This window comes from Vulpes lagopus, chromosome 16, assembly GCF_018345385.1.
Source record: "Vulpes lagopus strain Blue_001 chromosome 16, ASM1834538v1, whole genome shotgun sequence".
NCBI lineage: Eukaryota > Metazoa > Chordata > Mammalia > Carnivora > Canidae > Vulpes > Vulpes lagopus.
The window spans coordinates 542,765-685,797 of NC_054839.1; the positions used below are offsets into that span (position 1 = coordinate 542,765).

At 49.8% G+C, this 143,033-nt stretch overlaps 5 protein-coding genes across 9 annotated transcripts in view; 2 read left to right on the forward strand and 3 right to left on the reverse strand.

The window, feature by feature from the left end:
* Window positions 1–3,113: 3,113 nt before the first annotated feature.
* Window positions 3,114–18,840, reverse strand: GRK1 (G protein-coupled receptor kinase 1). The gene is made up of 7 exons (XM_041731214.1): window positions 18,142–18,840; window positions 16,245–16,372; window positions 12,944–13,101; window positions 12,381–12,464; window positions 9,323–9,447; window positions 7,180–7,381; window positions 3,114–6,231 (listed from the first exon to the last, which is right to left on the reverse strand). Exons 1-7 carry the CDS (start codon window positions 18,838–18,840, stop codon window positions 5,933–5,935), a joined length of 1,695 nt encoding a protein of 564 aa, XP_041587148.1. The 3' UTR covers window positions 3,114–5,932.
* A 7,830-nt stretch (window positions 18,841–26,670) lies between these two features.
* Window positions 26,671–31,988, forward strand: ATP4B (ATPase H+/K+ transporting subunit beta). The gene is made up of 7 exons (XM_041731363.1): window positions 26,671–26,782; window positions 27,146–27,274; window positions 28,982–29,095; window positions 29,243–29,442; window positions 30,279–30,335; window positions 31,215–31,313; window positions 31,827–31,988. Exons 1-7 carry the CDS (start codon window positions 26,671–26,673, stop codon window positions 31,986–31,988), a joined length of 873 nt encoding a protein of 290 aa, XP_041587297.1.
* A 1,338-nt stretch (window positions 31,989–33,326) lies between these two features.
* Window positions 33,327–76,338, reverse strand: TFDP1 (transcription factor Dp-1). Of its 2 annotated transcripts, none has more exons than XM_041731309.1 (12): window positions 76,301–76,338; window positions 75,524–75,598; window positions 56,110–56,176; window positions 47,652–47,758; window positions 44,064–44,185; window positions 42,827–42,992; window positions 42,307–42,450; window positions 41,708–41,776; window positions 39,779–39,930; window positions 38,908–39,074; window positions 38,055–38,133; window positions 33,327–34,637 (listed from the first exon to the last, which is right to left on the reverse strand). In XM_041731309.1, the coding sequence occupies exons 2-12, from the start codon at window positions 75,533–75,535 to the stop codon at window positions 34,490–34,492; spliced, it is 1,233 nt and encodes a 410-aa protein (XP_041587243.1). In that variant the 5' UTR covers window positions 75,536–75,598; window positions 76,301–76,338; the 3' UTR covers window positions 33,327–34,489. The 2 variants fall into 2 exon arrangements, with proteins under 2 accessions (XP_041587243.1, XP_041587242.1); XM_041731308.1 differs by having other exon boundaries at window positions 76,206–76,327.
* Window positions 76,339–98,858: 22,520 nt separating this feature from the next.
* The window catches only part of TMCO3 (transmembrane and coiled-coil domains 3), a 49,704-nt gene continuing 5,529 nt past the window's right edge, over window positions 98,859–143,033 (reverse strand). For 2 of the 4 annotated variants that reach the window (XM_041730880.1, XM_041730878.1), the window contains exons 3-14: window positions 139,417–139,941; window positions 136,707–136,886; window positions 135,016–135,207; window positions 133,851–133,979; window positions 130,948–131,040; window positions 129,573–129,759; window positions 121,602–121,722; window positions 110,833–111,028; window positions 106,992–107,142; window positions 103,015–103,094; window positions 101,669–101,818; window positions 98,859–99,529 (exon numbers count right to left, since the gene is read on the reverse strand). In XM_041730880.1, coding sequence (XP_041586814.1) covers window positions 99,416–99,529; window positions 101,669–101,818; window positions 103,015–103,094; window positions 106,992–107,142; window positions 110,833–111,028; window positions 121,602–121,722; window positions 129,573–129,759; window positions 130,948–131,040; window positions 133,851–133,979; window positions 135,016–135,207; window positions 136,707–136,886; window positions 139,417–139,860 — 2,037 coding nt within the window. In that variant the 5' untranslated portion in view covers window positions 139,861–139,941 and the 3' untranslated portion in view covers window positions 98,859–99,415. Of the gene's footprint in view, window positions 99,530–101,668; window positions 101,819–103,014; window positions 103,095–106,991; window positions 107,143–110,832; window positions 111,029–121,601; window positions 121,723–129,572; window positions 129,760–130,947; window positions 131,041–133,850; window positions 133,980–135,015; window positions 135,208–136,706; window positions 136,887–139,416; window positions 139,942–140,869; window positions 140,977–143,033 lie in introns of all 4 variants that reach the window. The other 2 variants (XM_041730879.1, XM_041730881.1) reach the window with 2 other exon arrangements.
* On the forward strand, window positions 121,730–124,223 carry LOC121476799 (small ubiquitin-related modifier 2-like). Its single transcript, XM_041730882.1, is given in 2 exon segments — window positions 121,730–123,031; window positions 123,033–124,223. Coding segments are annotated over 2 exon segments (282 nt in total). The 5' UTR covers window positions 121,730–122,918; the 3' UTR covers window positions 123,202–124,223.

Genomic DNA, 143,033 nt, shown 5'->3' on the forward strand with positions numbered 1-143,033 from the left:
GTCCTCACGAGTGAAGTGGAACAGGACAGGAGATATGCTCAGAGACATGAATTTTTTAAATTAAAAACACCATCTGGGCTTTGCCAGGAGGGCTGGTAACCATGATCTCTCTAAGGAGCCCAAGCAGGGGGAATCCCGGGGTGGCTCAGTGGTTTGGCATCTGTCTTCGGCCCAGGGTGTAATCCTGGAGTCCTGGGATCGAGTTCTACGTCGGGCTCCCTGCATGGAGCCTGCTTCTCCCTCTGCCTGTATCTCTGCGCCTCTTTCTCTCTCTCTCTATTTCTGTGTGTGTCTTTCATGAATAAATAAATAAATAAAATCTTAAAAAAAAAAAAAAAAGGAGCCCAAGCAGGACACTCTGCTACATCCCAGATGTGCCCTGTTTCAAGGTCTCAGGCTCATGTGCCTCCAGCACCCAGGAGCATGAAGCCCATCCATGGTTCCGGGAGTGAGAGCACCTTCCGGGCCTTGGATTCGGCCCCACAGATTGTCCAAGGTCTCCTGTTTCAGCCACATGATGTGCGCAGTGCGTGTCTCCACAGCCTGGATGCCAGCCTGCTGACCACACAGACTCAGTAGCAAGTGGTGGCAGGCAAGGGAAGGACAGTTGCCCTCAGGCTTCCTGACTCAAGGGACGGGCACAGGGAATAGCAGGCCAGGCCTGGCAGGGGTGGGGGGGCATAGGCTGCAGTGCCTGACGTCCGCTCTCATTTCCCTGTATCACGCCCTGGCCCCCAATACCGTTTAGGCTCTCATCCATTGATCCTGGAGCAAGAAGCCTGACTTTGGAAACACTTTTTTCCCATCGCTAGGGGACTGAGGGTTGGTTTCCACCTACTCAAAGCAAGCTGTTGTCTTTGTTTCATGTGATCTGCAAGGGCCTGCAAACCCACTCCTGTTTGTGTTTGACTTCATGTTTTCACACTGGGATCTGCCTTTCAAACCATGTGCTGCCCATGGACCTGGGCCATGTGCTGTCCATGTCCTGCTGGTCAGGCGGCCACCCTGGAGCCGAGGACAGAGCACCCACTCAGGAAGCAGACATGTCGTCGAGGAAGCTCATCTAGGAAGACCACAGATGAGAGCACACCCGGTGGCTGTGAAGGGAGCAGAGGAAGGCCGGCCCCCAGCTGTCCCAGGCTCCCAGGGGCCCAGCAAGAAGACGTGTCCCGCGCGTCCTGCCTGCCGTGTCGGTAGGGTGCCCATGTGCACCATCCTTTCGGCTGCTGAGAATTCTCGCCGTATTTGCCGTACATGTTTTGCAAATACTTGCTACAGCACTCTGGCCATGGCTTCAAGCCCTGTGGGGTCGTCCCAGCCTCCGAGCCACGTGGCACCAGCTCTGGCCATCCCATGTGGGGCTTCCTGCCTCTAGGCATACAAGTGCCTCTCCATTCTGCCCTGGGCCTCCAGGAGGCATAGGAGGACCCTGGGCCCCATGGGGAGTGGCACCACCCCACTACTGCCAGGTGGGGTGGGGTCCAGGTCCCCTCACCTCTGTCCATACCAGGGGGAAGCTGGGGGCTGGGGGGGGGAGACGCAGCACTTCCTCACAGCGAGGCTACGGGTGTGCATTGTCGATGGGGGCCCTGCCTCGCAGGGCTGGCTCCTTCGTGCCTGTGGCTGGAGGGCCACTCCTCCTGGGGCTGCTTTCCCTGGGCCTGGTGGAGGCCTGTCTAGAGCCTAGCCTAGGTCACAGGAGGCAGAAGGCATCCCCTTGGTCCAGGGCCAGCCTACTGCTTCCTCCTCCCCAGCCTCAGTCTGCCAGGGGCTGTCCCATGTACTGCAAGGGGCTGGTCCTCACAGGTTGGGGGAGGGGGGGACGAGAGTCCACCATGCCCAGAACCGAAGTCAGCTTCGTGCTGTCCTGAAATGGGAAGGTGGCTTATGCTCCCAGCCCTCTGGGCTGGCCTGCAAGGGCCTGGGGACACTGAGTGAGCCGCCAACAACACCACTGCCATTGGAACCTGCAAGAGTGAGGACCAGCCGGACCTGCTGCCAGGAGCCCACACAACCCCACCAACACCCACGTCTGAGGCCTTGTTCATCCAGGGGCTCCCAAGGGCCTCACACAGGGATAAGCAGAGAAAGGGTTTAATCTAACTCCTAGGTCACCCGTGGCCATGGAGGAACCATTTGCTTGCCCAGGTGGACAGGCATCTCTGAGCACCTGGCATAGGTGTGGGAACAGTGAGGCATAAGGGGGCCTGCAGCAGGTGGAGAGAGGAGCACAAACAGGAATGAGACACAGCACCCATGTTTCTCTGCAGTGTCTATACAGCACTCGGCACCTGCATTTCCCTGACATGCAACCCTTACTGCCCTGGTCTCTGGCAGCTCACTCCGCATGACCTCCTGTCCACCTAGTTAAACCCCAGGGCCTGCCTGGGGGCCTCTGTGCAAGGCAGCCACAGTGCCACTCACCTCTGCACATCTCTATTGTGTGCAATAGAAGGGAATGAACGATGCCTATCAACACCTCTAGCTCCTGTGAGCAGCCGAGTAAAGCCACACAACGCACCAGACAGGGTCAGGTGGAGGTGTGCAAATGCAGGTGCTTGGAATTCAAAGTCTGGCAAAGACGGGCGTGGCAAGCAATTATTATAATCTGATAGTTGTACAGAAATGAGAACAGAGGCAAATCGTGTGTGTGCATGTGTCTGCAGAGGGCTGTGTCAGCACACATATGCATGTGCATAGACGTGTGTGTGTGTGTGTGACTTCGAAAGAAAAAATATAACTAGCATTCATAGCATAATCTAGAATCCGTCCTCTGTTTTGCCTTTTATTTTTGCCTTTTTCTGCTTGAATAGAAAGAATTGAAACTGCATTTTTTGTTTTTCACAAACAAGAAGTCCCACTGAGTTGTTTAGATCCCAGCATCTCCGGGGCCCTGCGCTGCCCGGCCTCCTCCTGAGGAGAAATACCCTGGGGGCCGCCCCAGCGTGATCACCCCGTCCACGCAGGTGATCCTTGCTCTGATTCCAGGCCATAGATGCCCGAGTGCCTGAGGCCAGCCCTCGTGGGGTGTGGAGGCCAGTTTCTGAAGACCCCTAGGCAGCTGCAGCACGCAGAACAGTAGGGGTAGTGACAAAAGCTCCTGTGCAGGGGCTTCCCACTTAGGCCTGGTGTGGGCAGTCCCCCAGCCAGAAACAAGCCAGCAGACTGACCAAAGCCCTGAAGCCCTGATGGCCACCTGAGCCTGAGTGAGGAGTCTGTGTCAGGGGCAGCCCTGCAGTCCAGGACGGGCAGCGTGTCCCCTAGACTTCAGCCACAGCGGAGGGGAGGACCATCATACGTGTGGGACAGCCAGACCCCTGGACTGTGCCAGGTTAGGGAGCTGTGCCTGGAAGACCACCCACAGCAGAGACCCCCTGAGACCAGGAAGGAACCTGCAAGCACTGACCTGCCCCTCCTCAGACCCCCAGGAGCTCAGGGGGAGGGTGGGGGTGTCTTGCAAGAGCTGCAATTTCCACATGCTGGGCATCTTACCACAAGCCCCTTGAGACTACCATTTAAGTGTGTGCAGGGTTACCTGTAGATAGGGAGTGGGGGTAGGCCTGGGGCAGCCTGAGCTCCACAGGCCAGGGAAAGGCCCCTCCTGAACAGGCCAAGAGACACGCCCAACAGACCTGCTGGTTCAGCACAGTAACCACTTCCTTACACATGATGAGGATGATCGGCACCAGGCAGGCCAGACCTGGCCCATGACACCTTAACATTAGTGTAGGGTCAGGCTGTGCAACATTCGGGACACCCTCTAAGAACAATATCTACTGCTCATCTGAAATTCAGAGCAACCCATGCCCTGTGTTTTATCTGACCCTCCAAGCAGATGGGTCCCCACTGGTGGCTTTCACTGCCACAAGAGGGGTCTCCAGTAATAGGCCTACTGGGCAGCAGCCAGGCTTCCACCCACATGGTTGCTGGAATCACTCCCAGTCCTGGGCCATGGGAACCTAGAACACATTAAATGGTTTAGAAAAGCCAGAAATGGGTCTTTCTTGCACCAAAATGTAGTGATGGGACACATGTGGCCGTCACCTACTTAATGATGCACCATCCTAGAAGTCACACCCAGGTTTAAGGGTGGGCATAGTGGTTGGCCCTGGCCCTGGCCCTGGCCTGCCTGCAGAGACCTACCAGGTGGCAGCTCTGGACTGCACACCAGAAAGCACTGGACACCTCACCAGGCCCCGCTCTTTGCCGGTGGCAGGCTACATGCTTGGCCAGGAGAGAAGGATCTTTCTGGTCCAGGGGCACTTCCAAGGTAGAGGCTTCAGATGTAGGTCTTCCAAAGAACACATCTGATTCTCTCCACCACCTGGCTGATGTCTACACCCCGGACAACTGTGTGTGCCACACACAACTCCCTGCATGGCCCAGCACCTGAGCAGTGACTCTCCCATGGGCTGCAGGACCCACTGTTCCCTGAGGGTGGAGGGACCTGGACTGCACACGGACTTCTGCTGGCAATGGCCCCCCAACACTCAGGGTCGATGGCCTAAGGGTGGGGGCGCCCCAACACTCGGGGTTGAAAGTCTGAGGGCGGGGGCACCCCAACACTGAATGCTGCAATCTGAGGGTGGAGACCCCCCATACACTCGGGGTTGATGGCCTGAGGGTGGGGACAACCTGGGACTTGGGGTTGGCTCTCCAAGGCAGCTGGGACAGGAGGGGGTAACCCCAGTGCACGTGCTGAAACCAGGTAGGAGGACCCTGCACTCACTCCCTCGCAGGTCCCAACATCCCCTCCTTGACACTGTGGCATCTTCCTGGGGGCACTCTTCCCAAACGGTCCCCACACACAGTCTTCCGTCTCACAGCCACATCACGTGGCTCTCTGCCTGTCCAGTGTGTGACACGGCATGCAGGTTGTAGAGACTCAGAAATTCTTCCCTAGTCGAGGCAGAGACCCTTCTGAAAGTACTCCACAGGCTTCGGACCACTGTTCCACCCCACCCGAGCCCTGTGTGCAGTATGGGATTCCCAGGTTGACGCCACCACATCTCAGTTCAGGAGGCCGCTACCACAGGAACCATGTTCTCCCCATCAGGACACATACAGCACACAGGGACCGTGGGGTTAAAGGTGAAGCTGGAAACACAGGGGCCAGTGCCGATGATGCCCTGTGGCCAGAGGCCAAGGGAGGGCACCCCATAGGTGCTGCTGCCTCTGGGGACACAGAGAGGCTGCCCCCAGCCCACCGTAGCTGGACAAAGGGCTGTGCCAGGAGGCAGAGTGGGGTGGTGAGCAAGTGTTGGGTTGGAAAGAGAAGATTCCTGCACACCTGTCTGCCCAGGGGGTGGGCAGCTTTGGGCCCGGGTGCCACCAGCTGGAGATGTTCTCGGGACAGAGAGAAGCCACCCTCAGCCCCTCCTCTGGGACACCTGGGCCCAGCCTGGTCAGGGCAAGCCAGGAGCCCGCACCACTCAGCACCCAACAGGTGCCAGCACCACCAGTGGGCAGTGGGTGACCAGTGCAGGCCCTGGCAGCAGCCAGCCAGCACGGGAGGTGGGGGCAGAAGCCAGGCACAGCCCAGGCCCCTCTGCTAGTGCGCAGGAGCCACCAGCTGTGGTCTGCCAACCCCTGAGCCAAGTGGGAGAAGGCATCCCCCAGACGGCAGGGCTCTGGGACATCACAGTGACGGTGCCGGAAAACAAACGGAGCATCCACCGATGTGAACAGCCCTCCGCCCCAGCAGCCCAACATGAGAGCCCGAGTCGTGCATTCTGGCATATTCCACGTGGGAACCACCATGGCATCTTTCTGAGTGAAATGGGGGAAAGGAAGTGGACTATTTATGGGCTGGGCTCCTCAGCGGCAGGACTCTGTGCACTTTGGCCTCTCCCCTGATAGCTCTGCAGGCGCCCAGCGGCTCACAGAGGCATCCTCGCCCCTGTGGGCTGCAGAGCAACCTCTTTCTGCACGTTTAGGAAACCAGACACATCCCTGACTTGGACGCTGGGGCTGCCTCCTCCACGGCGATCCCCTTCATGTCATCAGGCATCTGCCCATCAGCGCGCCACACATTCAGCTCTGCGAACACGCCTGTCTCGATCATCTCCTCCTGCCAGGGGATGGAGCAGTTGCCCGTCGCGAACTCCTGGAAGAACTCTGTGTCGGCTTTGTCAAAGATGACACCCTTGACCGTGGAGAAGGCGCCCACGTCCTGGATGTTCTTGGCATAGACGGTCCGTGAGTCTGGTACAAAGGGGGGCGTCAGCATCCCTGTGAAGAGAGAGAAAGCACAGGATGCGGGACACCACGAAAGAAAAGAGACACCCGCATGCTCAGTGAGCAGGGCCACTCTTCCCAAGGTGACCCGGTGGCTCCAGACAGGCTTCCCAGTGCCCAGCGGCATGAGTAGGACACAAGGGCCTTAGTGTCAGGCTGGACGCACTTCCCCGGGTGCCCACCACGCTCTGGCCGGCATTCTCATACCAGCCTCCCCGAGGCGTCATCAGCGGCATGTGGGACACCTTGAACCCAGCTCAGGACTTAGCTCCTCGTCTTCTTTCCAAAGCTGCTTCTCTTCCAACCTGCTCAAGATCCCCGGCGCCCTAGTCTCCAGATACAGAATGCCAGACACACCCTGGCCCCAGCCTCTCCCGGCCGCCATCCTCCCCACACCAGCTCCCCCAGCAGAGCCCCTTCCCTGCAGAAGTATCTTCCGTCCTGGGGTATCTGATGCTCAGGGCTCCCGCGTGGAGTCCAGTATTCACACGCCTCCTACAGAGCCTGTGGTAAGGCTGCGTCCACACATGTGCACCTGACACCTGACACCTGACACCTGACAACACATACTGTTGAATGAATCAGTTTGTACTAAGCAGACAGCTTGAGGAATCCCGCACTATCCCGGGTACAGCTCCTCAAAAGTGCAGGGTGTAGGAATTGACACAGAGGCCTGGGCCTTTGGTTCCCAGAGCAGCATGTCCCCCACGCATCCCATCCAACTTCTACCAGCCGGAGAAACCTGTGCGTTAACCCCCAGGTCTGGGTTGTAGAGTGACAGGGCTGGGGGGCGGATGGTCATCGGGGCAGGAGGGTGGCTGGGCGAGGCTCTTCTGGCATCGCCACTAATCTCAGGACCTGCCAACAGCAGGCCAGGCAAGCACGGACCACCCCCAACAGCCCACCCTCGACCCCACAGATCCAAAGACGAGGAGACAGTACCAGCCTCAAGCTGCCTCCAGTTGATGTCCTTGAAGAGGGGGCTGGCGCGGAGCCCATCACATGTCCCATCTCTGAACCCCAGGCGCTTCTCAGGGTCCTTCTCCAGCAGTGCCTCACAGAAGTCCTTGCTGACCTGGCTGAACTTGTCTGGGTACTTGATGGCCTCCGAGAGGACCCGCTGCTTCAGCTCCTTGTTCTCTACCTGCACGGCAGGACACACCGCATCACACGGAGCCCGCAGAGTCCATGGAGTCCGTGTACGGCTGGGCCAGTGTGCCTCCCAGGAAGACACATGCGCACATGACCACGCAAAGGGCTCAGGACCTCCAACCAGAGGACAGGCCCCCGCAGTGCTGGTCGAGGCAGCTGTGGTGCCCAGGGAGCTACGGGCACACTTACTTAACTGTCCCTCACCCCCTGGAGGGAACAGGAAACAGAAGACTGGGTGGAAGTAGGGCCAGCCAGTGCTGCCTGGTTCTGGGTCTGCTTTGCCACAGACCCCCATTCCCAGCAACCAGGGAAAGGGCCTGCACAGCCAGTAGGAGGCCCCACTACGACCCCAGATCGCCCTGTGCCTCGGCGGCCTGTCTCCACCCAGCTCGGGCAAACACAGGCCATCTGCTTTTGCCATGGATTAGATCCGTGTCTCCAAAAACGTCACAGACCCAGGCTCGCCCACAGCTACCCTTCTGGGATGTTTCTTTCCTTCGCCACGCAAGTCTGACACTTGAGACAAGGAGCTGTGTGGGCCTACCATGCTTGTTCTGTCCGAGCCCATCGGGAAACCGGGGTTCTGCTCGGGGCTGTGGGGTCTCCCCCACCAGAGGCCAGGCTCCCATGCACAGACCACACATGGCTTTGCCTTGCCTTGGTCTTCCAAGTGGATGTCAGGAGAGCAAACGGGTTAGTCAAGTTCAGGCTTATGTGCAGAGACCCCAAGCAGCCCCGTGAGTGAGCGGCAGAGACACCACTCTCAGGAGACTGCACATGGCTTATTTCCACACGTGTCTCAGGGCCAGAGTGGGCCTGGGGATGGACACGCTAGGAGAGGACCCCACACAGTGAAGTGAGAGGGACATGACCTCCAGGCATGCCTAAACACTGCTGTTTGCCACAGCTGCCCCTGAGGTGTCCCTCACCCTGGTTCCTGTCCACCTGGCTGACCACAGCCACCAAGCCTCAAGCCCACCCACACCTGACCCATGAGAAGAGGCTGGCTTTGCTCCCTCAGTTTTGAGCAGGTGGTGAGGTCCCCAGATATCATCTATGGGCACCCCTCTTCTCACTGTGCTTGAGAAATCTGTTTTTTACAAATGGCAGGTTTGTGGCAACATGGCAGCACATGAGTCTGTTGGCACCATTTTTCCAACAGCACATGCTCACTTTATGTTTCTGTTATGTGGTGTTCCTCACAAGATCTCAAATGTGTTCATTATCATTATATCTGTTATGGTGGTCTATGATCAGTGATCACAGCTCACTGAGAACCCTGAGGACGGTCAGCTCTAAAGAATTTGCTAATTAAGGTACATGGACTGTTTCTTAGACATAAAGCCACTGCTCGCTATGCAGACTACAGCACGCTGTAAACACAACTTTTACATCGACCAGGAAACCGAGAAGTTCATCTCACTCACTTTACCATGGCATCGCTTCATTATGGTGGTCTGAGCTGGACCCAAGTGGTCTCTGAGGTGAGCCCGACTCTGGGCACATGGTGCAGGAGATGGGCATGGTGGGGGTCAGGGGTTAAGCATAGCAAGCCCATGCCTGCTGCCCCCTATTCAGAAAGGCTGCCATCCGTGTCAGAGCAGGTTCTCAACACGCGGGTGACGGGGAACTTGCTGTCTGCAGCAGAAGCACGAAGGGGGCAAGCCTGCACCTCTTTCCTCCCAGGACCGGCTTGGCCTGGGGGTGCCAAGCGCTGCTCTCAGGGGAGGTTTGGGGAGGCCCAGGCATGGCTGGTCCTGAAACACATCTTAGCATGGGGCGCTCCCTGATATGAATAGATGAGGCCACCATGTCTCCTCTCCTGCCCAGAAAGGACTTGCCACAAGAAGCCTAGCACTCAGGAAGGGCCAGCTGCCCCCTAAGGATGGTGGTCATGGGGTGGCTATAGGACACATCCCGAGAGACCTCCTACCTTCTCTCCTCGGGCACGGAAGGGTCCTCTGGCTGCGATCATCTCATACAGTGTGACCCCCAGAGCAAAGTAATCCACGGAAAAGTCATACTCCTCACCACGCAAGAGCTCAGGGGCCATGAAGCCTGCCGGGCAAGACACAGCGCATGGTGGTGAGCACTCCCTGCCCTGGCAGGTGCACAACTGACACTGCCCTGCACACGACTATGGACTTCCCGTCCTACCCCTTCTGTGCTGGGGCTGCCCATATACTGTGAGGTAGTGAGCAGCACCCCTGGCCACACCGAGAGTTAGAACCCCCAGCTGTCATGCCCAAAACTATCTCCAGACACTGCTGAGCATCTCCTCTGGCAGAGCTGCCCCTGGTTGAGAACCACTGCTCGCCACATAAGCAGTGAAGCCCCATCTCCCCCATGGCACCCTGGGCACACAACCAGACAGACAGTCCTTGCTCACCACACAGAGCAACTGTGACCTGTGGTGCCATGTAGCACATGTCAGAGACAGGTGCTAGGGGGGTATGGTCAGAGACAGGTGCTGGGGGATATGGTCAGAGACAGGTGCTACCAGCTCCTTTCCAAAAGGGCTCAGCGGACAAATTTAAGCAAAACAGTCCAAAAAGCAATGCAGATGCCCATCACTGCCCCATAGGCACTCATGCCAGGTCTGTGCCACATCAGGGGAGCTGGGGCCATGTGGGGAGCCCTGCATCTTGGAAGGTTCACACCCCTGAAAGCAAGCCCTAGACCTCCCTAAACTGCCACTGTACGGAAGCCAGCCAGCACATAGGAGGGGCGGGCAGTCCATTCCCTGGGGACCAGGGGCAGGTGCTATGGGTTAGGATGGGGCTTCTGTGCCCAACGGCTTCAGACATTCCAAGGTAAGCAATGCTAATGTGTCTGTTGATTTCTGGTACTGCCTGGCCCTCAATATACCAAGTTCAGAGCCAGTCTCTAAGAAGGGATGTGCTTGGCAACAGCAGCCAAGCTGAGGTGACCACAGACTCACTTCTTCCCAAAGAGGCTACAGGAGTCAAACTCCATAGACCCTTCTGGCCCTGACAGCCTATCTCCCCTTTGTGGGTCCGCTTCTCAGGAATTATCCAGATGGCTCAGATGCTGTGAGAAAGACATGTTTAACAGACCACCACTTTCAGATTAAAACAGGGCCTGGGAGAAAGCCTCACCAGGCTAAAGGGAGGGGATCAATTTCTGTAGCAAATATCCCAGGGGTGGGTGGCCTCTAGTCTGCTTCCCAGCTCAGTCCAGGTTGACACATCATTTTCTCTCTCCAGGACCTACATGGCTTCTGGGACAAAGTAACAGAAAACATCTGTCACCTGAAGGAGCAGATGGGTGAGTAAGTGAGTGAGTGGGTAAGTGAGCAAGCAGGTGAGTGAGCAGGTGGGTGAGTAAGTGAGAAGGTAAGTGAGTGAGTGAACAGGTGGGTGAGTGAGTGAGTGAGCAGGTGAGTGAGCAGGTAAGCAAGCGAGTAAGTTAAGTGAGTGAACACTACTCAGTCTAGTTATTAATTCCTCCTCACATTGACTCAGCCCTGTGTCTGGGCTGGAAACCCTGTGGGTTCGGAGGGCACGCCCACATGTCCTCTGTGCCTGGGTCACAGCTCGATGACTGCGTGCAGAGGCTTGGCTCCAGGGCCTCCAGCAGGCAGGGCACAGAGAGGCCAGGGAGAAGCACACAGTAGGCTGCAGCCCAACCTACGCCTGCCTCCCCATCTGCTGCACCTCTTTGGAGGTCACACCCTGAACCTGACCCCAAATGCTCAAAAGATGCATCCTCAACTCAGAGAAAGGCAGCAGCCATGGCAAAGCCAGGGGGCCCTCTGGTGGCCGGCAGAACCCTCGCATTCTGTGCCACCGGGGGCGGGTGTTGCTCAAATCAGACTACTTGGAATCCAGCTTGTGGTGCCTTATTCTCTGGGGCTTTCTCCTAATGATTGGAATCACCCTAAAATATGTGGAGAGTGTTTCTGCTCACATGATCGCACACAGGGCTGGAAGGTCATAGACTAAGGCCAAAGATCTGGAAAACTCAAGATAGGACCTTCCCTAAATGAAGCCTCAGATGAGGACAGACCCTCCATGACATCAGGGACAACCCCAAAGGGGCCCAGAGCACAGGACAGGAGGATTCAGGGACACAGACAGTCCAAGTGGCCCCAATCTCAGTGGCAGCATTTCCCCCAAAGTCACATTAAACCAGGAAAGGATTTTCTGGGCATCCCTGGACCTTCTGGAACATGGAAGGGCAGGGCATTGACCCCACGTGCGGCGGGCACAGGTGTAGGGGCCGCATCATGGCACTGAGTCCCCCTGCTCCTGGGCTGCCTGCTGCACCCACCCCAACTTGAAGGCCCTGCTTCCCCCACCTGAGGGGAGTAGAGGTGTGGGGGAGCAGCAGGATGTGTTGTGTGTGCACACACACATAGACATGGACACGTGTGCACATGCATGCGGACATGTGTGTGCATGTTGACACACGTGCACATACACATATGGACATGCATGTGCACATATGGACACGCCTGCATGCGGCCACAGATGCATGTGTGCATACGTACATACACACAGACACGTGTGCACACACAGGCACACATTCTGGACAAGAGAAGCCCCCTCCAAGCCTCACACTCTACCCTGGATTCCCTTGGACTGCAAAGACCCTGGCCACATGGAGGGGGGCTACCCCAGGTGGCTCTCCCAGTCTGCCCACCTCAGTGGGGGTCTTATTCTCTTGAAGGCAGGCTGGTGACCAATGTAGTGCAGACCCTTAGGTCTCTGACCAACAGGGCTGAGCACTCAAGACAAATGCACTCTGCTAATGTCCAGGAAGCCACTGATGCAGAAGCTGCATCACAGAGGCTGTGGCCAGAATTGCCGCCCCTCCAGCAGCTACAACCTGCCGGGCATATGCCCTGGCCAGAGCCAGTGGTTTCACTATTTGCTATGAGGGGTGGGGATACCCAAAGGTCCCCAGGGCCTCACGCCCACCCCACCCCCAGAAAAGAGGTGGCCCCATGCTTGACCTCGGGCACTAACCTGGGGTCCCTGCATAGCCCTTGGTCTTGGTCTGCCCGTCCTTCAGCTCCACAGCCAGACCAAGGTCAGAAATTCGGATATTGCCTGAAAGCAAACATAGGCTGAGGTCACACACGGCTCCACAGAACTAGGGCACTTTGATTCCCAGCACCTGCAGGAGCCAAGTGCAGCCTCTGCACACATGCACACACTTGCACACAAGGGCACGCCTGTGCCCACGGGCAGGCACTCACAGCACATGCCCACCCAAGGGCCCCGAGGCCTCTGCACCCCCCCACCCTGTCCCCAGCAGAGAACAGCACCTGTCACTGTGATTGGGGGCACAATCCACCCAAATCCCATTTCAAGAATGCCCCACATTTGTGTGACTTAAAGACACAAAGGGAGGGTATCTAAAAGGACATAAAGCAAACCGAGATCTCTATTTACCATCTAATGAGAATCCCATAAAAGGCACAAAGAGTGACCAGTCTATCCTCTTATGGATGATCTGTTGGGCCACGGAGGAGAGCCTGGTGAGGGGAGGCTGGGCAGGAAAATGCCAGGAGGGGAGGCTGCCTCACCATCATCATCCAGAAGTACGTTCTCAGGCTTGAGGTCTCGGTAGACAATGCCCCTCTGATGCAGGTGCTCCAGGCCACTGATGATCTGGGCTGTGTAGAAGATAGCACGTGGCTCCTGGAAGCCAGGGCTCTCCTCATTCACATTGTAGATGTGGTACCTGGGTCAGACCACACAGAGGCCCATGACTCTCTGGGACAACAAGTGGGATGCCCACCCTGTACAGGGATGCCCATCCCTATAGTACAGGATGGCATTGTGTAGGATAGTATAGAATAGCACAGTGTAATATTGTGTAGTATGATGTAGCGTGGTAGAGTTTCTAAGGAAGTAAAATCTCCCAAAACAGTGAGAGCCTCAGAATCCCATGCTGTCAGCGAAGTGTCTGGTCACTGTGGGGCCCCAGCATCAGCCAGAAGAGCCTGCAGCAGTGCCAAGAGGCCCTGGCAGCTGGTGTTTGTGTCCTCACAAACCTGTCACCACAACCATTGCAAGAAGAGCAAGGCATAAGAGCTCACTGCTCTCCCCACCTCACCCACACTGGTCTGCACAGGCTAGAAAATGTACCCCAGAGCCATTTCACCATTGCCAGCCAAATGAGGAAGGGCAGAGGATGGTGAAGGGCCCGGGGCAGGGAGCCTGAGTCCCCTCAAACGTAAGCAGTCAATCCAGTGTCCATGGAAGCACGTTGGCCATTTCACCGAGCCCAAGCACAGACTCCTGGGTGGGCCTAATGTAGGTAGGGTTTCCTTCCTGCTTCTCTCCTCCTATGACTGTGCTGCTCATCTTTTCCACTATTACTTTCTACAGAGAAGCAAGATCTAACAAATAAAAGGAAACAAATTATTTATGTCAGGTAGCAATCAGTGAGAGGCAGGCCAAGAAAACAGGAGAGAAAGCCTCAAATCAGCCATGATGACAAGATAAATGGCTTTTATGTTACATTTATATTATAGTATAGTGCAGTATATTTAGTACAGTGTAGATAAGGTATGTAACATTGTGTAGGATAGTATAGAATAGCACAGTGTAATATTGTGTAGTATGATGTAGCGTGGTAGAGTTAAGCACAGCATATCACAGGGCAAAAGTGTATAATGTAGTACAGCATGACACGGCATCACATAATACAGTGTGATGGAGTATAGTGTAGTACAGTATAGTGTGGTATATAGTACAGTGTAGTACATGTAGCATAGTATAGTGTGATAGTGTAGTACGGTGTAGCATAAAGTAACATAGAGTAGTAAGGCATAATACAGCATAGTATAGTAGAGAGCAGCATAGTGCAGTATGGTGTAATACAATACAGTGTAATGTAGAATGGCATAATGCAGTGTAATATACAGTAGTGTAGTAAAACACGGTATAGCATAGTATAGTATGGGACGGCACAGTGTAGCATAGTAGGGTGTAGAAGTACATAGCAATGTAGTGTAGTATGATTTAATGTAGTATATAGCATGATGTATTATGGTGCAGCATAGTGTGGCATAGTATAATATCGGTAGTTTAATACGGTATAACGTAGCATAGTGTGGCATGGTTTAGTAGAGTGGAGTGGAGTGTCATATGGTGTAATATCATGTCGTGCAGTATGGTGTAGCATAATCTAGTATAGAGAAGTATAGTGTAGTATAGTGTAGCATAGGGTAGTAGCATAGTATGGTGTAGTGTAGTGTAATACAGAATAGCATAGTACATCATAGTATGGATGGTATGGTATGGAATGGTGTGATGGGGTACAGTGCAGCACATGTAGGATAGTAGACAATGGTGTAGTATAATACAGAGCAGTACTATAGTATGATATAGTACTGTATAATGTGGTATAGTGTACTATGATCTGGTATAATGTATTAGTGTAGTATGGTACAGTGTAGTATGGTGTATAATATTGTGTAGTGTGGTATGCTGTAGTATAATGTACTATAGAGTAGTATGGTGTAGTGCGGTATAGTATAGTACTATGTAGCAATATATAGTATAATATACTGTAGTATACTGTAATATGGTGTGGCATAGTACAGTTTAGTATAGTATAATACAGTGTAGGACAGGGTGGTATAGTACAGTACAGTGTGCTGTAGCGTGGTGTAGTATAGTACAGTGTAGTGTAGTATGGTATAGTAGAGGACAGTGGGGTGTAGTACAGGATGGTGGGGTGTAGTACAAGACAGTGGGGTATATAGTACAGGACAGTGGGGTGTAGTACAGGACAACAGGGTGTAGTAGAGGACAGTGTAATATAGTACAGGATGGCAGGGAGTAGTACAGGACAGTGGGGTGTAGTACAAGACGGCAGGGTATAGTACAGGACAGTGGGGTGTAGTACAAAATGGCAGGGTGTAGTACAGGACGGCAGGGTGTAGTATAGGACAGCGGGGTGTAGTATAGGATGGCAGGGTGTAGTACAGGATGGCAAGGTATAGTACAGGATGGTGGGGTGTAGTATGGTGTATATGATGCCCTGTAGTAGGATGCAGTACAGTACAGTGTCATGATAGTCTCTGTTCTCTAGGTCATGTTGCATGAACCTCCTAGTCTCTTCTCTCCTCTCCATGTGGTTTCACAAGCGTTCCTTAGTCAAGGCCTCAGAATTCCCGCCTGGAAAACATGGCCAACATACACATGACATATCTTCAATGAAGCTGAATCCACAAGGGAGAATGGAGGCAGGGGCTTGCACAGAACACCAACAGCAATGGCCCCATCTGTGACATGTGACACCCTTTCAGGTGTCTTACACATATTAACAGACTCTCCATAATGCCCCGAGAACACTAGTTTTACAGACCAGTGCATGGAGGCAAGAGCAGTCAGACTGCCTGGGCTGCACCTGGGTCTTTCCCTACTGAAAGCCAGTGGCCTGACATCCTCCAGAGTCCAGGGCTGGGTCCTCAGACACCCGGCAAATCCAGACACTGTATCCACTGGCAGCAAAGCGCCGGTCCCAGAACTTGGCCACGTCATGTTTCCAGCTCTGCCATCATCCCCAAGAGCAGGTCACAATGCAGTGTCCTCAACCCCTGCCCTCCACCCAAGCCTTCTTTCATCTGTCTGCCCAGTTAGCACTTGCTCTGTGGCACCCTGTGCTCCTGCTGCCTCCACCCCTATGTGGCCACATGAACCTCAGGTCCACCAGGAGCTAGAGAGCCACGGGCCATCTGCCCGTGGTCCCACATTCACATAGGACTGCAGAGTATCAGCCACTGGGGGACAGGAGGAGCATGTTGATGGGGGCCCAGGGCTTTACCTCAGGTCACCATATTCTCTACACGTGTGGGCAGCGCCCCCACTTACCTTATGTCGCCTCCATTCATGATGGTCATCACCAGACAGAGGTCAGTCTTGGTTTCAAATGCATAGGCCAGAGAGACTATAAACCTGCTGTGTACCTTTGCTAGAATCTTCTTCTCCACCATAGCACCCTGAAAAGCAAGATGTCGAAATATTATCAGGTTTAACCAGGATGTCACCAAAAAGACCAAGTCCCACATGCCAGAAAATAGATGCAAACACACTTGAAGGAGCTTGCACCACACAATTGCAAACAACCTACAGACATCTCACTCATCCCCCAACCAGCCGTGCAAATGTGTGGGTGTACAGAGGACTCGCCAGCAAGGGGCAGGAGTCAGACCACCAGCCTTAAAAACACCGGAGGACCCAGCACAGGCAATGTGTGGTGCTGACCTTCCTTCTGGGCCTTCGGTACACCCGGCCAGCTTGCCCACCACAACCCCAGGCCCCAACCTCCTCTCCAGGCCCTGGGCAGCGGCCAGCCAGGGACCCAGCAGCATCTCTTCATCTTCCAACTGTATTTTAAAACCTCACGATGTCCATTTAACATGTTTTTTAAAATTATGTTTGGGTAAGGAGGGTAGAATTCCTTTTGTTTGTTTTTTTTTTTTTTTTTTTTTTTTTTTTTTTTAATTTATTTATGATAGTCACAGAGAGAGAGAGAGAGAGGCAGAGACACAGGCGGAGGGAGAAGCAGGCTCCATGCACCGGGAGCCTGATGTGGGATTCGATCCTGGGTCTCCAGGATCGCGCCCTGGGCCAAAGGCAGGCGCCAAACCGCTGCGCCACCCAGGGATCCCTAGAATTCCTTTTGGAAGGAGGGATCCTAGTGTTCTGGGAGCCCTCTGCATCCACACTACGGAGCAGATGTCAGGTTGCTCTTGCTGAGTATTAGGCTCAATGAGGACCCCGACCTTGGACAGAAGATGCTGGGTTCAGACCACACGTGGACAGTTGGAAGGGATGCCTGCTTGTCCCGTAGCCCCAAAGGGACAGCACTACTGAGAAGCCCTGGGGTGGGCACCCTGGGTGGCTGCTGTTAACCCCAAAAGTTGCATTTGTGCTCCATTGGCAGGAAAGACAAGGAACCATATGGGATGAGACAAGCTCCTACAACACAGCAGCTTCCACTGTCCTGCCTCAACGGAGCCTGACCCCCATGCAGAGCAGACCCCATGCAGCAACCCCATGTGCTTGGTTCACTCCGGCCCGGAGAAAGCATGGCGGATGCTACCAGGCTTGGCTGGACTCCCAGCGGCTGGACTCCCAGCGTGCTCTCCATCACAGACAAGACAGGGCCAAGAGAGCTCCAGGAAGCCAACAGCCTCCCCCAACACTTGTTCCCATATTTCATGATGGTGGTAAAAACACAAGACGGCTGGCAGGAGGGGCACCTAGGATGGTGCAGTCAGTTGGGTGTCCAACTCTTGGTTTCAGTTCAGGTCATGATCTCAGGGTCAGGGTCATGGGACTGAGTCCTGCGTTGGGCTCTGCACTCAGCTCAGAGTCTGCTTAAGACTCTCTTTCCCTCTGCCTTTATCCCACCTTCCCCACTCGTGCACACGTGTTCTCTAAAATAAATCTTAAAAAAAAAAAAAAAAAGATGACAGCTGGCAGGATATGCAATACCGCCCACACTAACAAACACCTCTAAGGCCGCCTCTGATGAGGGGTCAGGGCAAACCCTGTGGTGTGCAGAGTGCTGGGCCAGGGTGGCAGAGCTGAGGACAGCCCCCTCTATGCCCCGGGGGCCAGGCCCTTGGCTCAGGATCAGGAGGCTGCCCAATAGGAGGGGCCCAGTGTCCCAAGGTCAGAGGAGCCAGCCCACAAAGGGCCCCGCGCAAGACTGGACACGGCCCGATGGCCCTCCCACCACCGTGAACAGTCAGCTGCCCACCTGGTACCCCTTCCTTTTCTTGAGTCTTTTCTTGTTGAGCTTCTTACACGCATACAACTTGCCAGTCGCCTTCATCTGGCAGGCAGACACCTCCCCGAAACCACCTTTCCCCAGGACCCTGAAGTCCAGGAACCAGTCCTCCCCCGTAGGCTGGGCCTCCAGCCACTTCCACTGCAGGAACCTCTGGAAGTACAGGCTGCCCAGGTACTCCTGGAAGGGCGCCTGGCTCAGGTGCTCCAGGGTAGCCTGCAGCAGGGGCTGGAACAGCCCATCCTCACTTGCCGTGGGCCCTTCCCGGAACTTGGCCACTACCCCCTCATCCAGGAAGCTACAGAAGAGCTTGGCCTGGGGGTCCAGGTACTCAGCCAGGATGGCCCGGGCCTTCTGTGGCCGGAGGTCGTCATCTGCAGTGTCATAGTCCTCGATGTCCTTCCAGAGCTCCAGAGCTGGCACATGCCTCTCATCAGCCCCCAGGAACTGCTGGAAGAGCCGCTTGCCGATGGGCTGCTCTGAGCACACACTTTGGAATGCCAGGTCCAGGCTCTCCCGGAGGCCCTCACACTTGGACAGTGGAGGCAACTTGAGCTTAGCCAGGTACTTCCTGTCTCGAGAAGATGGGCCACTGCTCCCATCGAAGCTGCCCCGGGCGGCAATGAAGGCGGAGTTGGCCACCACCGTCTCCAGGGAACCGAAATCCATCCTGGTGCTGGCCTCCTGCCGAGATAGGCACGAGAGGCCTGACCCACTGTCCGGGGCCTGTGCCCCCTGCCCTCCCCAGACTGCAGGCGTCCCAATGGGTGAAGAGTGACTGGGGGCCTCGCCGGGAGCCCAGGGAACCCAGCTGACACAGCTCCAGCCAAATCCCAGCCCGGGGTCACAGAGCAGGTGCCAGAAAAAGACAATCCTCTAAGCTGCTTCCAGGCGGATTAGATGCCCATCCTCCCCATTGCTTCCTCTGAGGACAAAGTGCAGACCCCGATGCACCTCCCTGAAACTGCCCTGTTGGGTCCTCAGCCCTAGCAGGTGGCGCACCTGCTTGTTCCCCTGCATGAGCCAGAGGCCAAACAGAAAGCAGAGGGGCCCGGGAGAAACCCCAACTTAATATAAGATGGCTGTGGCTTTCCTACTGTATTTCATTTTTGTCTTAAGAAAATAGAAAGCAGGAGGAAAAACAGCTGATAGCAGGAATTCAGAGAGAAAAAACCCCACAGTGAACAGCTCACTGGGTATTCGAGAGTGAAACCACTGGGAGGGGGACTGGTTAGTATGTGGGGACCTGGCCTGACACTGACAGGAGCCTGCCCTCAGGTCACCTGCCAGCTCTGAGGACCTAAGGTAACCTCAGCACCTGCCGGGGGATCAGCTCCGCATCAGCTCCCTCCCCTCTCCTGAGCTGTGCCAGCAAAACATAAACACCCAAGAGAAGCTTCAGGTGAAGTTAGAAGCAGGAGACCCCCAGCCACATCCAGGGCTGAGGCCTCAAACAGAGAAACAGGAATGAGAGGGCAATGATGAGCCCAGGGATACACCTGGAGGCATATCTGGGGGACACACCTGGGGCACATCCCTGAGGGACATACCTGGGGGTACACACCTAAGGGCACACATCTGGGGGCACACTCCTAGAGGGACACACCTGGGGCACACACCTGGGGGACACAACTGGGCACACCTCTGAGGGACACAACTGGGGCACACAGCTGGGGGACACAACTGGGGCACATCCCTGAGGGACATTCCTGGGGGCACATACCTAGGGGGACACGCCTGGGGGTACATACCTAGGGGGACACGCCTGGGGGTACATCCCTGAGGGACATACCTGGGGGCATACCCCTGGGGGACACCCCTGGGAATGCCAGGACCAACAGAAATGTCAGACTCATATAGGCAAGGTGTTGTCCGTCTAGTATGCAGCAGGTACTCTGTAAATGTGTAGGGGAGGAAGTGATGGGGGTTGGTTAGAGTTTGAAGAGGGGAGGAAGTGAGGTTATAGAAACAAGAATGTAGGAGCCAGAGGAGACCAGCAGGACCAGCCCACCCCGTGTCCCTCCTCTGGGAGGCATGGAGGTCCCATGAGTGGGTGTGTGTGGGCAGAAGGCAGAGGAGGCCAAGGAACAACTTGCCATCTGCGCAACCACAGTCCCCTCCTTAACCCCTCCCCAGCTACCGGTGAACACTGGCTGGGGTTGGTCGCAGCACAACCTCTACCAACGCTTCTGACAGTGTGCGCGCTTCCCAGTGGTGCCAGGCACACTCATCGGCCAAGGATCTTACCGAAATAAAGATTCTGCTTCAGCAGCCCAGGCTGGGCGGTGCATCTCTCCTGAGCTGCCTGGGGACGCAGCAGGCACCCTGGGGTAGTCTGCAGCCCACCGGCTCAGTCCCTGGTCCCTCTACCACCATCACCTCATCCCCATCACTGTACACAATACATATAACAGATAACAAGCCTAAGTTAGTAAACACAGTTGTCAACTTTACAGTTCCTTTTCAAAAATATTTTTCAAAACCCATTTTTTAAAAACTATTCAAAATACAGAAGAAAATATTCCACTTTCTATATAAATTTTACAAAAGTCTGTATCTACACAGAAACATCTTGCTGGATCTTGACAGGAGTTATCCCTGTCTATCAATCCGGGGAGAACTGGCATCTTTGGTATGCTGAGTCTTCCCACCTATGAACATACCTGTCTTCATGTCCTAGATCCTCCACTACCGCCCTCACCAACATGTGGCTTTCAGCACACGAGTCCTAACGTGTTCTGTTGGATTAATACCTAAACATTCTTTTTGTTTTGAGCAACTAGCAATGGTATATTTTTAATTTTGTTATCCATGTGTTCGTTGCTAGTAAATGCAATCGTTGACTTGGGGGCATCATTTTGTATCCTCTGCCTTGCTGAACTCACTTATTCTAGATTTTTTTGCAGTCTTTGGCATGGTCTACATGTACAATCCTGTCAACCAAAAATAGGGAGTTTTGTTTCTTCCTTTCTAGTCTGTGTGCCTTTTCTTTTCTTGCTTATTCCACCAGCTGGCAAGTGCAGCACAAGGGTCATCTGTGGCGAGGGCAGAAGTCCATGTATCGCGTCTTCGGGTAGACACATCCAGTCCTTCACCACTGGATAGGATGCTGGCTGGCAGTAGAGATCCTGTCAACACTTTTAATCAGGCTAAGTTTCTGTCTATTCCTAGCCTGCTGAGAACTTTTATCATAAATGAATCTTGAATTTTGTCAAGTGCTTTTTATGTATCAGCTGATATGACTGCATGGTTTTTCTTCTTCAGCTTGTTAGAGCATTACACTGATTTTTAAATATCGAACCAGCTCTGCATCTCTAGAACACATCCTTCTCAGTCGTCACCAGTTTAATGCTTTAAAAAAAAATTATTCATTTATTTGAGTGAGTGGGCACACAAGGGACAGAAGATGACAGAGATGGAGAGAGGTTCTCAGCAGACTCCCCGATGACTGCAGAGCCCAACACGGGGCTCAATCCCATGACCTGAGCCGAAACCAAGAGTTGGATGCCCAACTGACTGCATCACTCAGGTGCCCTATTTAATACTATTAAACATTAGCATTAACAGCTAATTAATGCTATTGTTGGATTCATTTGCCGATGTGTGGTTAGGGATTTTGTCTGTTTGACAGGGTTTTGGTCTGTAGTGTTTGTTGCCTGTGTTTATGCTCTTTGTCTGGTTCTGGTGAAGGGTGTGCTGGTTTCATAAATCATTTGGGGAAGTTCCCTTCTATTTTCCAAAGGATACACCACACAATCTGTGCTACTTTACTACGTTTGGTATAATTCTCCAGTGAAGCCATTGGGGCCTGGAGAGTTGTTTTATTTTGTGGGAGGAGGGGTGGTGGTGGTGGATTTTAAATTACAAATTCGATTTCCTTAAGTTATAGGGCTATTTAAATGACCTATTTCAAATTAGACAAATTGTTTTTGAGGAAGAGGCCAATATCATCTAAGTTGTTGAGTTTATGTGTATGAAGCTGTGTGTTATTTTTTTTTAATGTCCAAAGGGTCTGTAGTGATCTTCCATTTTTGATTTGCTATGTGTCTTTCTCTTGCTATACGTTTGCCAATTTTATTGACTTTTCAAAGAACCAATTCTTTCACTGATTTTCCCTTTTGCTTTTCTGTTGTTAATTTCATGATTTCTGTTCTCCTATTTCTCCTTTCCACTTGCTCCCCCCGCCTTTTCCTAAGTTTTCCAAGTGGGAATTCAGATTATTGAGACTCTATTTTTGACTGCATGCACTCAGAACTATAAACTCTTTAACAGTTTTAGTGACGTCCCACGAATTTTGATTTCATAGATTTCTCACCAGCCCTACGTATTTTCTAATTTCCCTCAAGACTTCCTTTTGATTCATGAATTACTTTAAGCATATTGCTTCATTTTCATGTTTGGAGATTTTATCTTTCCGGTTTTTTAGTTTCTAGTTTGGTTGTATCATGGCTGGAGAATATACTCTGCATGATCTCATCTCTCTTAAATTTGCTGAGCTTTATTTTATGGCCCAGGATATGGTCCCAGGTTTATGTTCCTAGGTCACTTAAAAAGAAGTTGTATTCTGCTGTGTGTGGATGCGGTGTTCTACAAATGTCAATGGCATCCTGTTGGTTGACAATATTGTTGAGTTCTTCTATATCCATGGCGATTTTCTATTTAGCTGTTCTATCAATTGTTGAGAAAGAAGTGATGAATCCTCTAACTAAAATTGTGGATTTGCCTATTTCTACTTTCAGTTGTATTTGTCTACTTCATATATTTTGAAACTGATGTTTGGTGCACACACATTTAGGATCGCTTTATCTTCTTGGTGGATTGACCCTTTATCATCATGCAATGTCTTTCTCTTGTAACCTTCTCTGCTCTGAAGTCCGTATGATACTAATAATAACCACACACACTTCATTGATTAGTATCTGCATGATGTATCTTTTCCCATTCTTTCCCAGTCAACCTACCTATATCATTCTACTTGAGATGAGTTTCTTGTAGATAGGTTTGGAAACATTAGCCAACTATAGCCTGTCAGTTTTTTTATTGGTGTACTTATAGCACTTACAGTAATTGTTGCTCAAGTCTGCCATTTTTCTATTTTTCATCTGTTTTTTTTTCTATTTTTTCTGTGGGTTACTTGAACTTTTTTAGAATTCAATTTTGATTTATCTATAGTATTTTTAGGTGCATCTCTTTATGCAGATTGTTACTGGTTGTTATTGGTATATATACATAACCTATTACATTCTATTGCTATCATCTTTTTAAAGATTTATTTATTTGCGAGAGAGAAAGCATGTAGAGGGGGAGAGAGGTAAGAGGGACAGACTCATCAGGCAGAGTCCCCATGAGGCACTGAGCTCTACATGGGGTTCATGAGGTCATGACTTCAGGTGAAACCAAGAGTCAGACTCAACCGACTGAGCCACCGCAGCGCCCCTTATTGCTGTCATTTTATCAGTTCAAGTTAAGTGCAGCAATATCACCTCTTTTTATCCTTTCCTGTTTACATATAATTAACATTATTTCATCTACATACGTTTAGCATATTAGGCAATATTATGGTCTTTGTTTCAACCATCAAAAATAATTTAGAAAATTCAAGAGAAGTAAAGCTCAGTATTTACCCATATTTTGCTCACCATATTCCTTCTTTCAACATTCTGTTTTGAGAACTTCCTTCACCATCCTTTTAGGATAAGTCTACTGGTGACAGGTGACAAATTAGCCTCCTTTCCTTTTCCTTCATTTCATAGTGCTGGGACCTCCTTCAGACCAAAAGGATATTTGCACTGGATTCAGGATCTGGGTGACAATTCTCTTCATTCAGCACTTACATATATTCTGTAGCTTCTTTCTGATCTCTGGTTTCTGGTGAGTAATCTGTAAATCAAATGGCTTTTCTCTGGCTGCTTTCTAGATTTAGGTGTGTGTATGCTTTCAGTTTTCAGAAGTTTAATGATGATGCACCTTGGATTTTGGAAGAGTTACCCTGCTTGGGTTTTAATCCATTTCCTGAACTTTCAGGTTAATGTCTTTTGCCAAGTTTGGGGAGTTTCTAGTCCTGCCTTCATTCTTCTTTCCAAAATTCTGACAACAGAGATGTCACACTTCATTACAGTCCTCCAGGCCCCTGAGGCACTGTACATTTTTTTCTGAATCTACTTCCTATTGTTCAGATCAGGTGTCTATTATTTTTTCTTCCATGTCACTGATTCTTTCCTCTGTCCCCCTCTCTTATGCAGTTTAGCCCATTTGCTGAGCTTTTTATTCTCATTATAATTTTTGAATCTAAAATTTCCATTGGTTCGAGGCCTGGGTGCCTCAGTGGTTGAGCATCTGCCTTTGGCCCAAGGCTTGATTCCGGAGTGCCTGGATCGAGTCCCACATTGGGCTCCCTGTACAGACCCTGCTTCTCCCTCTGCCTATGTCTCTGCCTTTCTCTCTGTCTCTCATGAAAAAAATAAAATATTTAAATATTTTATTTAAACCGATGGAAATAATAAAATTTCCATCGGTTCTTGTTCATATCTTCTAATTCTTTCCTTAAACTTTCTTTGTTGAGACTTTTTTCATTTGTTTCAAGCACGTTAATGATTGCTCACTCAAGCATTTTTATCATAACGGCCTAAAAATCTGATTCAAACATCCCTGTCACCTTGATATCAGCATCTATTGATTGTCTTAATTCATTTTGAAATCTTCTTGGTTCTTGGTCTGATGCGTGATTGTCAGCTGAAACCTGGACTTTTACTTATATACTCCTTTGGTTGTTTTAGCTGGCTCTGTTCCAGCAGCAGGAGGAGAGCCCCAGCTCACTGCTGCCAGCTGGAGAAGTCTGGGCTCCCCGCACTGCCTGGAGCCTGCTCTTTATGGGGCATGGGTCCTGCACTCTCAGAGCACCTGTTCAGGAGGCTGCCCTCTCCCTGCCTCTCCTCCCCAAGGCACACGTCCAGAGGTCATTTTGATAACGTGTGCTCAGTTCACCACATGCTTCCACTAAATGTGGAAGATTTCATTCAGTGACTTCTACAATGAATTCACATCTTATTCATTTCAAGAGCATGTCTATAATATACTTTCCAGACGAGTGTGGCATTTACTCTGCAGGTAACATTTGCTGTGCTGCATCTTTAGGCCCCAGGAATTGGGGTCCAAGGCCCACAGACTGTGAGCAATCAGACCGCAGCCTAATGCCACTCTGCATCTTATTGACCTAAAATTACAAAATTGTGCATGAAAACAGTATCATGGAAAACACACAGAACTGGTCCATGAAAAGGTCCAAGCTAAAATGGTGCTATTCCATCTGAATCTTAGGGTGCTCATTTTGCTAACAAACTCTAAATCATCCTGAAGAAAATAAGGCAGAACTAGAAGAGCATTTTTCATTATTCTTCTTTCCCAAGAAACCTTCAGATTTGGCTACATAGGTCCTCCAGAGGGAAAAACTAGATGTGACAAGAAATGAAATTCTAGGTCTTTGTGCATAACACCCACTATTTTAATCAGGCTCTGACTTAGATATCTGTGAAAAGACTTCTGTGGCACATCTAGCTAATTGGGGGACTTGCAGCTGTCTGGGTACTCCAGCCACCTGGCAGGTCAGCTCGCTGAGTAACTTGACGGTGGTGGAATAGCTGTCAGAAGTATCCAGCGCAACCCAGCTGATTCAGATGTGCTGTCAGGCCAAGTGTCCCCTGCCTGGACATTGCTATAGTCCTAAAGCCACCTACACAGCTCACCAGGAGCCCCTGGGTCCAGTGGGTCCCCACTGAGTCAGAAATGCATTTCAACAAGATGCCAAGGACTGGTGTGCATTAAATATTAGAAGGTACCTCTAGATGGTATGGCTGTGACCTCCATTTCCTCCATGGACACAAAATAATCCTAAAGGACCCCAGCACCACCCCAACAACATGAGCCTCATCACCTATACTAAGCAACAGGAGTGACCAGGGAGGTTAAGACGGGAACCTTCTGAACCCTCTCGTCTAGAACAGAGCCTCTGACCCTTTGCACACTAGCCTCATCTTCGCTGTCAGATGTATTCTCCGGCAAGTGATAACCTGCAGGCATGAGTGACAGGAGCCCCCTGGGTCACCGCCCCCATTGACTCAGACCAGGACAATCTCAGGCACCATGCCAGGGTCGGACCCAGACCTGTCCTTGTTCATCCTGCACTCCTCCCATCTCTCCTCTGGAGCTGAAGAACTCCTCCTCCTGCACCAAAGTCGTTCTCCTTGGTCATATCAGAACAGATAAGGACATGGCCAAGGACGTCCTGGGAGGAGGGGCTGGCAAGGAGGGGGGCATCTGATAGCTGTGTTTGGATAGCAAGGTGTGCTCAAAAACGCCCTGGTGCTTTCCCTGGGGCCAGTCTCCACAGTGCCTTTGACCTCCGGAGGAGGAGACAATAAAACCCAGAGGCCACCTTCCTCCTGTCAAGCTAGTGTGGGGAGCACCCGTGATCTGCAGGAGGGGCCTCTAGGGGCTGGGACGATGGCAGCACTACAGGAGAAAAAGTCATGCAGCCAGCGGATGGAGGAGTTCCAGCGCTACTGCTGGAACCCAGACACGGGGCAGATGCTGGGCCGGACACTGTCCCGGTGGGGTATGTGCCCAGGGGTCGGGGGTGGGGGGGAGGCGCGGAGGGGCTGTCCCTCACCAGGTGACCCCAGAAGCCCATTCCAGCTCTGATCCCTGCCGACAGCAGATGCTTACAAAGTGGGAATATCTGAGGGTCAGCCCAAAAGGTTTAGCCCTAGGTTTGAAAAGAACATTTTTAAAGCTATGTACCTAAAACTTACAATTTTTAAAGACTTTTAAGTGAAGGGGTACAAAGCATCTCTTGGGTGGTGAGAACAGTCTGGACCTTGACAGAAGCGATGGCTGCATGTGTGCAAACGCACTATCTACACTGAGTGATGCTGAATCTCACCCTCGCCAGCTGCATCTCACCTGCCTCTCCCCACAGTGTGGATCAGCCTCTACTACGTAGCCTTCTACGTGGTGATGACTGGAATCTTTGCCCTGTGCATTTACACGCTGATGTGCACACTTGACCCATACACGCCTGACTACCAAGACCAGCTAAAATCACCAGGTAATGGGGCTGGTGGCTCAGCATGGACACCAGGATCCCATGCATGGGGGCAATGCTCGGTCCTAGAGCTGCCTGGCCAAGAACAAAGCCCAGAGAGGGAGCCCAAGGATCTGAGGGGCCACTGGAGTGTAGACAGCCCCTCCCCCCTTCTAAGGATGGTGCCCCAGGTTACAGTTATTAAAACAGATCTGGTATAGCTCCTTACATCTCTTACTTCACCTGCTGATAAACACAGCCACACCACACCTGGGGGGACAGACAAGGCAGTTGGCAGGGCCATTAGGGACGAAGGGTCTGTGGGAAGGAAACACCTCTGAGCACCGAGGACTCTCTGAGGGGGGAGCACTTCCAGACACGAGTTCAGTTCACAACATGGTTTTCTCAAAGAGCAGTTTGTCTACTGTCCCGTTTGAGGACAGAGGCTCAGAACAAAGGCTGAGCACAGAACTCTCCTGAGTCGGCACCAAGATGAAGAGGTCACTGGCGTCACATGACTCCAAGGCCTGAAACAGAGAGGCGGCACCTCCCAGGTCCTGCGGAAGGTGGCCGCCCCCAGCTGCCTGCACACACCAACCCGGAAGGGCAGGCAGGGGTAAAGGAGGAAACACACTCGCCAGTATAGCCACTCACTCACATGTCCCTAGTACTTCGGAAGGCAGCCATGAATGGCCACAGCAGCACCAGTACTTCCCAGGGACAGGAGACGGTGGTCTCAGACGCTGGAGCCAAGGCGGGCATGTGTCCTCGGGCAGGCCCACCATTGTGCTGGGGTCTTGGTGAATCTTCTGGTTGGTGACCACAACACCAAAGTGCTTTACTGGGTATCATTTTTGGAGCCAACCAAAGATAAGACATGGGAGATTTCACCATAGCTTCAGAGCAGATACAAACCCAAGGACACGACAGGGGTCACAGGGAGCGGGAGAGAGACACGGTCCTGGATGAACAAGCCATGAGACCCTGGGAAGCAGCTGTGGCATTTGCATGGATTAGACACTCATGAGCGGTACCCCCTTTGTCCCCTTGGTCAGATCCTCTCAAGGCCTTTAATTTAGACCACGTACAGCCGTGACTTCCATGTAGTCCGTGAAACAAGAGGATGCTAGCTTAATTAGTTAAAAAGTAACATCAACGTGGGGGCTGGCTTTGTAAACTGTGGAATGTTCACACAGCAAAGAAATGACAGTATTTGTGGGAAGAAGGCGGGGAGTCAGCTTGTTGATGGCATACTTACACGTGGCACTGGAAAACGGAAGAAGGAAGGTAAAACCTGAGTGGTAGGATCCCATTTCCCTAACTTAAGACACAGGTCTGTGCATCTGTGCTCACAGACACGAGGATGTTTGTGTGGATGTTCCAACTCCTATACACGCATCTTTTCTTTTTATACAACACACATTGTCACATTGCTTTTGTACTTCATTGAAACCAGCGAAGATTGTTCAAATGCGCCTTCAAATACATCCTCACTTAGCAATGCAGTCCAACCAGGCAGCTGGGCAGGCCTGGCGCTGATGGTGCAGCTTCCATGTGGGCAGGGTCCCTGCTGAGCCATGGCTGCAGAGGACACCAGGCCGCAGCCTCCTCGCCCAGGGGCCCTTCTTGGCCACTGGACCAGGCCAGCTCTGCATGGCACTTGCCATCCCCACAGCAAGTGGCTGGGTGTGGATGGATACTTTGGGGGGAACTGAATGTGTCTCTTTCCAGGGGTGACCTTGAGGCCCGATGTCTATGGGGAGAAAGGCCTGGACATTTCCTACAACGTCTCTGACAACAGGACCTGGGTACACCTTGTGAACACCCTCCACAACTTCTTGGCAGGTGACGTTTCACATGCTTCCCATCTCTGTTTCTCCCTCCTCTAAGACAATCTCACTGAGGGGTACGGGCTTCCCACTGTCCAGCCAGCCCCAGGTGGCTGTGGGTGGAGGCAGGCAGCCACAGCTGTGTGTGTGTGTGTTCCAGCAGGCTACTCGCCCACATCCCAGGAGGACAATGTCAACTGTACCTCTGAGAAGTACTTCTTTCAGGATGTTTTTGGGGCCCCAAATCACACCAAGTTCTCCTGCAAGTTCATGGCAGACATGCTGCAAAACTGCTCAGGCCTGACAGACCCCAACTTCGGCTTTGCAGAAGGAAAGCCGTGTTTTATTATTAAAATGAACAGGGTGAGTCCTGAAGGGCTGCAGACCAGGGACCCAGCCTGAGGGCCCCTGTGAAGACAGCTGTGTGTGACCCCAGGCATCCCTGGCTGGGACCTAGGCAGCAGGGTGGGGACATCACTGCGGCCCCATCCCTCCCTGCACTTTCGCTCAGCTCATACCTGCGTCACGCTGGCTCTGGAGTTGACCGTTCCCCAAATACAACCTGAACACATCTCAGACACAGCCCTGACTTCATGCTCCGCAGCATCTGGACACTGAGCAGTAGAGTCCAGGCTGCTTGGGGCAGCCACATGTACATGATAGCTTGACAGCAGCCAGCTGTATACAGGTGCCACAAGGACAGCTGGGAATCTTCCAGGGTAGAGGTTTTCATTTTCATTCTGGGCCAGGGGCTGTGCCGGGCATGAGGGAGGCTGAACAGGCCAGTACAAGCAAACCACAGGAGAGCACAGTCCACCCAGCCTTGGGGTGCGGGGGGGGGGCGGGAGGGCTGGAGGGTCTGTGCTCCATGCTGGCCAGCAGGTGCCACCAGGGGTTCCCAGCTTCTACTCAGCAATACAAACCTTCCGTCCTGAGACCAAAGGAAGCCCCACATTTGTGACCTGCACACTTTCCTGGGTCCCTGCTAGGTCTCGTGGCCACCTGGCAGGGGAAGCTATGCACACAAGGTGTGCAGGGAGGGCAGTATTGCCCTGGGCACTCCACTTCAGGGCACTGCAGAGCACCAGAAAGTGGCAGCTACAGCTCAGGTCCTCCTGTCCAGCTCTGCCACCTGCTGGCAGGAACCACAGCTGGGACAGAAGCCCATGGAGAGCCACAAGGACACCCTTCCCTTCCAGATCGTGAACTTCCTCCCCAGCAACAGCACAGCCCCCAGGGCCGACTGCACCTTCTTGGTGAGTGCGCGGCCGCCCCAGAGCCGCTTCCCCCTCAGTTCCCCTCAGCTGCCTGGCTGTCTCGATCCTTGGTCACACGAACCACCGAACCACCGCTCAGAGCGGCTTTCTCTTAGGGAACAAAAATCTAGTAAGAAGAACAGCGTATCTTTGTTGTTTTGCTACAAGAAGCATACAGTGTATCACTAACACACTTCAAAGACTTTGGTGGCAATTTGGAAAAAACTGAGTTGGTATTAGTTTACTCAAAAACACTTCTTAAGCACAACACAAAAAAACCCCAAACTTCTTGTCATTGAATATTCCCTAATGCTTGTTTTCCCAGTCATGGCCTTGCCCGAAGACTCCTGTGAGCAGCCACAGCTCCCACCCCAGCCTGTCTCTCTGGTTCTGGGTCCTTCTGTAGCCACTCATCCACACATGTGGGCTGACCTGAGCTTCTAACAGATGTCAGAGTGTCTCCCAAGACTGACTGACAAGCTCTGGCTATCCGCCGAGAGATTCACAAGCTCTCATAATGACAAGAAACATACCCCACACGAGCAGAGACCCTTACCTAGAAAGTCTCTCAAACTTGTAGCCAGTTCAGCCTCCACAGCTTTCATTCCCACAGATGGACAAACAGGCACCTTCTTTATCAATCTTGTTATTCTACAAGGACTTGAAATGATAAAAATCCAAGTTTGATAGGCCATGGAAGGTTTTGCGAATGAACAAACAACGTCCCTATGAGATCTCAGCATTCATCATAAAGATTAGATCTAATGCATGCTAACTGCACAATGAAGTGTTTGTATCTGCACGTGTGCATACGTACACATGTGCAGACACAAGCACCCAGATCCTGCCTCTCTCAGGCCATAGCTTCTCTGCCCCCAGGACCAGCACAAGGATGACCGGCCCCTGCAGGTGGAATATTACCCACCCAACGGTACCTTCAGCCTTCACTATTTCCCTTACTACGGGAAAAAGGCGCAGGTAGGTTTGTCCCACTTCTCCCAACAACAGCTGCAGAATCATCTCAAAGTTAGCATGATTGGCAAAAGGAAAGCCATCAATGTTTTACCCATGCAAGTGAAACAAAGGTGTCACTTGGCCCGTTCTGACTGTGTAGCTCTTTGGGTGTTTCCCTACCTGAAAACACACAGCTCTCCTGTGAAACACAAATGTCAAACCTAATTCTTTTCCGAGAGCTTCCCAAATCCTTTTAGAGAACCACATACCCATTTTAAAGCACTTCCTCCAAATCTCGCAATTTTTCCTGTTTTATTTTTATACTAATTTTCATCAAATATAATTTGAAGTTAACTTTGTCACTGGTGTGGTCTCCCTACCCCCAGACCAGCTCTCCTGCATGTGGCAGAGTGCGAGGGCTGCTGAGCAGGTGCTGCAGGCCACATGAGAATAGAGCAGGCAGGGGCTGCCACGACAGGGCACCTGCCGTGCAGTTTCTAACTCTCTCCTCCTCCCGTTTCCACGCTCACGTTCCAGCCCCACTACAGCAACCCTCTGGTCGCCGCGAAGCTTCTCAATGTCCCCAGAAACACGGAAGTCCTCATTGTGTGCAAGATCCTGGCAGATTATGTGACCTTTGACAACCCCCATGACCCCTATGAAGGGAAAGTGGAGTTCAAGCTCACCATTCAGCAGTAGAGAGCAAGGAGGCTGCACCCTGGCTGCCCACCCCCCTGCCATCCCTGTACTCCTCCTAGCTGCCTGTCGCCCCCCACCCCCCAGCTTCCCACTACCCCCTGCCCTCTGCATTCTTCCTAGCTGCCCGCTGCCCCCTGCACCCACCCACCAGGCCTCTAAACGCCCAGGAACTGCAGGCAGCTGTGCACTAGGCACCTAGTGTGACAATCAACAGCCTCTCGCTAAGTCTTTTCTGCTCTTTGACCCAGAATAAGTAGCTACGATAAAAACACTAGGCCAATGTGATGACCCTGAGGCAGCAGCAGACTTCATGTTCCTCACTATTCCCTAGTCTTTTTAACTTCAATGACATCCCAGTCCCCGTGTCTACGTGAAGACTGCTCCCACTCCCATAGAAACACTACTTATCAGGCATTCTGAAGGCTTGCTCTTAAAGAACAGAATTCCCAAAATGTAAAACTAAAACACATTAAAGGTACTATGTTAAACAATCATGTCTCTTCTGATAAAGGAAAAATATAACAAAATCACTTTCTCTTTAAAATCTTCTTCTTAAAGTTTCAATCCCCTGTTGGGGGAAATTCAGACAAGGCTGGAGCAGGATGCCCCTGAGAACCCATGCGGCAGCAGGAGGTAGGCAGGCGAGGCAGGAGGGCAGCACATGTGGGGTGCGGTCTAAGCCACGGACACAAGCCCACCCTCCGACTCCCAGAGATGAGCGGGCATCTCACTGAAGCCCCCTGTGAAAGCCTGGACTGAGAGCCCTGCGCTCCTGGAGCTTCGTCCCCTCCACCCCAGTCATCTCACACAGCCTGGTGCCCTAATCCCCTGTGAGCACCAGGCACAAAGTCACCACCAACAGAGCTACAAGGCCCCACACAGTGGAGGGTGGGAAAGATGTCAGACACCCATGTGCCAGCGGTCTGCGAGCTGCTGCCCCCACGATGCCCAGCACAGGTCACCTCCACGGGTTCCACCTGCATGCAGCAGGCAGGGAGCACCAGAACATGGCGGCTGCACGTTCACCCGCCCCCAGGTCCCACTGCCCTCAGGACACTGGCAGGAAGTCAGACTGGCAAGAAAGGCCACTTCCTCCCATAGCACCACGGACACCCCTCCAAGGCCTGCGGTAAACACTTCACCATCCTTTCTCACCTCACGACCTCACTCCTGAAAGTCAAACCCCCAGAATCTGGGTCAACTCTGAAGGCCTGGGAGGGCAGGTGCACTTGGGCTGTGTCCACCGGGCCCCCGACCCCTTGCTTGGAGACAAGCAATACTGACACAGAAGATAAATTGACTTATGGACCAGAATCCTGAATTAGAGGAACACAGAGCGTGTTTAAAATGCCCATGCGCGTTTTATTAATAAAAACTAACAGTGCCAAGTTAAACAAGTCAAACAATTAAAGTCTCTTTATATTCCATAAAATATTACAGAAAAGTTTATTTGTGTTTCAATAAAAAGACTATTGTTTAGAACAGGCAGCTGACAGCAACTGTGCGGTTAATGGTTCTTTGTGAATAAATTTTAAAAGGGACTATACTGCCTGTCCTGAAATTCCTTTTTCTTTTTATAAAAAAAGAACTATTAAAAATGATTGACAAATTTTGAGTTAAAAAACTGTTAGAACATTCTCTATATTTAATGTCAACTTCATCATAGATTACAGGAAGATGCTCACGAAACAAATAACGTTTGTTTCAGTTCATGTCCTTAGATGACAGACGTGTAGGTATGTAAACGACTACACAGGAGTTTCCACACCCCGCCTGTAAGAAATCAGGCGGACCTCCCACGAGCAAATGTGCTCCGAGCCTTCCACAGTTGTCGCAGCTGCACCAGCACGGCAGTAAACTTTTACCAAACAAAACAAAAACAAAGAAAGAACTTTGCAAATTGTTTGCTGCAACATAGAGGGAAAAAAAAAGGCATAAACTTGATGGAATCACACAGTCAATATAATTTAAGGGTAAATAAAGTCATGATACAGTTTCTGGTGCTGAATGCTGAGGAGCATAGCCCTGCTGCTTGCCGGGCCCCCAGACGCCCCAAGAGGTGGGGGCATCAGGATGGGGCCACATGTCCCCAGCAGCTGTGCCGCTCCCAACACACTGCAGACACATGGTGCCCAGGTGCACCAGCCACGGCCACACTGCATTTTACTGTCGCGACGTGGATGGGGCACACGGCTTCGGCACACTCAGCAAGAATCGGGGGGCAAAGCGAACTCTGAATGAGAAACAGACAATGAAAACGAAATCCTAGACAGTGAAGAAAGGCCCTGTGTCGCCGCTGGCATGGAAGCGCACCACAGCTCCCCCCAGGACCCCGAGGAGCACAGCCCTTGCCTGCTCAGTGGGGCCGCACGGCCGCGCCATCAGCTCACCGCTGGCTCCTTGGGAGGAGGCCAGGAAGAAACACGCGCCCGCGGCAGAAGCAGTCTCTTCCGAAAGCGGTGTTCCCGATGTAGACCGTGAGGGCGGGCCACGGGCGGGCGTCAGTCCTCCTCCTCATTCTCATTGAAGTCATCATCCTCCTCTTCGTCCTCCCCAACGTAGGACACAGGGGTCTCCACCCGGGAGCCGCTGTACTGAGACCCGCTGGAGCTCGTGGCCAGCATGCCGTCTGCACCATTGGTCAGGTCACTGTGAGGATGAGGCGAGACAAGGCAGTCGGTGGGACGCGGGCTGGCTCCTGGGGGGGAAGGGGCTTTCCCTACCATGTGGACAGATCAGGGACCCCCGACATCCACCCCTGTGAGCCCGGCGCTTCTCCTGAGCCGTCCTCTGCGACAGAACAGAAACGAGCAACACTGACAGGACCTCGATGTCAGTGACCAAGTTGCCAACAAAACCCCAACATGCTCCAGCTGGAAACCTACGGCTCCTTCTGGGCCTTGACCTTGTGAACCCCCTCCATCTCCAGGAGGGAGCTGAAAACATGTTAGAAAACAGGGGCCCCCAGGAAAAGACGTGGCTCCCCAGATGGCAGTGCATGGGAGATGCCAAGCAAGTCTGTACATGTGCTGTACGTGTAAGCATATGTTGTGTGTGCATGTGTGGTTGTGCATATACATGTGTTGTGTGCGTGCATGTGTTAAGTCTGTGTGCATGTGTGGGTGTGCATGTGCACATGTATGTGCCTGAGTGATGTTGTGTGAATGCATGTGTCCACAGTCTCCGAGGCCCCACCCTCAGCTCCTCTGGCATCAGTGCAGAGCCTAGGAAGACGAGGTGTGTGACAGATGAGTCTCACTCAGATGCTCTGCAACCTGCACTTCTAGAAACAACTCCAAGGACCCCATAGCCTTCTACCATTTCATGAAACAGCAGCTGCTCAAAGCCATGGCGGTGGCAGGGCAAGGTCCAGGAGCCCAGGGGGCCAGACCTGCAGGGCGGGTACTGTTGGGAAGCAGGGCTGCTCAGCCCTACACTCTGGTCCCTCAGACGGGTGTCTGGAACCTGTCTACGTTGCCCCTGTACCCTTGAGAGTCTCAACAGGGCACATCTAACCTCCTCTGCTATCACAACTGGGGGGCATCTGAGCCCAAGGGTGCCACTAAACACCTCACTAGGCACAGCACAAGGTTCATGACAGACTCCTCTAGCCCCAATATCAACAGTGCCTTGGGCAAGGCGGCCCTGGCCAAAAAGCCGCAATCCTGAGGAAAGACTTCTGGGTTCAGGCACCACCCCTCAGGACCCAGCAGAGCGGGTCAGACACCATCTCGGGGCACCAGCAGGTGACAGCCCATACCCCCTATGAGGTGCACACGTCCCCTGAGAAGTATAATCTATTGTCAAAAATCATTGTGATTTCTTAGTAATTGAGAAGAAAAGGTATTCTAAGAAACACCACATACTAAAAGGATGCCAGTCTAGAATTTAAAGCTCAACAGAGTTCCTCCAGATTCTAGCCAGACACCCCATAACCACACAGGGGTTTGGGGGTCACCCCAGCAGAAACCCCATGCTCAGCATCCTCTCTGCCACTCAACGGGAAGGCCTTCAGTCACCTGCCTCAACAGGACAGGACACAGGAGGGTAGAACCACACAGGAAACATGGCTGTTCTACACTCGAAGAAGAGGGAGTTTGGGGCGTGCGCTGATGAGCGCCACTCTCACCTGGCAATACAGGTGGGAGCCCCAAGGGTATAGCATCCCATACCTACCACAGGCCAGAGCCGTGGCTCCAACAAACGCTTTTCTTTGACATACAACCACACGTATATATTTTAATGCCTTTTACTAGAATTAATGAACACCATATGATTAAAAACTATTAGATGTGACAGTCTTTGACAAAGAAACTCCACATCTATGAAATCCAGCCTAGCAAAAAAGTCAGAAAGGGTAAAAAATTTAGCCAAAAAACTACTTCAAATTGCATCTTTTCTTCTAAGTGGGAACCACCTAACTGTCCAATAAATCACTGTGCCTTGGTAAAGTATCAGTGCCAGTTTCTACACTAGTTTTTCTTCTGAAATGGTAGTGGCCCTCCTTACCTTGCTATAAACCTGCATTAATACCCAAATTCCGCCTCTTGGAATAACCAGTGCTCAGCATCCCACAGACTCACAACCACACATGCACAGCGGGAAGGTTACGATCACCTACTGAGCTGACCTCTGCCTAAATCTGATGGGGGCCGGATACTACACAAAGGACTGCGGTGACAACCCCACAGCCAGCCCATCGCATGGCGCAAGTCAAGAGCTTCACTCGTGTCACAGAACCCAGGAGCCGGTGACGGTCACAAAGCGCCACATCACCCTTGAGCAGATCAATTCCATTCTGTTGAACCTATAGACCGCTAATCTATTTCACGCTTCAAGAAATTAGACATTTATTAGTACTTAAGATTGATATGAGACACTATGTATAATAACGTATACCATAACATGAAAGTTAATAAAACCATTGTTTTGTCAATACTTAATGCAGAAATTATCTTATGTTAATCTTTAGAAAACTAAGATAAATACCCAGCGACAACATAATCCTGCTTTTGCAGGATGGCTAGTTCAAAGGCTACTACATGGTGATTTAAATAATAAAACTTCAGTAACACAAAAAAAACACATACAGTAAATAATAAAGCAAAAAACAGAGGCCCCGGGTGGCTCAGTCAATGAAGCATCTGCCTTAGCCTCAAGTCATGATCCCAGGGTCCTGGGATTGAGCCCCACATCGGGCTCCCTGCTCAGCGAGGGGTCCCCATCTCCCTCTCCCTCTGCCCCTCCCCATGCTCCTGTGCACACACACTCTATCTCTCAAATAAATAAAATCTTTTTTTTTTTAATATTTATTTTATTTTATTTTTTTTTAATTTTATTTATTTATTTATTTTATGATAGTTACAGAGAGAGAGAGAGAGAGACAGAGACACAGGCAGAGGGAGAAGCAGGCTCCATGCACCGGGAGCCTGATGTGGGATTCGATCCAGGGTCTCCCGGATCGCGCCCTGGGCCAAAGGCAGGCGCCAAACCGCTGCGCCACCCAGGGATCCCTCAAATAAATAAAATCTTAAAAAAAAAAAGAAAGAAAAGAAAAAAAAGAAAAGAAAAGAAAAGAAAAGAAAGAAAAGAAAGAAAAGAAAAAAAGAAAAGAAAAGAAAAGAAAAGAAAAGAAAAGAAAAGAAAAGAAGAAAAGAAAAGAAGCGATAAAGTTTTATATACACTGTGATCTCAACTGTGTTAAACAGAAATAGGAAACAGACGGAGAAACACCCCATCCCTCAGGCTGCCAGCAAGAGCTCAGGCAATTCCGGCCCTACCTTCAATGCATCCTACTTTTTAAAAAATAAAAGGCACACATCACTTTGATGTTTTAGGGGGAAGAAACCCTAAGCAAGAGGATCCTGTGTACCCAGGGGATGAGCTACGATGGGCCTTCAGGGGATGCAGCTCAAGAGGAGCTGTGGCCGGGAGCAGCCAAAACTGTGGGCAGTGTGGGGATCCGCCATCCATGCGAGGGAGCCAGTGGGGAGCCCTGAAGGAGGCAGGACGGTCTTCAGGAGAGCCAGAGGCTCCACTCACCAACCCAGCCCAGAGCTGTAGTACCTGGCAGAGAGCCTTGTGCCATTTGAGGTTGAAACTGATGACGTGACGAACACCCCTCCGATTGATCCCTGAGCCATCTCTGAAATGAGAAGAAAACAAAGCAAAGGTCACAGGTACAGGCCAGACAGCTGACCCGCCCTGCAGCTTCTGTGCCAGGACACCAGCCATCCTGCCCAAGAAGGCACCCAGTCCTTGGTTTACGTGATCACTGATGACCATGCAGCTGTCCCATAAATGGACACTGTTTGAAAGTGGGGTTGAGAGCAGGAGGACCAACCCTGACTCCCCATCCCAGGAGATAGCATGCACTGCTGGCAGCTGCTGTGGTGTCTGATCCAGCCCAGTGGCTCTGGGAGGAGATCCACACCCCCAGGTGGTGCAGGGCCAGCAGCCTTCTCACCACAAAGCCCCTCCGTGGCCACGACCCCATGGCTCGGCAAAGGAGTCCCCAGAAAGGCAGCGAAAGCAGAGAACTGCCCCCCAGGCAAACCCATCCTCACCCCCACATCGGGAAGAGGCACAGAGCACAGCACTCCCCAGAGCCTCTTCTGGTTGTGGGACCTTGGAGGTCAACCACCCACCTCGTCCACACCCTCTGACATTCCAGTCCCTGCCTTCTTGAACCCAGAAGGTGAAATCCTAACTTAATACCTCCATCACATAAACCACACAATGCCAATATGGCGTCCAGCCTGCCAGCCCTGTACCCTACCCGCCTCACGGCCCCAGGGCCCCCTTCCTGGCTGAGTCCACTCCTGGGCCCAGTGCTGGATTTGGCCTCTGCAAAGGCGGGCCACACATCCAGAGCTGGGATCTGGCCCCATGGCCACCAAGGGGACCAGACAAGACTGACCTGTCACATAGGGTTCCAGTGCTTTCGGCACCAAACTCCTAGCCATCTTCAGGTCTTCAGCAGAGCAGCTTCCGGACTCCAGGCCACAGGCCATCCCCATGCGCTTCAGCACTTCTATGTCATCGTGGATCTCAAACGTGTTGTCAAAGTTGAACAGATACTCAAACCTGAGAGACAATGTCGCCACCAGAAAATGAACCACATGCCACGTTTCTGAAGATGCAGGCATGTGGGGCACACGGGACACATGGGGCCCCAAGCAGAGTCACTCAGCCCAGCCTCCCAGGACGTTTTCTCATCTGGCATCCCACAAAACCCATCACCGCAAAAGCAGCAGGCATCACAGAGCTGAGCGTGGGGCAGCTGCCCACACCTCAGGCCAATGCTGAAACTGAACACTGGCTACTGCTTGTACAAGGTTTAAACGGATGCACTAATAATAACACTGAGAGATTTTACATTTTAAGAGATAAACACAAAACCGGGGATGTGAAAAAGAAGTCTAACATCTCATTACACTGAAAGACTATATATAATAATCACAAATTAGATACTTCTATAAAGAAGTAAGCGGGGGCAGCCCGGGTGGCTCAGCAGTTTAGCATCCCCTTCGGCCCAGGGCGTGATCCTGGAGACCCGGGATCGAGTCCCATGTCAGGCTCCCTGCATGGAGCCTGCTTCTCCCTCTGCCTGTGTCTCTGCCCCTCTCTCTCTCTCTCTCTCTCTCTCTCTCTTATGAATAAATAAATAAAATCTTTAAAAAAAAAAAAAGTAAGTGAACATGCTACTTCTGAGTGTGACAGTGGCCTTCACGCTGACCTGAGGCTCAGCTGGGACCTCAGGATAGGGGCCCACTCATCAATGGACCTACTTGTCGTTGGAAATGCTGCAGTCGATCACGGTCTTCTTGCTGGTATTGACGATGATGAAGGGCAGGTGGATGACGGAGTTGGGGGGCGGCGGCCGGCTGGCCTGCTGCTCCGCCTGGCGGTTCCTCTGCACCAAATTCTTGAAGGCAATTTGCTAAAAAAGATGAGCCACCAGCACGCTGCTCACACCAGCTGCCACCAATCGAAGGCCTTGTCCATAGGTGTCCCAAAAACTCTGCCCAACCCCACAGGACAGCAACAGGGGTCAGGCCCGTGAGAGGCCAGAGCAAACCAGGGGGAGACGCAGGCCCCGTTGAGGGCTCAGCAGAGGATGCACACCCTGAACACCAAACAGCCCGAGGGGAATGGAGGCAAATGCTCAGGCCACTGAGATAAAAACGTCTCCCAGGAATGGTTAAAAGAAACGCATCAATGCTGGATGTTGCATTCCTCCTGCCCCTCTGGGTCCTGAGAAGGCAGACATGGGGCCATGCCCCCATAGGGACCTGGAGCAGCAAACATCTGCAGACCTGCTGGCACAGGGCTCTCTCTGAGGGTGTGGGCCCTGAGCTCTGCAGTGACGTACACCTTCACCATAACTCGCGTGTGGTCAGGTGAAAGCCAGGAAGCACCCCTCCCTCCTCAGCTAGCCCCAGGCCACAGCGCCTGGGAGGGGACTTGGGGCTCACAGCTAGGCAGGAGAGGCAGTGACTGGATATTTTAAAGTAGCCTCGTGTGCCGTGGATATCACAGGGAACTGAGCCGAAGAGAGGGACCACTGCTGACAGACATGCGCGTGCTGCCCTACTGCCCTCTGCAGCCACATCCTGTCCACCAAAGCACTCCCTGCACCAAAGGCTAGGGTGGAGGAGTGACCGAGGTACCCCGTGCCAAGTGCACCCAGCATGGCTAGACTACACCCTCCGCTGCAGTCTGAAGGCACTGGGCCAGCAGCTATCCCAAGCCTCTCACTGACCCCTCCCCTCTGCTTTCTCCTGTGTTTGAAGATCTCCTGACATCAGCCACCAGGCCTGTCCTCAGACCCCACTGCACTTGCCCCAGGACCCCAGGGTTCCCCATGCTCCCTCCAACCTTACCATGGGGCCTGTGGCTTCACAGCCCTTGGGGTCCATGAGCACCTCAATAAATCACGGCTAAGCCATGTCCCCTTCCTTGGCCAACCACCAGTTCCACAGCAGCTGACTCGCACATCGTAGGCCCCAGCTGGATGGCCCAGTGCCACACAGCTTCAATCCAGGGACCCCCACTCCAGCAAGCTCCTGGTATGTTTGTTATTTCTGCTTCCAACCCTGAATGGGCATCTCCAGGACCCTACAGGGATGGGGATGGCGGCACACGCCCCCCAACCACACATGCTGGCCATCTCACACCCCTGGTCTGGGGTTTGGTACTCAGAACGCACTTCAGACTTGTCCCTGGGAAGCTTCACATGCTACCTTCCACAAGGCATCCCTCCCATCATTTAGACTGTGATAAGCAGCACGTGTGCAGCACATGTGCTCACCCATACATCCATTCTCTCTGGGAAGAAGACCCTCATCTGTAAAAGTTTACATCAAGGACACCTGTGCCCGACTCAGTGGGTGCTTGTGAAATGTGCATTCAGATCTCAAAGTGGAGATTTTCCCCAGGAGGTAGGCACCAAGGCTGCACGGCACTGAGCCCTAGGTATTCTATGTTTCTTCCCAGCCATGCACTCCAGGGCAGGGTTTGCAAGCGAGGTGTGGTTAAGAAATGAACAGTAACACAGGACAGTTAGGATAACACCCTGGTAAAAGCCCTCCATCTGCATGCAAGGCGGCACAGGCACGGGACATGGCAGTGGATCACAGGGCACAGGGGATGCCACAGCAGGAGGGAGCCAGACCAGCAGACACAAAGCAGCTGCCTCCGGAGAGCAGCACCCTTACCTGCAGGATGAGCTCCTGAAGCTGAGACTGTTTCTGCTTAATCCTTTCAAGTCTCCTCTGTCTCTCCACCTTCAAAACAAAGATGGTGGCATCACACTGCATCTAGCAGTGCCCCCTAGGGACATGCTCCCTGGCCTGTTTGCCAAACTAACAGCAAGGAAACAGATGGCCTATAGCACGTGGCACATGTCCTGGGACAAAGGGGGGTTTCTTTAATCTTAAAACCACACCCTCTACTCCATCTTCTCTTATCTTCTGGACACGGCAGTGTCTTCGGACACAGCAGCTATAAAACTCAAACCTCAGCTGTCAGGATTCAGAATTTATCTATGCTGGGGATCACCAACCGCGGCCAGGAAGGCCACCTCCTCGCCAGTGCCCACAGAGCACGGATAGGCTAGACGGATGGCATGCCAACGTCTGGTGAGCAGGCGTGGGGCCTGGGGAAGCAGCCGACCCCCAGTCCAGGCCAGGAACACACAGCTTCAAACCCTGAGTGGGCACCTCCAGCACACACACCAGAAATGCCCACCCCAAACACACTACACAGGGGGCACATCTACAAGGGCACAGCGGGAAACAGGTGGTTAGCCGCATACCTCTAAATTCTGACATTCCTGAGCCGAATTGGTGGGCAGACCAATCCACTTGATCTCCTTCTTCTCCTTAGAGATGATGTTCATGGCCATCAGCACATTTAAGGCATCATAGACTCGCCGTCTTATGTTCTTCTGGTCGTAAGCCTGGGGAGGATAGAGCATAAGTTTTCCAAACCATCCAGAGCAGCTCACAGGTGAACACTTGAACACCACACTCAACCATATGCAGGGAAGCACACCACCAACCCACCTTATGCCCTGTGAACACACCAGCTGTGGCTAGATGGCTCCTAGCGCATCCCCACAGAACTCCAAGGGAGTCTCTACAGGGAGCTGACCCAACAGGAGCCAGAGCCCACACATGACACCATCTGGGGATGATAAAGTGTCATACTGCCGAAAGATCCAGAAAATTCTTTTGTGTTGTTCTCTGAACTTGTGTAACTCAAGTAGTTTCAGAGAAAACAAGAGTGAGCAGTACGACGCCAGGGCGTCTCCCTGCCATGCAGCACATACTCACGGATTCGTTTGGTAGAATATGGTTATCGGCAGCACTGAACTCTGCAACCAGCTCGTCGGCCACCTCGTTGTAGGACGTGGTCCCCTTCCTCTGCACCTTCTCGCACACCTTCATGGAGAAGTGCCTTAGGCCTTTCCCGTTCTTCTCCCCTTTCCTGTGGCGTTTCCTTCAAAAATACAAAGGAACAGTGGTGCCCTTAGCACCAGCCCCAGGGGACACACATGTCCACCCACAGGCTAGCAAGCTGGGCATGGGCCGAGACCCCAGGTGTGGCCCTGGGGACCTGGCTCGTCTGCAGAGTGCACTGGGCACAGCCCTGGGGCCAAGGCTCTCTTGCTTTCTTTAGGGGCCAGAAAACAGACTTTTAGGTGGCCAGGCCTCACATCTCCATCAGCTCCCAGGAAAAACAGGGTAGACACACATCAGATATGCAGGAGCCAGTGCACATCTAATGTGTACTGATACACCAACATTGCTTCTTAAAAAGATGTCCACTGACACAGAATTATGCAAGTTTTACTGCAAATTTAAGAACTTTTAGGGAAAATTTGAGCAGGCCAGGAGCCAAGGCGATGTGGAGACCATGACAGCCATGTGGCAGTGGGCACCCAACACTGAAGACCACAGTGTGCTTCAGATTGGGGGAAAGCCACTGTTTCAACTTTTTAAGTCACCACGTCAAGGGAAGGGTGGCTCTGGACAGACACCTTGCTGGGTGATTCAGGGAATCACGGTTTTTGCTTTGGAACCAATACAGACATAATTCCCAAAAGGTTTTTGTTTTTAAGGAAAGTCACAGAGCTGACCTCCGAGTAAAATTATTTCCTCACTAGGCTGCTTACTGGAAGACAGGGTCAAGGTGACAGTGGGCCGGGACCCTCCTACAGGTGGGTGTCACCCGTGGAACAGCAATTACAGAGCCACAGCGGGTGAGGCTATGTGAGATCCACCACATTTGCACACTCTTCCCTAGATGCTACTTTCCAGTGCAGAAAACGGAAAAAGTGCCAAAGTCACCGAAGTGCTGAGAAGCCAGCTTCCTCATCTTCTTCCGATCGCATGTTGGCCACCCTCCATGGTGCAGACCCCTCCCCCCAAACCGCAGGGAGGCGGCCCCCTGCAGCCAGACTTCTCCTTTACGAGGAAAAGTGTACCCTGACTACATCTTTTCTGGGCATGACGGCCAGCCCTCATGGCCCAGAGAGCTGGAGGTTATAATTCTAGGCAATGTGCTCACCCGGCAGACCAAGGTGAGGGGTCTGAAGGCTGGTTCTGTGAGACAAAGTGAGTGTTAGGGGTGTGTGGGCTTCCTACCACGATAGTGTTGGGCGCTGCAGGTCTCTGAGGCGTACCAATTACCTACAGTCAAAAGAGACAATTCAGAACACAATCAGAAATGTCCCGCATATGACCCTGCCATTTTACATTTCCCATCATCTACAGCCACTGCTGAGCTCCATTAGCTAAGAAATTCAGAGAACACGGTCACGTGAGCCCCTGACAGCTGACCCTGCTGAGTTAGATGCCATCGATCAGCACTTGTGCCCTCACCGACCTCAGGTGTGTCCCCGGGTTCACCAGAAGAGGCAGGAAATGCCCCCACGCCAGCGAGCCCCATGGAACAGCAGGCACCAAGGAGGTGGTGGAGAGCGGGGGCACCTACAGAGTGAGCCTCAGGGTACATCTCCACTGTTCCTCTTGCCCTAGTTCACTTGCCCTTCCCTTCAGGGACGCGGACAAGGATGAAGCCCTCTCTTTCAGGGCTCCCCAAGTGAGACCAAAACACAAAGAGGAAAACTCTCAGAACAAAGGGATCACAGAACAGGCCTTGTGGTGTCCCACCAGCCCTCCCGTGTGTGGGAGCCTCACCCCAACAGCGGCTTCATGGGGGACCTGGCACCCTAAACACTGCAGTGGAAGGAGGCAGTTAGCACCAGCAGCAAAAGACACACTCCAGGCAAGAGCAGCTCTGGGGACAGCAGTGTGACCTGCCCTGCACGTGGTTGAGTCTGAGCACCCCACGCCATCTCTTCACAGAAGAAAGGGAAAGCCTGCTTTGTCTTTGACAAAGACTCAGAATTCGGTCTTGTGAACATGCAAATATTCCCATGGGGGACAGACACACTGCTGTGTATAGTCAAGTAAAAATCCCAGTTTTCTAAGATCTTGTACATGTCTCCACCCACATCACAGAGCTGATGCAGGAAACAGTTCAGAAACCTGACATCCCAATCGGAGAAGGACAAACATTATATGGTCTCATTCATTTGGGGAATATAAAAAATAGTGAAAGGGAATAAAGGGGAAAGGAGAAAAAATGAGTGGGAAATATCAGAAAGGGAGACAGAACACGAGAGACTCCTAACTCTGGGAAACGAACTAGGGGTGGTGGAAGGGGAGGTAGGAAGGGGGTGAGGGTAACTGGGTGACGGGCACTGAGAGGGGCCCTTGACAGGATGAGCACTGGGTGTTATTCTATATGTTGGCAAATTGAACACCAATAAAAAATAAATTTATTAAAAAAAAAAAAAAAAAGAAAGAAAGAAACCTGACATCCCAGTATCTACACAGCTGAGTGCCCCAGCGCCATTATGCCGCTGTCCAACGAGTCACCCTCAGGCACCAGGTGCTAGGGCAGCCCTTCGCAGGGGCAGGGCGCACCCTAGGGTCTCTCTGTGTCCACTGGGCAGCCAGGGGGACATCCCTTGGGCCCCTTCTTAGCAGGATGAGTGTGCTGCCTGCCATGGCTGTGGGATAGCTGACTGGGCACTTTGTCCTAAGTCAGGTCACCTGTCAGTGCTAATGACCCACAAACCACAGAAAGAAAAATGTTCTCAATTTCATTCTTTTAATTCACATTTGATCATTTTCCAATGATCACAGTTTCATCACAGTGTTTTCCAAACTGTGGATCACTCATTCAAAAGCCATGAAATCAACAGCATGCTTTCTGAAAAAAAAAGAGGTCAACAGAGACAAATTCCCAGAGAGGAGGCACACCTCCTGAACCTTCTGATTCTTTTAAATAAACACATGCATTTATTTTTTTTTAATTTTTTAATTTATTTTTTATTTTATGATAGTCACAGAGAGAGAGAGAGAGAGAGAGAGAGGCAGAGACATAGGCAGAGGGAGAAGCAGGCTCCATGCACCAGGAGCCCGATGTGGGATTCGATCCCGGGTCTCCAGGATCGCGCCCTGGGCCAAAGGCAGGCGCCAAACTGCTGCGCCACCCAGGGATCCCAACACATGCATTTAAAGGGCCCTGGGTCACTGTGGAGAACGTGCTTCTGCCGAGGCCCAGGGCCACCAGTTTGGGAAAACACGGAGCCCTGTCACTCGTGGCACTTCCTGGACGTATACTACGCAGACCTGGTTGGCTACATTCTCAGGAGAATGGATTTAGGACACCAACACCCACGCGGACGGGAAGGAGCATCACCAGAGGGCTACCTGACACCTGGTCCAGGCCCCCACAGCCAGCACACTTGCTCTTGTCTTCTCCCTAAGCTGGACCTCCTCACGCATCTGGTCCACAATGAGAACGAAAGTCAGAGGACCAGGCATACAGCAGGTACTCAATAACCATTCACAGTGAACATGGCCTCCCTGGATGACAGAAGGCTGTTCTCTCTCTGGTCCTCTCCTACAAACTGTGCCCGCAGGCACTGACTCTGGCGGGGCTGTAGCCCAAGCTCCTCATGAGCCCAAGCCACGCTCACATCACATGAAGACAAGGCTCTGTAGTCACAACGCGCCCGTCCTTCTGTCCTCAAGTGCCTGGCAGATGGAGTTGAGAGACATTCGGGTATGTACTCGGCTGCTCACCCTGCTGGGCTTCACAAAGGAGTTACCATCTCTAACTCCACCCCGAAACCACCAGGCTCCAACCAGAGATGTAACTTTAGGTCTGATAAAGTTTAAGGCACCAACAGACAAATGTGCATGTTAATTTTCTTCCCTACTATCTACAGCCACAAAAAGAGATGGATTCTCAATTAAGGAGGTATTCCCAAGCTATGTCTGATACACAGTACCTAAAAATAAAATGAGTTACAGAATAAAACAAAACAGAATATTTAACTTATATCAAAAACACATTTATTAAAAGCTATGATGAGCCAAATATCACAGCAACTCTCTAAGAAAAGCAGTCACGCCTACTGACGGGGGTTAAGTGACGGGACGCATCCACAGTTACCCGGGAGCTCAGATCTGAGCAAGCTCAGGTGGGCAGTCAACATCCTCCTCTTGATGCTACACATGGCCCAGGAGTCAGGGAGGCTTCAATCTGACTGAGATCCGTCAAGAAGGGCCCACTGAATCCCACAGGTGATCAATACACAGGGGCGCCCAGCACGGGCTGAGGAGAGCAGACCCACCTCTGCCCCCTTTTATCAGGTGGGGCAGTCAGGGACACACCTGTCCCAGAACCCTGACAGCCTACAGAGCCCTAAGCCCACTGTGTGCTCCACAGGGACCCCATCCCAGGCAAGGAGTGTCCACCCTAAGGAGGGTCAAGGCTGGGTGCTGCCACCCACACACAACTCAACACGGCTTCCCCAGGGCAGACTCGGGACCCATGGGCACACGGCACAGGCCAGGAAGCTGCCGGGCCTGAGCCAGGCCCCACTGTCCAGTCACACCTGCAGGCAGGCCTGGTCCAGGGGAGTGCACACTGGCACCCCGAAATCTGGCACTATCCCAACACAGTGAGCATTCGAGAGGGAACAGCAGAAGGCAAACCTCACACCCCGACCTCCGCACCATAGTCTAAGAGGCCACCATCCAGAATATGCAAGCCCGCCTCCCCAGGGCCCCTTACCACTTGCTGTGCAATGTTGACATTGGACTGTCCGAATGTTTTTGGCAACAGCTGCTTCCCCAGCGTGTTCACTGCAGAGGGGTGGACAGCTACCAAGGACACCACACCTACAATGTAAGGAGGTAACAGGTTAGTTCCGTTCTGGGGATTAAGGCTAAACATGACAGCTTCAGGATGATGAGGCTTCTGATGAGAGGTCCCTACTTTACCCACCTTAGGTCTGTGGGTCAGTTGCAAATCCTTCTAAGTTTAACTCACACCTCACAGCACCTGCATGGACACGACCACCTGCTCTCCCACCCTACCAGCCCCTCCTGGGTGCTTTCATGTCAGGAGGCAGAGCTCAGGGGCCGCAAGCACATCACCAACCTGCCCCAAGTCCCTGTGGAGTTGCCTGCTCACGTATACTGTTCTGCAGGGACCCCCCCAGGGATCTGAGGATACCAGCTCTTGAAAGACTACAATTGTGACAATTAGAGGCAACTTATGTTCTAGCATTTCTCTGTGTGCAAAACTAGTTTAGAAATTGAACAATCGGGGCACCTGGGTAGCTCAGGGCATGATCCCGGAGTCCCAGGATCAAGTCCTGCATTGGGCTCCCCGCAGGGAGCCTTGCTTTCCCCTCTGCATGTGTCTCTGCCCCTTTCTCTCTGTGTCTCTCATAAATGAATAAATAAAATCTTAAAAAAAAAAAAAGAAAAGAAAGAAATGCCTGGTGACGAAGATGCCCCCTCTTTGAACACGCAGATGACCTCATCACAAAGCAAAGGGGAAGGATACACGATGAACAGAAACACTCATTCCAAGCATTAGAGTTCTGTGTGCCTGGCTCTGTCCTTGGTGCTAGGGATACAACAGTGAATAAAAATGATAAAACATGTTATCTTGGGATGCCTGGGTGGCTCAGCGGTTGAGTGTCTGCCTCTGGCTCAGGGCGTGATCTGGGAATCCGGGATCAAGTCCCACATCAGACTTCTTGCAAGGAGCCAGCCTCTCCCTCTGCCTAGGTCTCTGCCTCTCTCTCTGTTTCTCTCATGAATAAATAAAAACTTAAAAAAAAAACATCTTATATATTAAATAATAAAATCAAAAGAAGTAGAAATGATAAAAATTCAAAACATAAAAATGAAGTCCTTGCCCTGACGGCATGAGAAGACAGAGAGGAAATAAATAAAGGGAGTGCGTACAAGAGACAGTGATGCCCGGGAAAATAGGTAGAGGGTGGAGACCCTCAGAGTGTGCTTGGTCCACATCCTATGCAGAAGGGCCAGAGCACCCCCAGGAAGAAGCAGACCAACTCCCCCTCTCCTGGTCACTGGGTCACTGCCCTACAGGGAGAGGAGGAACCCTGCTGGCTCCTGGAGCAGACTGGCCTCCTGTGGCTGCCACCGCAGGGGAGAACAGGATCCTGAGAGGGGGATGGGAAGAAGGGGGGACCGGCTGGGGGATGGGGAAGGGAAGGGGGGATCTGCAGGAGGATGGGGGGACCTGCAGGGGGATGGGGGGTAGGGTGGTGGCTCACGCCAGGCAGCAGCAGATGGCATTTCCTTCACTTCACGAGGCCATCTAGCCCAGCCTGAAGGTTCATTTTTTGTGCCCTTTATAAGTCCATGCATTTTAAAGAACAGACTTCGCTAAACAGTGAATCCTAGAGCCGCACACAAAAACCAAATAATTTCTGAACAGCACAAGTTGACCAAGCCAACTGGCTAAATATTAGTATTTTTACCAACCAACACCAATAGATATTTATTTTCTGTAAATATATGCCTTGTTTTTATTTTCCTTTAAACACAGAGATCTATATCGTAGCAAAAACAAATTTTTTTAATAATTGTTTTAGGTACGCAAAATGTTTTAAAAGACAAAAAGCAAAATTATTCTACTTTGTATAGAGATTTAAAACATACAAACCTATCACTTTTCAGATTCATGTATAGATTAGCTTTAACCTATTATTCCTAGGTTTCTAGGAATACTGGATTGATTCATTAAAAAAGATAAAAATGGGTTTTTTTTAGTCTACAAATGACACACTGCCAACATCAGGTGGTTCTTAGGACACGTCTTAGCACTTACTTTGCGCGTCACGTAAATGAAGACAGAACACAGGACTGCACTGGGCGCAGCCGCTTGTCTCGGGCTAGACCTGCAGGTCCAGATGCAAGTGCTCCCACCCGTAGAAGGCAACACAAACCACCCAGAACCACAGGAAGGTCCTTCTGTAAAATAACATGCTTAGAGCCCCAAGGATCTCAGGGAGCAAGGGGGAGCAGAGAGGCAGATGTGTACCCAGAGCCCTTTCCTGGACAGTGGTAGCAGCTGTCCTTTCCACCAGGGGCTCTTCCTCGTTTTGTTGAGAGAAACTTCAATACAAAGAATTGCTTTGAGGCAGTCCTGCTCCCACAAAACCTAGATTTAACTATGACCATTTTACCCTATTTGCTGAAGAGGCCTGAAAAGCAGAGGTAAGCTTCCCGCCCACAGACCCGCCCTATCCCCAGCTGCAGCCAGAGGGCTTGGAGGACGCACCATCTGTGCCTGTGAATCCAAGAAAATACAAGCATTACTCATGTGGGCCTTTGAAATCTCAAAGAAAGCTGACTTGTATCACATCTTCTTGCATCTGCGCTCACCCCGTTGCTGGGACTATCCTGACAGATCTAGCGGGTTCCTGCAGTGCTGAGCCACTACTCTGTGCTAGCAGGCTGGCTGTGCGGATGCACAGATGCTCCTAAATGCAGTAGTTAACGTTGGGCAGGCCTCCTCCTGCTGAGTCTTCCAAGGGCAGGTGCACCAAAGGGAACGTGTGCTCCAGGTGACCATCTGCATTTCGGGTTTTGGCCCAGCACATCCATGCACACACACTCAAACACCCCCACACACACACGCCCCCCCAGCGACTGTCCATCTCCCAAGTTCCTGTCAACTGCTGACTCAGGAAGACATGTCCCTTTTTGTCAATCTCAAGGATGGAATTTCATTTCTGGTTTAATCTGATCACAGAAATTAGAATTGTTTAACATCCTCTTCTGACAAGGACCACCACACACTCAACCCACTCACATGGGGGACGGGAACCAGTTTAGTCACAACACCGGCCTAGAGATCTACTCACTAGAAGACTGTGAACTGCACTTAAAGACTTTTATTTAGGGAAATATGCACAGTATTTTCAAATATAACATCATGAAATGGAGGATTCCTTTCCTAGCAAGAAAATGCACTAGGAACATACGTGATCTGAACTGCTCTAACTGTAACAGAAAAAGGATCCTAAAAATACTATGTAATCATATTATAATAATCACAATCCATTAATATCTATAGGTTTTAAGATATTTTAAATGATGAAATTATAGGGTTTAATATTTTCTTGGACATAATTTTAACCATTTTTAAGTTCTGAGAACTTCCTATCCTGCCCACCACACCAGACACTCTGTGCACTGATGTGGCTGAAAGGGCCATTAGAACTGGTGCCAGAGAAGCTCTGCCCCAGGCGATGGCAGGTGCTACCCCACACAGTGGGCACTGGATCACCACCAATGGTGTCCTTCTCAGGATGAGCTCACTTGGGGACCATCACAACAGCCACGCCACCCCATACGCTCACTGCTCCCCAGCCGAGCACCCTGAAGGGGGAAACGGGCTCTGCAGGGGCCGCCCCCCACCCTGGTCTGAGGGGCACTGCATCTCAGGACTCTTAGGACACTGGCTCGGACAGTGGCAGATGGACGATGCCCTCACTGCTTATTTGTGCAGCACCTGTCTCTTTTGCACCGTGGCAGTCATAGCAAGCCCGGCAGCAGGGTTCAGAGGTTGGGACGTCATCTAGGCTTTAGGTGTCCCCTGGGTTCACACAGCTGGGAGGAGATAAGCTGGGGCCTCTGTGGCACATGCCCCGGGGGGCCGAGTGAGTTCTGCCATTTCCTCCTGCACAGGGTCCTTTCCCAACCGCCGCACGAATATCAGCCTGGACTGACCCACCATGTGTGCAGGCGCATGAGCCTCTGGGAGGGAACAGTGTCCATGTCTCTAGAATCACACAGCAACACCAGGCTTTCAGCCACACGGCACCACTGAAATCTCACCTCCCCTGCCTTAGAACCCTTCCAAGGGGAGACACAACACTGATGCAGAAGCGGGAGGTGTCTGTCACCAGCCAGACGTGCATCTGTCCCCCGCCCCCCCCCCCCCCCCCCACACGGAGCGCACACAGGCACAGAGCTGTTCGGGGAAAGGATGGGTCTCTGTCAACAATCAACATGTCTTACAACTCTCCACCAAGAAGGCACCAGGCGACAATGGGCAGCACTAGGAACTCCAGGAATGGCCCAGCAACAGACAAGTGTTAAGTCACACAACCACGGGGACAGGACAAGCACACGCCAACAGGACACACCTGTATGCCGCCATCAGAGAGTGTGTACAGAATAGTGAATACACACATACATGTACCTTTACATTTTTAACTGAATTCTTAAGTACTCTTGCAGTTTCTGCAGTGAGCATGTTTGATAAGAACTTTGCCGAAGGGGTGTGAGTAAGGCTGATGGGCGAACAGAGATTGGGTGAGAGGAAGAAGGCTGGCTGTGTGCAGAGGGCAGGCAGGCAGCAGGCGCATCGGGAGCAGAGGTTGCCCGCGTGGCAGGGGACAACGGCCTGAACCCCAAAGCAGCAGCCGGATGGCTGAAGAAGAGAACCAGGCAGGAACACCAGCAAGAAACTGGGCCAGCAAAGCACCTGGACAGACCCAACCAGCACGCAGGCCCGGGAGCAGAGGGGCTCAGACCCACTGGGCCACCAGGACCCAAAACATGGCTGCTGCGGGTATGCGGGGCTGGGCATTCACATGTTTGGTGCAGCCATGCACATGAGCCACGTGGTCCAGTACCCAATCCTGAGCATCTGCTCAGAACACAGGAACAAAAGTGCATGCAAAGGTTCACACGGCATCACCACCACTGGCAAAACACCAGAAGCAACCCAGTGCCGTCACACATAGGATTCACCATCTCCAATGGCATCGGGGGCTCTGGCCCTCAGGGTCAGGGGTACAGAATGTGGTGACTTCAGTACGTTTTTCTGGAGGAAACAGCTTTCTGAATCTTGCAACTGTGACGACTAACAGGATAAGCCCAGTTGCCAAGGTGCCCGTTCTCAGCTGCCCATTCACAGGCCAGCCAGGGCTGCTCTGGAACCAGTAAGCCGACTTCAGGGAACAGAGACCACCCTCCAGAATTACCTGACAAAGGTTTTCAGAGCAGAAACTGGGTTTCCTTAAGGAGGAAGGAGTTCTGCCTTAGGGTTAGAGCCCCGGCCCCTGCCTGTGTCCAGCCTGCAGATTTCAGACCTGCCAACCCCCTCATCAACTGGGACAACTCCATGAAACAAGCCTCTCTCACATGCACAGCATGCCTCCCACAGGCTCTGCCTCTGGAGAAGCCTGTGGACACTGGGATCTGGAAATGGGCCCCACACAGCAGCAAAAAGACACAGGCAGAAGAGAGTCATGGGCAGCACTGGAGGCCAAGATGGTGAGCTGAGTTGCCGTCAGGACCCAACCAACAGGGCAAGAGCTGCAAAGCCCGCATGGGAGCGTGTGGGAACCCAGTGTGAGGGGCATCCTGGCCAGAGCCTGGGCAGGAGCAGGCGGGGGAGGCCTCATCAGTACCAGCTGGGGGCAAAAGGGTCCCCAGGGTGCAGTGCAATTCAGGTACTGGCCTGTTCCCAAATTCTCAGTGGGTAGACTGGAAAGTTGGGGCAAACTGGCCTGGCAGGCACAGCACACAGGGTACAGTGAGACTAGCCCCTGCCCTGCAATGCCCAACCCGCACTGGGCCCGGGCCACAGCCCTCTTTGTGACTACTCCCCACCCCACAGTTGAACCGCTACAGTGAAAGCCAGCTCCTGCCGCTCATAGTCACTCCACAGAGACCCGCTCTCTGGCACACACCACTGGCCATGACGACTCCGGGCTTCTGGAAAGGCTGGTGCACAGGGTCTGGCCTCACTCACCGTGACCCACGCTGAGCTTGTGCCAAATGTCCTCAGGAAGTGCCTGCAGTGACCACTGAACCAGACAACACGGCGCAGGGACACCTGGGTGGCTCAGTGGTTGAGCATCTGCCTTTGGCCTAGGGCGTGATCCCAGAGTCCAGGGATCGAGTCCCACATCGGGCTCCCTACACAGAACCTGCTTCTCCCTCTGCCTGTGTCTCTGCCTCTCTCTCCGTGTCTCTCATGAATACATAAATAAAATCTAAAAAAAAAAAAAAGACAACGCGATGCAACACCCAAGGTCTCCTCAACCAAATGAAACACCAATGAATGACCCAAAGTGAACAGCTCAAGTCAGCAGCTGCTTTAGTCTGTTGTCTAAAATTAACCTCAAAATCTCTGAGCCCAAAGCAAAGGAGGCTGCAGGTAGAAACTGTCTTGACAGGCAGATGATACGGGATAGAGCCTGTGCACCAGAAGGCGGCATTCAGGCACCTGGTCCCACTCCCTCAGGGCCAGACCAGCACCTAGCAGCCTGGACCCACAAACAGCTCTGTATTAAAACAACTTCTGTGGAAGTGCATGAGAAGCCTGCACGGGCAGCAGGTCGCAGAGATGGTGTGGGGCAGGAGCCCCACGAGGAACCCGAGCACCTGTGAGGTGTACTGGTCCTGGAGGGGCACAGACGCAGAGGCAGAAGCCAGGAGAACCTCGAGGGGCAGAACACAGAACCTGCTGCAGGGCGCACAGGGGGCTGCAGGGGGGCCAGATCACACTAAGGAGACACCAAGTACTTTAGCACTTGTCAGTTAGCAGGCAAGTGACACCAGAATGTTGCCTCGTGGACTCAAGGAGCTGTTTTCTGGTGCCTCTCAAGCCTCTGCCTCACCATCAAACTCTGCAGGACACAGCTATTCATAAGCAGGAAAAGGGGACAAGCAGCCTGTGATAACAAGCAGGGCTCTCAGAGTGTCCCAACAGTGAAGAATTCAATGTAAACACCAGAATGAAAGATTTCCATCATTTCCAAAGGAACAAAGTTTGTGGGGTTTTTTTCATGGTTATTTCTGCTTCATCAGTTTGACAAAACATGTCATGCCTACAACTCCTGAAATGCTAAGTGTCCTGGTAATTACACTACAGTGTCTCTCACTCATGCAATCTATGGACAGTGAAAAGCCACACACTGAGCCCCTTGGCGGACTCTCCAACCCTGCGCAGGAAGCTGAAGAGCAAAGGATCCACAAAGAAGCAGGACTCTGCCTATGGCCTTCACAAAAGCAGAGAAACCAGGAGAGCAAGTGGAGGCCCATGGCCCACAGCCTGTCCTGCATGACAGCAGCCAGCAGGATAAGCCAGCCTGGACAGGGCGCAGGCCAAGGGCCCTGAAGGGCAAGAGAGCCTCCATGGGCATCTGAAGGTGACATCCCAAAGCAACAGAGGGGACGGAGCATGAGCCCACCGCCCCAAACCACAATGGCCTGCTGAGCCATACAGGCAAGGGCCCCATGGGGCAGGAGTGGCTGGGCTGCCATCCCACTTGCCACAGCAGACAGACAGGAAGGGGCTAGGACACAACACCCAGCTCAAACTCCCCTGAAGCTACAGCGGGACCCAAGAGGTCACTTGTGCAGGCCTCAGCCTGGCTGGTGTGGACAGAGAAGAGGCAGTGAAGTGACCCAGCCACTGTGAGCTCCATAGTCTCACACATCCACACTGGAAGGAGCATCTCCTCTGATGCAACACTTCTACAGCTAGCCTACCCAAGGAGACAACTAGCACATTCTGACATGGTCACTACGAGGGGAACCATGGGGCCCTCAGGAAAAGTGGCTTTGACCAATCCACCCCCATGCTCACCCCTCAACTCCAATGAGCCACTGAAGAGACACACACGGCTTCCTGACGAGGAAGATGCTCATCCGCACATGAGGTATACACCACAAGCCTTGCATCTGAGTCTGTTCTGGTTGGGGCCCGTGTCCAGAGCAGACACCTGAAGAGCCGTGAGGTGGAGGAAACCATGTGACCTGGGTTCTTGGCACCTCACGTTCCCGAATTTCTGCAAACAGTATGTGGCTTATACACCAAAATGAACTGTACCACAGATGTGTGCCTGCACGTGGTGTCTGGCTGACTTCATTGGGGGGCCCAGGCACCCTCAAAGCAGGACTCTTGCACCAAAGAAACTCACACATACACCCCATGGAACACTCGTACAACAGAATGGCATTGGGGATCCCTGGGTGGCTCAGTGGTTTAGCGCCTGTGCCTTTGGCCCAGGGCACGATCCTGGAGTCCCGGGATCGAGTCCCATGTGAGGCTCCTGGCATAAAGCCTGCTTCTCCCTCTGCCTGTGTCTCTGCCTCTCTTTCTCTCTATCATGAATAAATAAATAAAATCTTTAAAAAAAAAAAAAAAAAACAGAATGGCGTTTCAGAAAGAGGCACCTTACCTTTTCCAGGACTAAGATTCTGGTCTATGAAGACCTTGAGTTCTCCGTTGGCTTCAATTAGACCGGCCTGCAGAAAGCAACAACAACAATAAATAGGACATCTGGGAGGACAAGCCAGCCTGTCTGAGCGGCGCGTAAAATAAAGCATGAAAGACCACATGGCCGTGGTGATGCAAACAAGTGCAGGAAGCTGTGCAGGGAGTGCAGGGCCTCCCCAGTGCTGAGCTCTCTAACTGGACACGCCGCGTGAAAAAAGATCACATGAAGACTTCAGCCTTTGAAAGTAAGCCCCTGACCTGTTAGTCAAACAGCTTTTGTCTGTTAGATCAACGTACATATTACATGGCAAGCCTGAGAGCAGCAGGGGCACACCTTGGGTAAACATGAAAATTCATCTAACCATCTTGAAAGCAGACTAGTGATTGACCTGAGAAGAGGGCCACAGCTCTGGACATAGCAGTTCCTCCTGAAACTGGGCGTAAAGTACTTATATGCACAACAGGGGACACAGCAGGATGGCAGGGGTGCCTGACACCCTGGGCGCCCCATCTCATGAGTGGGGCAACCACGTGCAGATGCCAGGCCACACCCATACAGCGGTGCCTGCTGACAGCACAAGCACACTGGGGGCACCAGGGAAATAAGGTCACAACCCATGGCACACAATGCACAGAGAGAGTCTGCAGGACCACCTAGGACACTACAAGTGGTCATGTCCAGGTCTAGGAATGATTGCTGACGTGCTTTCTGCTTTTGTCTCTTCTAGATTTTCCATTGGAAAAATGGAGACTTGCATAAGTTAGTTGTGGGCACCTGCACTGTTAGTGCCTATTGTGATGCCAGCATCCTTGAGTTCAGAGCCAAGAGCTCCTCCATCCCCACCAGGCATCAACAGAGGGCGTCTGCATGCCTCACTGAATCAACACAGGCAGCTCTGCTGGGGATGGGGGGGTGCCTGGGAAACCAAGCCTCCTAACACCTGCCTTGCCACATGCACTACTTACACCAGCTCATACACGTGTACACATACACAGGTGTACACACACATCCATACAGAGGCATCAACACCCACACATGAACACGCATGTGCCGAAGTACACACATGCACACAAACCACAACACAGGTCAGTTAATCTCAAGAGACAAGTCTCTTCTCCCTCCTGCTCAGGCTCCTGACCACCAGCAGCCAGCGCAGTGGAATTTCTGGCCTGGTGAGAGCACCCCCCCCCCCACCCCAGAATGCCTAGTTGCTCAGGGACTCACACCTATGTCCACCCACAGGAACCATGCATTCACAGCAGCTCACGTCTGTGTGCTGGAGGTTCCTCATGGGATGTGTGAGCACAGGCCAGCCTGTAAGCAGATCTAAGCCCAGCTTCCAGCATCATCTTGCTCCTCCAGGAAGCCAGGGTATCCGAAGCCCCATCACCTTCCCACCCTGAGCAAATGCAGTCCCCAGGGGTCACAGCCTCAGGCTCCAGGGGCCATGGCTTGAGGCCAGAGCCTGTGTCCTGTGAGGAGCCTGAGGTTTGCAGCTTCCAGAAGCACATCTCCCAAGCACACATGTGGCAGTGATGAGCCTGGAGTACACACAAGCACAGCTCACCTGAACCTGGCGTGGGAGAACCCCCACCTCAGGCCCCGTGGCATCCCAAGGGTGGGTTTACGGTCTCTACTGGATGCACAGTGAACAAACTAAATGCATCATCCACACAAGAAACCAAGAGTATATATCCCAACTCACTGACTCTACCTGAGATGGAAGTCAGGCCTACACATGTGAGGGACTACCTGCACAGCCTTGGAGCCCAGCAAAGCTTCCTGGACTCTCCAAAACCCCAACTTCCCACAGAAACCAAGGGACCAAGTGTGTGTGCCCAGGAGGACAATGGCAGATTGAGGCCTGGCTGGGTTAGAAGATCACTGGCCAGGAAGTGGGTGAGGAAGACTTTCCACTTGCCGATGGAGCCCAAAACAGGCTGGTCCCAGCAAACAGGCTCCAAGTGCCCCAGAGCCACAAGACACCAAGTACCTTGAAGCAAGGACCTAGCTATAGCAGGAGAGTGCCTCAGTGCCCCCACAATGACAGCAGCACCTGTCAGACAGCCCCAGACACCCCCCTCCCCGCACATCGCCGGCGCTGCCAGCTCCTCCTTCCCACAGCCCCAAGGGCTCCTCAATCCCATAGATGTGGCCCTGAAGGCCCTGTCCACAATCCTTCACACCAGAGCAGATGCATGAGTGGACGCTGGACAAAGACCCGATGAGAACAGGGCCTGCCACTGCCCTCACAAATCTACCCCGGTAGGACTTGTGGGACCCAGCATCTGCCCTGACCTGGTGCCACTGCACGTGCTGCTCTGGCGCTCACTGGCCGTTCACTGGAATGCCAAGAATGCTGCCACCCCTGTCCCATAGAGATGGCACTCATGGTTGGCACAGCGGTGGCACAACCCTAGCAACCCTCACAACCCAAAGCAGGAACCAAGCTGGGAAGCCCCAAGTCCCCCTGGGGAACACCCAGTCTGACTCGAGCTATAGGTCAGAGCAGCCCATCCTCCCTGGAACAGAAGGGCTTCATCTTCCCCCACCACGGGCTGCCTGCAGTAGCACCCAATGGGCGGCCTGGGCGGGAAGAGACCAGCACAACCTTTTCTGGAAAAGTCTGGGAATGGATGAAGAGGCCAGTCCCTACCAGTCTCAATGTCAGGACCCAGAGCTGAGGAGCCACTGGAGAACCAACGGACAAGACATAAAGGAAGGCAGCTGCAGAGCCACACAAGCACTGGACAAGAGACAGGTCCCCCACAAGTATCAGGTCTGCTCCATGATACCAGGAAAACCCTCACATGAACCCTGAGTGCTCATGCTCGGTCAGATTCCTGTCTCTTGCACTCCCAAAGAGCTCGTGTAAAAAGGGGGCTGGGAATTTTAATATGGGCAGTACACCCACCACCTGTGCAGCAGGCAGGGCCCAGCCTCACTCTGTCCCGTGAGAGCCCAGTGATGGGCAGTGGCCAGGCACAAAACGGCTGCAACATCCAGAGCATACTGTCCCAGCAGCACGAGTCCAGATCTCAGGCTGGGAAGACCCTGTCTGACGCAGTTTGCCCTTCACTGTTAGACCAGCAGCACACAGGCCACCACCACCAGATGCTGGCAGCCCCCCAGGTGCGACAACGCCTGGAGGCTATAGGTGCCATTTCTGGAAATGCACTGCCTCTGATGGGATCATCTGCCCAGAGCTGCCAGGTCAGGAAAGACACACCTGTCTTATTCCCAAGCCTGGTTTTCAATTCGGAGCCTAAGAACCACAGGACAACAAATCTGACCTAGAAAGAAGCTAAGCAGCTGGCAACCAGCTCCTGTGGACGCCTACACTGTCCACACTCAGGACGGTGACCAGTTTACCCCACAGCAAGTCTTCCAGACACAAAAATGATCTGTTTGGAGACAGAACATGTGTCAGAATCACAAGAGGTGCGAGCTTGTTTTTCACTAACAAAATGAGAAAAACAAAAACACTACTTTTAATGCTCTTGTTCACGGGTGATGTGGAGAAGAGCTTGTACTCCAAGCCTGGGGGATGGTGACCAACATATGAGACAGAACTGGGAGCCCATGGGCCCCAGGCACTCTGCTGGGGCTGGGGAGTCAGGCTCCAGGAAGTCGCTACACCATCAGGCAGACCTGTCCTCGCCTGGGGGCGAGGTGGGAAACAGAGATGGCGAGATGGTATGCTGTGTCCCACTGTGGGTCACCAGGAAAGGTGACAAGGCCTGTGGGTACAGCTGCCGTGGAGGCCAGTGCTTTGGGTACACACTTTCTGGGGGCTGCAGAGCCGGGCAGTGTCTCCACTACAACCCAGCCACTCCCACATTCTGACCCACAGAAACCCTGCAGGAGAATAAACATTTACTATTATTTTAACCACTGAGCTTTGGGGTCCTTTGTTTCACAATGACGACAGTGGTCAATCGTTTTGCTACAGAACTTAAGGGAAAAAAAAGGCTTCTTTTCATCAACTGGGAAGTCATTCAATATATTTCTGAAACAAACTTTAACAGTAGCACACAGATTTGGCACAAATTTCCTGGTGTAAGACCACTCATTGCTAATTATCAAAGACAAACAGCCATGACCAAAGTAATGTATCTAGGTTTCCTGACCTCAGACAACAGCACCTGATGAGTGCGTCCACAAGGAGCGTTGGCCTGGGAGTAAGCAAGCCCTGTGGTGCCCGGCTGGCAGGATCACCGCTGACTACTCAGGCAGCAGAGGCCTGGCAGCTGCGATACCAAGCAGGACACTCTTGAGGCCAACTGGCTTCCCTTTATGGATGACCCACACTAGCTCCAGTGCTGGTTCATCCTGCCCAACTGCCCACACTCACAGCACAACACAGTTTCCACATGAAGCCCAGGCCCCACCCAGCTCGCATCCCCCAATTCCGCTCTCGGTGGAGAGACACACTTGAGTGCAGCAGGCTGTGCAGGTCTACTTCATCTGGAGGTGCACAGCCCACGAGGGCTGCACCCCTCCCCTGCAGCAGCAGGTACAGTGGCCCACGACAGCACCGGGTGTCACGCAGCAGCAGAAGCGTCTTTATACTCAAAATGCAAACCTACCCTCCAGTAAGAAAAACACCAAAATGCTAAATTTGTGTTAACACATAAACCAAAAGCAGAAGCACTCGTGTGCCACAACTAACCGTTTTTCTTACAAACATGGCATTCAGCCTTTCATGTTTGTGCTACATGAAAACAAAACCAGCTGCTATGTTCTCATGTGGGCAACGAGGATCCCGCTCCCACAGAAAGTCACCATGCCGCCTGGAGAGCTGAGCCAACTGCAAGGGCAGACAGAAAGGGGATTAAGGCCACTTTAGATGATTCACAGAACAAGCCAGAAGTCACCAGGCTCCAGGCTTCAGAAAGGCCACCCATGTCCCTCCAAGCGCCCTCTACCCCCCACAAGGCGCGAGGGCCACAGCAAGGCCCTGCCTCATCCTGCCGCCCACCCTGGATCTCCTCCCCCTCCACCCACCCCATCATCGCCCCCTACCCCCATCCTCTCCCTGAAACACACCCCATGAGACAGACTCCCTCTGGGCGCCCACATGACAAGCAGGACAGAGCCCCAGAGCTCAGGGCCCGTTGGAGATGACCCCCAGCAGGACAGAGCCCCAGAGCTCAGGACCTGTTGGAGATGAAGCCTGTGACAGGGCAGCAGGGCGCAGCTCCCGGTGGGAGGGGAGGCCAGGGCTGCCTCACTGCCCTCCTCCATGGGCAGGCCCCATGCTTCCCACCGCCTCTGCACACTTTCTACTTCCAAACAGGTTACCTACCACGGAATACAAGTCCCCGCGGGGGAACAGAAGCCCCTTAAGGCCGGACAGAGGCCTGGGCAGACAACCCCCATGGCTAGTCCAGATCGAAGCGGTCCCCCAGCCCGGCAGGGAGGCTGGGAAGGGCTGAGTGGCACCCAAGCAGCCACTGTTAAGTCTCAAACAAATGGCAAGATGCTCCAACAGAACTTCACCTCCTAGAAGAGGCAGTAGGCTAGTCATTCAAAGACAGAAGCATGAAAGCACCCAAACAGGGCCAATGAACGGATGGAGAGTCAATGAAGACATGGAAAAGCCAGCAGAGAAAGAGAAACCTACACACAGATCTCCTCAGGGACAGTCACACAAAACATGGGGCACCTGAAGGAAGCTACAAGGGCCCTGAGAGAGGGACCGCCCTCCTCTACCAACCTTGCCCCCAGCCCCAAGTGATACTCCTTACAGGGGCCCCTTTGCACATGCAGCGGTGGCCGGCACCCAACCACAGTATCAGAAGCACGTCTGGGCCGAGGGGGCATGGAGTGCTGCTGGGAGTGCCGGCAGGAGGCAGACACAGTGCTACCACCAGTGATGGGTGTGGAAGAGGGCAGTGGAGTCCTTCCACAGAGGCCAACAGAGACACCAACTTCCAGGAACGACAGCACCCACGGGGCCACACAGGAGACTCCCTGGCTCCCTGATGGATACACTCCACAGCCACGGAACGGAAACCTCAACACTGTAAATCGTACCACAGAATGCCAAGCGCTGCTCAACACCTCACGTTTCAGGGGGGACCTGCAGTGGGACCTGGCCCTCACTCCACCCCATGGGTCCCATGTAGACCCTCCCTCAAATGCAGAGCCACAGGACCAGGGCCTCCAGCACCAAGGACAGGGAAGTCCAGAGGACACAGCGGACACAGCCTGCGGGCACCCTGCGGGCTCCCAGGGTGGGAGGTAAGGGGGAACCACCTAACCCCCTCCCCATGAGTGAGGCCTGACCTAGTGATGGGATCTGCAAAGGCCAGGTCAGGTTTCAGGAGCTGGGTCTTGCTGGCTCGTCTCTCTCTCCCTGTGTGTCTGTGGATCTCACTCCAACCCTCCCCTCCCTCTCCCCTGCTGCTTCCTTGCTCTGGCAACACAAGCTACCCCGCAGCAGGCCCACAAGGCAGGGAACTCAAGGCAACCCCCCCACCGCAGCCCAGAAGTGCACGAACCCCACCACAGACCAGGTGAGAGAGCTCAGATGCAGTCCTGCCCACAGGGACCTCAAGGTATTGGGACTCTTCCAGGTCCTAGACTGGAAGCCAGCACAGCTGCAGCCAAATTGGACAATAGCAGCACACTTCCAGGTGGCCTGAGTGAGCCGAGTAACACTGACTGAGCAGGGCATGAGGACTTGCCTAAGCCAGAGCCCTCCTCAACTCTGCGCACTTTCCTGCCTTCCCCACCTGCCGCTAGTCCAGTCCTTGCACAGAAAAGGCACCACAGGAATATAAAAATTAGTGAAAGGGAATAAAGGGAAAGGAAAGAGGATGAATGAAAATATCAGTGAGGGTGACAAAACATGAGAGACACCTAACACTGGGAAAGGAACAAGGGGTAGTGGAAGGGGAGGTGGGTGGGGGGTTGGGGTGATTGGGTGATGGGCACTGAGGGGGGCACTTGGTGGGATGAGCTCTGGGTGTTATGCTAAATGTTGGTAAATCAACTCCAATAAAAAAAAATTTTTTTTAAAAGGCACCACAGTAATCTCACAAAGCAACTGGAGGCAGCACACTATGCAAAAAAACTATAAGGTAGAGTCACAGTTTATCACATAAAAAACGGTTCCAAGTGGACAAAAGAATAAAGTAGAAATGATACAAGTAGGAGCACTATATCCAGCACCCCTGCCGTAAACAGCACAGTGAGCTAGCCCTCCTGCCTCCACCCAATCTGCTTGCCCCACAGAGACACCAGCATACTTCCAAGGTTGCCCACAAAGTGCCACTGCAAGAGCCTGCCAATAAGGGTGCTTGTCCCAACTGTGCTTACAGAGGAGGAAGCTCCTGAAGACAAACTAAATGCCCATCAGCAGGACCAAAATACATGAACACATCCAAACAAAATACTAGCTTGACACTGACACGAATCGTTCACATCCCCAGACACTAGCTCTCCAACAATACTAACAAACTATTGTTCATTATTTTGGGTATTTTTAGAGATACACACCAAAATACTTAATGAAGAGGCAACATGTTTGTAACCAGCTTCACAATCACTCAGGCGGAGAAACAGATAAACAGCCACAAGCAAGATTACTCAGGATGGGGATGGGGTGAAGGAGATCACCACCATATTCTCTCTGCACTTGCACATCGCTCTCAAATGTTCCACGAAAGTATTATCTCATTTATATTTATAGTTACCAGTGTAACTAGGAGAAGCTGTGGAGTAAGACAGCAGGGAACAGAATGTGGAAGTTCATTTACATCAAACTGTACAATAGATGTGCAAGTTTAAACACACACCTGGGAGTTACCCCCGCAAATCACCACCAGAGTATTGACAGTAGAGTCACCTGGACTATGATTTTCAGTAACTGCTGGCTTTCTGCTATCCTTTCAGTTCTTACTGAAACACTGTGTTCTGTAATTAGATAAAGCATAAGGCTGGATAAAACAAAGCATGTGGGGTCCCAAGGGTAACAAGATCTAGAGATGATAAGGGACGGGTAAGGATGCAGCCTAGATGGGAGGTCAGGACCCAGAGGGGGAACCACAGAAATGAAACCAAGATAGTAGAAGAGCCAATGGAGCAGAGGCCCATGCCCACAGACCAGACAGAGCAGGATGGAAGGTCACAGAATGCTGGCCCTGAGCCACAGGCAGGACAGTGGTGGCTGGAGAGTAGAAGGGCAAGTCTGGAGAGGAAAAGGAGTGGCTCACACCAGGAGGGCACTCCAGTGAGCTGCCATAAGAAACCCAGACTCTCAAGAGCGAGCCTCAAGTCCCCGGTCAGGGCGACCCGGGAGGGAGGAGTCAAATTTGCCAATCCCAGTAAGTTGAGGGGAAAGGGTGAGGCACAGGTGAGATAGACTGGGGTGGGGGGGGGGGGGGGAGGTTATTGTGACCAAGATTTCTGAAGTTTCGGTGAGCACGTGGGCGCTCTGCCAGGAGCCAAGTAGACTTGAGTCATTCTTGCTGCCCCGGCCCCTAACCAGTCAGTACAGTTGAACTCAGCAGTGGAGGCAAACCTCCCAGCATCCCCCATTACTTGGATTCCACTCCGTGCAGGATCGCCCATACCCCTTGGCTTGAGCACCACCACTTGAGACACAGGATAAACTGTCTCCATCCACCTCTGCCCCACTCCACCCACCAAGCTGGACCCAAATGTCAACCAAATGCAGAATCAATGAACTACCATCCCCACCCCGCTTCAAAGAGCACAGGTAGCCAATTGCCTCCTAGTCACACCAAAACACAAGGTTCTGTGTTTCTCCCTGGATTTGTCTCTCTTATTCCCCAGAGTTACAACCCTTCCTAGACACAAGCAGCCAGAACCACAGCATCTGCTTTTCCTCCTTATCTGACTGCACTCTGCACTTCACCCTTTGCCTTTTTGCCAGAAAAATGTCAAATTTATTCTAGAGCATGCAAAAATACAAAGTCTCGGGAAGATATAACATGGCTGCAAAACAATTTTTAAATATTTGCCTACATCTCACTTTCTGGCGTTCCTGTAGCCAACCTGCTAAGGCAGCTGCACATGTTACATACTGCATTTTCACACCTGCTGAGCAGGGGAGGGAGGCTGCTCACAGGGCCTGACAGGGTCTCCAAATGGCAGGTTTGGGCTGCGATTCATCACTAAGTCAGCCCCAGTACAACAGGAGTCCATCTTCTTTATAATGACAAGGTCTGAACCAACCAGATGGCCATACCGAGTGCTCTCTCCTTAACCAAAGTCCAGGCTATTTAACTGCCCCACACCCACCCTTCTGATGGGCCTGCCCCAGCTTCCACCCCTAAAGGGGGAGCCCCAGAGTCTGAGAGTTCCTGCAGCCCACCTCCCATGCAATTCGTCCAACTAGTCAGGGCAATCTGGAGAATGTGGGGCAGACAGCTGTCTATGGAGAGACTGAGGGTGAGGAGACGCATGGGGCTGGACGGGGCTGGACGGGGCTGGAGACCCTGGGCGCCCAATGGCGAAGCAGCATCCCCCACACCCTGTCTCTGGCAGCCTCTGCCCCCTGCACCCCAACTCGGTTCCCAAGCTCAAGCCCTAGGAAGGAGCTGGTCCCTCAGCCACACCAGGAGGGGGTCCTCCCCCAGAGCTGACTGGACCAACTGCTTGCAGCTGCGGAGAGCGTCTACGAGGACCTTCTATGAGCTCCAAGTTTTTCAACGCCCTCCACCTTACTGTGAGAACCTGTCCAAGTGCTGCCAGACTGGGTGGGACATGTGATATGCCAGCCCTCTAATCTCTGCTGCCCTGAAAAAGGGACAGGACACTTGTCACCCTATTTACCAACGCCGTCACCAAGCCCTGGAGAAGCCATGTGGGTCCGCTCAGAATCATGGCCTCTGTCCTGGTCAGAAATCATTTCCAGGAAATGCCCGCAGTCCCACGGCTCCATGTGGAGGGTGGTGGGATCCAGGCCTGCAGGCCTCTCCTGGGAGTAACAGAGCCCTGTCTGCTCATGGACCATCTTTATTTTACTGGCTAATTTAAAAACACGCTACTCTGACTTCTCTCTTGGAGAAGTTACTGCAGAGCACTTTCTCTCAGAAAGAACCCGACTTCCCTATCAACAAAACCCAAGTGACCAGAGCCAGAAGTTTCAAGAGGACCCTGGTCCTTCAAAGCCTCCAGGGCAGCTCCTTGGGGCCCAGGTGGACCCTCTCCTTTCCCAGGGGAAGGGGTGTTCTGAAGTACAGTTCTGATGTTCTGAGCATAGTTCCTACTGTCCACACGGAGGCACGCGTCACTGAACGACAACCTAGGATGCAAAGATGTCAGGGCCTCAGGCATCAGACACTGACCACCTCCTCAACGCTCCCACCCCCGTGCAGCTCCATGAAGGAGGAAGAGGGGGTATGTCCACAGGAGTATGGTATACTCGGGAGCCTCTACTTCCTGCTGGGAAGTGCTCTAACACCCAGGTACAGGCCAGCATTTCAAAGCTCTCTGCAGTTACAAAACCCCATGAGATTGTTTAATTTTGTGACTTCCCTCCTGCCCAAGCTGGCGCTCATGCTGGGGGAGGGCACATCAGGGCACCCCAAAACCAGGACAAGATACCTCAAGATCCACAGCCATCCTACTGGGAGGTTACTTAGACAATATCAAGGTAAACACTCATCTTTTATGCTGTATATCATTACAAACAAGGTAGCTAAATCCCAAAAAAGAACAGGTTTGAGAAATGCTGATGTACTAACAACATCCAGGAACAAATAGCTTCTGGATGACCTGGGTTAGCAGGTTCACCGCATCAGAGTCGTGCGGGGCTTTTTTTTTTTTTTTCTTTCGTGCAGGGCTTCATACATAGCCCCCACACTCAGCCTCGGGACAAATCTACAGGATGATCTCCCACATAAATACCTCCCTCCCATAAACAAGGACTGAGGGTCTGTCAATACAGGTGCACTCAGATGTTTTCACTCAAATCCTCATTTTTCTGAAAATCAAATAAAACAAAAGAAACAGAAGAGCCCTCCGAGGCAGTCCAGGTCATTAACACTTTTTTTTTTTTTTAATAAATTTATTTTTTATTGGTGTTCAATTTGCCAACATATAGAATAACACCCAGGGGATCCCTGGGTGGCGCAGCGGTTTGGCGCCTGCCTTTGGCCCAGGGCGCGATCCTGGAGACCCGGGATCGAATCCCACATCAGGCTCCCGGTACATGGAGCCTGCTTCTCCCTCCGCCTGTGTCTCTGCCTCTCTCTCTCTCTCTCTGTGACTATCATAAATAAATAAAAATAAAAAAAAAAAATTAAAAAAAAAAAAAAAAGAATAACACCCAGTGCTCATCCCGTCAAATGCCCACCTCAGTGCCCATCACCCAGTCACCCCCACCCCCCGGCCCACCTCCCCTTCCACCACCCCTAGTTCATTTCCTAGAATTAGGAGTCTTTCTTGTTCTGTCTCCCTTTCTGATATTTCCCACTCATTTTTTCTCCTTTCCCCTTTATTCCCTTTCACTATTTTTTATATTCCCCAAACGAATGAGACCATATAATGTTTGTCCTTCTCCAACTGACTTCTTTCACTCAGCATAATACCCTCCAGTTCCATCCAAGTCGAAGCAAATGGTGGGTATTTGTGATTTCTAATGGCTGAGGAATATTCCATTGTATACATAGACCACATCTTCTTTATCCATTCATCTTTCATTAACACTTCCAAACAGAGGAAGGAAGATCTTGCCCAAGGCTGAACAGGCCTGATGGGCTATACTTATGTTGCACTGTCACAGACTCAGGAAGTTACAAAAATACCTGCCACTATCCTGAGCCTGGACCGCAGAGAGTCCTCAGGATCACACTAAATGAAGATGAACAAATACATATTAGCCAATCAAACACAGGACAAACATTTAAACTACCTAAAAACGGGGCACCTGGGTGGCTCGGCGGTTGAGCGTCTGCCTTTGGCTCAGGGCATGATCCTAGAGTCCTGGGATCGAGTCCCACATCGGGCTCCCTGCATGGAGCCTGCTTCTCCCGCTGCCTGTGTGTCTGCCTCTCTCTGTCTCTCGTGAATAAATAAAATCTTTAAAAAAAAAACCAAACAAAAATCTGTTGCTAGAATGACAAAGGCAAACCTAAGCAAACCTAATATTAACATTTTGCTATGGAACAATGAACATAGGTTTAACAACCTTAATCTAAAAAGACTGAATGTACATCAATAGGAAACAGACACTGGACTAGGAAAATGAGCTCAGGACATGCTCATCAATTCACAGAGAAACATGCTTTAAAAGGAAAATATTCAATCTCTATATCAAGAAATGCAAACTAAAACAAAACACAGATCCCCGGGTGGCTCAGCGGTTTAGCGACTGCCTTTGGCCCAGGGCCCGATCCTGGAGTCCCGGGATCGAGTCCCACGTCAGGCTCCTGGCATGGAGCCTGCTTCTCCCTCCTCCTGTGTCTCTGCCTCTCTCTCTCTCTATGTCTATCATAAATAAATAAATAAATCTTTAAAAATAAATAAGTAAAAAATTAAAACAAAACACAATTTAAAATTCTACCTACCAAATGGTACAAGTTTTCTGGGCTTTTAAACTGTGACCACCAAACTGAATGTCATGACAATGAGCTCTCCTTTACCACCTGATGAAACTCAGTACAAACTGGCATAATCAGGGCAGCCCAGGTGGCTCAGCGGTTTAGCGCCGCCTTCAGTCCGGGGCATGATCCCGGAGACCTGGGATCGAGTTCCGCATCGGGCTCCCTGCATGGAGCCTGCTTCTCCTTCTGCCTGTGTCTCTGCCTCTCTCTCTCTCTCTGTCTCTATGAATAAATTAAAAAATTAAAAAAAAAAACTGGCACAATCATTTTGAAAAGTTATAATGTCTCAAAGACAGCACAGGTACGTGCACACATGCCTGCCCGTGGCCACGCACAGTTGCACGTCCAAGAACTTATTACTGAAGTCATCACAGGTTGGCACCAAGCAGAGAGGAGAAAGCACTGGAACCCCACAGCTGGAGGCTGGGGACCTAGGGCGCGCCCACACGGTGGGATGGAGGAGCATCCCACCCTCTCCGAGTGGACATGGACGGCTCAGTAGGTGAGGTGGGACGCTCACGCTTGGTTGTGTGCACTCCTAAACACCTCTTTATTACTAAAACCCGGGAATACTACAAATACTCTAGAAGGCTGATGTGGTATCTGATTGACAGACACCAACACTGGCTATCACGTTCAGCTGAGGGAAGACACTCAAGTGGGCTGAGAAAGCTTTCTCTCCAAAGCAAAGGACTGGGAAGTGAAGAAATACTGGCTTGGATTTAAAATGATGTGTTTAGGTTTGCATCATCCCATTTCCCATTTTACGTCATGTTTTCAATGAAAGCCGACCATCTACAACTCCCCAACATGCCGTATCCACACACACCCACTAAACCCAGCATGGCCCTGAGGACTGCACACACCTCCCCACAAGACAGGCCTGCCACACGACACTGAGTCAGCAGGTGCCCAGGGGGTCCCACCTCTAATTTGGCCAGCACAGACACCCCATAGCTGAAATGATGCCCGCTCGGCAAGCACCTGCTGGGTGGCCCTACACCATCTCAGACCGCACCCCCCCCCACTCTTCCCTGCAAACCCCGTCCCTCCAACAGACAATACGAAGTTGAACGCAGGAGAAGCCAGGTATCAATTCTGAATGAGAATTTCCTTATTGCTCTACATTTAGGTTTCAACCAGTAAAGAGAAGAGGTTTTTAGAAAGGTGGCTCAGGGTGCCTGGGGGGCTCCATCGATTGAGCATCTGCCTTCAGCTAAGGTCATAATCTCAGGGTCCTGGAATCGAGTCCTGCTTCAGGCTCCCTGCTCAGTGGAGCGACTGCTTCTCCCTCTCTCTCTGTCCCTCCCCCTGCTTATACCTGCTCTGTCAAATAAATAAAAATCTTAAGAAGGAAAGGAGAGAAGGGAGGAAGGGAGGGAGGAAGGAAGGAGGCTCTGTGTGGAAAGCATCAAGGAGTCCACCGCCAGCCAGGCCGCACACAAATACCACAGGCCCATTTCCAAACGGCTCTGAGACAAAACAAGAGCACAGAACTGATAATGTGATAAAGACATCCCTTTTATTTTTTTTTAAAGATTTTATTTATTTATGAGAGAGAGAGAGAGAGAGAGAGAGAGAGAGAGGCAGAGACACAAGCAGAGGGAGAAGCAGGCTCCATGCCGGGAGCCCGACGTGGGACTCAATCCCGGGACTCCAGAATCACACCCTGGGCCAAAGGCAGGCGCCAAACCGCTGAGCCACCCAGGGATCCCCCATTTTATCTTTTGAGTTTTGTGCAAGGTATTCATTCATACAACACTTGTTTTACAGCAAGATGCTCCACAGCAAAACTTCTTATGGAGCTGTAGCTTTCTGCTTATAATCCCATCCCAGAGTTTTTCCAATGCCATTCCACACAGAAAGCCATGAATTCTGAAACATGAGAAGCCTATGTAAAAGCAAGCATGCCACCATGGCCCTCCTCGTTTCATAACCTGCATGCACCCCACATACTCCCCTCTCCTGTCCGACATGATGTCACTGCTTCCTGAAGGAGCACCGGACCCCACAACTCACTGCATCCAAACTGAAGGAAACCACGTTATTACTTTACCACGTTTATTTCTCCCACCCTCATTTCACCATGGAGGTCTGGGTCTGAAAACTCATACTCAGTATGTGTATTTTTAGATAAGCTCATTAGTCTCCTAGCAGTATTAAAGCAGGCCTCATTATATCATCCCTCCAAAACTTACATGGAATGCATTATTCCTTGGTCTTCGGCTCTCACATAACACTACTTAAGAGAATTTTCCATAAACTAACAGAACCCCAAGTGAAGTCACAGACCAGCTTTCAAAATGGAGGCCACACACTCTGCAGAGGGACTTACACACCACCTCCTTCACCAGGAGCTGCCACTGCACTGCCCTCAGTGCTCGGGCTCCCACCCCTGCAAGTTGCAGGGGTGGGGCCATGCTGGAAGGGCCACTGCACATACCGGCATCCCTCTCAAAAGCACCTCTGTAAGTTTACAGACCAAGTGGGCACCTCCCTGTTCTTCACAAACCTTCACAGCACTGGAAAAAGACAAGAACACAGTCTCCCCTCTGGTGCTCACGAGGGACTCGGGCTCTGCCTGTGACCTTGAGGAAGGACACAAACCCCTGTGGGACCACAACACACACACACACCACATAGGCACACACAGCTCGCACATGGGCACACACATGTGCACGCACGCTACATGTGCACACACAGCTCACACACAGACGTGCACACCACACGTACACACATAGCAATGCACACAGCTCACACACAGGCACACAATCACATCAGATGTTTTCCCCTTCCTACTGCACACAATGGCAACTTCTCAAATGAGCATGTTTAAACAACAATTTCTCTATCTTCCCTAAAGTTGATATTTACATCTAGAGCCTTTCTCAGGGCTGAAAATGTAACTGTCTTCTCAGGCTGCTGAACCTCCCCAACTGTGATCTATAGCCATGGGAACCTTGGTTGGCACAAAACAAAATTCAGATACCTACCTTCATGAATCAGTACATAATCTACATTTTTCACTTCCCAGGGTGATGAGACCCCAGGACGGAGGGACAGGTCCATGGCTGTGGAAACCAAGACCCACGGTGTCCCAGAGTCGCAAGTGAAATGTCACCATGTACCTTGCCCAGTCAAGACTCTGCATAAAAGCCACATCACTGCCCACAATGACCATCTAAGGAAGACCCCACGCTTCGGGGCTGAGCCCAGAGGGGCAGCCTACGTGCCACCAGGGGGTCCCATGCGGGCCCTGGTGGGAGACCCCAAGGCAGTACTCTGCTGGCTGCACTGACCCCTGGGTGTTGCCCCCAAGGCTGTCCAGGACTGCAGGAGGACCACTCTCACGAGGTGACCAGTCTCTACAGCCAGGGGACTCCTGTCCCAGAGCCCAGTACCTACAATATTCTTAGATTAAATTCTGGAAGTAAACCCCAAAACTATTACTCATGGTCACTTCTGGGAGTGACAGAGTGGAGGATCCTGGTCACTTCCACACTGTGCTTTGTACCATTTGAGCTTTCTCTCCTCCACCCAAGTATGAATACTTAGACTTTGGATTTGTACCATTTGAATTTTTCAACGCCAGCATACAACCAACATAATCCCAGTAAATAAACGTCAAAGACCCACTCAGCCCTTGCCTCCCAGCCAGCTTCCAGGACACAGGCAAGAGTGGGTCTCCATCCTGACACACTGCCTCAGGCCACACAGCCCTTGGTCGGGCCAGAGTCAAGCCAGGGAAGCCGGAGGGCACACAGGGACCTGCCCACCAGTCACGCACACTTCCAGGTCAGGAGACGCACTTGCAAAATGAAATACTAGCGATTCATCACCGAGGAATCGGGCTTATTTTTACATGTTGTTAGAAGATGCAAGGGTTTTTTTAGCCAAAAAATGACAGTGTTTTGTCTAGATACCCTTTTAAAACATACAGAAATATTTATTTGTTCTCTAGAAACAGAAGACACATGGTACAGTCAGTGCCAAAGCAGCTAGGCTCCAGATCCATGCTCTCACCATCACCCATTTCAGTGACAACAGCATTGCTTCCCCAGGGGCCTCCACCCCCAGCCCACCACCCCACCTGCCCTCAGAGTGTACCCATTCCTCCATCCACCCTCTACCCCTCGACCCCTGGCCCTCCCAAGCCCCCAGCCCCCGTCAGCCCCTCTGCCCCTCACTCCCCTCCTGCTCCAGCACTATTGCCCCTTCCTCCTTGTTCCTGGCACCCCCCAACCCCTCACTCTCCCCATGCCCCAGCACCCCAATTCATTTGTCATCACCAGCCACTGCAAGCTTTATGAGAGCACCCGAATGGCACAGCTCACTGTCTGCCAGGCCTGGGCACTTGGCAAATAGCAAAGGATGGACAAGATGGACGTATGAACAAAACAAGGAGGTCAGCTTCGACGCAGGAATTTCCACCTTGTCCAATGTGCTGAGAACTAAGGCAGATGCACCACACACAGAAACCAGCGGGCCTTGCTCATGTCAATTCTGTACTGAGACATGCCTCCAACAGGATGAGCAAAAAGATACAGATCTTCCCAGAAAATGACATCAGGCCCCTCCACCAGACACAGTTCAGGGGATCAGCCTGCAGCAGTGGTCTGCATGCCCAGATGCCTGCCCAGCGCCACAGCGTGGCCCCCCAGCTCACAGGTCAGCATGGCCATTGCCACCCCAGGCCTGCTGCCCTCCCTAGGCCCTCTCTAGCTGGCAGCCCCCTCCCTCAAGGGCCGACTCCTGCCCTTTAAGGCCTGCTCACACCCACTACCCCATCACTCCCAGTCAACACACTCAAGCCATCTAGCGACCCCAGCCTGTGGGTGATGTCCCTGGACCTCCGCTGGAGGTAGGAAGCTACCACACCATTTTCCCCGTATCCTCTTGACCAAAATCTGCCTGGCTGACCCCTTTCTGTCTTCTACATTTGTCTTCCTTCACTGTGACCCCACCCCCCAAAACCTAACTGCAGCCCCCTCCAGCCTTCCAGCCCACCCCCCTCAGCTCACAGGGCTCACCTCCCACCTCTGCTTATGGGCTTTGACCTTCCACTTAGCTCAAACTGCAGAGCCACTGTCTAAATTAACTACTGCTGCTTCCCCTCTGACACTGGCTGCCAATCTTCTTTCCAAACTCAGATATCATACCCCTACTTAAAAAAAACAAGGCAGCCAGAGAGAAGGCCGAATGCCTTCCCGTGGACCACACTCCCCATTCCAACCCAACCCACCAGCCCTGGTGAACCCTGGTTCCAGCCATACCTGCCGTCCACAGCTCTCAGGACAGGGAGGCACTTCACTCTGCTTCTTCTCACACCGTTTCTTGGCCTGAGCTACCCCACCCTCCAGTGTGTCACTTTCCACACTGCAACAAACGCCCCAACCTAGCTGCAGGGACACTGTGCACTTTGCAGAGGTGGCCTCTGTAGAAGTGACCATTGGAGGAGACAGCAGATACCACCACAGGCTCCAAGAGGCCTCCATAGTCCATTAAGGAAGAAAATAAATGGGCCTCCCCGGAGCACACAGCCCAGAGCACCTGGCCAACAGAGGCTCCCGCTGAGACGCCTACTTCATGTTACTGAGCATACACCACCAGTCGGGCATCTTTGGGGAATAAACACCAGAGACCAGGGCACAGTCATCAACAAACATGACCAGAGGTGATAACCTCAACCTCACCTTGTGTACAGATTATGACTTTAAGTCAAACCAGAGCACACAGGGTACATGTACATATTCACATGCTCTCTGCCAATTAAACCCAGAGCTGGAGGGCAGGAGCCTAACAGCAGTGCATGCCCAACAGTGGCTGGGCACGGGGCATGCCTTCAATGAAGCTTTCTGAAAAATGGTAAAATGTTTGAAATGATGGCTTAACACACATTGCTGGGTCCCACAGAGAGGAGACACACTTGTAGCGCATCTTGGGTTTCAGGGAGATACAGGTCCTCTGGGCTCCGTCTCCAACTCTCTGCAACAAATACTGAACAGCCGCTTCCTCAGATAACAGGGCTTTCTGAGAAGCCCTACAGGGCAGGACCACCCTAGGCCAGCCGACATCACAGAGTGCGGCAAAGAACCGCACCACCCCCCAAATAGGCTGTGTGGGACCTAAATGCCTGTTTCTTGGTACAAGCTTAAAAAAAATTATTTGACGTATTCCACAGTTTCATGACAAATATGGAAAAAGCTAAAGTAGAATTTTTCACATTTCAATAGTCACCAAATTTCACTTTTCTGAAGCAAAAGAAACGTGGCCAAACTCCCCATAAACAGGTGCTCAGGGAACATGCGTGCATGACCAGCCGCAGCCCCACACAAATATTCAAAACCAGAGGTTAACACAGCCCAGAGGGCTCCAGGAGCCACTGGTGCCACTGAAGGGCCTCCAGGATGCAGCGGACCCCTGAGGCACCCCCCAGGCACCCAGCCCCTCCGGGCATCCCGAGCCCCCCTGGGCACCGCAGGGCCTCAGGGCACCCCCGGAGCTCCTCAGCCCCTCCCAGCGCACCCCCCCCCCCCCCCCCCGCACCCCAGCCCCTCCAGGTACCCCTTGGGCACCCCGGCCCCTCTGGGCAACCCTGTCACCCCCCAGCACCTCCAGGCACCCCCAGGCCCCTCCGGGAACCCCCAGGCACCCCCAGCACCCCTAGGGCACTCCCAGGCCTCTGCGGGCACCCCCCAGCACCCCCAGACTCCTCCATGCGCTCCAAGGGCCTGCACAGCGAGCAGGCAAGGAAAGCAAAGAACGTGTCCACAGCACGCATCGCACGTACTTACATCTTTTGCCATGTTACCAGATCCGTGAAATCGATGCTATGGATGTTCACCCCCCAGAGAAGAAAACTGATTTTTCTGGTAAGAAAAACGGAAAGACAAGAAATGAGTAAGAACGAAAACCCGGTAAATAAACTATCAGCGCTCCCCAGCGCCGCTAGCCCCGCGGCCCGCCCTGGGGGCAGGGGCCGCCCGCGCCGCCGGCCGCAGGTACAGCCTCCTCCCGGCCCACACAAAGCCCGGCCGCCCCCCGCCCCCGGGCCACCGTGACAGGTGGGCTTCCGGCCCGCGGGCCTGTCACCGGCCTCCGCCGCCGCCGCCGCCGCCGCCGCCGCCGCGCGCGCCTCCCGCGCCGGAACCGGCAGTCGGGTCAGCGCCGCCCCCACCCCGCGCCGCGCCGGGCCCCGCGCCCCGGCCGACCCCGGCCGACCCCGGCCGACCCCGGCCCCCCGCCCCGGCCCCCGCCGGCCCGAGCGCCGCGGCCCCGCGGGACCCCCCGCAGCCGCCCCCGCCGCGCCCCGGCCCCCGACCCGCCCGCGACCCCGCCGGGCCAGGCAGCCGTGAGCCCCCAGGGCCGCGCGGACACGGGGGACCAGGGGCCCGCGGCGCACACGCGGCGGGACGGCGGCGGCACCGGGGCGAGCGCCCGCGCGTCCGCGCCCCCCGGGGCCCCGGCCCGCCGCACCTGGCTGGCTCCGGCGCGCGGGCACGGGCGGGGTCCCGGCGGCGCGCTCGGCCCCGGGGTCCCAGCCCTGCGAGGCGCCGGCGCGCGGGGCTCACCCTGCGAGCGGGCGTCGGGCGGCGTGACGTGCGCGGCGCGGCGACGTGACGTGTGCGGCGGGCCGGCTCCCGCAGCGCGCCTGCGCGCCTTTTCGCGCCTTCGCCGCCCTCCTCCTCCTCCCGCCGGGCAGGCCCGCGCGCTCTGAGGGGGATGGGCTGGGCGCGGGTGCGGTGCGTGCGCGCGTGCGCGCTGGGCGGGGACGGGACGCAAAGCCTGGCGCCGCGAGGCCGTGGTGCGCGCGCGCTTGGAGAGGGGCCGAGGTGGGCGCACACCTGGAGAGGAGCCGCACGTGTGCACGTGCCGCTGCGCGCGCACTCACAGAAGGGCCGGAGGTGTGCAGAGCTGGAGTGCGGGGCCGAGTGTCTGTGCAGCTGTGCGCAAGGGAGAGAGGAGGCCAGGTGTGTGCATGTGCACGAGCGGATTTGTGGGTGTGCACATGCAGGCGTGCACGCCCTAGGAGGAGAGGGGCGGAGGGGTGTGCACGCATGGGTAGAGGCCAGCCGCGTGCATGTGTGGCTGTACGCACACAGAGGAAGAAAGGCAGCTGTGTGCACACGTGGAGAAGTGTACATGCACATGTGTGCAGGTGTCCTTGTGGAACAGAAAGGCAGGCTGGGTCTGTGCAGGGAGAATATTTGCCCATGTGCATGAGTGTGTGCACACAGCATAGCAGGCCCCGACCGCCCAGTGCCCTCCTGTCCCTCCAGGGCCGGTGGTCTTCATGCCTACACCCAGCCTACACCTGATTCCCCACCTCCCGGTGGGGTGCTTAGGACGGAGGTCAGGCAGCCTGTTTGCTCCCCACTGCTGACTGGGCCTGGTGGACCCTGAACCCTGGAGACTGGTCCTCGGGGAGCCCACCTACCACCTGCAGAGCCAGGGCAGCATTGCTTACCTCATACCCCCCCCCCCATCCCCCAGGCTAGGGACGCAGCAGAGGGCGGGCTGGAGTCCAAAGTTCAGGGCTGCTGGGCTGTGTGCAGTAAGGAGCAGAGCAAAGGCCTCTGTCCACCGTGGGGGTGGCTGTGATCCCCTTACACCCCAGGATGGTGGTGTCCACTCCTGCTTCTCTGCCCACGGGCCACTTCTGCTGTGAACACTGGACTCAGCATCGGTTTCATGAAGACAGCAGATTTCTGCACCTTCTTTGTGCAGATTAGCACAGAATGGGCACCAAAGAAACAGGTGATGGGGGTCACAGGGGAGAGGCCAAATCCCTCACAGTCCTGCCTGCAGAATGACCTTACTTCTCTGCAGGTGTGGCTTATACTGCTCTTGGCCCCTTGGTAGGCCCCTGGGGTGACTGAACCGGCACCCCCCATGTTGTCCTAGTGGTCCTGTGTCCCAGCCCATTCTCCTCGCATAGCATCTCTTGATTTTTTACTTTATTCTGAATATTCACCCCCCAGGCAGCAGCTGGAAGCCCCACCCCCAGCCCTTAGATCCAAGTGCACAGGGCAGCAAGCCTGTCTCCTTAAAAGCTGGGGGCTCTGGAAGACACAGGGTTAGAATACAGGACCTTAAACCTCTCCCCACAAGCTCAAGATTCTACTGGTCCAAAAACATTCACACGGGAGAACTACTCTAATATTCTAAGTGATGCCTGCACAAGAATCACTGCAGTGAAATATGCCAAAGTCGCAAGAGTGGCCACAGCAGTGACACAGCTCCAGAGGCTCTAGTTTACTTGGGAAAAGGGGCAAAAAGTTGGTTGGGGCTTTTATTTTTTGCCTCTCTATGGTCAAATATTTCTGTATTAAAAGTTAGCAGAATTTGTAAAAATTTTTGGTTGAAGATCCAAGTATTTTCGGCCACTGCCCTGCCTTGAAGTCTCTAGACTGGAATGCAGAAGATGCATCCTTGTAATGAGTTTGTCAGTGCATGCATCCACCTGACCCGCCAATATCCACTCCGCATCTGTGGCACGGGCTCAGGACCCTGACTCAGCGATGCTTTTGTTTGGTGTTAACCCATCCCCATCTCCATGGCCGGCGTCCAGCCCTGTATCATCGTCCACGGTACTGTTCTGAGTCTATTAGAACAAGGTGATTAGGTCCTTCCTGGGAAAAGTCGGCATCTCCCTAAAGATCCCTCTTCCTCTGTGTGCCTGCCCTGTTGAGTCTTGGGGTGATACAAATCCTTACCCCTACCCCACCCCATTAAACTGTCCTTTAAAAAGAGAATGTGTTCTAATCCCTTGAAAATTAACATCCTAAGTATTGTTAAATATCTGACTTGCCTTTGGTACCCTCTTGATGATACTAGTCCTGTCTCTAGCTATTTCCTGTTTCCCACCTTCTTGGGTCACATCATGGTGATGTCAAGAGGTGGGAAGACAGGGATGGGGACATGCTTGTGGAAGTTATGTAGGAGAATGTTCCTAATGTGGACAGGTGACATTTTCTCTTTTGGTAAAATAGACAGGCATTTTTAGAAAACTTTCTCTTGCTTATTTGTGGGTATGATGAAATATCAGTAAATCAGTGCTTGCTTGACCTCAAGATAAATCCCTTGACCTCTCTGGAAAGGCCACTGCTTCCGAGCCCCATTGACAAGAGACATTCTGCAGCCCCCACCCCACCTAGACACATGTAGACATCCTTACTCTTCCTTATGTCATGATTCATGATTCACTTTGAAAATTTCTGGTCGTGCGGGGCATCCCTGGGTGGCTCAGCGATTTAGTGCCTGCCTTCGGCCCAGGGCATGATCCTGGAGTTCCAGGATCGAGTCCCACATTGGGCTCCCTGCATGGAGCCTGCTTCTCCCCTCTGCCTGTGTTTCTGCCTCTCTTTCTCTCTGTGTCTCTCATAAATAAATAAATAAAATCTTTAAAAAAAAAATTCTGGTCAGGGACCCTGGGTGGCTCCATCGGGTGAAGCATCTGCCTTCTGCTTGGGTCATGATCCCAGCTCCTGGGATCAAGTCCTCGTCAAGGCTGGGGGTGGGGGGCAGTGAGGGGCAGGAGGGAGAGATCCCTGCTCAACGGGGGTCGGCTTCTCTCTCTCCCCCTGCTTGTGCTTGCTCTCTCGCTTTTCCCCAAATAAATAAAATCTTCAAAAAAAAAAAATTTCTGGTCAAATTCAAAGTCCTCCTCTTGGGAAAAGGTCCAGTCCAGGACCCTCCAAGCATTTTCTCACACTTCAAAAGATCTGCATGATTGTGTGCAGCTGAAGCCACCATCCTTTGGAAAGTACGCCTCAGATCTGACAAATTTCTCCACCTCGGCATCTGAATCACTCAAGTTGACTTCACCAGCCTGTTTACTGTTCAGACCCTGTTCTTAGCTCTTCTCCTGTGGTGCTCTCCGGCTTCTGCAGTGGAAGATTCCCCTCAGTCTGTCCCATTTACATCCACAATTCTTCTGAAGGGCTCCTTCTGTGAGCCCACACCGCCCTGGCTAAAATGGCAACAAGATTATTTTGTATGGAATCCTACAATGGGAGGTGGAAATACCCCCATTTCCTTCCTCACAGGAAGGGAAAGCAGGACCAGAGCCCACGGCAGTTTTGGGAAGCGTGACTTTATATACAACAAAATGCCTTTGGCCATTTATTTCTCTGCTACCCATCAACTTATCTCACAGATTCAGAGACCGGCCTTGCAGCTCACCTGCCACAATGAAGCTGACACGAAGGGCAGTCAAATGGCCTTGGATACATAACCTCAGCCTCTCTGATACTCCGATTCCTATAGCTGAGAAACTGATAGAAGTAGAGTTCCTTGAGAGGAAGACAAACCACAGTTTCAATAGTTTTGAATTCCTGCATTCCTTACCCAACTCTGAGACCTGATACGGTACAGATGAACAGATAGAGGGTTGCTGTAAAGGGACAGGCAGGTTCACATACAATCTGGGCTCAGAGGCGATATGCAGGAAACAAGCAGGGCTGCCCACCTTGTCCTGGCCTAGTCAGCAATGTGCAAACTGTGCCTCAGAGACCAGAATGGAATTGCAGTTCTAGAGTCAAAATAGGATACAGAAGCCTAAGAATGGGTCGGCTTCCCCAGTTCTCTGACTTCTGGCGGTAGTGACTCTCAGGCTTCCCCGGAAGTGGAGGATGGTGGCACTTACCTCCTGCCAATAGTTAACAAGAACAGATTTCTTAAACATAAGGGGTTACTTTAGATGCCAGCTTCTGGAATGCAAGTTTTGCTACAGAGACCTTTACCAGAAGACACTGAGGATCCACAGGGGCAGGGAAGAGCAGGGGTCAGACCCTAGAGCCCAAATCCAAGGTGTTGGGCCAGGACATGAAAGAAGCAGGTATGGGCAGCTGGGGCAGGAGGCCTGGTTACAGGACAGCTTTGGGCAAGTGTTTCTGGCAGTGGCACCCAGGCCGGACACCAGAGAGACCTCAGTAGGCTATTGAGAGTGTTCTTTGTCCCTACAGTCCCTAAAACCTCTAGCATAACATGTACCTAATCTTTCTCCAAACCAGGTTTTTCAGTCCTATAGCTAGAACACAGATTCCTTTGGAGAAAACCATTTAAATTTTTGGTTTCATGGCACCTGGGTGGCTCTGTTGGTGAAGCCTCTGCCTTGGGCTCAGGTCATGATCCAAGAATCCTGGGATTGAGTCCCATGTTGGGAGTCGGGGAGCTCCCTGCTCAGTGCAGAGTCTGCTTCTCCCTCTCCCTCTACCCCTCACTCCTAGCTGGTGCTCTCTCTCTCTTTCTCTCTCGCTCCCTTCCACTCTATCTCAAATAATAAAATATTTTAAGAAACCGAAAATAAGTGGACACCCTCATAAGCCATTGATGGGAGGCTGGAGGAGCATGGCTTCTCAGTAAGGTAACTGTTCAATATGACTAATCCTGACAATGTCATTAGAGACAATGCTCATGGGTGGACTCATGACTCTTCCACCAAGCCAGCTCCTCCGTTCATCCCAGTCCTCATGCGCTCTCAGGAACTAAAACCAGTCACCAATCTGAAATATCTTGGTTTCTTCTTCTCCTTCCCATATCCTCTGCCACCCTCTATCCCCACTACTGTCCTGCTCACTGAAGACTACAAAATAACTCCTCTTGTTCCTTCCTCCAATGTCCTCCCACTCAGATCTCTTATCTAGTCAGCAGCCAGAGTGATATTTTAAAAATGGATGATCATGCTACCCCCTGCTTAAAATGTCTCAGTTTGCAACCTGCTTTTGGGTTGATGAGAACCTAGAGGCACTGGATTAACGGACTCTGAGTGAGACTCCTTTTCAACACACTGCTACTGCCGGCTCACACAGGTGGGGTGTCTCTGTGACCCAACCCTGGAGAAGGTTGCAAGCGCATGGGGGATGAATGTGTGTGCTGATCACCAGGCCAAATTAAGTCCAAGTGGTCTGCAGTGGGGTGCAGGGCCTCTGAGTGCTCATGGCCTTCTGTTGTGGTGTCCTGCCTGCTGAGCAAAAAGTACAGAAAGTTCTCATATACCCTCTGCCCTGCACCTACACACAGCGTCCATCACTATCCAAACTGCACCAGACCAGTACATTTGCTACAATCAGCGAACCTACATTGATACAGCATAATCACCCAAAGTCCATGGTTTACACTGGGTGCTGCTTGTGGTGCTGTATGTTCTATAGTTCTGACAAGTGTATAATGACATGTATAGAATCACACTGGTCCTGCCCTAAAAAGCTTCTGTATTCCACTTCTTCATTTAGCAATAATAGCGCCTCGGATAAACCCCCTTGGCTATGATACTGCCACTGCACAAAGCTCGTATTCCACTTCTTCATTCTCCCTCCCCATTACTCTTGTCAACTACTGACCTATTCACTGTCTACAGTTTTGGCTTTTCCAGAACGTTATATACTTGGAACCATTGAGTACATAGCCTTTCAGATTGGTTTCTTTCACTTAGGAATAAGCAAGTTTCCTCTGGTCTTTTCACTGCTTGATAGCCTATTTATTCTTAGCATTAAATAATATTCAATCGTCTGGATGTACCACAATCTATTTATACATTCATCTACCGAAGGACATCTTAGTTGCTTCCAGGGTTTGGCAACTATGAACAAAGCTGCTGCAAACATGTATGTGGGGTTATTGTTTGGACATGTTTTCAACTCATTTGGGTGAATATCAAGGAGCATGATTGCTGGGTCTTTTTTTTTTTTAATTTTTCTTTATTTATGATAGTCACACACAAAGAGAGAGAGGCAGAGACATAGGCAGAGGGAGAAGCAGGCTCCATGCACCGGGAGCCCGACGTGGGATTCGATCCCGGGTCTCCAGGATCGCGCCCTGGGCCAAAGGCAGGCGCCAAACCGCTGCGCCACCCAGGGATCCCTGCTGGGTCTTATGGTAAGAACATGTTTAGTTTTGTTGATGACCGTGAAACTGTCTTCCAAAGTGGCTGTATCCTTTGCATTCCCATCGGCAATGAAAGAGAGTTCCTGTTGCTCTTCATCCTTATCAGCATTGGTGGTGTCAGTGTGGGATTTTGGCCGTTCTAACAGGTGTGTAGTGGAATCTCATGGTTGTTTTATTTTGCAATTTTCCTAATGACATACGCTGCGAAGCATCCTTTCATTTATGCTTATTTGCTATATATGTATTTATTTGGGTCTATTTCTGGCCTCTCTATTCTGTCCCATTGATCTATTTTTCTGTTCTTCTCCTAATACGACACAGTCCTCATTACTGTAGCTTTACAGTAGGTCTTGAAGATGATAGTGTCAGTCCGCAAACTTTGTTCTTCTCCTTCAACATTGTATTGGCTATTCTAAGTCTTTTACCTCTACATATAAATGTTAGAATCAGTTTGCCAATACCTACACAAAAACTTGCTGGAATTTTTATTGGGATTGCACTGAATCTATTGATAAAGTTGGGAAGAACTGACATCCTGACATTATGGGTGAGGCTTTTGATTCATGAACATGGATTATCTCCACTTATTTATAGTTCTTTGTATCTTTCATCAGAGTTTTATAGTTTTTCTCATGTAGATTTTATACATATTTTATTATGTTTATACCTAAGTATTTCATTTTGGGGGTACTAATGTAAGTGGTATTATTTTTTTTTTATTTCAATCTCTACTTGTTTGTTGCTGGCATATAAGTGAGTGACTTTTATATACTAACCTTATATCCTGGAACCTTGTTATAATTGCCTATTAATTCCAGAGTTTCTTGGCAACTCTTTTGTTTTTGCTACATAGACAGTCATGTCATCTGCAAACAAAGATAGTTTTATTTCTTTCTTACAAATCTTTACATTTTTTTCTTTTCTTCTTCTCTTTCTCCTCCTCCTCCTCCTCCTTCTTCTGTCTTTTTTGCATTAGCTAGGACTTCCAGTATGATGTTCAAAAGGAGAGCTGACAGAAAACATTCTTGCCTTGTTATTTTTTTAAGACCTTATTTATGAGCAAGAAAGAGAGAGAGCTAGCATGAGCAGGGAGTGGGGGGCAGAGGGAGAGGGAGAAGCAGACTCCCTCATGAGCAGGGAGCCCAACATTTCAGGACTCGAACTCAGGACCCTGGGATCATGACCTGAGCCAAAGCCAGATGCTTAACCCAGGCACCCCCCCCCTTATCTGTCTTTTGTTTTTTGGGGGAGGTGTTGGCTAGTAGCTGTGTCATACAGGTGGCAATATGTTTATTCAAGATGTCTTGTGAAATGGATGCCTCAGCAACCAGAAGCTTAATATCAGATGAATGGATAGAGGTAACTGCATCATGAGGAGGTAACTGCATAATGGACATGAAGGAGGGCACGTGGTGTGATGAGCACCGGGTGTTATTTAAGATGGATGAATCACTGACCTCTACCTCTGAAACCAAAAATACACAATATGTCAATTAAATTGATTTTAAATTTTAAAAAAGAGAAAAAAAGCTTAATATCATGCACTTACACTACAGTGTCTTTTAAGGAATTAGTTCATTTCGTCTGGGTTATCACATCTGTGGGCAAGGAGTTGTTCATAATATTCCTTTCTTATCCTTTTAATGTCCATGGGATCTGTAGTGATGTCCCTTCTTTCATTTTTTATATTATTAGTACTTTGTGTCTTCTCTTTTTTTTTCTTAGCTCTGCTAGGGGCTTATGATTTTATTGATATTTTCAAAGAAACAGCTTTTGGTTTCATTGATTTTCTCTATTAATGTCCTGTTTTCAACTGTATTGACATCTACTCTAGTTTTCTTTTTTTTTTTGTTTTTTTTTTTTTTAATTTTTTTTATTTATTTATGATAGTCACAGAGAGAGAGAGAGGCAGAGACACAGGCGGAGCGGAGAAGCAGGCTCCATGCACCGGGAGCCCGATGTGGGATTCGATCCCGGGTCTCCAGGATCGCGCCCTGGGCCAAAGGCAGGCGCCAAACCGCTGCGCCACCCAGGGATCCCTACTCTAGTTTTCTTTATTTACTTTCTTCTGCTTACTTCCAATTTAATTTGCTCTTCTTTTCCAGTTTCCCAAAATGGGAGCTTACTTAGGTGACTGGTTTTAAATCTTTCTTCTTCTCGACTCTGTGCACTCACTGCTATCAGTTTCCCTCTAAGCACTGCTTTCACTGTGTGCCACGAATGAGGTAGATTGTGGTTTCATTTTCATCTAGTTCAAAATACCTTTAAATTTCTCTTGAGATTTCTTCATCCATGTGTTATTACAAATATGTTGTTTAATCTCTACGTATTTTCAGATTTTCCAATAACAATCTGATTTCAAAATTTATATTCAATGCCAATACCTTGTAATATCAAGACAATCTTGAAGAACACTACTGTTGAAAGATTTGCACTACCAGATCTGGATGCCACATTAACACAATTAATTGGGCTCCCTGCATGGAGCCTGCTTCTCCCTCTGCCTGTGTCTCTGCCCCCCACCCCGTGTTTCTAATGAATGAATGAATAAATAAATAAATAAATAAATAAATAAATCTTAAATAATAATAATAATAATAATAATTTCTGAAAGCTAAATTTCAATTTTCCAGAAGAAAACAGGACCTTGGAATAGGCAAGGATTTTTTTTTAAAAGATTTTATTTATTTATTCATGAGAAGCACAGAGAGAGAGAGACAGAGACGCAGGCAGAGGGAGAAGCAGGCCCCATGCAGGGAGCCCAATGTGGGAGTCGATTCCGGGTTTCCAGGATCATGCCCTGTGCCAGAGGCAGGTGCCAAACCACTGCGCCACCCAGGGATCCCAGACAAGGATTTTTAAAATAGGACAAATGATACTAACCACAAAGAAAAAGATGTATAAACTGGATTTTATCAAAAGCTAAAATTCTTGCTCATCAAAAGCAAATTTAAAAGACATCCATAGGGATCCCTGGGTGGCGCAGCAGTTTGGCGCCTGCCTTTGGCCCAGGGTGTGATCCTGGAGACCTAGGATCAAATCCCACATCGGGCTCCCGGTGCATAGAGCCTGCTTCTCCCTCTGCCTATGTCTCTGCCTCTCTCTGTCTCTCTCTGTGACTATCATAAATAAATTAAAAAAAAAAAAGACATCCATAGACTAGGAAACATATTCACAGTAGAAAAATCTAATAAAAACTCATATCCAGAATATAAAAGAACAACTAAAAATCAATAAATTAAACATAAAGAACTCTGTTAAAATTGTCCAAAAAATTTTGAACTATGGTAAAATTGTCAAAAGAAAAAAAACAAAACCCTTGAACTATGTTAACTATACTAAAGAAGACATCTGAATGGCTAAGAAGCATATGCAAATGTTCCCAAGTTCCTTAGCAATCAGGAAAAGGCAAGTTAAAGCCACAGTACCAAAAACCAAGGGGTTAATAATAAAAACTGTTGATAAAAATGTAGTACAACTGGAACTGTCCTACCCTGCTGCTAGGAGTAAAATGTTAGAATCTCTCTGAAGAACTGACTGGCATTTTCTAACAAAGTCAAGCATACAGGTGCTCTGTGATCCAGCAATTGCATTCCAAGAATATATCCAAGAGAATTAAGTGCATACGTCTACCAAAGACATCTTCTGGAGTGCTTCCCAGAGCACTCTGTGTAATGGCCCAGTGGCACCTGCTGATGCCCCTGCATAGAAGGAAAAGCTGGGATGTAGGCACACTTGGAAGGAACGCCTATGACCACAGATGACACTCTGATCAACGTCCTCACACTGCTTTGAGCAAAAGTCGCCTGACTCAAAAGACTACATTTTGTGTGAATACATTATTACAAAATACCAAGCAAGCAACTCAAAGCCAGGTCACCTGTGGTTGTTTATGAGTGGAAATGAATGGAGGAGAACACGGGAGGTCTTTGGATGCTGATCAGGTTGTACTTCTGAGAGGTAGATTAAATAAGATGTGTTCAGTGAAAATTCATTAAGCTGCAAACTTAGGATATTTGCACCTTTATGTAGGCACGTTGTACTGCAATAGAAAGCTTTTTTTTTTTTTTTAAGATTTTATTTATTTATGAGGGGGAGAGGCGGAGACACAGGCAGAGGGAGAAGCAGGCTCCATGCAGGGAGCCCAATGTGGGACTTGATCTGGGGACTCCAGGATCATGCTCCAGGCCAAAGGCAGGCACTAAACTGCTGAGCCACCCAGGGATCCCTGCAATAGAAAGCTTTTTAAAGTGCCATTTAGCAATGGATCGAAAATGCAAAATACCTAGGCATAAAGCTGATGAAAAACATATACCAGACCTCTTCACAGAAGTCTCTGAAAACTAAAATATTAAGTAAATGGAAGGATCTGCTATACTTACAGATTGGCAGAGTCGGTATCCTAAATTGGCCAATATATATACATATGAATTGATTCGTAGTCTCACTAATGATCAGGGAAATGCAAATGAAGGCTGCAAGCAGAAATTGATTTATACCCATTTGATGTGCAAAGGACCCTAAAGGAGTCTGACAACAGCAAGTATTGGAGAGGCTGTGGAACAACCACATCCCTTACCCACAGCTAGTGGGGATGTAACCGGATGGATGTCATCACTTTTGAAAATAATTTGGCATTATTTTATTAGGTTGAGTATTCCCATACCCAAGCCACTTCTAGGGTGTGTCTGGGGGTCATGCTCAGCACCAGGGTTTACACCAACAAAAAGCCAAAACAGTTCCAGCGTGCTGCAGCAAGAGAGGAAACTGATGTGTGTCCCCCAATAGGATACTAAGCAGCACCGTACACGAATGAGGGTACAACAGAGAACGAACACTCAGGGCACACATGCACACCATACGTCTCAAAGAAAACAAAAAGGACAAGGCCAGAGAGGATGGTAAGCACCGAATTTGGGGTAGTAGCCACTTTTCAGGGGGAGAAAGTGTAGGGCGATGTTTGTCCTCCGTGGAGAGAGGGTGCACTAGCATTTACATCCAGCAGACAAACGTGATGAGTGGAGCATGCACCTGCAGTCATGCCCACCCTTGGTGGGGCCATCTGAGCCATCTCAGTGCTGCTTCAGCCTCCACCTTTGCTTGCCGGGCCCTGCATGCTCTGGCCTCTGAGGACCCCTGCAGCCCTACTCTGCCCTGTCGTCCTCTGGCAACCGTGCTTTGGTCACACCAGAGACCAGGAGATCTTGGGAGTGTTTTCCCATCTCACTTTTTTTTCCCCCATCTCACTTTATATAGTTTTTTTTTTTTTAACAGTGAAATTTATAAACACTCTTTCTTTTGTCTGGCATTTTCTGTATAAATATCTAGAATGAAACCTTAAGTTTAAAACTCCAGAAAACGTCTCTTAGTATGAAAGCTGCAAACGGATGGTTTCCCTCTCCAAGATTAAGAAGGAAAAATAAAAGCAATGAGTGTTGCCAACATTCACAGCTCATAGGATCCTCTATAGAGTTCCAGATTTCTGGCTTCTTCCAAGGAATGAGCGACTTGGCCCCAGCAGGTGCATCCCTGTGGGCTGGCAGCTGGCCAAGGCAGAGTGCCCCCCACCTGCCTCTGGGCAACGAGGTGTGTCTGTGGTTCTCTCTGCTGTCGCTGCCGTCCTTCATCGGTGTGGCTCTTCTTGCTCTTTGGTATCCTTCTAGGAAAGAGGACTCCCCACGGCAGCCACAACCATCTAGTCTAATTAATGCGTCCTTTGCGGCCTGGAGCCTGTCGGAGTGGGGTTGGGGGGGCTGGGACACCCAGGGCGAGGGAGAGGAGGTGTGTGGGTGTCAGTGTTGGCTAGAAGAGCTGGGATCTGCTCTGCTGGGGACGCAGGAAAAGAAGTCCAGATGGAACAGAACTGGAAACAAAGGAAGACAATGAGAACAAAGCCATTTCAGGGGCCACTCCAGTTGGCTACGAGAGACGCCGCAGTGTCAGCCAGTGCTCAACCTCTTAAGGAGACACCAAAGCAATGTTTAAAGGAAATTCTCACTTGCTACCCAGACCTCACCGGTGTCTCAGTGAAACCACAAAGGGTGGGTGGTGGAGGAAGGCCAGGGAGCAGAGCTGGAGCGGGTGTAGGGGAGGCCAGGCGGGGTTGTGGGCAGGGGTGGGGCGCCCTGCATCAGCTTCCCCAGGCACCTGGGACTACACTATGCAGAGCCCAGCGTCCTCTCCCTTTCTCTGATTTAAAGTGGTCCCACGGCCACAGCACAGTATCAAGGTTAACACCACCTGCCTAACCCCCACCAAGCCTCCCATGCAAAAGGTTTCTGCACAAACCAGCTGGGGATGCAGGCTCATTTGCCAGGGGACCTCAAACGAACCCATCTGCTCTGTCATTCCTTCCACAGCGTATCTGGAGGAGGCGGTCACTGGAGTCCCTGGACCCAGCAGGGCTGGTGGCCAGGCCTGTGCTCCCCCATCCTGCCAGCCCCTGCTGACAGTGGTCTGGGAGCCTGAGGCTGAGGGACGAGGAGCTGAGCCAGCTCCAGAATCAGACTCAGCTGGTGAGATGAACAGGTGCCTCCACCTTCCCATGTATGGCAGGCAATGGCTGCAGCCATGGCAAGTGAGAGACAATGAGAGTGTGTTGGAGAGAGCTGGGGGCCCTGACCTCAAATCTAGATGGATGCAAACCTGGGCAGGGGTCAGAATTAGAGCCGCCAGTGGTTGAACACCGTAGTGCAGTAGACACTCACTCGCACACTAATGCAGTAGGAGAAAATGTCCGGCATTGCTGAAGCTTAGTGGAAATAGGATGCTCTCAAGTGCTGCTATTTGGCAACAGTTTTTTCCCCTCACCTCTTACCACAAATGTCATAAAACAAAATGAAACTCCCTTGTGTGGTACCAGCCAAGGGCAGAGATCACTACAGTTCGTTAGAGGACTCCTGGGGATTTCCAGAGGTGCTCGCAGCATCCCGCCATCGAGGGAAATAGATGCGCCTTTTTAAATGCACTGTACAATTGTGAAATAGGATGCTTTAGTCCTTCATCGTCACTGCAACAGCTGAGTGAGTGCTGGGCTTGGTTCCCACCTCCACCTCCTGCCCCTACTCTGCACAGCCTTGCGAAGTCTTGGCTTCTAATCAGTGTTTAATGATTTTTATTTTGGTTTTTAGAAATATTTCATTTGAGAGAGAGGAGCACATACGTGGAGGAAGGAGCAGAGGGAGCAGATCCATCTCGCCACTCTGAGATCATGACCGGAGCCAAAATCAAGAGTCCAACACGTGAGCCAAGATCAAGAATCCAACACTTAACCCACTGAGCCAGCCAGGTGCCCCTAATGATTTTTTATTATTTTATTTTTTAGATTTTATTTATTTATTCATGAGAGACACAAAAAGAGAGAGAGAGGCAGAGACACAGGCAGAGGGAGAAGCAGGCTCCATGCAGGGAGCCTGAGGTGGGTCTCGATCCTGGGCCTCCGGAATCAGGCCCTGGGCTGAAGGTGGTGCTAAACCACTGAGCCACCCGGGCTGCCCCTGATTTTTTATTTTTAAACCCAAATGGTTAATATATTCTACAAGGGACTGCCCTGTAGGGCAGGAATCATAGTTTTGCAGGGAAGCCACAGCCCCTTTTCCCAGCCCAGCCACTTGCCCATTCTCAGCCCGTTGCAGCGCAGCACCAGGCGGGCTTCGGCGGGGATGGAGACCCAGTGCCTTCACCACCGGGAGGGTTCGTATCCACATCCATGCCTCAGCACCCCCCCAACTACCTACACCCCAACCCCCATTATAAAATGAGAAATGTGAGAATTTCTAATGCCGGTTCCCAAAAGTAGTGTTGTCTGTCCGAGTCCAGGCCAGCGCCGAGTCCCGGTGGGAGCACGCTGCGCGCTTGGACGGTGGTCCCCCAGGCTCCAGGAGGCCGCGAGCCGGGGCTCACCCGTCTTTCCACCTACCTGTGTGTGTTCACATCTCTACCCCCATCCCCCACCTCTATCACCTGTCCCCACACGCACGTATGCTCGCAGGTCCTTAGGTTCCGTCATTGGGCACGACTCCCCTTCGGGCACCTGGCTGAGGGGATACAGCAGCAGAAGCATCCAGGCCCCAGGGCTCCAGGGACTGGCGCGCTGACAACCTGGTCCCAGAGCAGGTGCGCTCACCGGCGGGAAAGGGGCCGCAGCGCCCACGTGCCCCAGGGGTGCCAGGCAGGTCGAGTCGCGCGAACCTTCAGGCTTGGGCTCGGGTCAGAAGGGCCGGCACGTGGAGGGGCCCCAAGGAGGCCCAAGCCCACCGGCTGCCGGGACCTGGGGTCCCTTTGTTTTCTCCAAGCCCGCCCCCCCGGAGGCCCCGCCCACACACCTGGGGCCTGCCCCACCTGAGGCCCCGCCCACAGACTGGGACCTGGACCCGCCCACACACTTAGGACCCACCTCCTGAGGTCCCGCCCCGGAGGCCCCGCCCACAGACTGGGACCTGGACCCGTCCACACACCAGGGCCCACCCCAGCCCGAGGCCCCGCCCACCCAGGTCCCACCCACTCAAGGCCCCCCCACACACACACCCACCAGGGCCCCCCCCTCACCCCAAGCCCCTCCGCCTCCTAGGGCTGTGCCTGACCTCAAAGCCCTGCATGCAGACCTTCGGGGCTCCCAGCTGAGCCTGCAGGTGACTGGCCCAAGGGCTGTCCCTGGTCGTCCTGCAGCCACCATGAAGCAGGGCGGAAGGGGAAGCAAACCCTCAGTCCAGAGCGGGCACAGGAAGCGTGTGTCAGTGTCCTGGGGCCGCGGTAACAAAGCAGCACGAGACAGGCAGCTTAGAACAACAGAGATCTAGTGCACACCAGGTCTGGAGGCAGAGGTGTGAGATGGAGCTGTGGGGGAGGTCCCTTCCTGCTTCTTCCAGCTCCGCAGGCCGGGAGGGGGAATGGGGTGGGGGCTGCCGGCACCTCTCTGGGTCCCCTGGCTTGTGGCTGCATCACCCTCTCTCTGACACCTACGTTCTTCTCTTTGTAAGTCCCCATCTCCAGCCAAATGTCCCTCTTCCTATAGGGACACCAGCCATGGGATGAGGCCCCCCTGGGGACACAGTCCTCCCTTAAGCTCCCCATCCATGCTGAGGTTCCCACGCAGGCCCTCTGGGCTCCCAGTCACAGTGGCCAGTCCGCACCTCCCACTAGCTGTTCCCTCCACAGATTCTGTCCATCATTCCAGGTCCAGCCCAATCCCCTGACCTGCAGGCTTCTCTACGGAGGCCATTCTCAGGGTGCCCAAGTGGTCTGCATGTCCACATGTAACACTCCCTACGTCAGCCCCCTCAGTGTTCCAGAGTACCTCCATCTGACTGCCCTCCAGGCTTGCAGGGGGCCTTCTGCCTCCCTCCCAGTGCCTGGCTGCCAAGGATGCAGAGGAGGACGTTATGCCCACCATGCATGGGTGCCCTCAGCAGGGCGAAAACTACCCCTCCCAGGTGGGAGTCTGTCTGGCCAGGCTGCCTGAGGCTGGTATGGTGCCACATGCACACTCTCCCCTGTGGTTTAGCGCAACAGTGGTCATGTCTGCTGTGGCTTGGCTGGTTTTCTATTTCCCGCTCCCACAACTATTGGCTGAGGGAAGTCCTCCTGAAAGGAGAGATGTCCACTTGTCTTCAGCTGGTCACTCTGGCATAGACTCTAGCATGTGTGTTCCCCTGCGAGGTGGACTCCAGAGCTGTCACCATGTGTGTCGCAGCTCCAGGATCCCTCTGTGGCCCCTGGCAGTGCCTTTGGGTTAACCGACTTACATTTTTAAAACTGTTGCAGTGGAAGGATGTGGTGGGGCAGGGGCAGGAGCAGGAAAGGACCTGGACATGGCTTCTGGGCCCAGCTGTTGGACTTGGGGCCATGGCCAGCAGGTTCATGGACCAAAGCCCAAGCGCATCACGTGGGAGAGGCGAGGGTCCAGGGACAACAGTGTTCATATGCTGTCCCTCAAACTAGGCCACTGACGGATACACATGGTTGCCACGGAGTGCAGGTAGGAGCCCCAGCGGCCTGGCACAGAGTGGCACCCCAGCCTCATCTCCCCCTCTGGGCTTTAAATTCTCTGGGATTTGGTCCAACTGTGGATGTTGGAGCAGAAGCCATACAGAAGACAATCAAGAACAAGCAGCATTAGGCAGATGTGGTAACAGAGTTAGTAAGGGGCAGACACAAGGTGACAACTGGTTTAAACGCACCCTGGAGAAATAAAAAACGGAGCCGTCTGTTTTAGTGCTGCCACTGACGACACACAGCAACGCCAAGTTTTTCTGGTAAGACAAAACGTGGCAGGAACATGTGCCATCCAAACGTGCAGAAATGGTACTCATGTTCTGCCCACTGCCATTCCCATTTTGTGTCCCCTCGCAGGAATGGCTGGTTCCTTCCTTGTTACTCTGGAAAAGCGGTGGAAGAGGCCTGGACCTAGTAACTTGAAAGTGGGCGTCAACGGTCCTCTGTTCAGCCTGCAAATGTCGTTGTGACGGGGGCTGCTGCAGGTAGTTTCTGGAAATCCGGCAGAATGGACAGCGGTGTGGAGGGTGGTCAGGTCTCTGTCCCCAGCCAAGCTGCAGGCATCCAACAGGTGGCTGAGCGAGCCCCAGGCCCCTTCACCACGGCTGGGCTGCAGGCCTGCTGGGGGCCGAGGCTGTGGGGTTCTGGGCTCCTGGATGGAGGCCCAGCAGCCCCTTGGCAGAGCACTGAGGGACAGGTGGGTGGACCTGGGAGTGTGGCCAGACATCTTGCTGATGTGCCAACCGCCAGACTGTTGTTTCAGACTATTCTCCACCAGCTTTTGTGTTGGCCTTTTCTCCCTGACATCTGACTTCTTTCTCTCACCTTCACGTGTCAAGTCAAGGTTCCGTGGGGAGCTCGCAGTTACCTGGAGGACTGTGGGCCCCGCCGAGCCTGGAAAGGGAACGCCCCCCTACTGGGCTCCCCGGGGGCGCCGCCCCAGCTGGCCCCGCCCACTTCTGCAGGCGGACCAGCTGGTGTGCAGAGCCCGCAGCCCTGGGCCTCGGCGTCTGTGTGGGGCCACTGTCCGCCGCTGGGCTCCTGGGAGCCTTCCTCCTGTTCTCCGGGTTCTCTCCTCCCCGCCCAGGAGGCGCCAAGGCCTCACTCCATGGGCACACGGGGTCCTGTCATCTAGCTACATGCACGGCTCCCTGACATCCATCTCCGTTGCACATCTCCTCTGATTTTACCTTCTTTTTTTTTTTTAATATTTTATTTATTTATTCATGAGAGACACACAGAGAGAGCGAGAGCGAGAGAGGCAGAGACACAGGCAGAGGGAGAAGCAGGCTCCATGCAGGAAGCCCGATGTGGGACTCGATCCTGGGACTCCAGGATCACGCCCTGGGGTGAAGGCAGACTCTAAACCACAAGCCACCCAGGGATCCCACCCTTTTACCTTCTTGGTAGAGCCTCCAAATTTTGGGGGGCTTCTGTAGAGTACGAGGAAGACTCCCAAGCTAAGTCTGTCCTCTGGCCTACTGTGAGCCACCCTGAGACGCCAGAGTCCATTTTCAGGGAAGAAAAGGTAATTGAGGGAGGAAGCACATCTCAAAATACTGTCCAAGCCCCCACGTGAGGGACACCTGTCCAGGCAACACTCTGATCTTCAGCGGGTTCGAGGTAACAGGGCAAGTCTGCACCAGCCCTCCCATGGGCCTTTCAGGCACGCGCCAGCCTCTGAACCCCAAAGGTGGAGCCAGTGTAGGATGCGGATGCCTCCCTCTCCAACACTCCCTGTTTCAGAGTAACAATGTCCCTTTGCTCAGAATCGCTCACTGCCCCTCCTTACACCTGCCACACCTCCCCTGTGGACACATGTAGTTCTTGGGTCATTTCTCCACACTTTATTCATAAATCATGAAATACTCTGGTTACATTAAAAGACTCCACTCCCCCAGAGTGCAGCCTGCACTCCAGCACCCCTGTGCAGGTGGGACATGCGGGTGCTCCCTGACAAGCATGCCAGCCTCCCTCCCTACTCTGGACGCCCACGGTGATGCCCGCCTAGTGCCTCGTTGGGACAGAAGGTGCTGGAAGCCAATGTCCTGAGCTCCCCCTGTTCCTCCAGCTGCTCCTGAGATGCATTGGCCCCACAACCCCTAGGGAGCACCTGCCGTCTGCCCTCCTGGACCATCTTCCTTTACATCAGCAGCTTCCAGCTCTCTAGCGAAAACACATGTGACATGTGTGTTTACAGTGGAACCAGAGGCCTGGTTGCCTTCCCCACCAGTCTGCTGTTGGACAGATGCTGCTCAGGGGTCCTAGGAGTAGCCAAGGCTCTGTTCCAGACTCTGTTCCTGGCTGCTGGGAGGCCTCTATCTTCGACATCTGGGCTCACGTGTTCAGTCCGTGAAGGCCCAGCAAGGACCATCACGAGCTAGACTCTGCCTCTCACGTGTGCTCTGAGCACAACAGCCCAGCACTGCCCAAAAATGCAGGACAAACACTCATTTTCAGGCCCCAGTCCTGACCGATGGGATCTGGACTCAGCGGCTCCCAGAGGACAGTGCCTAAGTCATCCTGAACCTGTGGAAGCCACCAGGGGACCCAGGGGCCTGGGCCATTCCGTCAGGCCTTCACGGCTGTAGCTCAAGGACCCCTCTGAGGTCAGGTGTGTCAGGTTGCTCCTCACGCCACCTTCCCCCTGCCCTGGGACTAGCATCTCAGAATGGGTGGTGACAGTCTTCTGTGGCCCCTGAGCATCTGTGGAGGAGGTGACAAAGGCTGATGGCCTCCAGGTAGGTGCTAACCTGCACCTGGCACACACACCTGGGTGCCCACACCAGTGCATAGGGACAATTCTGTGTCTACTTGCAGGAGAGGCAAAGACACCCGAAGTGGCATGTGAAGAACCTGTCTCATCCCTAGCTGAGCTTTTCTGACATTATTCCCACTGGGAAAGAGGTGCATGAAGACAATGGTTGGGACACTGGTGATGACATAAGCACTTAGCAGCATCTTCACGGAAGAGATGGTCACAGAATGGTGAGAATTGTCTGCCTTAAACTCAGCATCAGGATGAGTCAGAAACACACAGTTGAGTAAAGACCACAGAACACAGCGCTTCCGTGAAAGCACTGATGCCACTAATGCTGCACATGCTCCTCAGGGAAGGAAGCAAGCCCTCTGAGGGTGACCTCTGAAGGGCCGCGAAGGGTAGGGGTGTCCCAGCACCAACACTGCTTCCTGTGACAACCACGCCCCTGCACACAGGCCTTCCAGGGACAAACAGCTCATGACCTCACTGCAAGCACAGGGGGCTGTGGGCAAATTGGGCTCAACACCCTCCCAGGCACGTTCACCCCAAATTTCTAAATCACAGGCACAACGTTTCTCAATTTTTCAGACCATGTTCAAGGGCAGGTGTTGGCATGTACCCCAGGCAGTGGGGTCAGGTTCAGCCTAAGTCCTCACAACCCCTGGAGCAGCTGGAGAAGGGCCCTGCCCTGCGCCAATGCTGCTGGACCCCTTGGCACATTGCTCCTTGCACGGTCTATCCCTAACGTAAGCAAAGCAAGGCCTGCTCACTCTGGCCAGGTGCCAGGCGCCAGAAGCAGGAAGCCAGAGGCCGGTGGGACAGACACCAGGCCCCAGTTGCCCTCAGGACACATAGGCCTCACTCTTTCTGGATGAGCTGATGGAAATGGAGCCAGCCAATTTCTCTGCCTGTGTCGTGTTCGGGGGGCGTGAACTTTCCAGCCAGCCTCAAGACCCACTGCTGGCAAAGGGGCTGCCAGAGAGCCTGGGGGCAGGTGAAAGGAGGTGGGAGCCAGTGTGTGGCTGGGAGGCATGGACAGGCTGGGCTTGGCAACAGTCCAGATTAGGACGGACAGATGACAGAGGGCTGGGCTGCCATCATGTAGGAGGTACACACAGCTCCAGGGGCCTGGCCCACAGACATAGGCCGTGGGGACTGGGAGCCTCGGAGCCAGCGGCCAGGGCACCCTGACATTTGTGCGGAGGGCCCTGGGCTGGCAGCAGTGAGGTCCTGGGGGTGTGGGGAGCCGGCAGGAGGTCCCAAGGTGGACGCCGGAGCAACTGCCCACCCTAGCCTCTCCTTCATCTTCACCGCGTGCTCCTCTAATGCCTGCCACTGCCTGTCTGCCTGGGCCTCACCAGGGCCACTGCACCACCACACTGCACCTGCACCCTCCCAGGCTCGGACGATACGACAACTGTGCCGGGTCCAGATGTCGTATCCAATGCGCATGCTGGTTACTGCCATGCTCTGCCTGGGGGGACGCACAGCCTTGCTGCATCCCTGTTTAGGGTGCAGTGGCATGGTGGCTTGTTCAACAGCCCGTTCAATGACGGATTAGTGCTCCCAGGGAGATACGGTTGCCACTCTATCTCTGGGGAGCTCTACTGCACCACACCTGGTGGCTGTGGCCCAGGAGCCGAGGGGGAGGCTGCCTCACACCTTGACCTAGGACCACTGAGCACCTGCTAGCCCAGCACCCCCGCACCTCTCCCAGGAGGCTCTGACCCACCTGCTTTCTCCTGAGTCATGGCTGTCTCCTGCACCAGGCTGCAAGCTCTGCCTCCGCTTTTGTAGCCACCCCTGCCTGCTTTGTCCACGGTCAGTGACGCATGAATGTTCTCCTGTCTGTGGAGTAAGCAAACCAAGGCAAGCCTCTCTCCTCACTGACCTCCCACACACGATCTGCTCTGACAGCTATTGCTCGCAACCTTCCACTGCAAGGTGGCACAGCCAGATGGTGTTGGACATCCTCCTCTGGATTCCTTCAGGCTGAATGAAGTTCTTCCATGACAGAGTGGTCTATCTCACTCCAGCTCCCCATGCTCAGCAGAGCACCAGGACATGGAGAAGGGTGCCTACCTGCCACAGGTTTAGGCGGCAGAACTCAGACCCAGGGAAGGAAGAAGACTGTGAGAAGGTTGGAACATGTGCGATGTGTGTGGGAACTAAAGGGGTAGGAGATGGAGGTGTGGGAGGGTGCAGAAGAGTCAGGCTAGAGCTCTTGGCATGACAGGTGACCAGCCAGGTGAAGTGAGTGGAAGACCCAATGTGGTGCTCGCTGTCGGCAGGTGCATCTGCTCCTCATTTCAGAGGTCAATCCACCGGGAACAGATTCAAGACACCAAGTTTTAATTTCAAGATGAGGACATCACTGCTGGGCTGGTCAGCAAGCACACTCCTCTGGCAAAGGATCCCACACAGAGGAAATGCTGACGGAGGCAAGTGGGCTGCAGGGGCTCACACTGGCGGAGAAGAGATCTGAGCTGGGTGAGTCTGGATGAGGAGGGGAACGCGGACAGGGCTGGAAAGGGCTGTGCGGCCTCACTGTGGGGCAGGGTGTGGATTATGGGCCCTGAGAAGGGATTGGAAGGTGAAGATGTCACGTGTCTGCAGGCAGATGTCTTCCAGAGGCACATCCTCTCGTGTCTTTATCCACCATTCTCTCACGGTGATGTTAACTCCACATTCTGGGGAAAACATCTCAGTGCGTCAAATAGGTTTCCTTCCACTCAACAAATTTCATGAGCTCCTGGTTCTGCCCTCAGGTGCTGGGGATATAAAATAAAATCACAGGCACCCCAGCAGCTGCCTTGAGTGGATTCCAGCCTGCTGGGCACGGGAAAAGAGAGAGGAACTGTGTCCTGCCCACATGTCCACACCTGACAGTTTAGAGGGAATGGTCCTCATGTGCTCTGATCTAGAAATGAATAGAACGACTGCTTTTTCTACAAAGAAGATGATCTTTGTATCACTTCTCCAACAATTTACTTCAGACTAGATACAGTTTACTTCCTCCTCCAGAGTGTTAATCATGTCACTGCGATCCACATTTACATCTGTAGGACATAATGGTACCCAAGGTGGCTGTCCTGCTACTCCAAGGATGCTGGTCCAAGTATCAGGCTCTTAAAGCCCATCTTCACAGGACACTCCACACAAAGCACCCCATAGGGAAATCTGTAAGGATTAGACCTTCAGCCATGGATTTTCTGAAATGGGGCATATAGTAACCAAAATACACTTTAAAATGCAAAGTTACAACTTAGGTTTTCCAAATAGCCCTATGTTAATTTGGTCACAGAGAATGGTGTGGCAATATACAAATAATCCTAATTTTTGAGAACTGTCAAAGATTAGCTTAACACAAAAATCTAAAAAACATTCCAATAAATTTCAATTAATTCCTCTTATCATACATGATCTTTATTAAAGCATGCATAGTCTTATGATTAAAAACAAATATTTTAAAAGAATGACATATCTAATAAAGATCAAAATGAGTTTTATTTAAAATTATTATAATAAAAACAAATAGACATTTAGAAGACATTTGTCATTTTAGAAAACAGACAGTAATGACTAAGTAACTTTCCAATTTCACTGCCAGAATTTAAATTTCACCTCACAGAAATGTTTAATGACAAATATTGACCAACAGCTTATAATACATAAGTTGAATAAATAAAAAATCCTTCGGATTTTTCTTTACCAAAAAATAATGAACTGATGAAATAACAATAGAGAGCTAACATTAACTTCAGAAAAAAGGCACATCTAGGCAAAACAGTCAAGGTGATCTGTAAAATGCAGCATTATGTTTAAACTGTGCATGATCAAATGAATGCAATAAATTACTCTGGAAGACCCGAAACTATGGCAGTAAAAGTCATCACTGGGCAGACAGGGAATCCCTTCAATGGTGTGCTTTGTCCCCAAGGCAAAGGGCTCGCAGGGATGTGCAGTCATGTACGTGTTCCAAGCTTCTGCGTTCCGCACACAGGTCTCACTTTCTGAAGCCGTGTATCCCTGTTGGTAGGTGCCCTCAGAGACTTAACCGTCTCTCTGGTCGAGGCACACACCTCATGATTGCGGCTCTCCACAGCACTGGGGCCAGCAGGAGGCTGAGTGTGGTCACACTCAGGATTAGGAGGTACACCTGCAACAGGAAATACCACATCATCCTGGGACCAGGAGGGCCCTCAGGACAGGACAGGCTGCCGGAGGTCACACTCAGGACCAGCAGGGGCCTCGCACACCCTGTGCAGCCATAGGCACATGGCCATCTGGATGTGAGCTGCAGAGATGTGGCCCTGCTGGAAACTATCCTCAGGGATTGCCCAAAGTCAGCATGCAGCCTTAGGGCCGGTGTCAGTGCCTGTGCACAGACTTTATTCTTCAGCAATTGTTTCAACACTGAGACTCCTCCTATCTTCCTCATGCTCATGGACACGAGGAGACAAGCACATAATTCTGAATGCCCATCAGCATGTCCTATGACCAAGAAAAACCCCTATTAGTCATTTGGCCCAAGTTAGGGAGCAGGTGTGCAGAACTGAGTATGGGAGGCACCTCGAGGTGGTAGGGCTCTCCCAGCAACAGGGTGTCCAGGGAGGGATGCTTGCCATACAGGGGACAGTGGGCACACCCCCGCCCTGACTCAGGGACCAGACTGACATGCTCACATATGCTTGCACAGGCATCAGAAAGGGCAAAACAAAACTCAGATGTGGTAGGGTGTTGAGGGGTCACATTAAGTAGAAAAGTAGAAAGTACCCTTCACAAGCTTATATGTCTACAAACCCCCAATCTGAGAAGGCCCCGAGGCTGTCTCTAAGCTAAAACCATGGGTATGAGCTGGTCCCCACAGTTATGAGGTTATGAGTCTGTGTGGGAAGGGAGTGTGGTCTCCCAGCTGCTGGCACACATGAGATCTCCTGGTAAGCCAGCAGTTCAGAGCTGGAGGTCCAGGCTGCTTCTATGCCACAACCTGACATTTATCCACTGACAACAACAGAGTCCCTTTAATGTCCACCTTGCTTTCACTGAAATGGCAACACTCCACTTTAGTTGTGAAACGTTCCTACTGCTACATCACCATCCTCAGACGGCTCGGGCTAACACTGGCTCTGCTCTAAAGAACCTTAGCTCTTGCCATGGTGGACAACAGACTGTGGCCCCTTGACCTCCGGGTGGGGGGGCCACAGCCAAGCACAAACCTCCTGCTTTTCAAATTTAAAGTGACAACCATGGATCATCAGATGATATTCATTACATTCTAATTCATGACCAGCTTTAAAAGGGCAAATGAACAAAACCAGAGAGGAAGACAAGGCAAGTGCATGGCAGCAGGCATCTGCGCACCTGGCCCCCCATAGAAAGGCTGGCCCAGGATGATCGGACCAGAGACAAAGGAGAAGGAGGCAAGTGGTGCAGGGAGCTCATCTTCCAGGTGCCACACATGCTTAAAACTGTGGTAGAGGAAGGAGGGGCTGATTAAAACAGCCCCAAACTGTTGTATATGTTGATGCGCAGGACAAACCTCTATGTATCTTTTAAATAGGAAGATTTGCCATCATTTCTATTAAAGGGGGCACCTGGGTGGCTCAGTGGTTGAGCATCTGCCTTCAGCTCAGGGTGTGATTGAGTCCTGCATTGGGCTTCCTGCATGGAGCCTGCTTTTCCCTCTCCCTCTGCCTGTGTCTTTGCCTCTCTCTCTGTGTCTCTCATGAATAAATAAATGAAATCTTAAACAAATAATAATAAAATAAAGGTTAAAAAAAAGGTTTAATTTCAATCCCTAAAATTTGGAGACATGGTGTCTTTAGAGACACTTGTGCTCACCTTTTACACATTGGCAAATGTCGCAATCTACGTTGTGAGGAAACACCAAGTGAACTAGGGCTTTCACATATAACAACATTCCAGCTTTGCGTTTTAGATGGTGTCGGTGTTCAGACCCCAGCTGCAGTGACTCCATTCACATACACGGTCCCAGGAAGGCTGGGGCTCTCAGCCTGGCTGACAGCCGTGCACAAACTAGCAGGCAAGCTTTAGCATTTAGCATTTTACTTTTTGCCAGAGACACGAGAGTGACCTCACTATTGCTGCCTCAGGGAGCGAGGTGATAGCTCGGGCAGTGTCAACTACTGACTGTCACCCAGACCTCCTCGCCTATATGAGGCAGAGCCCTGGCCCCACACCCACTGTGGGCGGCTGCATGTGGGATGCTCAGATGCCAGGTGGGTATGGAGGCAAGGACTCCCTGAACACATACACAATGTGGGTGCACACTCACCTCCCGAGAGATGATGCCAGCTCGGCGCGCTCTGCTCCCCAGGACAAAAGAGAGCTCGCTGACCTGTGCCAGCCCTGCAGCCACGATCCACTTGACGTACTGACTGCTCTTCGGCAGGAGGAGAGACAAGACCAGGGCTGCCAGAGCAAACTGCGAAAGCAACCGTGTTACTGCCTCCCCCAAGCCTGATAGCCAAGCAGAAAACAGAAGGGAACCCTTGCCTGACACAGGGGACACATGCAGGAGCACCACACGAACACAAGGTGTCCGACAGAAAACCATGCTGAACATCTCAAAGTCCATGTTCAGGTTCACCCACAGATAGCTAAGTTCCGCACAAACTAGGCCCACAGCAGTACATGGCAGGCAGCATGCAAGGACATTTCAGTCTCTAACGAGAGTCCTATATGTCTCTCACATACGCAGTGTCTAGAGGTGAGCAGCTGGAACTGCCAGGGCAAGTGCAATAGTCATCAGGGATTCTCATTCCTTCCAATAGAAATATTTTAAGTTAGGGGCCTCTGGGCGGCTCAGTTGCTTCAATGTCCAACTCCTGGTTTCCACCCAGGTCATGATCTTGGGGTCGTGAGATCAAGCCCCAAACTGGACTCTGTGCTGGGTGTGGAGACTAGACTGCTAGGGATTCTCTCTTTCCCTCTGCCTCCCCAGCCCCCCCCCCCAAAAAAAAGTTAACATTTTAAGGCAGCTTTTATAATTTACGCAGCCAGACAGCTACTAAACAGATAAGCGGACCCTGAAATAAATGTTAACAAGAGCAACTCAAGAATCTGTCGTCATGGGGGATAGTCAGAGGTCAGCAATTCTCTGTGGCTGTTAAATGTACGTCCATGAGGCGCCTGCACAGATATGAGCACTCCATGCCCCGTGCCATACCCCCTGCCCTGGGCATCTTTTCCATTCTTTTATGATAAGCCACTGATTTAGTAGGTAAAAATATTGTAATAATTTCAAGACATATAAACAACAAAATGTATATGTGTGTGCATTGCTAGCAGGGCTTGCGGTTCTGCAGACTCAGGACAAAAGTCTAAGTGCAGGTGCCTTACGGGACATCCAGAAGTGGCTCATTCTGGTCCAGCTTTTCTAACTTCCCATTTCAAACATACCCAATTCTAAGACAAATAAAGGAAAACAAACCCAAAGGCCCCAGTCCCAGCCCTCCCCATCCCAGATCGTTGGGTGGCAGGAGGGGCTCATGGGTAAGTGGTGTTGCTGTAGTTTTGCAGACTCAACATCACTATGGGTAAGAAGGTAGGCTCTGTGACACATTAAGCCAAAAATGCCAGGAATTTTACCAGTCCTGAAGCACCGAGGGGAACCCGTACCTTCATGATCACCACCGACAGAGTGAGGACCATCAGGACGGTGAGCTCATACACCACGAAAGTGGGGAACACGTGAAGGCCTGTTGGGGAAAGCACAGACATGGTCAACTCTTGCAGGATCCCTGCCTCGTCCCCAGTCAGGAGTCTGTGATGTTTGGGCTTCCATACATCCTTCCCACAGGACAAAGGAACCTCGTGAGCTCAACCCCACAGCACCTTGTATTTATGGCTCATGCCGAGTGCCATCCTCCACCAGACTTCACCCCCATGACTTGGCAAAATCTAACAGCAAACAGCTGCTAACTGATTTTCTTTTGTGAAAACATTCTGTCCAAGATGCATACATCTTCCAGGGCCTGGAATCAAGAGGGAGAAGCCACAGGATAGGAAGCCCAGACCAGATACTCATGGCTGCTTGCTGCTCTGGCAAACAAAGGAGAACAGTGTCTGCTGGGAGGCTCTGCTTGCTGGGGATGAGGGACAAAGGATGAGGGATGGGTGCTGGTGGGCCCCTCCTCACTTGGTGGCTGGGCAGGACTGGCTGTGCACTCAGTCCCATACCCCTAAGGAGTACAGGGCCGACTAGGCCTCCCCTCCTGAGCACCTGGAGCCCAGGACAATCTCCTCTTCCCTGGAATGTGGCAGCATCCACCCTTCAGGCCCTGGCTCCATTGGGGCCTGCTGATGAGCACTTGCCCTGACCTGCCTGGCAATGTCCCTCTTCCTGGGTCTGAGTCGGCCACCTCGCACACCTGCAGTCTCCCTGAGGACTGATGGCTGCTCAGGGCACACCTACCAGGGAAGCCCCTGGCCTCCCTCTCCTCCAGCTTTTTATGGAGTCTTCAACCCCCCAGCCCTCCTGCTGCCATAGGTGCAGACCACCTCTGGCTGCACCTGTGTTCTTCAAACTCTTGTCACTCACAATATGATGTGATCAGCGTAGGACTGATATGCACACCTCCCCAGAAGACATGTCTGACCTAGCCCATCGCATGGACCAGCTTGGGGTGCGTGGCCCTTGTCTACCTGTTTTCCCACCCAGGCGATGCCAAATGTGTCACTACCTTATTTCAAAGCTCAGGGGCCTCCCCTCTCCCGAGGATAAGCATGCGCCCTTCCTGCCTCGGAGCCTCTGCGGTGACATGATGGCACCACACTCGTGTCCCTGCTCAATGTATGGTGGAGCCTCTGCAGACCACAGGGGCCCTCACCCACGGCAAGCACCAGGCCCAGGCATACAGGACAGACGGCAGAGACCCCTGTGCTGTGAGCAAAGTGCCGTGCACCCTGCTCAGGGACAGAGGCAGAACCCACGCTGGCACATCTGACACACAAGCCACCTTGTAGTGTTTCTGCTCATGGTCATTCAGTCATCCTCCTGACAAATACTGAACGTGTCCCTGGGATGGCAGGAGGGGCAATAGGCTCTGGACGACCATGGACCCTGGCGTGCCTCCTGACCTCTCTCTGCAGATGTGAATCTCAGGGATAAATGAGCAAACATGTGTGAAACAGAACAGGGTATGTAGTTGGTCAATCGATACAAGCCCCACAGTCACCTCTCACGCAGGTCCAGTCTCCAGAGCACCTCCAAGAATGAGGAATGGGCGATGCCCACTTCTGAATTCCTCTCTGTGTCCCAAGGAATGAATCCTTGTTGAAAGTTTACAAGAAAAATCAAGTTTGTGGCCTCATTCATAAGAAGAGACAGGGGATGAGTTGTCACGGTGGTCGTGCAGGACGGTGTGGTGGCTGCACAGGCTCGGCTGCCCCCACTGCACTCTGTCTCTGGAGCTGCCACGACCGAGAAGAGGCTACAAGCCCCTGTGACAGCACCTGAGATGGCTTCCAGGGGGGTACTGAGGGTTACCAAGGCTCACAGGGTGGGTACCTGAGCCAGGGGGACTGGTGTCCTCGTATGAAGGAGACACAGAAGTGCTCTCCTGCTTCCCTACCTCTGTCTCTGTGTGTCTGTCTCTCCATCCTGGTCTCTCTCCTTGAGTTCACTGTGTACTAGGAAAAGCCACACGGGGACCCAGCAGGCAGGCAGCCATCTATCTGCAGGCCAAAAAGAGGCTTCCTCAGCTGCAGCCACCTGGACGCTGGCATCTGTTTTGCCAGCCTGAGCCAAGGCTCAAATGCCTCATTACTACAGCACAAAGGAGGGACCCTTGGGGGGCTCACTGAGTGAAGTGTCTGCCTGCAGCTCAGGTCATGATCCTGGGGATCCCGCAATCAGGTCCCACATCCAGCTCCCTGCCCAGCGGGGAGGCTGCCTCTCCCTCTGCCCCCCCACCTGCTTGTGCTCTCCCTCAAATAAATAAAATTTTTAAAAAACTGTAGTAGAACAGAATGCGTACAGTGTTCTTCCAGTGACCTGGGATTTAGGAAGTCAGCTGCCAGCAGCACTGTGGTGAGGAGAAGAGCCCGTGGCACCCTGGTCTAGCAGGAGGAACATTGGAACTAAATATCTGCAGTGCCAGCTGCCCTCTGAGGGTTGGTGCCCACGTTGCTGGATGAGGCAGGATCTCTGCCATCTGAGTCAAGTCCCTGCCCTGATGCCCTCCCAGGCACCTGTGCCAGATGCTGCTGCCTCTGTATTCAGCCAACGGTGTGTGGGGGCCTCCTTCACTCTGGGCTCCAGACTGCCCTTGGCCAGTCACACTGCTCTCAGCGCTCAGAGCTCAGCTAGGCCCTTGGCACTCCCCCATCCCAGGATGGACTGTGGCCAGCAGGCCCTCCATGCAGTCTTAGGCCCTCCGTGGGGCCTGACATGGCGGTGTGTGTGTGTGGGGGGGTGTCAGGGGCCAGTTGATGTGCACATCACTGACGTCCAAGAACGAAGAAAAGGAAAGGCATCATCTCAGACCAGCTCTGTGTTGTCCTGAGCAGTGGGAGAGTCCATGCTGCATGCACACGTTCCGCAGCTGAACTTCCTTTCACATGCTGAGTGTGAAGAACCTAAGTACAAACACGGGTGGCTATCTCCTTGTTAGACATTGTTCTTGGCAGGTGGAGAACCCTCACCTGAAGAAGAGTTAAGGGAACCAGTCTGCCAAATAATGCGTCCATGGGATTTTCATTTCTAACCAGCATACGCTGCAGGCAGCCTTATAAGCAGGACATGAGCCACATGCGTGTCAGCGAGATGGGGCCCCCAGGAGGGAATGTGGCCTGGACCCAGTCGAAGGGAGCTTGCATTTGTGGGCCTCATGGGTCCTTGTCTGGAAGAGTGATGGACGAAAGGTAGCAGGAAAGAAGAGGGATCTGGGGGGCAGGGGGCAGGAGGGACAGAGACAGACCCAGGCACAATGACAGAGGACAAGGACAGGAAGGGGATGGACAGGTAAGGGGGCAGAGGAAGGACACATGTTGGCAAGAAGGTCCTCTCCCAGAATAGTGAGGACACTTGTCACTAAAGCAGCTGCTTCACCGAGTGTCAGGTGGCCCCCCGACTCCTCACTCCACTCTCAGGACCAGCTGCCCTTGTTTCCCTATCAACTTTAAAAGAATGTGCTTTCCGAGGTTCTCCATCTTGCTGTGGCTGCCCTGAGTCCGTGAGTGAGTCAGCATGGTGCAGGAGCTTTCTGGGCAGAAGGCAGCAGCGTGAACAGAACGTGTGGGGCAGAGACCACAGGGGCATTTCCAGAGCACCACACCTCGATATGGCAGTTTAATTTTTTGGCATCAAAATTAACCTTTCCTCCCAAATGCCTCATTTTGGTGCTGAGTTTAAGTTACTAATGTGCTGGGCACCTGCGCCTTTCCCGTGGAGTCGAAAATGGGAGTCGTCCTCCCCCAAGGGCATCTGAGAATCCCCCAGGGCATGGCAGCTGGTCAACAAGTTAATTTCCCCAAGTATAAATCTTCCCTCTTTTTGATGAGATTTCTCTGCTGACCCTATTTTACGGGAACATGTAAATAGGTTGCAGCAAACCCGTGCATCTAACAAATACTGCGTGAACAAGAAACATTACCTATGGATGCAAAGAAGATGATAACCAGGAAGTCACGGATGGGCTCGATGTAAGACATGACCTCCTCGGTGACCATGTGGCCTTGGGAAGAGATGAGTGCCCCAGCCAGGAAGCAGCCCAGCTCCATGGAGATGTCCAGCAGCTCCGTGACCTGGGCGAGAGGGGAGGGCCGCATGTCACTCACAAGTGCCACCAGCGACATCTCTGGCCAGGGGTGGGTTCACACCCAAAGGTGGGTGTGCGGTCACAGCAAAGGCCCATCTCCAAGTCCCCAGAGGAACCTCTGTGGGGACGGGCTGAGACAAGCACAAGGAAGCTAACGTTAGTTGAATTTGTCATACAGGGACAGGAAAAATAATTTAAGATATTTGAAACAATCATTAACATCTTTGAATGACAAGATTTTCCAAAATTTATTTTAAATAGTTGTGATAGATTTTCTTTCCCTTGGCTCAGTGAACAGCCCAACTATGGCACTAAAACTGAAAGCATGTGGAGAAAAAGGACACTCTAGTGAGCGAGGCCTGGCGAGAACAGGACCCCAGAGGAAGCACAAGAGAGTTCAGTGAGCTGGACACAGTACAAGTCAGGATTTATTGGGTTTCTAATAACAGTTGTTAAATGCAAATTCAGGTGAACTTAGTGAGGTGTTACTGACACAAAACAACTTGAAAAGGAGGAGGAAGTAAAACCACACACAGAAGTCAGCAGCCAACAGAATCGTTACAGAAACACGGTTCATAACAGTGCCAAAATACCCCCAGCACCCTAGTCCCCGGAGAGAACACACGACCCTCACACCAAACACCACAGAGCTCTGCTGAGAATCACACAGAAGAGCTGAGCCGAGCAGAGCATGCTCACAGGCAAAAGGTTTGCAGCAGCGAATGTACAAACTCTCCCTCAACAGGCCCCGGGTCCCTGCAGTGGTGTGTGAACACCCACAACTGGATCCAAAAGCTCATGCAGGTGCCGGCAAGACCATGAGTATAGCTGGACACCCTGGACTGAGAAGGCTACTGCCCACAGTGCTAACCACCTGCAGGAATAGGCAAGTCGGCAGGGGACAGAGCAGAGAGTCAGAAATGCACAGGCACACTCAAGCACTCGTGCTCACTCATGCAAGCACAAGTGCGCCATCACCCTATCACATGCACGCTTGCATTCACACACCTCTTGGCTTCTGACAAGGTGACCCCACGCTAAAGTGTGGTGTGGAGAGATGCATGTGGAAACATGGATTCTTGTCCACAGCCCTATGCCATGTGCTCCACCCACCTCCAGATAGACATAGATCTAATGAGAACAGCAAAGCAGGACATGCCAGGAGACGACATGGGTGCCTGTGGATACAGGAAGGGAAAGGTCTACACAGGACATAAAAGTGCTAGTCATACAAAATTTGAAAGACTACATTAAGATAAACAACTTCTGTTAATCAAAAAAATGCCATCAAGAGAGCTAAAAGGCTTCAGACTAGACTGGAAGATATTATCAAGAACATACGGACACAGAACTTCAGCCATAAGGAGCTAAGGACTGAAAGTGCCCCGGCATGGATGGACCTTTACTTTGTACACCAGAGGGGCAGACACAGGCAAGTTGGTGGGAAAGTGAGTGGTTACTACAGGATGGGGGGACAGGGGGGACTTGCTCGTTAGGGGTGTGTGTGACAGAAATGTTCTGAGGGTGGCGACCGTCATGGCACAATGCCGTAAATGTGCTGAAAACCATTGACTTGTATACTCTAAATGGGTTAATGCAGATGATTTTGTTGTAGGAATTTCATTTTAGTCAAAAGATAAAAAGACAAAAAATTTGCCAGAATATATAAAAAAAAATTCCTACAAATGAATAGAGAAATAACCAACTCAATAGGAAAATGACCCAAGGGTCTGACAGGCTGTCCCTGAGGAGCATCCGCATGGCGAAGGAGAGCACGGGACATGGTACTCACCAGGGAGATGCGAGTCAAAGTGCTGACAAGACACTGCTACCACCCAGCAGAGCAGTGGACACAAGAGGGACAGACAGCACCAGGACAGGGGAGGGTGTGGAGAGACCGAGCCCACATGTGACACCAGTATCAATGGGCACAACCTGTTACCGGGAACCACATGCCACCTCAAGCCAGCTCCCATGCGCCCACCAGCTACTTTACTCACAAGAGCCCTGAGTGGGAGCCCACCCTAATATCCAACAACAGAAAGGATGAGTTGTGAGCTGCATGGGACACTGTCATGGCTGCGGTGGAGTGTGAGCTGTGAGACTGTCTGATGTGCAAGATGCCCAGCCCCTAACATGTGTGGTGAACCTAGCAGCTGCTCAGAAAATGCTGTCAAAGAGAGAAAACAGAAACTTTGAATGCAGAACTAGCTTCACTTGTGTAGCCAGTGGAAAGACAGCATGGAAGTCATCCAGACAAGACAATTTGCTGGAGGTCATTTTCAAAGAGTAAAACACTTCAGAATGGATAAAGCAATGGGAAAAAAAAAAATCCAGTCACACACACGAGCAGCTCTGAGCAGAAGCAAATCTTAAGACTTCTCCCAAAATTATAAAATAGTAGGAGGCAATTAAATCATACATAAGGAAGTAGGTGTTGTTAATTTCCTTTAAATTAAAATTAACCTTTTTATTTTGAGGTAAGTGTAGATTCACTTCCACTTGTAAGAAAACTTAGGGGCATCATGTATCCCTTACTATCTCACTAGAGTCAAAGTGCGAGATCACAGCCAGGATATGGACATAACACAGTGAAGACACACAACTTCTAGTCACATGGATTCCCCCCTCCTCTCCCTGCTCCTTAACAACTGGCAACTGGCAACCTTCCCTCCATTTCTGAAATTTTATCATTATAAACGTCACATAAATGGAATTACACAGTATGCAACCCGTGGGACTGGCTTTTCCTGCTTAGGATCATTCTCTAGAGATTCACGTACCAGTTGTTTTAAACCTGGGTGGTCTCTGTGGTGTGGACGGACCACAGCTGGGTGAATCAGGCACCTGCTGAAGGGCATCTGGGTGGTTTTTGGCTGCTATGAATACACTGCTGTAAACATTCACGTGTGAGCTTCTGCATGAACCTGAGTCTTCACTTCTCTGGGGCTCAAGGGGAGGAGCACAGCTGTGGGGCTATGTGTGGGGCCTAACAGCATTTCCTCCATTCTCTCATGAGAAGTATGTCCTCTAAATAAGGAAAAGGCTGCTTCTTAACCTTCTATTTTAATTTTCAACTTTTTACATTACAGCAAAAGAAGTTACACTGCTGACCAGCTTCCTCATCATGGAATAGAACAGAAAGTTGTTTCAAACTGTTCATCTGATTTCAGGTACAAAGTTGTTTAAAAGTTTGACAAGGTAACACTGGTGATGCTGGGAATCCATGTGGCTCTCAAGGCCACTCAGACTGCCTCCAGTGCCACATTCAAGGTGCCATTTTAGCAAAGTACTTAAGAGTATGGGAGCTGGGGCGCCTGGGGGGCTCCGTCAGTGAACACGTCTGCCTTCAGCTCAGGTCATGATCTCAGGGTCCTGGGATCAAGCCCCACATCAGGCTCCCTGCTCAGGAGGGCATCTGCGTCTCCCTCTGCTTCTGCCCCTCCCCACCACTCATTCTCTCTCTCAAATAATAATTTTTTTTTTTTTAAAGTGTGGTAGCAAACAGGTTCAACTTGCAGCGAGGGGCAGAGTAACGACTGTGCATAAAATAAAAATACACCTGTGTTTCAAATACTTTAACTACTATAAAGTGAAAAGATAAAGAACTGATTATAAGCTTTCAGTTAACAGATACAAGTCAGAGTATATAAATAACAGGTATTATGAGAATTACCATTAACATTAAAAAGATGAAAGCAGAAATTCCTAAGATAAGGATTTCTTTGTTCCCTTTGCTTTCCACATGCAGTTTCCGATAATACGGTCCAATGAGGTAAGTCTTTATAACAAGACACAGAAGAAAAGCAGCAGCCAGCGAGAAGAGAATCTGGCCAACCAAAGCCAGTATCCGCAGAGTCTCCATGATGATGCTAGGAGAGAAAAAAGAGGTTATTGCACCTCCAAAACACATTTCCTTAACACCCAAGAAAATGAGCTTTCACTTGTTTTTCTTTGACAGGACAAAATAAATTTCCCAAATCACATTTTTATTTCCAAATACTAAAATAAACCCTATCAATCCATTAATTCTAAATAACTTGGTTCAAATTAACTTATTTGAATCAAATATGGAAGCTGGATTGTGTGCCATCGATACTTTGAAGCAAATGCATCTTTTAGGGATGAGGACTTCTGACTGCAGTTCATACAGCTCAGTGATTGGTGACCAAATTCCTCGCCAGAACTAATCCCCACGTGACGTTCTTCCAGAGGTGACCATCACCGGGCAGGCTGAGTGGTGGGGCCATGGCTAAAGAACCCCGGCCACTTGCAGCACAAGAGCTCCTTGTGGCCAAGCCAGAACTCTGAATTTCACATCGGTTATTTAGTCTCGGAGAATGGGATTCTGTGCCAAGCTCTTTTTAGAATATACTGTTTACCTCTCAGAATGCAGTCTCAAGATCTTGGTCAAAAAAATCTTTCAGAAGAAAGGTGTAACTGTGTGTTTATAGTACCGACAATGAGTATGCGTATCTTTTATTTAAACTTAGTTCTCCATCATATTTAGGAAACTAGTCCAAAACTCTGGTTTAAAAGTTCTTAATGGCAGAGCACAATCTGATGATCAGGAGAGCGTGCATCATTGCAGCCAAGCTTCACACAGCAGCAGTGGACATGGATGTCAAGTGGCCCCTGAATAAGCACGTGGGGGAATCTGACCGAGCTGGGCATAAAGGACCCTATTCCGGTGGAAGGCTCCCCGCAGGCTCAAAAGGAAGGTGAGACAGGTCTGCACAGAACAAGCAGGCCAAGTCCACTTCAATTCCCGGCCAGTTTTCCCACCCTGGTCATGCAGCACCTGGCTTGTACCTGGCACTCAGGCATCTCTTCCCTGGTGCCATCACCTCCCCGTACGGCTGTGCTAACTTCCCTGGTGCCATCACCTCCCCGTACGGCTGTGCTAACTTCCCTGGTGCCATCACCTCCCCGTAGGGCTGTGCTAACCTAACTGGTCTCGTGATGCTCCACAGAGACCAGAACAACACTGAGAACAGCAGATGACCCCAGGCTTCTGGCCCAGTCGCAGCTGCTCCTCCCTTCCCCACAGAGCACGTTCTCCCAGCGGTAGGCAGGACCAGGCAGGACTAGCATACCAGGTCCCAAGTGCGGGGGCTTCCCACCAATCTGACGAGGCCACTGTGGTTCATCACTCCTCGCCCTACCCGGATCCTCTACACAGCACCTTCTGGTTAACCGTCATGTAGTAACTGCTCTTATCCTCCCCAACACACTGCTGGCCTGGGCCCTGAGCACTGCAGCCACACTCTGCTCCACATAGGAGCTCCAGTCTCAGTGCCATTTTATTTGGCTGATAAAGAGTGCAGACAATGTACACCCATGTTCCTCCAGACAAGTTCTAGAACCATCCCATCCACAGAGGAGAACGTGGATGGATCCCAGTCACCGTGCACTCGCCCTACCACCCCCCTGCCCACTGATATGCTGTAAGGAAGGGGATGTCAAACAGCTCAGAAAGGTCCAAGTGAAAAGTTAAAGCCAGGGAGAGCCTTTGTATCTATGAAGATCCTGGCTCCAGGGACATTTGTGTACCCCCCCCCCCACATCCTGCTCTTCATTCATATGGTGAGGACACTAGGGTTCTGCACCTGTATTTCCCCATTTGCCATGTTTTTGCAAAGTCCCTGTGTCAGTGCCAGCCTCACCTTTCAAAGCCTGCATTGCCACCAGACACCCTGGATGCTGTAGGTTCTGGAGGTACTGGACAGGCCACTTTGAGCACATGCACATGGACAGTGCTCTAAATCCCCCTCCAGAGGAGGCACCAAGGGCCACAGCCCAGCCTGGGCATCACCCCGCTGTTAAAGGTCTGCAGTCTGACAGGTAAGGATGCCTTCTAACTTACACGATAGAGCTGGCATCTTCCATTTGCTCATTTATAGATTCCCTGTTCATCTGTTTTTTAACTGGGTTATTCTAATTAATAGACCTGTATAAGAGACTTAACTTTCTGTCTTTGATATTTTTCCCATGTGTCTTTGGCCTGCTTACCAAATGTGTACCTGTGTATGTTTAAAAGCACGTGTGTGTGTGTGTGTGTGTGTGTGTGTGTGTGAGAGAGTGCGCACATGTGTGCACAGGGATATTTAAACACTCCCATGAAGTAACACTGATTGCTTTTCCTGTTCTTCACGGCTTCTGGAATTTCTGCTCTGCTTGAAGCCGAGGGCTCGCGTCCTCAATATTATAAACAAATCCTTTCTTACTTTCTTCTAGGATTTTCATGATCTTGCAAGATTTTATTTTTCATAATTTAAATCACTATTATCTTTAATTTTTTTTAAAAGATTTTATTCATTCATGAGAGACACAGAGAGAGAGGCAGAAACACAGGCAGAGGGAGAAGGAGGCTCCCTGTGGGGAGCCTGCTGCAGGACTCAATCCCAGGACCCCGGGATTACGACCTGAGCTGAAGGCAGATGCTCAATCTGAAGGCAGATGCTCAATCACTGAGCCAAGCAGATATCTTTCAAATCATTCATTTTTTTTAAAAAAGACTTTATTTATTTATTCATGAGAAACACAGAGAGAAAGAGAGAGAGATAGGCAGAGACACAGGCAGAGGGAGAAGCAGGCTCCATGCAGGGAGCCTAATGTGGGACTCGATCCTGGGACTCTGGGATCACACCCTGGGCCGAAGGGAGACGCTAAACCGCTGAGCCACCCTAGGATCCCCCAAATCATTCTTTTTAAAAAGTATTATCACAGTCTCTGGGTTCTGTTATTTAACTGTAACATATTTGGGGAAGGGGGAGTTCATTCTTTTCTTTAGAAAAGCTCAAGATTAATTCTGACTGAGGGGAACCTGGGTGGCTCAGTCGGTGAAGTGTCTGCCTTTGGCTCAGGTCATGATCTCAGGGTCCTGGGATGGAGCCCCATGTCAGGGTCCCTACTCAGTGGGAAGTCTGCTTCTTCCTCTTCCTCTGCCTGCCACTTCCCCTGCTTGTGCATGCTCTGTCTCTCAAATAAATAAAATCTTAAAAAAAAAAAAAATTCTGACTAGAGCTTAATAAAGACCATAGTAACATTACCACTGATTTTATATCTTGTTTGTTTAATATAAATTTTCTCTGGTAATCAAAATTAGAATAAATTTTCCCAAATTATAGAGAAAAGTATACATAGTAGGCAATAAAATTATCATAATCTATCCCTCTAGTAGTAGAAAATCATCAACCCGTTTTTTAAATATATATATATATACAAATTGTGTATGTAAGTAGACAGATTTCTAGTCTCTTTTCTTCTTTATGTAGTTGAAATAATGTATATATTTTTAACAGCTTTACTGAAATATAATTCTCATCCAGTACAATTTACCCCTAAAAGTAGACAATTCAGGGGTGCCTAGGTGGCTCGATTGAGCATCTGACTCTTGATTTCTGTTCAGGTCATCTTAGGGTTGTGGGCTTGAGACCTGTATTGGGCTCCCCGCTCAGCAAGGAGTCTGCTTGAGAATCTCTCTCTTGCTCTCCCTCTGTCCCTCCTCCAGTCCTGCTTGTGCATGCTCTCTAAAATAAATAAATCTTAAAAAAAAAAAAAAGAAAACACAGTGCACACATCAGTGGTTCCTAGTACACTCACAGAGGTGTGCACCCATCAGCACTGCCCATTTCAGAGCATATTTATCCACCCATCTGTGCTCACTGCTTCTGCCCCAGCCCCTGATCTACTTCCTTTGTGGATTTGCCTGTCCTGGACATTTCACAGAAATGGAATCACAAGGCCTCTGTGTCCGGCTTTTTTCACAAGCATGATGTCCTCAGGTTTGTGCTGCTGTGCATGGCCTATGTCAGGCTCCCACCCCTTGCCACATGGCTGGATATCCCATTATGTGGTCACAGCACATTGTACCCAGTCATTAGCTAATGGACATTTGAGCTGTTTCCACTTCTTAGCAATTATGAATAATGCCACTATGAACATTCATACACAAGTTTTGGGTTTTTTTGTTGTGGTAAAATATTTTAACATAAAATTACCACCTTAAACATTTTAAAGTATATAATCTGTGACATTAAGGATGTAAACACTGCTATGCTGCCATCATCCCCACAGGTAGCTTTTTATGTGGACAGATGTTTTCACTTGTCTTGGGTAAACACCTTGCACTGGAACAGCTGAGCCTTCTGGTAACTCTGTGTTTAACCTTTTGAGGAGTACTATGTATGATCTGACTCCATTTTTTACAGCTTAACATAGAACATCTTTTCCACATCATTTAAACTATAAGGTTTCATGGCTAAAGTGGAACCATAAATAGGATCAATACATGTACTGGATTTTTTTTTTGTACTGGATTTTTTAATTGAAAAAATACAAAAGAAAATTTTGAGATTGTCTAGGTGGCTCAGTGGTTGAGCATCTGCTTTTGGATCAAGTCAGGATCCCAGGGATCCTGGGATCAAGTCCTGCATCAGGCTCCCCATAGGAAGCCTGCTTCTCCCTCTGCCTATGTCTCTATCTCTCTCATGAATAAATCAAATTAAAAAAAAAAAAAAAAAAGTTCCCCAGGCTTTCTGACTGAGCCTGTGTCCTACGGCGACATTTTTACTTGTCTGTGAGTGGCAGACAAGTTTCTTGCGATGAGGGATCATATTTGTTCTTTACGAGTGCCTGCAAGTCTTTGTGGAGGCTCTGCTTCCTATTTGGTAAGAAGACTCTGACCTCTATAAGTCATAACTGTATACATCTTAAATAGAACTCAAGGGATTTTCAGCTAAAGCTGCAAACCTTCCTTTTGCTGTCCAAATCTTGTTCAGTTACTTATTTTAAAATCTGTAGCCAGAAGGAAAAAGAACTAGCTCTGATTTATAAGTTGTGACTAGAAGTGTTACTTTTCTGATAGTTAAAAAAAAATCTGAATCACAAGAAAATGACAAGAGGACCCTCTCAATAAACTGACTCAATCAGTTCCACCCATGTAGTGGGCTAGCACTCTGTAGGATTCTCTCCTGCAACCTGCACACGGTCCATGAGGCAGGTACTATTTCCATACCATCCCCACTGTTTTTTTTAAAGATTTTATTTTTAAGTAATCTCTGTCCCCAACATTGGACTCCCCACCCCAAGACCAAGAGTCACATGTTTCACTGGATGGAGCCAGTCAGGCACCCCACACCACCCCCATTTTCATGGAAAAAACTGAATTCTAGAGAGTGCAAAGCTGGCAAGTGGCAAAGTTAGAGCTCCAAGGTCTCAGACTCAACCTATTATTCACTCCTTCTCCTTTCCCTGGCAGGCAGAGAAGAAATCTTATCATTTTAGGATTGCTGAAACGTAATATAACATCCTGTAAAAGGTAAACATCAAGGTGAATCATTATTAGAATTATCTAACAAAGACTTTAACCAGCTGTCAGAAATATGATTCAATAGCAATTCAAATAAAAATTCTCTTGAAAGAAATGAAAAAATAGAAAATCTCAGTAAAGAAACAGAAGTTATAAAAAAAAACTCCACGTATCCATGTACCCACAGAATTCAAACCAGCATTGTTCAAGCATCAACTGTAATAACCAAAATAAAAATCTTGCTAGATGGTTAAAATAGAGTGAAGACAGAAGACAGAATCTGTGAACTTGAAGATAGATGAACAGAATTTACCTGGTCTAAACAAAAGAGAAAAGAGAAAAAAGAGGAGTCATCTCAGAGGCCTGTGGACAATAACAAAGCCCCTGGGGATCCCTGGGTGGCGCAGCGGTTTAGCGCCTGCCTTTGGCCCAGGGCGCGATCCTGGAGACTCAGGATCGAATCCCACATCGGGCTCCCGGGCATGGAGCCTGCTTCTTCCTCTGCCTGTGTCTCTGCCTCTCTCTCTCTCTCTCTGTCTATCATGAATAAATAAATAAAACCTTTAAAAAAACAAACAAACAAACAAACAAACAAACAAAAACAAAGCCCCTGGAATCCTAACAGGTAGATCATGTGGAACTGAGACAACAGCTGAGGAAATAATAGCTGGAAAATCCTCAATTAGGAAGAGACATAAACTTACAGATTCAAGAAGCCAAGCAAACACCAAAGAAGATATGCCCAGACTATTATGGGTTGAACGTTTGTGTCCTCCCCTGAATTCCAAGGTGAAGTCCTGACGGATGGTGTTAGAAGGAGGGACCCCTGGGAGGAGTCCCATGGCTGGTGCCCCGAGGTAAGGTCAGTGCCCTCATCATAAGAAGAGACCAGAGACCTTCTGTGTTGTGCTCCCTGGGCCACAGGAGGCCCCAGCAAGAGGACAGCTGTGTCAAAGTGAGCTCTTGGCAAGAAATCAATCTGCCAGCACCTTGATCTCAGCTGTCCAGTTGCCGGACTGTGCAATGAATGTCTGCTGTTTAACCCCAGTCTGTGGTGTTATAGCGGGGTGGACCAATGAACACACCAAGATGCACCATAATTAACATTTCTAAAAACTGAAAACAAAGAACAAATCTTGAAAGCAGCTAGAGAGAAAGTATTCCTATAAGTAAGTAATTCTCTGTGACTTGTGTTTGGAGAAACACAAATTTGAATGCAGCCAATTTCTCATCAAAGCCAATGGGGGCCAGAGGGAAGTAGCACATTTTTCAAGTGTTGGAAGAATAGAACCATCAACTGCAAAATCCATATCTTGTGAAAATATCCTTCAGGAATGAGGAGAGAAAAGATGCTCTCAGTTGAAGAAAAACTATGAGAATTTGTCACCAGAAGCAGACTAACCATGAAAGAATGACCAAAGAAAATCCTCAGACAGAAAGGAAATTTTAACAAAAGAGTTCTTGAACTTAAGGAAGAACAACAGAACTGATAAAAATATAATAGATAATCCTCATGAGTTTAAAAATCCTATTTGATTATTGAAGCAAACTTAATAAACCCATCTGACATGGTGCTTGATATAATACAACAATTATATTTAAAAAGTAGAGAAAGGAAAGGGAGCTAAATGGAAATAAGGTTCCTATATTTCACAACAAGGGGACTGATTACAGTAGCAGGTGTACTACAGTGCCTAGAGTAGCTACTAAATAACTATACAAAATAATACACTAAAAAACATGCAATCCTTAAAAATATGCAAGTAACCCACAAGGAGGTAAGAAAAATATAAAAGAGGGGGGATGCCTGGGTGGCTCAGTGGTTAAATGTCTGCCTTCAGCTCAGGTCACGATCCTAGGTCCAGGGATTGAGTTCCGCATGGGGCTCCCCACAGGGAGTTTGCTTCTCCCTCCACCTGTGTTTCTGCCTCTCATGAATAAATAAATAAAATATATAAAAAAAGAAAAATATAAAAAGGAACAAGAAACAGAGAAAACAAATAACAAAATGAAAGACATAAGTCCTAATATATTTACTTCAAATGCAAACGGTCTCCACACCAATTAGGACAGAATGAGTGGGTTAAAAAACCCACTGTTCAACAATACCTTGTCAGTAAGGAACTCATTTCAAATACAATGGCATAAATAGATTGAAAGTAGGAAGAGGGGATCCCTGGGTGGCTCAGCAGTTTAGCGCTTGCCTTCAGCCAGGGCATGATCCTGGAGTCCTGGGATCGAGTCCCACATCAGGTTCCCTGCATGGAGCCTGCTTCTCCCTCTGCCTGTGTGTCCCTGCCTCTCAATCTCTCTCTCTCTCTCTCTCTGTGTCTCTCATGAATAAATAAAATCTTAAAAAAAAAAGTAGGAAGATAGAAAGGACAGACTATTGTAGACATTAATAAAAAAACTGGCAGGAGTGGGTATATTAATAACAAAGTGAATTTCAGAATAAGGAAAATTATTAGAAGTAAACATTACATAACGATAACCAGATCTACCAGGAAGACAAAATGATCCTAAATGTGTATGTACCAAACAAAGAGCCCCAAAATGCATAAAGAAAAGCTGATAAGCTAGAAGAAGAAACACACAAATTAACAATTAGAATTGGGAACATCAATAACCATGTTCCTTGGTAACAGATAGAACTACAGAAAGAATACAGAAAAACTGAACAATGCAATGAACAAATGGGATCTGACATAAAATACTCCATTCGACATCAGAATACACATTTTGTTTTCAAGTGACTTTGGAACATTACCACAGACCATATCTGAGGCCACAAGACAACCTCAACAAATTTAAAAGAATTAATATCATACAAAGTATGTTTGTTTTGTGACCACAGTGGAATGAAATTAGAAATCAATAACAGAAAGACAACAAGAAAATTTCCACAAACACTTGGAAATTAGGCAACAGACTTCTAAATAATCCATAGGTCAAAGAGGAAGCATCAAAGGAAATGTTTTACATTAGCTGAACTAAATGAAGATAAAAATACAACCTATCAAAATAAAAGAAATGCAACTAAGACAGTGCTGCAAGGAAAATTTATAGCACTAAATGCTTACAATAGAAAAGAAGAAAGGTTTCTTTTCCTTTTTTTTTTTTTTTAGAAGAAAGGTTTCAAATCAATAATCTACATTCACAGCACAAGAACCTAGAAAAATAAGAGCAAAATAAACCCAAAATGAACAGAAGGGAAAAAAAAATAGAAGGGTAGAAACCAATGAAATTAGAAACAGAAAAACAAAGAGAAAAATCAATGAAATAAAGAGCTGGTAATTTGAAGAGATTAATAAAATTGCCTAACCCCCAGAAAGACTGACAAAAAGAGAAGATGCAAGTTACCAACATGAGGAGCAAAACAGATTCTACAGACATCAAAAGGATGATAAAAGAATGCTACAAACAATTCTACACATATAAATTTGACAAGTGAAATGGAATAGACCAACTCTTTGAAAAACTAAGCTACCACAACTCAACAAAATGTAGTAGAGAGGGGCACCTGGGTGACTCGGTCAGTTAAGCGTCTGCCTTCGGCTCAGGTCATGACCTGGGGTCCCGGGATTGGGGTCCCATGTCAACCTCCCTGCTCAGCGAGGAGCCTGCTTCTCCCTCTGCTCCTCCCCTCTTGTGATATCTCTCTCTCTCAAGCTCATTCTCTCTAATAAATAAAAATAATTTTTAAATATAGTAATCTGAATAGTCTTATAACCATTAAGCAAATTGAATTTGTAATTCTAAGAAATATCCCCCAAAAGAAATCTCAGGACCTAGACAGTTTCACTAGAGAATTCTATCAAACATTTAAGGAAGAATTAATAGCAGTTTCATATAATGTTTTCCAGAACACAGAAAGAGAAGGAACATGCTCAAATAGCTTTATGAACCTAGTATTACCCTAATACCAAGTCTAGAAAAGGAAATTACCATAAAAGAAAGCGACACACCAATTCTCTCATGAGCTTAGATTTAAAAATCTTCAACAATATATTAGCTAATTGTATAAAATGTATAAAAATTATATATGACAACAAGGTAGGATTCATTCTAGGTATTCTAGGCTGGTTTGACTTTCAAAAATCAATTGATGTAATCCACCATATCAAATGGCTAAAGAAGAAAACCTATACAATCATATTATATTAACAGATGTAGACAAAGCATAACAAAATCCAACATTCACTAACAATAGAAACTCAGCAAACTAAGAATAGAAGGGAACTTCCATGAATTGATAAAGAGCATCTACAAAAAAACCCCACAGTTAATGTCATATTTATTGGTGAAAGAATGGATGCTTTCCCTCTAAGATGAGTAAAAAAGGCAGAAACATCCACTCATAATGTTACTCAACAAAATACTGGAAATCTAGCCAGTACAAGGAAATAAAAAGGAATAAAAGGTATACAGATTAGAAAGGAAGAAATTAAATGACAGATCTCACCATTTCAAAGTGGTTCCAAAAGAAATTTCAAAAGTCTGCTAATCTGTGACCTATGGTATCATCACTGTGAAACATGAAATAAATGTAGCATCTGGAAACACTTCAAAGCCCAGTATTTATGTGCTTCTAGTATATTTGCTTAAAATAAACTCAAGCTTATAGTCCTAACCCAAGTGCAGTTTACCTTTAAGTTTTATGGGGCTCCTTACATTTTCCAAGTGATTTATTTTCTGGCTGGTGTTCTTGTAATATGCTGTATATACCACATAACCTACGACTTTCTGAATATGTTTATTTTTCCACTTTTCAATTTGACTTCTCTCTCCACATGAACCTAAGCAAGTGCAGTTCAGGTTTGGGATTATTTTATTGGGAGAAGGGAAAGATCAGAAAGCGAAATGGTAACGACAGAGACACTAACAATGATAATCCCCATAATGATGGCATGCATGCACACACAAAATCACACACATGCACAGTCACACACACGAATCCTTCATACATGCATCCCCCTACACACACACACAGCGTGACCCAAGTCTAAGCTCTCAGCCTGCGCCACACAAGCTCTGAACATCTCTTTGGAAAAAAGATATTAAATGATATTTTTATAAACAAACGATGGGAAACTAGAAACGGACTGTGCGAGGAAGTGACAAAGCACATTTACCTGGAATAGGTACCGGCTCCAGCTTGGATGAGGGTGGGCATTCCAGCTATGAATAAGCCCAGCTGCACGTCCTGGACTACAAGCATCCCAAGCAGCACTGCACTGTAGTCAATGTCACCTGCTTGAGGAAAAAGGTATAAATAGCACAGATTTCTAATAATTTAAAGTGTCCCAAGTCAAAATATAATTGTGTGGATATTTCCAAAATAATTCAAATAATTTTGATACTTTGGCAGAATACCGACTTTAAAATCTCTTTGAGAGCACACACTGAAAGATATTAAACATTAAAAATTTTGTAAACAAAATTTCCAGTTTTTAACTACTTTTTATTTGTAGAACTACAGAAAAAAACACCATCATAAAAAGAAGCATGGGACACATGAATATGGAGGGCCTGGATAACCATGCCAACTTCACTCTGCGTCTCCAGCACACAGGAAGCACCCCTTATTACTCCCTGAAGCTACTGAGAAGATGTGGCCTAGCCCTCTTCTGTTGCACCTACTGGCTGACGGGTCTCGATCCTTCGAGCCTACTACCACTGCTATAGTGAGCATCAGTCCCTGAGATGAACACAGATCTGCTGGAGAAACACTAGAGCAAGGAGTAGGCAGGGCTGCCTGATGGGACTATACCACTCCTCTGCAGAGAAGACAGGACACTGATACCACCCAACTCAATGGGTTGCGTGGCCTCCGAAAGCTCCATTTTCAACCAACAGTTCTGGCTTTGGGTCAACTATTTATTTATTTATTTATTTATCTGAACCCAGACTTTTTTTTTCTTAAAGATTTTATTTATTTAATCATGAGCAGGCAGAGGCACAGGCAGAGGGAGAAGCAGGCTCCATGCAGGAAGCCTGATGCGGGACTCGATCCCAGGTCTCCAAGATGACGCCCTGGGCTGAAGGCGGCGCTAAACCACTGAGCCACCCAGGCTGCCCTGGGCCAACCTTTTAAATGTGATTCTAAACACTTAAGTTTCATGATCTCCCTGTAAAATAAGCTATTTTTTTTCTTAAAGAACAAAAATCTATTCATAAGAACAGATATTTAAAGGCCAATCTCATAAGAATAACCTTATGGAAAAGAAAAAGAATGAACAAACCCAATAAAATCTGTCATCACTAGCAAAAGTCACACTTGATTAGAAATCCAGGTGATCCTTCCAGGAGGCTTCTTTTATTTTGCACACAATGTTAAATTTTTGGTGAATAACGTATCTTGTCTTCTTGTCTTACAATTTTAGGCTCGTTCGGTGTGGACCTGGTACCTCTTTTGTGAAGTGGCAGCTGAGGAGACTCCGGCACTCGCCATGGCTGACGAAAAGCCCAAGGAAGGAGTGAAGACTGAGAACAACGATCATATTAATTTGAAGATGGCGGGGCAGGATGGTTCTGTGGTGCAGTTTAAGATTAAGAGGCATACACTATATGCTAATGAAAGCCTATTGTGAATGACAGGGTTTGTCAATGAGGCAGATCAGATTCCGATTTGATGGGCAGCCAATGAATGAAACAGACACACTTGCACAGTTGGAAATGGAGGATGAAGATACAATTGATGTGTTCCAGCAGCAGACAGGAGGTGTCTACTAAAAAGGGAACCTGCTACTTTACTCCAGAACTTTGTTCCTCCAGACCAAGAAGACATTCTCAAATAGAAAGCCGTAATTTGGTTCCACCACATCCTGACTACTACAGTATAGTTTTCTCTATTCTTTCATTTTCCCCTTCCCCATTCTTTTACTGTACATAAAGTAACTGGGTATGTGCACAAGCATATTGCATTTTTTTAAACTAAATGGCCAATGGTATGTTTTGATTGACATCAAATGGAGATGGGATGGGGGAAAATACTGCTTCTGTGAAAATACCCCCTTTCTCCATTAGCGGCATGCTCAGACAGCTCTTATCTTTATATTCCAGTAAGTGATTTTGCTCTCACTGTTTAACAAAAAAAAAATAATATAAAAATCCTTGCATACCTTGTTCGATTGGAGAATTTTAATGTTTTTCATTTATCATTGTAAAACCAAGGACAACTTTATAACTTTTTTGTATGTAGCTGTTACATGTAGGGCAATCTGTCTTTAAGTAGGGATAAATTACTCTAAAAGAAATGAATCCTAGTTTTCCCTTCAAGTCAAGCGTCTTATTTAAATAAACTTCTTGTTTAAAATGAAAAAAAAATTATTTTTGGCTTAGAATTATAAAACATTCTAAATGGATAATCCCATTAGGTTTCTTTTGCATCCTTGAGGATTGCACAACTTAATAGTGAAGAATACCCTCCTCACAAAAAGTAACAGGTGAGCGGGACACTTCAAAAACCTATCTAATTTTCAACAAATACCCCAATGGGTTCATGAGCACTGACTCTTGATCTTGGAAAGTGCTAGGTCTTGTGCTCACAGGGACACCACCATCTTCCATGCAGTCCTCACATGGGATTAATATAGTTCAGCCCTGTGTCCGAGATGGTGCCTCTTCCTGACTTCGAGGAAATACAAAATCTCCAGTCACATCTTCCTTTTTAAAAATAGCATTTGAGGGATCCCTGGGTGGCACAGCGGTTTGGCGCCTGCCTTTGGCCCAGGGTGCAATCCTGGAGACCCGGGGTCGAATCCCACGTCGGGCTCCCAGTGCATGGAGCCTGCTTCTTCCTCTGCCTGTGTCTCTGCCTCTCTCTCTCTCTCTCTCTGTGACTATCAAAAATAAATAAAAACTAAAAAAATAAAAATAGCATTTGATGGTATTCTGGCAGCATTTTTTAAATGTTTCTAAAATCCTGGTCTTTGCCTTTCACCTGTTCCCAGTCAAGGATCATGAACTATCTACCACCAGGGGGCAGGCGCCACAGAATCGGGGGTGTGGGGGATCCCCAGTGCACCCTGTCCCCAGGAAGCCCTGGGAAAAGCAGCTAAGGGCTCATGGGAAACACACACATGCACTGCAGTGACTGATGTGTGAGGTAAGCAGTAGAGTCAAGATACAAAGTATATACTCAGATGGAACTATGAAAAATTAAAGATACCACTTTAAATATTTCTCGTCTAAATTTTGCACTGTTTAATTTTTTGTGCTTATCCCTAATGTAGCACTTAATTTTTTCCTGTTTTCCATCTCTTTTATTAAATACTTTTAATGTATGAAGAGTAAACAATATGATGAATACCTACCGTGCTTTGCTAAACTGTAAACTTTTGAGACATTAGCTTCAGATTTTTGAAAAAGTAAGATCCTGAAGATATTGCAAGTATCACCAGTGAGCCGGCCACCCGCAGTTGAATCCCTTCCTGCCACACCCCCAACTACTGCCTTAGTTTTCATTCCCTTGTTTTTTTTTTTTTTTTTTTTTTAAAGATTTTTTTATTTATTTCTTTGAGAGACAGAGAGAGCAAGCAGACAGCACAAGAGAGAAAATGAGCAGGGGAGGGGTAGAGGCACAGGGAGAAGCAGACTCCTCACTGAGCAGCCTGATGTGGGACTCAGTCTCACGACCCCAGGATCACCACCTGAGCCAAAGACAGACGCTCAACCACTGAGCCACCCAGGTGTCCCTCCTTGAGTATTTTCCTACTTTAACATAATAACCTCTATGTATGCGGGAACAACACTGAGTTTATTATCTTATAATTATAAACTTTACAGAATATAATGAACATTTTTGCAGCTTGTTTTTTTTTATTCACCATATGTCTGAAAATGACCCACTGCTCACGCATAAAGATCTCTTTTTAAAACTGCTATAAAATACAGCAATTTACCCATTCCCCAATCAATGGCACTTAGGTTTTCAATCTTCCCACTACTGCAAGTATGCTATGATGAACATTCTAGCACATTTACTGGAAACACTCCATTCCCTTGCTTTTCATGAAAAGATTCCCCTGCCTCACCTCTCCTGGCCTCATGCCCTATCCTGCCCACAGTACTCCCACAGATAAGTAACAGGACAGCAAGGTCCCAGCATGGGTGTCTCTTGTAGGCCTGTGTCTTCCAGAGGAGGCCTCTGTGGGCCCATATAGCACAGGACTGATAGGAAGTCTCATTCTGGGGATAGGTACCAAAGGCCACCATTGCCAGAGGTTGTGTCATCTTTCATCATAATCAAGCTGCTACCATGACCCAGGGCTGCCTGACCCTTCATCGTTCTCTGGATTCTGAGCATGGGCATGGAGAGGTGGAGCGATCTACTGACCCCTTTGGGGGCATACCCACATATGAAGAGGCAGGGGCATTGAATCCTTGGGGACTTTCTTCTGCTCTCAGGGTGCAGCTTTGCACAATTTCAAACTTTCCATAAATTATATTGGATCAGACATTTGTATTTTGTATTTCTTCCTCAACAGCATAAGATTAATCCACTTTTATATCTGCAGTATTCTAATATATATGAACACACCATAATTTAATTGCTCATTGTATTACTAAATACTCAGATTACCTAAAACTTTTTGCTATCAAAAATAATTGTTTTGGGGGCACCTGGATGGCTCAGTTGGTTAAGAGTCTGCCTTCAGCTTGGGTCATAATCCTGAAGTCTCCATTCAGTGGAGTCTGCTTCTTCCTCTGTCCCTCCCAACATGTGCGTGCTCTCTCTCTCTCTCTCAAATAAAGAAATAAAATCTTAAAAAAGAAAAGTGTTTTGAGTATCCTTTCACATTTGAAGAGTTTTCTAGGATGTGTCTCCAGAAATGGAAATCTGTTTGTGGAAATGTTCCCCAAAGCAAAGAACCAGCTTACATTCCTACTGATCGCGTGTGAGGGCCTACAGTCCTGTGATATTGGGCACAGCTGAGGGGACTCCAGGCCGGGCCTGAGAGGACTGACCTGCACTGACATTCCCCCAAGCACCACTGAACTGTTCTTTATGCTGCCTCAGAATGCACGTCCCTCTGCCCTGAGTTCTCCATTAGGATGTTCTGCCTATTTTCCAACTGGGGTGCCTCTTGTTTCGATCACGGTTAAAGTTCTTGGATGTGTTCAAGTATTACTTCCTTATACATCTCACATACACAGCTAATGTCTTCTCCTAGTCTGCAGCTTCTAAAAAGTGCCTTTTTAATATAAGTTTTACAAAGTTCAACTTGTTCAGGTTTGTTAACATCTTTCCTTTTGGATTTTGCATCTCAATTTCAGCAATCCTCCCTACCCTCAGGTCGCAAGTGTTTCCCCTACTTCTCTCTAGGAGGCTCTGAAGTTCTGCCCTGCACACCGAGATGCTGAACCCACACAGAGCTGGTTTCTGTGTGTGGCTCCAGGGAGCACTCTGATTCATGTAGGGAAAACTACTTCCCACCCACCCCATTGGCCCACATGTCCCATGTGTGTGCATGCATGCATGTGTACGTCGGGCTGTCCTTTCCCCTCCTACCCTACCTGGCCTGGACATGCCGTGCTGCCTGAGCACAGGGACAGGACCTCAGGGCTTGCCATCTGGTGTGGAAGCACCTCACTTCAAATGATAATTGGCTTGGCCTTTGTTCTTAAACAAACTATAGGTTTAGTTTGCTAAATTTCATGAAAAAACCTACCAGATTTTTTACTGGGATAGCTGGGAATTTATAAATTTGGGAGAAACAATGTCTTTTTGTATCGAGTCTTTTCATCATAAACACAGGCTATCTCTTTAATAACATTTTGTACTTTTGTCCTTAAAGGTCAGAGATTTATTCCTAAATTTTTTGTGGCCATTATATATATATATATATTTTAAATCTACCTTTGCTTGCTTTATTTATTTTTTAAAGATTTATTTATTTATTTATGATAGACATAAAGAGAGAGAGAGAGAGAGAGGCAGAGACACAGGAGGAGGGAGAAGCAGGCTCCATGCCGGGAGCCCAACGTGGGACTCGAGCCCGGGACCCAAGACTGCGCCCTGGGCCAAAGGCAGGTGCTAAACCTCTGAGCCACCCAGGGATCCCCGCCCCCCCCCCCTTTTTTAAATTTGTGGCCATTATAAATCAAAGCTTTCTTCCCCCCAAATTACATTTTCTAATGGTCCTGCAGGGGAGGATTTAGCATGTGAGTTTCATCTTAAGTTTCCATGAGGTCCAAGTTTGTCCGTGTGTGCACCCACCTCCCACACCTGCAGCCCTGTCAACACTCCCACCTTCTAACAGTTCAGAGTTCCACGCTGACCTTCCTTTTCTCATAGTCCATATGTAAAATACGTGAGGCACTCTGTGTACGAGGCTGATTAAAAGTGCCAACCTGGCCACATTCCCTGCATCGCAGCGCTCCGTATAGGGCTACAGGTGGCCATGCCATCAGGCCCTGTGTGTGTCTGACAACATGTTCGCCTCTGCCTGAGCTTCGGGGACAGCTCTGCTGGGCACACATGCCCCACACACGATCCATGGGTGTCCACCACCCAGCTCTCCGATAGGTGTCAAGCCCTTCTTGTGCTGGGCCATGCCCAGAGTAAATTTCCTTGCCTTCTTTCTGCTTAGTTTTGGAGTGGTTTGTTCCAGCGAAAGGTTCACATCCTTCTCCATGTCTGGAAGTCAACAGCTATTTTCTCCACTTTCTTCCAGGAATTCTACTGTATACATACTGAGCCTCTTAGCTCTGCTCCCCGTTTCTTGGCTTTCTTTCCCACATCCTATCTCTGTGCCTCTGTGAATTGAATCTGTTTCTTGGCATTTGTTCCCACGTCTTCTTTCTACAGTGTGTCCTATCCCTGTGCCTCCGTGAACTGAATAGGCATGATTCCCTCACTTATGTTTGAATGCTTCAGATATGCTTACTTCGCAGGGGTTATGAGATTTTTCCACAAGCCAGGAGAATTCACTCCTATCATTTGGGCTGTCACGAGTCTCTCCCAGGCAGGGACCTGCTCATGCACACTGGCACTCAGCGCATGGTCCTTATGGAAGGACTCTTCATTCTCTTACCTCTTACCGCTGCCACCCCCTTCACCTCCTCTATCACCTATGAGAGGTGGTCCTAATTACCTGGCCACAGGGACCCCCACAGACGAGACCATCAGCTAGTCCGGTTCCAAACCAGGAGACCCATGGCCCACAAATCACAAGACACCAGTTTGTTTATGATGTTTTCCAGACTCTGATGCAAAACCCCTGGTGCCAGGCAGTGTGTGTGATGCCAGGAGCCTGCAGCTTCATGACCAGTTCTGTGTACAGCAAGGTGGGCTTTATCAGAGAAGCCAGCCACTCAGCTCTGGTCCTCGCTTTTCGTATTTCTCTTTCATTGCTGTGTGTTGATGCATGGCAAATAGCATTGTGAAGTTACTACAGTTTAACCCTGTTTCTTCTACAAAATAAAAGCCTAACAGTGAACATCATGAGTTCACATGTAAAAAATGGCAGTGCTGTCAAGGCTTAGCTATGAGACAACCCAGAATGTTCACCCTGAGCTGCTGATCCAGTCTGGCTTCATTATATCCGGTAACGATCAGAGACCAGTGCTTTGTGCACAGAGACGAATGAAACTGGCACCAAAGAAGTGAAAATCCCTTTCAGTTACCGTATTCTACATAAGAGCATCAAAGGTATGTCAGTTTCCAGTCCCAGCCAGAAGGAAAGCAGTGTTACAGCATCCAGCACTCACTCTGTGATGGCAGAGCACAGCAGCGCAGGCAGTAAAAACACCATTATCTCACAGGAGAGCCACGCAGGCAGTGGGTGGCTCCAGGGCATGCAGCACATTCATCTCCCAAACCCCCAATTCCATATACATTTTCCAATGCGGATGGATTCCTTTCTTTTGAATGTGGCCCTCAAACCAACCTAAATTAGCAAGCACATAGAAGCCACCTTAGTCCAGTGGGGATTTGGAAAAGTTGAACACAGGCACAAGGGACCGTCACTGCGAGGAGAACCCTAGGGATGGGGATTGGGGGGAGCACTAACCTTTCTAAGAGGTCTTAGGAGTGAATTCAAGTGAATTGCACACCTAACACTTCAACACATACATACTTAAAACGTGTCACCACCTACCTTCTTTTTCACCCCGGGCACTGCCCATGAGGAATCTGGACACTAAGGGTGTGCTTGATAAGGACAAGCAAGTAGAAATGAAGACACTCTGAGTGGGTCTGATTTGTAAAAGGTGTCCCCACAACAAGCCAAATGCGATCATTAACAGTGTCATGTAACATGGTCCTTGCAAGGCTATCTTCCACACCTTCAAGAGAACACATTTGTTAGTGATAACAGCTGTCTCTTGACTAGCACCCGGCGAAGCACATACAAAACAGGCTGCCCAGTTGTGGGGCCCCAATCTTTCAGGACTGTGGCTTGCAGTAAACACAGCATGGCACCCAAAGTCATGATAAGAACACAAGAAAAATGGCTTACTGGTTGTGAGGGTATTGCAGGGACTAAACACACGTGCCTCTCTCTGCATTATACATGTCTGTGCGCATGTATTCTAACCCTCAGAACACACTTCCCAGATAAACAGCACCACCTCCCTTTCCTGGATGGAAACACATGGCCCTGTGGAAGCCAGAGTCAGGCCCAGATCCAGGTGGTGCAGCTCAGTAAGTGAGTACTGATGAGGTGCCTCACTGTCCCCTTAGCGCCTGTGTTAGATGTGATGGAAAATGTGAAGAAATCAGGTTTAATTCTTACTCTCTAGGATTTCCAATTGTGTGGAAGAGACACAATAATAAAGTCTATATGACGTCTGTACAAACAGGAACGGTATATACTGACCAAAAAAACTCATCCTATTCTACTGGAAAGCACTTGTTCGTTCTCTTCTCACCCCAGATCCTCTCAGGCAAAACCAACTACCAAACCCAGGCCCAGTGACAAGAACACAAGGGGGCCCAAGGGCGGGCAGGGGGGCAGGAGGGGCTCAGCACAGAGGCTCTGAGGCCAGTGCTCAAGGCCTTATGGGCTAGCCAGCCTCACCTGTGCGTTAACACACTGCTCACCTCTGGGTGCTCTGAAGGATGTGGGCTTCTCCTCCTCTGCTCTGCTTCTTGATAAAAAGCAACACTTCCCTCAAAATCACAATCCTGTGTTTGGGGATCAGGTCAGCCGGGAGGCTCTACCTAAGGCTGGGTACTAACTTCCTACTGTGGCCCTCCTCACAGCCATAACTGGCCACCAGCCTGTATGTCCACTCCAGATGTTTCCAATGTCAGGAAATGTATTATAAGAGCCTCATGACACTGCCAAGTCCCAAGTCAAATGGTGGGAGACCCATAGAGGGAACCAAACCAAAAACAGTATCAAGCTAAAACATACTGTATTCTAAAATGTTTAATTTCACAGCCCAATCACGAACAACACAGAAAGCAAACAAACTGACACCCTATGATGCTAAATTTGGGGTAACAGCACCGCCTGGTGAGGCCCTTACCTTTCTCAGCCGTTCTGGGGAGAACTCCAGGCCAACAAGGAACAGAGTAAAGAACACACCGACCTCTCCCAAGGTCTCCACCTGCACAACAGACTGCAAACACAACCAAAAAAACCCCACACAATTTAATGTATTTAACATACGAAGCGTACTAGCTCATGAGTTCAGCTGCTTTCAGGCTCAGCAGCTGCCCTGCTGTCTTCATTCCCACTGCCTTTGCTCTCTCTGGAGGGCAGGGCGGCTCAGAACCTGAGCAGGATGTCTGAACCACAAAGCACATGGGTCTGCACACAACTATGTGCACCAATGTTCTCCTGGAAGCCACATTTGGCCACTCCCCACAGGTTTTGAGATACAGTGTTCCTGTGTTCTGTGTTTGTTCTAGTTCTTTGTTTGCTATTTACTTTTTACACCACTGTGCTACAGCAGAGAATTTCCACTGTTATATTTGGCACCACCTACATGATTTACACTTGAGGTTTACAGCACAGCCATGAACTCAATGTCTGAAAGGAAAGCTCAGGCCTCCACATGTCCACACCCTGCCCTGGCCTGCCACACAGGGACACACACACACAGCCCACCAGCCACCCACAGGATGGGCCTTGCCCTCTTTTTCACTGCCATTTCCTCCCTTTCGCTTCAACCTTTCTTACTCAACTTATTTTCACCGAGTCTTGCTTATTGGACATTTTTCCTAAAACCATCTGCAAACCTGCATCTCAACAGATAGGTTTATTCCAATTCTACGTATTATGCTGAGTTTTCTGCTCTTCCTCCTTTGTCTCTTGGCTTTTACTTTTCTTCCCTCTTTAAAATGAGGCTGTAACCTATGACTTCAGACTAACATACTTAAAACTGTTCTTCTCAACTTAATGAACAGAAGCCTATCAACCTCCTACTAGAAAAAGATAAGGATTTGGCACCAGCTCCATGAACCACTGCCCAGTTTCGGCTGGTACACCCTAGGGTTTTTATCTTTGTCTACCATAATTACGTTATTTTCCAACTAGAGCAGATTGGTTAGAAATTCCAATATCTGTAGCTTCTAATCGTATTTGCTACCTTACTCAGCCTTTATTTATTATTATTCAGCCTTAATGCTTTTCTTAAAACAAGCTTGGCTGTGAAGAAAAAAATGAAAAAGGAAAATATATTCATATTTGCCATTGTTTGTAAATAGTCTAGAAAGGGAGGGACATGGGCAGCCCCGGTGGCGCAGCGGTGTAGCGCCGCCTGCAGCCCAGGGTGTGATCCTGGAGACCCGGGATCGAGTCCCACATTGGGTTCCCTGCATGGAGCCTGCTTCTCCCTCTGCCTGTGTCTCTGCCTCCCTCTCTTTCTCTCTGTGTGTCTCTATGAATAAATAAATAAAATCTTCAAAAAAAAAAAAAAAGAAAAGAAAAGAAAGGGAGGGACAGGGTATGGGCAGGAAGAGATTTTTCACCTATAACTTAAAATTTTTTCTTTTTAACCCCACCATTTTATTCTCAATCACATGGAAGTTACCTACTCAGAAAACTGAAGTAACACCATTCTTCCCAGAGGCACCTGGGGGGCTCAGTCAGTTGAGTGTCCAACTCTTGGTTTCAGCTCAGGTCATGATCTCAGAGATTGGACTCTCCACTCAGGGTGGAGTCTGCCTCTCTCCCTCTCCCCCCTCCCTCCACTCCACCATCTCTTTCTCTCTCAAATAAATACAAAAGTCGGGATCCCTGGGTGGCGCAACGGTTTGGCGCCTGCCTTTGGCCCAGGGCGCGATCCTGGAGACTCGGGATCGAATCCCACGTCAGGCTCCCGGTGCATGGAGCCTGCTTCTTCCTCAGCCTGTGTCTCTGCCTCTCTCTCTCTCTCTCTCTCTGTGACTATCATAAATAAAAAAAAAAAAAAAAAAAAAAAAAGAAATAAATACAAAAGTCTTTAAAGAAAACCCCCCAGAAACCATTCTTCTCAGAGGCCATCCTGCCAAGTTGAGCCCAGCCCATAAGAGTACCTGCCAGGTCACTCAGTGGTTCACCTACCACCAAGTCCTGGGCTTTCAGATTACATCACCCTGTCAATCAGACCCGTTGTTAAAATTACTTAGGAACGAGGATTTTTTTCACACCTTCTGTTGTCTGGTCTGGAGAAATGGCAGCAATCCCTCTGCCTGGTCAGGTGTCAGTCGGGAGCAGGCATAAGGCTGCAGGCGGGAGTGTCCACACCTCTCCCCATCTGTCTGCTCCTGTCCTACCCATCCAAGAAGGGCCAGGGACCTTCTGAGGACTCTGTTGCTTGTTTCTCACCACCCTATATGACTCCTTCTGTGTGGGACTCATGACATTCTTTCTTGGCATTCTCATTTCATCCTGTCTGAATGGTATATATTTAGATAACACATTCTGGAGCCCTCCTCCACGAAAGCTTGGGAACCCCTCCTTACTGCCAAAAACTGTCACTGATACAGGACGTAGCTCACTTCAATCTGTCAGCAAACAGCCCCAGTACTCACTGTTTCCTGGGGTCTTCACAACACCCCACATTTAGGCTTGATAATTCCTCACTACTTCACCAGCTTTACAGTACATTACAAAGTGTTAAACTTTACATTTAATCCAGTATTCTGAGCTGTTTTCACTATCTGAAGAATAGAGTTCATTCTAGTACTGGAAACATTTCTAAAACTAATAAAAATCAAAGACATGAACATGATTTTTTCTCTAGTCAAGTCATCCATTCAACTAATGAACAAATTACTTCCTTATGGTTTAAAAATTTCTTATGAAACTCTATAGGGCATCTTCTTCAATATGGTTTATAAGAAACCGCTCTTTACTAAGTTCAAAACTTTAAAACTCTTTAGTCTTTGTGCTTCTTTAGTATTCTATTACACAGATACTGAAATAGTTAAAATTTATTCTTACCTTAATACTGTTCAGTCCCGAAGGCCCCAGAAGAACACCGCAAATAATATACCCAAACATTGTAGGCAACCCTATGGTTGTACACAGCCAGCCACAAGGTAAAGATAGCATTCCTATGGTAACAATGTCCTGGCAGAGAATAAACAAAAAAGAAACACAAACATTTAAGATAATGGTTGGCAAGACAAGAAGATAAGGGCTGGTTAGCAGAGAAAGCAGATGTTTTACAGGCCCTCCCAGCTTCCACTCTGGTCATAACAAAGGCAGGCAACACCTGGGCTGACCTTCTCCACATGAGTTTATCGGCACAGGAGTCAGCCACCTCCTATACTCCTTGGGGATCATGTACCTTTCTCTCAGCCTGTGCTGCCATCCTCTTTGAGACCAACACAGGAACACCTGCCTGGGTGGCTCAGTGGTTGAGTGTTTGCCTTTGGCTCAGGGTGTGATCCCGGAGTCCTGGGATCGAGTTCCACATTGGGCTCCCCATGGGGAGCCTACTTCTCCTTCTGCCTATGTCTCTGCCCTTCTCTCTGTGTCTTTCATGAATAAATAAATAAAATATTTAAAGAAAAAAGACCAGCACAAATTCTGGCATCCAGGACAATGCTGGAACCTGACAGTGTGTCTAGATCCTGCCAGCCTTTCCTGAGCAGGCTGCCCTGGTCACTTCTACACCTGGTATGCACTCTGGTCCAGACCCAGGAAGTGATCTCCAGCCATAACACTGTCAAGTGCAAATCTTTACATAATGCACATCCGGTCACCTCTGAGGAGCTGGATCTCATCCTACTCCCATGCCTACACAAAGCCACACACCATGTCTCAGCCAAAGCCTCTCTGCCTCATCAGGTGTTCCATTTTAGTGACAAAGCTTGAGCCCATCATAGTAACTCCTGACTTCAAAAAAGACTTTCAAATTCTCAAAAGCAAAATTAATTTTCATTTAAAATATTACAATGCCTTATTCTTTTGGGAAAAAAATAAAAAGAGAAAATGTTTCAAGTTACAGAAGACACAGGGAGTTCTAATAGAATCTGTTAGGACGAAGGTCACGCACTCCATTATGACACTCAGAAAACGAAGCACAATCTTACTTCACATACGTATACCAGGAAATGGGGAGGAGGGAGTGGGGATCTTGAGAGGTGAGCAAACAGAGTACCTTTAGGAAGTGGTGATCTGCGCGTGGAATTGTGGCATCTCTGGGTTTGGTCAAGATGTACCGGTTGTTCTGGGAGTCAATGAGCATACTAAGACCCAAATCATCCTCCACTTCCCGCTTTGTGAAGTTTTGCTTAGAATTGGCCTCTTCTTCTTCCACTCTGAGAACTGCCTCAAAATTGACCCCTTTCACCTGTAAGAATACCCAACATTGTGTAATGAAAACCAATGAAATGTTCTCAAGCTCAATTTTTAGAGCAAAAATTCCATAGAGAAGTGACAGGAATGTTTCTAATATTCTGTCATGTGTGATGAAAGATCAATAAAGGCTCATTAGCATAAATCAGGAAAACTGTTTCAACTAAAAAAGTGATTTAAGGGTAGAAGTGTTTACGGTTCCTATGACTTTCAAATACCCGCTCTACCTGACTCAGGGCACAACTTGTAACAAGAAATACATATTTGGTCTTCATCCCCCTTCCTGGCTCACAGCTCCCACAAACTGTGTAAGGAGCGACAGGAGCACCTTACAAGCCCTTTTATCCTCTCCTGAGTTCACAGCAGTGAGGGGATTTTTAGAAAGCCGCTAGGTAACCACAGGATGGGGCTGGCCACCCGCGGAACTGAGCATGTGACCTCCAAGAGGACAGGGGGCCGGAAGCTGAGTTCATCACATGCCTACACAATGCAGCTTCCATTAAACCCTGGAAGTATGGGGTTGGGAGAGCTTCCAGGTTGCTCAACAAAAGGAGGTACTCAGCTGGGAGAGAAGGAAGCAGGCCTAGAGAACATGAGAGCTCCATCCACACTTTCACCTTTTCCATCTGGCTGTTTCTGAGCTGTATCCTTCATAATGACCTGGTAACCTAGCAAATAAACTGTCTTCCTGCATTGTGAGAGCCTGAGGAGGGGGCTGTCAGACCCTCTGAGGTGAAAACCTGGAACCTGTGATTGGCATCTGAAATGGAGGCATAGTGCTGGGCTGGGCCCTTGTCTGCAGGGTCTGCAGTGTCCATAGTGACCCAAGCTGATGGTGGTGGAACTGAACTGGAGGAACATGTGGTAGGGAAAGCCTGATGTCCTGACACAGAAGTGCTTGGTGCACAGTAGCATACAGGGCATGTTCCTTCAAAACAATGCTCACATGTCCTCTTCCCCTGCCGTTGGTGAGGTCAGAGAGCAGCCCTGCTTGACGTTCAACCGACCCAGACTGTGTTCCCATTTGTTTTTATTACCACATACTTTTCTGAGTCCTTCTCAGGATTCAATTTTTGGCATCAATCTCATTTTTCCCAGAGTATCCTGAACATGTCACAGCAAGTGAGAGGTCTGAAAGCCTGCCTCGCATACGATTCCCATAAGGACTTTAGGGCTCCCCTGAGCAGATCAGCACTGAAACCCGACTGTCCCAGGTCAAGCTTTTTTGAGACCAGAGTCCCAATCCACCTGAGGGCAAAGTGGAACAAGGATGAGCCGCTGGTGGGTAACTGACAAAAAACATAATGCAAAGTAAAGGATAGCTAGTGTACTTTCTGCAAAACCATACCAAATCATGTTCTGGGACACACAGGTGTTTTGGTTTTATCTTCATTTTCAATTCACACTAAAAACAGACATGCCAACAAATTCAACCACACATCCTTTCTGCAGGCAGACAGACAAGACAGGAAACTGTCTTGGAATGTTACTTACTGATTTATTGTCATCAAAAGCATGTTCTTCTATTTCCTCCTCTAGACGATCAGCTGCCTTTCTCACATCTTCAAGAATTTCATCAAGAATGGATAAACTTTTGTTTTGATGTTGCATATTTTTGAGAGCTTCAACTTGATGTTTTTCTGCTGCCAGAAGTTCCACATATTCTGTCTCTTCCTGCTCATTGGTGAGAAAGGAAATGTGGGGTTTATTAAGAAATAGGCCAGGCTAGGATTTCCATTCAGGTGCCTCACCTGGCGCTACCAACCAACATGCTCTCACTGTCAAATATGTTCATAAATGTGTAAATCTGGTTCCAGTCAACGAGAGAGGGTCAAGTGTCCTAGATCATTCAAACATAATGGAGCTTAGCCAAATGTTTAGGGAAAGCTATTTGTACATACACACCACAAATGTGATATACTACTGTAAATAAATTCTGAAGGTCACCTATTCATCCAAATCACTCACTGAACAGATTATATTCCAGACATCATGCCTACTATGCATGGAGGTCCAGTTGTACTCTAAAAATACCTATGACACTTGATTGTTGAGCTAAAAACTTCTAAGCAAGATACACACAAATTCTAAGTTACAAAGGAGAAACTGCTCCAGAAGAAACCAACAGCATTACTTGGAAAACTGATGGATGATGCCAACAATACAGGTATCTTATACAATCACATTTAAGTCCAAGCTATCAATGAAATCAACATCCTTACTAATAAAACATGCATTCATCCTTTAAAGGCGTGGGGCATGCTGGAACAGAAAAGCAGCAGGACGGTCCCAAGAACAAGCGTGGCTGTTTGACAGACCTCTTCTCAACATGCCTCTAACCTCTCTAACATGCCTCCAATGCCTCTAACACAGCTGCCTGCTACACTACCCAGACTGTCTCAGATGTGAGGCACAAACCATGTGTAGAAAGCAAGCACAGTTGGATCATCACTCAAACTCATGTTAGTTCCCTATTTTATAGTAAAACTATCTCAAATCAATAACACTAAGTGCCTATCTTCAAAATCAAGGAGTTTTCATGGCTCAGCTGTCCAAAGGATCTGGTAAGGCAGTAACATCTGTCAGATGAGAGCATCAAGGTCTGTTTCTGACATTCAATCACACACAAAAACAGATACGCTACTGAACCAAGGTGGCCCAAAACTCTGACTCCAGCTATCTATCCTATCACCATGTTCTACTTTGGTACTTTGGTAAAGAAAGTTTAGTAAGTTTGTATCCTCTCTACCTTTTAAACTGTGTGATAATACCATAACCCTTCTATGAAGATGAAGTATTTCATATACCGATGGTCTCTGACTTAGGATGGTTTGACTTAAGGCTTTTTGACTCCATGATGGTATGAAAGTGATACATATTCAGTAGAAACCACATGTGGAATTTTGATGGGATCTTTTCCTGGGCTGGCCATAAGCAGTGGGATCCCCTCTCATGATGCTGGGCAACAGGCATAAGGCCACAGGTCCCAATCACACAGCAATCACATGGAAACAATAAACACAATGACAAGCATTCTGTATTCACTTTCAGTACAGAATTCAATTTATTACATGACATATTCGGAGCTTTACTATAAAATAGGCTTCATGTTAGGTAATTTTGCCCAACTGTAGGCTAACATTGAGAGTTCTAAGCAGGTTTAAGGTGAGCCAGGCTAAGCTACAGTGTTGGGTCGGTTAGGTGCATTAACTGTTATTTTTTTTTATTTTTATTTTTTATTTATTTTATGATAGGCACACAGTGAGAGAGAGAGAGAGAGGCAGAGACACAGGCAGAGGGAGAAGCAGGCTCCATGCACCGGGAGCCTGACGTGGGATTCGATCCCGAGTCTCCAGGATCGTGCCCTGGGCCAAAGGCAGGCGCCAAACCGCTGCGCCACCCAGGGATCCCCATTAACTGTTATTTTTGACTTGCTGTATTTTCAACTTTTGATGGGCTTATTGGGATAAAATTCCATCGTAAGTCAAGGAACATCTGTATTTAAACTGACGCATAAGAAATGGTATAAATGATGGCTTCAAAAAATCATGTAAGTATCACATCTGCATCTCCCCATTTTCAAAATACACTTCATCAAAATCCTTACCTCAAATGTATATATTTGTTTAAAACTAACGTTAGTACTTTTATTTTCAGCAGATGGACATTAAAGACAACCAACCTACACACTAAAAGAAATTGTTGTCAGGAACTCAAAATGTTGATTGCAGTTACAAATATACTTCTTTCCATATCAGTTTACTGGTATAACTTAGGTCACTATTTTGGTTACCTGGGGATTTCCACAATAGAGAGAAGCATTAGAACAACTCCTGGAGGGGATCCCTGGGTGGCTCGGTGGTTTGGCACCTGCCTTCTGCCCAGGGCGTGATCCTGGAGTCCTGGGATTGAGTCCTGCGTCGGGCCCCCTGCATGGAGCTTGCTTCTCCCTCTGCACCCGCCCTCCTCTGTCTCTTATGAATAAATAAAATCTTTTTTTTTTTTTTTTTTTAAAGAACAACTCCTAGAACAGACCCCTGGAATTCATGAAATGTAGCTATGCTAAGATCATGCAAAAGGAGTGGAATATTTCTGTATGTGTGCTGCTGCACACGTGCCTTCTCTTGTGTGCACACAGTGCCCACTGCCTTCTCCCCTGACTCCAACTTGATCTGCTCCCTGGCTTTGAGTGGGACAGACTGACCTTTATCGCAGCCTCCCTCAGGGCCTCCAGGCGCTGCCTGCTGCTCTCCTTCATGTTCACAACATCTCTGTAGTCTCCCTGCAGGGCTCGTTGCAGTCCATAGATCGCCTGGAACACTGAGTTTTCACTTTCATTCAGCTCCTTCTGGAAAATTTCAAATGTGTGCACCTGAAACAGTTTCTCTTCATCTGACAGGCTAACATCTTTTTCCACTGCTCTGATTGCACTATTCAGTTTGTTAAGAACCACAGCCTTTTGGCGAAGAAGCCCAGAGAGCTTTCTGCAACTGTCCAGGACCCACTGCTTCCTCTGAGCGATGGCCGCTCCTCTGCCTCGGTGTAACTTGATGGCATGCTTTGCTACCTCTTCGTGTTCTGCAGCATCTGCTATCAAACGAAGCAGTGGAAGCAACATCCAGAAGTAGTTTTTTTCCAATACCTTCATGATCCAATTTTAGAGGACAAGGGAAGGCCGTTTGAAGGTTTCTGCTAAGGTGAACTTGCATTTTTAGATACACATTTTCAGCTGAAAGAGATTTATTATCACATGTAGTTGAATAATGACTCATTACTATTGAGACCAGAGTTAAGTAATAAATAATGACATCCAGAAAACTATCACTTTTTTGAAGACGTTATTCTTTCAAAATAAATTTTAACACCTGAACTATCTATTACACCTGTAGTTAAATCAAATACTGAATGTTAAAGCACTGGGGCTGGTAAAGAGTTGAGACTACAGCCATTAGAAATGACAAATACCCACCATTTGCTTCAATGTGGATGGAACTGGAGGGTATTATGCTGAGTGAAATAAGTCAATCGGAGAAGGACAAATATTATATGGTCTCATTCATTTGGGGAATATATAAAATAGTGAAAGGGAGTAAAGGGAAAGGAGAAAAAATGAGTGGGAAATATCAGAAAGGGAGACAGAACACGAGAGACTCCTAACTCTGGGAAACGAACTAGGGGTGGTAGAAAGGGAGGTGGGCAGGGGGTGGGGTGACTGGGTGATGGGCACTGAGGGGGGCACTTGACAGGATGAGCACTGGGTGTTATTCTATATGTTGGCAAATTGAACACCAATAAAAAATAAATTTATATATAAAAAAAGAGTTGAGACTAATGGTTACATTAAATTTAAAAGTAATTGTTTTTTTAAAACTTAGCCTCATCTACATACTAAATCTGTGTGCAAAAGACAAAAATCAATTCATCTTATAAGGGCCCTTGTATTAAACCCCCCAAAATAGCATTGATTTCTGCTATCACAGATCGGTGAACCACCTGGAGGAAACATGGTCCACACCATTTATGAAAAAATGAGTAATTAGCTTACTCTATCATATTGTTTTCTTTCCAAAATCATTAGGAATTTCCCTAAATCTTCAAAATCACAGATGTCAAACAGAAAATGAAATTCGCAAAACACAAATCATAAATAATCACACCTGGATCAGTAGGGCTTTATTAAATGTTCAAACATTTCTATCATCCAAATTGGGGTCCTTCTCTCCCTCTCATCAGGAAGCGCCCGGGTACCGTGCATGAATTTATCCTGGCAAGTGAAGCACAGATAGGACCCTGACCATGACAGGCTGAAGGTTGCATTGAAGCCTGTGGTGCAGGCTACAGCTGTGGTGTCCAGATTATACTAGGAGGGCAGGGCTCTGTCCTCCCTCCAGAGAGAGTGATCAAGGAGCAAGGAAACACTGTGTCAGCAAGGTCACTGAGAAGCAATCACCTCAGAGGTAGGAAAAGAGAGAACAAAGATGGAAAAAGTAACAAATGCCAAGATAGGCCAAGCAAGCTACGCCCTAAAAAATAACCACTGAAGACATGGCAACCCAATCACTGGGCATAAGTAGTTGTGACACAAAAGAAAACAAAACAAACTTGCCACTTACAAAAACTTGTAATTTAACGAAAACAAAATGTTGATATAAATTAACTGGGGCACCTGGGTGGCTCAGTTGCTTGGGTGTCTACCTTTGGCTCTGGTCATGGTCCCGGGGCTCCGGGAACCAGCCCTGTGTTCAGCTTGCTCGGGGGGAATCTGCTGCTCCCTCTGCCTCTCCCCTGCTCATGTGCTCTCTCTCTCAACAAATAATCTTAAATAAATAAATAAATAAATAAACAAACAAACAGACTAATCATTTAGCAGCAGCATCCCCATGAATTATGCCAAATGTACCAGTAATTTCCCATTCCTGGGGTTCTGTTTACTCAAACACACATCTATACCTCAGTTTCACTAGCAATCCCAATTCTCACAAGTTTAATCTGGTTTCCCAGGCAAAACAGATCAGATGCAACAAAAGTAAGAGTGTTGGGCAGCCTGGGTGGCTCAGCGGTTTAGCACCGCCTTCAGCCCAGGGTGTGATCCTGGAGACTCAGGATCAGGTCCGTCAGGCTCCTTGCATGGAGCCTGCTTCTCCCTCTGCCTGTGTCTCTGCCTCTCTCTCTCTCTCTCATGAATAAATAAAATCTTTAAAAAAAAAAAAAAAAGTAAGATTGTGACATTTCTAGAGAAAAAATTCTGACCAGACCAAGAAATGACAGCCAATAGAGAGTTGAGACGAAACAGAGCTTCTGAAAAACCAACACAAGAACTCTGCCAAAGCTAGCAGTCCAGGGTCTGGTAAGGGCTGAAGTATGCCCTTCAGTAGATGCTGAAATACAGAACAAGAGGGACACCTGCCCATCAAAAATCACCAGGAAAATATTATCTTCTGGCTCAATATTCTGGTTAGAAAGTCAGGAAACTGCTCAATTTCAAAACATTTTTGAATCCTTGGGCTCCTGACATTATGTACTACAACAGTTCATTTCTTTCCAACATGAGAATATACTGTCTAAACTACCCAATTTCATGTTAGTTTTAAAGTAACTTTAAGTAAATGTTAACACCTTAAAAATAAATAAGTGGTTACCTAATGATAGTAATGCCTAGCAATTTAGTTAATCTCTCACTTAATGACTCATTTTATTGCTAAGCTTCTAGTGTTGCATGGGACAGAAAGAATTCAATCACTACTTCAGAAGTGCAAACTTTTTTAGTATTTTCCAGAATCAAGATAGAAATTTCCGAAGCTCTGTCAAGGTTTCCCATTTTCCTTAGAGGATCTCAAAGAGTGATTCTTTTATGGATTTCAAACTTCAGACAAATAACCTGCCACACAGTTTGTGAACAACACCCTTCTATTCATCTCTGGTTCCTTCCCTAAACATGTTCCTGAAATTAAATAGTTAAAACTCTACCCCTCAACACATGAGAGACTATTACATTTTATGAGAAATCATTGAGAATTTTGGTTGTGGTAATACTAGTCTTTCCACTAAAACAAGCTTATATCATGAATATGAAACTGAAATTATAGACTGAAAATATGAACCACTCCTTTTTTTATAAATTCAATTTCATCTTACCTTCAAACTTAACTATCAAATCCTATGCACTACTAAATTGTAGCATTGTCTTCAAGAGATATTAAGCATTTTTACCTCCATTGTTCTGTTATTATCTTCAATTATAAAAAGACACTTTGGCTTTATTGTGATTAAAAGAACTAATATAAGAAAATCCTGTAAATTTTATGATGAATTCCTAGAGTT

Coding starts and splice junctions, on each gene's coding strand:
- GRK1 (XM_041731214.1), bottom strand. CDS start 18,840: ATGGATTTCGGTTCCCTGGAGACGGTGGTGGCCAACTCCGCCTTCATT. Junction 13,102..16,244: donor ATGAATGGAGGCGACATAAG/GTAAGTGGGGGC, acceptor GGTCTGACCCAG/GTACCACATCTACAATGTGA. Junction 6,232..7,179: donor CTGGAGGCAGCTTGAGGCTG/GTACTGTCTCCT, acceptor CTCTCTTCACAG/GGATGCTGACGCCCCCCTTT.
- TFDP1 (XM_041731309.1), bottom strand. Junction 42,451..42,826: donor ATATTCTACCAAACGAATCC/GTGAGTATGTGC, acceptor TATCCTCCCCAG/GCTTACGACCAGAAGAACAT. Junction 34,638..38,054: donor GGCACAAGGCTCTCTGCCAG/GTACTACAGCTC, acceptor TCATCCTCACAG/TGACCTGACCAATGGTGCAG.
- ATP4B (XM_041731363.1), top strand. CDS start 26,671: ATGGCAGCACTACAGGAGAAAAAGTCATGCAGCCAGCGGATGGAGGAG. Junction 26,783..27,145: donor CCGGACACTGTCCCGGTGGG/GTATGTGCCCAG, acceptor CTCTCCCCACAG/TGTGGATCAGCCTCTACTAC. Junction 30,336..31,214: donor GGGCCGACTGCACCTTCTTG/GTGAGTGCGCGG, acceptor CTCTGCCCCCAG/GACCAGCACAAGGATGACCG.